At 44.9% G+C, this 103,210-nt stretch overlaps 3 protein-coding genes across 5 annotated transcripts; 2 read left to right on the forward strand and 1 right to left on the reverse strand.

Moving 5' to 3' along the window:
• Positions 1-9,651: 9,651 nt before the first annotated feature.
• On the forward strand, positions 9,652-50,179 carry SCARB2 (scavenger receptor class B member 2). Of its 2 annotated transcripts, XM_074993775.1 has the most exons (13): positions 9,652-9,975; positions 18,267-18,424; positions 22,768-22,915; positions 29,050-29,238; positions 30,286-30,377; positions 32,591-32,710; positions 33,844-34,022; positions 36,045-36,163; positions 40,854-40,927; positions 42,371-42,422; positions 43,932-44,090; positions 44,221-44,296; positions 46,847-50,179. In XM_074993775.1, exons 1-12 carry the CDS (start codon positions 9,859-9,861, stop codon positions 44,248-44,250), a joined length of 1,437 nt encoding a protein of 478 aa, XP_074849876.1. In that variant the 5' UTR covers positions 9,652-9,858; the 3' UTR covers positions 44,251-44,296; positions 46,847-50,179. The 2 variants fall into 2 exon arrangements, with proteins under 2 accessions (XP_074849876.1, XP_074849875.1); XM_074993774.1 differs by lacking the exon at positions 44,221-44,296.
• A 3,141-nt stretch (positions 50,180-53,320) lies between these two features.
• NUP54 (nucleoporin 54) lies at positions 53,321-73,810 on the forward strand. Its single transcript, XM_074993778.1, has 12 exons — positions 53,321-53,441; positions 60,876-60,959; positions 61,114-61,254; positions 62,330-62,556; positions 64,982-65,169; positions 66,910-67,106; positions 67,862-67,916; positions 69,167-69,260; positions 70,546-70,653; positions 71,765-71,884; positions 72,302-72,412; positions 73,143-73,810. Exons 1-12 carry the CDS (start codon positions 53,390-53,392, stop codon positions 73,269-73,271), a joined length of 1,506 nt encoding a protein of 501 aa, XP_074849879.1. The 5' UTR covers positions 53,321-53,389; the 3' UTR covers positions 73,272-73,810.
• Positions 73,811-73,951: 141 nt separating this feature from the next.
• Positions 73,952-97,992, reverse strand: PPEF2 (protein phosphatase with EF-hand domain 2). Of its 2 annotated transcripts, none has more exons than XM_074993777.1 (17): positions 97,965-97,992; positions 96,265-96,337; positions 93,349-93,476; positions 90,926-90,983; positions 89,254-89,429; positions 88,802-88,889; positions 87,134-87,180; positions 85,458-85,624; positions 85,333-85,369; positions 85,092-85,241; positions 82,877-83,209; positions 81,459-81,644; positions 80,565-80,707; positions 79,638-79,744; positions 78,996-79,159; positions 77,031-77,118; positions 73,952-75,486 (listed from the first exon to the last, which is right to left on the reverse strand). In XM_074993777.1, exons 2-17 carry the CDS (start codon positions 96,317-96,319, stop codon positions 75,302-75,304), a joined length of 2,112 nt encoding a protein of 703 aa, XP_074849878.1. In that variant the 5' UTR covers positions 96,320-96,337; positions 97,965-97,992; the 3' UTR covers positions 73,952-75,301. The 2 variants fall into 2 exon arrangements, with proteins under 2 accessions (XP_074849878.1, XP_074849877.1); XM_074993776.1 differs by having other exon boundaries at positions 88,802-88,916.
• Positions 97,993-103,210: the final 5,218 nt, after the last annotated feature.

Genomic DNA, 103,210 nt, shown 5'->3' on the forward strand with positions numbered 1-103,210 from the left:
CATGATTAGAGCAGGGGACTGGGAATCAGAATTTCTGAGTTCTCTTCTGACTCTGCCTCTAACTTGCTGGGTGATTTACTGTTTTAAGAGATTTCCAGATTGATGCACGCCCTTTTGACAAGCCATTGGGGCCAGTTCAGAGGAGCCATGTCTTCATCTTAAGTAAGTTTTATTTTCGGAAGCTTGCTTCCCAATGATCTTCCCTGTGCATCTGAGGGGAGGAGTTAGCTTTAGTTTAGCACGGGGGTCCTTGGACTGCGTCAGAGTGTGGAAAGCACTTTGAAATAATGGACACCACCTCCCAAGTGGCTCCATTTAAGAGCACGAGGATTGCATTTCAGCCGATAAGTGAGGTTCTTCCTCCAAACTTGGAGGAGCTCCAGAAACTTTTTAGGATCACAGAGGTTGCTCAGGAGAGCAGGCTTCTGTGTGAAGACTCCATGCCCGTCTACTGGTTCTGAGCCCCTCCTCCCTAGCAGCATGGAGACATCAGAGCCAGACTACTATGGAGTTCCCTTGGCATCAGCTGCCCGCAGAATCCCTGCCTAACGAGATATCAGTCTAAATTTGGGGCTCTACAGGAAAGGTATTATAGCCCCTTGCCATCTGGCTTTTTCTGGGACATCTCAGTGGAGCTGAAATGGAAGATGATGCCCAGCCAGGCCTGACCTGCTTCCCACCCTCAGCCTCCCCAGCCCCATCCGTCATGCAGATCCCAGCTCTTCAGAGAAGGCTGACGCAGGCTGCAATGCCGAGGACAGTGAAGGAGTTGATAATACATACGCAGGGCTTACAGTTTGGTTCAGCGGCTCACAGCACCATTACGATACAAACTGTTCCAGCTCCCCCGCTGTCACAGAGCTGGCTGAGCACCTCTTTGTGCATCAGGTGGGAGATTCATGCACAGACGGCCCCGTCTGCACTTGGATATTGGGCCATTTTACCCAACAGAGTCACTCTGTCACTACCATTAGTGACTCTGTGAGGACTCAGTTCCGCAAAGTGTTTTCCTAAGGAGGGATGAAATGATTATCATTTATTATGTTTATTACAATACAGTGAACCCTAGTTTAATGGACCCCAATATAATGGACTTCAGAAATAACAGATGCTGTCTGCCAGCCCCTCTGCCCCCGCCCCCAAATAAATGCTGGAAACTCACCAGAGCTGCCAACAGGGCTGGAGAAGCTGTCAGAGGGGCTGGGGCCACCAGGTCCAGAGGAGCTGTGGTGGGCCTGTGGCAGGTGCAGTTCTCCTCCCCCAGCCCTGTGTGCTTCAAGCATGTCACCGCTCAGCCGCTGCTGCCTGCAATGACGCTGGGCAGCAGCCATGGTGTCGGAGGCTACTGCCTGCTGTCAGGCTGGGGGCAGCCACGCTCTACCTTCCCACGGACAGCTCGGAGTGGGGGGCTTGAGGAGCCACACCGCTGAGAGCTGCAGGAGGTGGAAGGAGCATTCAACTCCTTCACAGGTAATTGGAAGAGGGAGATGGAGGTGTGAGGGGAAGAAGGGAACAGAAGTGGGGAAAGGAGGCGGGGGCTGAGGACAGGAGTGAGAGATGGGCTGGGAAGGTCCATGCACCATCATACAGTAAAACCATTCAGCTATAATGGACTTTCAGCATTAACAGATACCCCTTCCCCCCATTAGTTCATTAAATCGAGAGTTTACTGTCGTGTCTGGCCACCAATCCAGACTGAGGCCCAACGGCAGCTGCGCCAACACACATAGAGTACTAGATGGTCCCTGCCCCACAAAACTTGCAATCTAAATAGACAAAATTGACATAGGATGTGCCACACAGAGGCTACAGAGGGATGTATTTCTAAAGTACTATCAACACTAAGCTGGTTCCTGAATCATGCTCGTACCAGAATTTTTAGAATTTGTGGAATGCTGTTTGCTGGGAGGTGTTAGTTAAACAGAAAGACAAAGGAAGGGAGAGAGGATATTGAAGGAAAGGGGTAGGAAAGCCAGAACTGGAGGGCAGGGGCTGGAAGGGAAGTGGGAGGGGAGGCAAAAGGGTATGAAGATTTTTTAATATCATGTGGTTAAACGTTTGCTGAATCAGGACCTTTCTGCCCACTGGCAATGTCTTGCTGATCTTGTAAAGAAGAGAAGTTGCTGCTTGTTGCATGACTCTGTGATTATGACATATTACGCCCAGTGCCTTCCCACACTGTACTCTATGGAAACTTTGTCAAAGATTGTATTCCTAAAGTACTATCAACAGTAAGCTGCTTCCTGTATACTTTTACAGGTGAAATAGCTTTCACCAAACCAAGATCACCAAACCCTGGGCTGAGGAAGTACATCCCAAGTTTCTGAGACCTTCCAGCAGTTCTTCCCAGCCAATGCACCAGTTGTAAAGCTGACAGACCTGGGTTGCCAGCCCCAAGGATAGAACCTGCAAGCATAGGATCTAAAGCTAAAGCATTTGACACGGTCTCACATAATATACTTATCAATAAACTACACAAATACAACTTAGATGGGGCTACGGTGGGTGAACTACTGGCTGGATAACTGTACCCAGAGAGCAGTTATTAATGGTTTTCAATCCTGCTGGAAAAGTATAACTAGTGGGGTTCCACAGGGGTCTGTTTTAGGACTGGTTCTGTTCAATATCTTCATTAACAATTTAGATATTGACATAGACAGTACACTTATTAAGGTTGCAGATGATACCAAGCTGGGAGGGGTTGCAACTGCTTTGGAGGATAGGGTCATAATTCAAAAGGATCTGGATAAACTGGAGAAATGGGGTGAGGTAAACAGGATGAAGTTTAATAAGGACAAATGCAAAGTGCTCCGCTTAGGAAGGAACAATCAGTGTCACACATACAGAATGGGAAAGGACTGCCTAGGAATGAGTACAGCAGAAAGGGATCTAGGGGTTATAGTGGACCACAAGCTAAATATGAGTCAACAGTGTGATGCTGTTGCAAAAAAAGCAAACATGATTCTGGGATGCATTAACAGGTGTGTTGTGAACAAGACACAAGAAGTCATTCTCCCGCTCTACTCTGTGCTGGTTAGGTCTCAGCTGGAGTATTGTGTCCAGTTCTGGGCACTGCAGTTCAGGAAGGATGTGGAGAAATTGGAGAGGGTGCAGAGGAGAGCAACGAAAATGATCAAAGGTCTAGAGAACATGAGCTATGAAGAAAAGCTGAAAGAATTGGGCTTGTTTAGTTTGGAAAAGAGAAGATTGAAGGGGGACATGATAGCAGTTTTCAGGTATCTAAAAGGGTGTCATAAGGCAGAGGGAGGGAACTTGTTCTTCCTTGCCTCTGAGGATAGAACAAGAGGCAATGGACTTAAATTGCAGCAGGGGAGGTTCAGGTTGGACGTTAGGAAAAGTTCCTAACTGTCAGGGTGATCAAACACTGGAACGAATTGCCAAGGGAGGTGGTAGAATCTCCATCACTGGAGATATTTAAGAAGAGGTTAGATAGATGGCTTTCAGGGATGGTCTAGAAAGCGCTTGGTCCTGCCATGAGGGCAGGGGGTTGGACTCGATGGCCTCTCGAGGTCCCTTCCAGTCCTACTCTTCTATGCTTCTATGATTCTTTGAAAGCTCTGCATGCTACCACATGAGCTAAAGGCCAGCTGGCTCTCAGCTGAGGCTGTAGAGCGGAGACTTAACTCACCCCAGATGAGGTCTCAGTGTATCTGGGTACTACACATATAAATAATCAAACCACACAGGTATGCTCTCTATGGATGGCTCTTCATGAATTCGACAAGTACTTGCTCAAACAAGATTACACACACACGAAAAAAAGGCTTTCAAGACTTGATCTCACACATCCTCACACATGTCCAACTTTAAACATCCGGATAGTTCCATTAGCTTTTAGGAAGTTGTATTTCTTTGCAATAATAAATTAAATTTATTCCTAAGAGGTGCTTCAGTTCAAATCTCTGATTCCAATTTCCATTTCAAACGGGCTGCTACCCGAATCCCAGCCGGCTCAGTGTCCCTGCCTTTCTACTGATTCACCATAGTTTCTAATGTCCAGATAAAACAGCATTGTGTTCCACTCTATTAGTATGAAAAGCTTCCCCACTGTGAATATCAGATTTCACAGACGCACGTTGCACATAGCTACACCACTCAGATTTTTTAAAAAATGTTGTCTTTGATTTAAACACCAGGAAACTGATTTTCTTCTCACCCAAGGCTTGTCTACACAGTGAGTTAGTCTGCAAGAAGCCAGAATATGACTCTGTAGCACATTAACTTGCCAGACACTAACTTATCACTTAGACCCTTTTCTCAGCCACTTACAGTACCTTGCTGTTTGAAACAAGAGCATATCAAAGCACACTACAGAAATTTCAGTGCACAATGGCAGGGTCAACACAGCCAGTTAGCATGCAGCAAATCTGTGTATTGTAGATTCACAGTCCTAGCATTCTATGATCTTGGCTTGCCATGCACTAGTTAACCAAACAGACAAGCCCATAGACTAACCCAAAACAGGAGTAACTCTCCTTAAAACAACTGAATTACTCCCATGTGAAACCAGTCTAAGTGTGAAGAGTATGAGACTTTCGAGAAGCAAAGATTTCTATTTTGGAAACAAACTTCTGCTTCATTGCTTCAAAGGCCCTGTGTTTAATACAATTTTTGTTCTTGGAGAATTCCCAGGCACGAGACAATACAATGTGGTGTAAGGGAGAATTCGTAAATCCAGTTATTGAACTCTCACGAGTTTTTTCTTTCCTTGTTACACCAGACCTAGACTTCCAAAAGAGAGTCCAATGGTTTATTCTGGTGTTTGTATTTTGGTGCCATTATGAGACAACAGAATTAAATCAACCCCTCAAAACTGAAATCTAATAAACCTTTCACTAAATTAAACAATGCTGCCTGCAGACTATTATCATTTTTTAAAATTATTTCAGGGAGCAAACTATGTTAATTATAACTTGGTTGTTCCAATTTCCAGTGTATGGGGAAATTGGTTTAGTATCCTTTAACGAGCAGAAAAATTATATACAGTACTTCCAAAATATTCCAACATCTGCTACACTTCAACAGTGTCATTTCTTCATGGTTTTGAAGAAAATCTTCAAATGTGAAACCCAACCATTCAAACTCCAGAAGGCAAATAAAACAAACCAAAACTTATGATCTTTAAAATCTCATGATATTTGGAAGCTTTACTTGTGATTTTTGCATTTTGTGGTTATAAAACTAGTGCTGCTAGTTAAAACTAGGGTTAAACTAGGGTAAAACTAGAGTTAAAACTAGTTCTCTGCTACGGAAAGGAGCCCTGCATTCACAGCACTTACCTGCCCCTTGGAACTCACAGGAGCTGTAATGGGAGGCAACTAGATCAGTAGTCACTGTCATGGCAAGGGAGCCTTTGCTTTCTTATCAGAGAGGTAGCCGTGTTAGTCTGTAGCTTCGAGAACAACAAGAAGTCTTGTGGCACCGTATAGACTAACAGATATTTTGGAGCATAAGCTTTTGAGGGCAAAGACCCACTTCATCAGATGCATGGGAGGGGGTAGTTTCAGAGTGGTGTTTAAAGAGTGGGGTCCCAGTAAGGGGGAGGGCCAGAACTGACAAGGTCTATTTGCAAGGTGGAAATGGCCCAGTATCAACGGTACTTATCAAAAGAGGAAAAAACAAGTCAGATCAGACAGGGGGGATGTGAGCCTTTGTCAGAGTCTAATGGGGAGACATTAGCGCCCAGAGCAGAGAAACTGCCTTTGTAAACTGCGAGCCACTCCCAGTCTCCGTTTAATCCATGGTTAATGGAGTCAAATTTGCAAATAAATTGCAGCTCAGAGATTTCTCTCTCCATTTGATTTTTGAAAGTTTTTTGTTTCAGGACTGTCACCCTTAAATCTACCACTGAGTATCCAGGGAGAATGAAGTGTTCCCCCACAGGCCTCTGTACATTACTGTTCCTGATGTCTGATTTATGTCCATTTATTCTTTTACAGAGAGACTGTCCAGTCTGGCCAATGTAAATTGCAGTGGGGCATTGCTGGCACATGGTGGCATATATTATATTAGTAGATGTGCAGGTAAAGGAGCCCCTGATGGTATAGTTGGTGTTAGGTCCTGTGATGATGTCACTGGTGTAGATATGTGAGCAGAGTTGGCAGCAAGGACTGTTGCAGGGGTTGGTTCCAGCCCTGGAGTCACTGGTTTGTGATTTCTAGTGGCTGGTGAGGATTTGTGTAAGGTTGGCAGGCTGTCTATAGGCAAGGACAGACCTGCCTCCCAAGGTCTGTGAGAGTGAAAGATCATTGTTCAGGATGGGTTGCAGATCACTGATGATGCGCTGGAGAGGCCTTAGGTGGGGGTTGTATGTGATGGCCAGTGGTGTTCTCTTGTTTTCCTTGCGAGGCCTGTCTTGTACCAGGTGGGTTCTGGGTACCCGTCTGGTTCTATCAATCTGTTTCCTCACTTCCTTACGTGTGTATTGTAGTTTGAGGAAAGCTTGGTAAAGGTCTTGTAGACGTTTGTCTCTGTCTGATGGATCAGAGCAAATACGGTTGTACCTTAGTGCCTGTCTATAAACAATGGATTGTATAGTATGCCCTGGATGGAAGCTGGAGGCATGTAGATAAGCATAGCGGTCCGTGGGTTTTCGGTATAGGGTGGTATTTATGTGACCGTCGCTTATCTGCACAGTAGTGTCCAGGAAGTGGATCTCTTGTGTGGACTGGTCCAGGCTAAGGTTGATAGTGGGGTGGAAACTGTTGAAATCACAGTGGAACTCTTCAAGAGCCTCCCTCCCATGGGTCCAGATGATGAAGATTTTTATGCTCAGTTCAATTCTATTAGTGAAAGCTGATTTTCACTGAATTATGACAGAATCTTCTCTCTACAAAATAATGGCATGTAACAGCTAATTCAATACTGAGGCGATTTGGGTGCGTGCTTATCCTAGGACGGGGGTCGGCAACCTGAGGCTCCAGAGCTGCATGCAGCTTTTTAACAAGTCATTTGCAGCTCTGGACACTGCTGCCGCTGACTCCTCCGTGGCTCTCTACAAGCCTCCCTGACAGGACCCCCCCGGGAAAGGCCTGGCCACAGAGCTGCCTCAGGCTCCCCACTCTGCTGGCAGCTTGCCGACCCCGGGGTACGAGATACATCTGGGGTTTCGCACAACCAAGCTGCATGAGGCTCTTTGAGCAATCAAATGCTCTGAGGTGTGGGTGCGCTCTGCAGCGCTCTGCACACATGGCCCTCTCCAGTGCTTCAAGGGAGAAGCGTGTAGCAGCAGTGTCTCTGGTGAGTCGCTGGCATTGATTACAGTGGGAGAGGAACTGGGGGTACCTGACTGCGGAGGAGGGGCAGAGGGAGTTGGGTTAAAGTCAGGGGAGCTGGGGATTCCTGGCTCTGGAGGAGATGGGGGATTGGGTTAAAGTGAGGAGGGGGCTGGGAGTACTTGTAATTTTTTTAAAAGGGGAATTTTATTTAAAAAAAAATGTTGAGAAACACTGGTGTGGAGGGTTGATACAAACATTGCTCCTTTCTGCTTAAGAGCCTATCCCCAGGCGCAGCATTTTCCTTGTCCTCATTGGCTCTCCAACCCAGGGGCGAAAGGAACTTACAAGGTCTAAGTGGTACGAATCGTTGGGTGTGCGCTGGTCTTAAAACAGGGGTTACATAACATATGCTTTGACATTACTTATTAAGGACTGTCTCCTATTCACATGCATTGCGGCTCTTGAAGTACAGTCATACCCCGAGATACACCCATTCGGGTTATGAGAATTCAGGTTTACGAGGAGTTTGATTTAAAACCCCTACTTCATCTTATGAGGCATTTCCTCGAATTTACGAGGATCGATTTCAATTTCGTGCGCCTCAGCAAGACGCAGATGCCCTGCAGCGGGAGAAAGGCTGCGGCTCCAGGCAACAGCTGCCCGCAGCTGCATCCCGCCCAGAGTGTCTCTCCACAGCGCCCGGCAGCTGTTTCCCGGAGCCCCCAGCCCAGCCTTTACCTGTGGCTGGTCTGGGTCTCCGCCTCAGCTCTGCAGCAGCAGCGCACCCTGACCCAGCCAGCGGCTGCAGGCTTCCACGTGCTCCCGTGAGACGTGGCTGCTGGGCGCGCAGCCCATCCCGGCCCTGCCCCTGCCACTGCCACTCGCTCCCTGGGCGGCTAGGGGCCGCCGCTGCCCGCCCTGTGCAGCTGCGTCTCGGGTGCCGCTTGCCGCCTGTGGCGTTCCTTTGCATTTCGCGCCTCGGCCGCTGCTGGCGGGGCCTCTCTGCTGCGCAGCCCCATGAGTGAGGCATCGCCCCTTGCCAGCTGGGGGCCTCCTGTGCCTGCCTAGCTCCCTGTGCGGCCAGCCTCTGACACTGCTCCCTCCCCGCTTAATCTAAGCTGCACTCAGGCCAGGCTGCCTCCCCATGCCCCCCTGTGCCCTGATCTGCCCTGCCCGCCCCCTTGCACTGGCCCTGCTTCTGCAGCTGCAGGCAGCTACCCGGCTTTGCTCCCTCTCCCAGGCGCCCTTCAATTTCAGTTCCCTTCTCTGCAGGTAAACAGACATATTGTAGAGTAATTAATGAAGGGAAAATGCCTTGTTAGGTTGTGTTATGATAACTAATATTGACTATTGAAGTAATTGTGTTCATTTTAATGGGATTTGGTGTTGTTTTAGCGTAAATGGGTGTAAGTTTTGGGGCTCAGGAATGCGTAACATTTTTTCCCGTTGAAATTAATGGTAATTACATTTTCAACTTACAAGAATTCACCCTCAGAGGAGTTTTTCAGGAACAAATTACCCTCGTAGGGTGGGGGAAGACTGTATTGATTTTGTAACAGAATTTGAAAAAATGGCTCTTCTGCCTATTTCGGTTGCAGGCTCATCCTATGACAAGTTTTTTTCTTTCCTGATCTTCCTCTTGTTCACTGGTGAAACTTGGAAATACCTGCACATAGGGTATAGATAATTGATACTTTTTCTGAGGGGGTTTTTTTCATTTGTTTTTTGGATTTTTTTTTTGTTTGTTTGGGGTTTTTTTTGTTTTTTTTCCATTGGTAGGTCAGGGTTTTGTTACTCTTGAAATAAGGGCAGCCCATTGCCCGGCTTAATCGTGGACACAAAGATTATTGGTTTTGTAGGAAAAAACCAAATACATGGGAACGGCCACCCCGGATCACATCAGCCAGCGCGCCCCCTTTGACAGTGGCCAGCCCCAGCTGCTACAGAGCAGAAGAGGAGCGAGAACCCCAGGATCAGAAGACGAGCAGGTGGAGCCCAGGGACAACACAGCCACATGAATATTTTAATATATTGAGAGCCCCCGTGTAACATCATCACTGTGCTTTAAAATCCATCCGTGCTTATTGTCACTCATGATGCATAATACTTACACTTAAATTCACTTCACAATAAGATGCATTTCTTTTGTTCCCTTCCAGCTAATTGTTTAATGAAAATGGAGTCACGGGGGGTGGGGCCGCAACCCCCGGGGGCCCTGGGGCAAGAGCCCCTTTGCCCTTGTGCTGACCCCCGCCTTCCCCCGCTCTAAGTAGCCTGGGCTGCAAATCCCACCCGCGGGGCAGGGCCACGGGCTCTCGCCCTGCAGTGCACCGAGCGGCTCCAGCGCCAGGCGAGGCGGGGCGCGGCGCAGGCAGGGGGCCAGCCTCGCTCCCGGGAGCGGCTGCGCAGCGCGGACGCCGGGGCCGGGCTTGGCGCCAGCGCGTCACTGCCCTGCACTCGGGGCTCGGCCTGGCGCGGGCCCGCGAAGCCTGCGGCACCCCGCGCGCGGGCGGGGGCGGAGAGGGGCCGCGGCCGCCGCCGCTGCTCCTCCTCCCCGCCAGCAGTGCGGGCGGCGTGCGCAGCGGCCAGGCGTGCCCGGCCCGGCTCCCGAGCCCCCGCCATGGCCAAGGGCTGCCTCTACGCCGCGGCGGTCCTGTCCACGAGCCTGCTCGTCGCTAGCGTGGCCTTGCTGGTGGCGCGTGTCTTCCCAAAGGCGGTGGAGCAGCAAGTGAAGGAGGTGAGGGGCCCCCGCCCGGCCCCGCGGCGCGGCGCGGCGGCCTGTCCAAGCCCTGGAGAGCCAGGGGCGCTGGGAGAGGCTGGGGATGGGGCTCGAGTGGTTCCCCCGCTGGGCAGAGCATCCCCTGGGTTCCTGCTGGGGGGGAGCAGGGCCATGACACCAGCCCTTGGTCCAGGAGCTCCTGGGGGAGCTGCCCTGCCCTGACCGGCAGCTGCAAGCAGAAAGAGACAGAAATGCGTTTGCAATAGGGCTCATGTCCAATGTTCCCTTGAAACGCGGCCCAATTGGAGACCGCAAGTGCTGCCTTAGAAATCATCCTGTATGAATTCCCCCTTCCCTGGGGAAGCCTAAAATGGGAGGTGCTGGAGCTCAAAATTAATCCTGTGGAGTAGATTTAGTAACGGTGAATAAGGGACCAGGCTCAGAAGGGTGGCTGTGCACGTCACGAGCAATCCTGTAGCACCTTTAAAGACTGACACATTTATTAGCTTATTTATTTATCAGCTTTTGAGATAATCTGTGTCTGCAAAAACAATGAGAAGTCTAACTATGCCTTAAAGGCTAAGATTTATTTGGGCATAAATGTACATCTGACAAAGCAGGTTTTATCCAAGAATGCTTATGACCAAATAAATCTGTTCCGGGTTAAGGTGCTGGAGGACTCCTCATAAATAAGGGGATACACACCAGAACTGCAAGTACGTGGTACAAATGAGTGATGTGAGTGGTGGATAGCATATACAGCTTTAAACACCTGCTGTTTTACAGTTCATGTTGTATGATCCTTTTTCTCTCAACTTTTCCAGACTTCTCTTTGGATAAATGCTTTATTTGTTGACAGGCCAGGGTATTAATGGTGTGAACCATGACAAATCATTTAAAAAAAAACCAGTGTTTTTAAACCGAACAGCAGCAGCTGGGTCATAGTTTTCTTAAACCATTTTTTCCCTTGTCCTTTGTTTCTGAATGGTGGTTGTCCAGCGTTTCTAGCCTGTAGTTAAATGGGTCAATTTGATTAGCATTAATGTTACTGTAAAAATAATTATTTACTGATATCAGACCTAGCAGTAAGTGCAAACTCTTCATGGTGATCATTAATAATTGGTTACAATGCAGTGCTTTTCAGTTCTAGATCACAAAGCAGGGTGGGTCTCATCCTTCTTCCCACTTTTCAGATGTGGAAGCAGAGGTGCAGAAAAATGAAATATATCTACTGTAAACTCTTTCATATCCAGCATTCTGTTATCCCAAACTCTCAAATGAATGCCATTTTAACCATAAGTAAATTAGTTATGTTTTCCTCAAGTACAGTATAGTGAAAGTAAATAATACAGCAAATACAATATAAATTTACAGTGGACAATGTTACTGGTGGTAAATAAAGTACTCTGCCTACATATTTGTTTGTTTGCTAATAGCTAATCTTGTGTTTCTTTAGTGTTATGCATTGCTAGGTGTACCTCTGTTACCCAGAATATTAGAATATCCAGCAACCTGCCAGTCCTGGGGCAGCTGGATAGGGAAGAATTTACTGTATCTCCAACCATGATCCAAGGGCATATCTGGGAGTGAAAATCAGGGTTCTGAAACCCAGGCCAGGCTGCGAAGCACTGTGTGGTGCTGTTATTAGAGGTATTGGCAAAAGGCGTGCCTGAACGCAGAAAGTGAACTAGTTTAACTTAAACCAGTTTACTGGTAACGGAGAGGTAGCTGTGTTAGTCTGTACTCCAACAAGAACAAAGCTGTAGAAATGTAGGGACAGACCCACGAAAGCTCATCACCGAATACATCATTTTGTTAGTCTTTAAAGTGCTACATTTCTGCTGCTTTGTTTTGTTAAGCCAGTTTAGTTAACTGTGCTACTTGTGGATGTGGACTCGCTTCAGTCCGTTTACAACGGATTATGGGAGTTCAGCTTGAGTCTGTACATTTACCAATGCACTGTAAATAAAACAGGTGAAAACTGATGTAGAAGAGCTCATGTGTAAAGTTGTACCGATTTAAGAATCACACATAAACAGAGCAACTTTGTAGACCAGAGCATAGTCTTCTAACATAGAGTTAAAGATAGGGAGGAAGAGGGAGAAAATCTGGCCTTGATTCTACTAGTCTTTGTGCAGCACACGAGCAAAGAGTTCGGAGCAATTTGAAATCATGGGTGGAGGTTGAGTTTAGGCACAGTTAAAGTTGGTAGGCAGAGGGGAACATTTGAAAAGTGCTTAAGAGACTTGTGCACCAAAGTCACAGTGCCTTTCAGAGAGAATTAGGGCTCTAAGTCACTTAAGTACTTCTGAAAATTACAGCTGTGTTGTTTTGCACAGAGTAGGACTTGGTTATGCCACCCCTGTATGTTTCCTCCCCTCCCTTCGAAGAGTGTGAAGTACAGCGTGTTGGTGTGTCCACGGCAGATGTGGTCTTAACTGGGATGGTCCTGATGGAGGTGAAGCCCTTAGAAACACTCTCTTCATTGGCTTTATACCTGTTATTAGGCAAGAATAAGCTGATACAGGTTCAATTGTGCTCTCAGTAACACTGGATTGAGTTCCCTTGTGCTCCTCCCCCTGCGTGTCAGTTTTTATTTAGGCACACTGGCTCTTGCAGGGTCAGGTTCTCTCTCTCTCTCTCTCTCTGTTTATCAAATGGTTGGATCCATGTGCCACATGCACAAACTGAAGCAGAGTTCCCAGAGATAATGCTCACTACCCCTCCATTGGCTCTGCTATGTTCTTAGTGGGGCTGGTCATACTCATGTGCATGCTGGGGAACAAAACAGCTGGGCTGTGGTGTAGTCAGTGATGGTTTAGGACTTCATGTGCAAAGAGATGAATCTTGCATTGCATCTGAAATGTTGCAGGGATCTCATCTTTCCTCAGTTCAGAGTCTGTGCCAAAATCATTCAGCTCTAAGTGCTCACGAATTTTATTCTGATCTCTGGCATCTATAACAACCCTATTGGATCACAGCCAGGGAGGTAGTTTGCAGATGGAGATGTTGTCTTGGTGACATATGGACCTAAATCCATTGAGGGCCTTACAACAAAACTGGAATTGCAGCCAGGGAGGATAATATGCTATGATGGGCTCTCGTGAGCCTGAACTGTGTAGTGGGGAGAATGGCCAGACCTAAGACAATCACAGTTGCTGTAATCTGGCCTAGAGGTCATGAAGCTGTGGATCACTGTGGTCAGTGCAGGTAACATGCAGGCATATAAAACTGAATGGTCAGTTTAAATGTTACTTCAGAGATGTGTATTCCCAAGAAAATATACCTAGACTTGAGTCAAGGAGTCGTGCTGGGGGTGGTTGGAGAAGTTTACTATTCAGTTGTACTCAGTCCATGAAATTGGGTTTAAGAGACCTTGCAGCAGAGGACATAACTGGTCTCAGGTCTGGTGACTTCCCAGTGTCTTTGGAGCACCTTGGGGAAACCTTGAATCCTTTTAATGCACTAGCATGAATTCTAAGGAAAGATAAGTGTTATTTCCTCCATCATCATTTGTCTTTGGGAAGATAGAAGAGTTTGTCCTGTATATTAACTGGGATCAAGTAGCACAAAGCCATCTCCCCAAGGGAAATACCAGAGAGAAAAATAGGACCAAATTCAGACTGGGTAAGCTGAGGTCAGTGGGCAGACTATGTGGTTGGGCCCTTGCACCATGTGGTTCAAGGGCACAGAGATCTGACGGGCAGAAACTGGAGCATCCTTCACCTTTCTGGCTATTTTAAGTACCATTTCTTTGGTTTTGTACCTGAGTTTATACAGAGGGAAAGGTTTGATTCCAAATTCTTTGTGCTACCAGAGTAACACATCACATAGAACTGGAAGAGACCTTGAGAGCTCCTTGAGTCCAGTCCCCTGCCCTCTTGGCAGGACCAAGCACCATGCTTTTTTAAAAATCTATTTGCCCCATGTCCCCCTCAAGGATTGAGCTCACAACCCTGGATTTAGCAAGCAAGTCTCAAACCACTGAGCTATCTCCCCTCCTGAGGGGGCCATTTAGGGATCTGTAGATTTTAAAAAATTGGGGGGAATCCCCCTGGAATTAAATAACACCCGTAAAATTTCTAAAATAATTTTTCTGTAATACGTGTGGCATATTCAGGATACATGGCTTGAAATCCTATTATGAAAAGCACTTTGAAAGTCCTCTATTAATCCTTTGTAGCACACCACATCATAACCTTGGTTAATTATCTCTCATTTAATGTGATAGGCCAGATATCAGATCTCAAAATTGTTTATAAAGTCTCTGTAGCTTAGAAGCCCCACAGAATGCTCTGAATTAGATTTCTTGTGCAGCAGAAAGTATCTGCCCAGGCTAGTAATGAATGTTGCCTCTCACTGGAAAACCAGGAATTCCAGCTTTGTAGGCAATGTACAACTCCAGATCAGCAGCCCATGGCAGTGGAGCTACACTTATTTGCACCAGCTGAGGATCTGCTTCTGTGTCACTAGAAATGCTAGGTCATGCAATATCCAACCTTCAGTTGTCATGAGTCCAAGACTGAGTATCTCCAGCCATATCTGGGGAAAAACAGAAGAAATCAATGCGCGGTAGTTAATTATTTATTGATGTAATGGTGGATAAAAGTGAGTCCTACTCAGCGGGTTGGGATGTTGGATTTGCAGTGGTGCTAGGAGAGAGGGTTTGTTGTGTGGCTCTGAAGACATTTGCATCTGAGGAGGTGATATCCAGTGTTCCCACTACTTTTTTTCAGTCCCCGCATGGAATAAATTTTGTGATGTACACCAAAGCAAATATAGCTGTGCACCACCAGTAGACAAACATGCTTCTAGCTGTGGGTGGCTGTTGGCATTCTGCCAGCCAGCTGGGTGGCACCTGAATTTCTCCTGAGCAGCTGCCCAATGTGCCCAGTCTCTAGGGAACACAGGTGATATCCAAGTATTATGGTGTAGATCCAGGTAATATATTGTCAAGCACCCTTGACTGTCTCTTTTGTCCTTTGCTCCCTGATCCACCTCCCTTTGAGTTACTTCTGACTTTCTAAATATCTGCGTGGCTTCAAACAGCTGATGTGTTTGTTTAAATTAGTCTGCCAGGAGAAAAAAATTCCCTTCCTTCCCCTTAATATTTGTGTTGCACCCAATATAAAAACTATTCCAGCATCCCATCTGCAGCATGTCCTCCATTATCCTCCTTCAGATCCCTTCTCAAAATTCTCCCTTGTCTTGATGCTTACAAAAACTTGACAATGCTTAAGACACTGGTCTCCTGACACCAAAGCTTTCATCCTGACGGGTGTCATCTCACTGTGTCCTTGTACTCCCACGTCTGCTTGTTGTCTCTTGCCTTGGAATAATGATAAGCTCTTTGGGGCCAGAGCCATCTTTGTTCAGTGTTGAACAGCACCTAGAACAATGGGGTTCTGGTCTCTGATTGGGGCTCCTAGGCGCTGCAGCAATGTGAATAATAAACAATAGCAGCATTAATCATGATTTCTGTTTCTCTCTCAACCACTCTCCGTTAGACTACTGGCAACTGTGCCCCTGATCCTGTAGGTTTTCCCAGGCTCTGTCGTGCGAGTTGACTTCAGTGGGGCTCTGTGGGGCTGCAGGAAGCCACCTGTGTGGAATGAGTTGCAGGATCAGGGCCTAAGATATCAGGACTTTCAGGAAACAGGATGCCAGAAATACTGGGAGTCCTCCTGGAATTAAATAATAACGCCCCTATAACTTCTAAAATAATTTTTCTGTAATACATGTGTGACATTCAGAATATACGGCTTGACATCCTGTTTTGAAAAGCACTTTGTAAGTCCTCTATTACTGAGGTTATGATGTGGTGTGCTACAAAGGGTTAATTATCTCTCATGTAATGTGATAGGCCAGATCTCAGAATTGTTTGCCACAGACTGTGTACCTCCCTCTCTAGCTGTCCACTCCCACCTCCTCCCTATCCCCAGGGAAATAAATCCACGTGCTTTGATCAATCAGCCGAGCCCCTTTAATTAGCATTCGCTGTCAGGACCAACTTCTCTTTCTATGGGACATCCCCCACTAACACTTCTGGTCTATTGCAGGCCCTTAATCTTTTCTCCCATATAACAGAGAGTGTGCCTAGCTTCCGTTGATTTCTGCGGGAGTTAGATGCCCAAACACCTACGAGGATCTGGGCCAGCTTCCTTTCCCACTCAGAAATACTGAAGCCATCCAAGGCTCATCTTTCTGCCACACCATCAATTCTGTCAATGTGACCACTCCAAAATAAAAATGTTAAGTGGAAAGGAAACAGTAACTGAGGCTGGGAGGCCCAGAATGTGTCTGAGAAACAAATGGAGTTGATGAAATTGTAGTAAGAGAGATTTAGGTTGTACTTTAAGAAAAATTTCTTAATTGTCAGGGTGGTTAATATAATAATAAATTGCCTGGGATCATTGTAGAATCTCCATCGTTGGAAATATTTAAGAACATGTTGAATAAATACCTAACAGGGTTGATATAGATGGTGTTTGGTCCGGCTGTGAGGGCGGGGGACTGAACTTGATGATCTCTTGAGGTCCCTTCCAGTTCTAGGATTCTGCGATTCTATGCTCCTGTGAGCACCAACCGAGAACAAACAGTTCTCCAGGCCTTTCTGCTTTTGAGCTGCTGTTGACAACATGGCAGTATGTTTTCCCAGAAGAATAAAAGGAGCAAGTGGGGATGTGATCCATTCAGTTGCCAATTATTATCCCCTATTCCATTTTTCTGGTGGTGAAGCACGGAAGATAGCAGTTCTCTTTGTGCTGCTTCTGAAGCAGTTTTACTCAGTGGGTCATATTTATCCCTGGGTTGACTTCAGCGGAGTGGAGATTATTCTCCCCAGCATTGATTTATTTTTCTCGCTCCTGCATCGTAGCACTAATGTCATGTTCAAAACAAAATGGGCATGCCTGCAATGAGACTGGTATGTCATGTTTGAGGACATGTAAAGAAGTGGCATTCTGCACCCCATTGCCTAATTATAGATGAATTGCTAATACAATAATGAAGTGATTCTACAGTAACATAAGGATTTATGGACATTTAATGTTGACTTGTGTAGAATACAAGCTAACCTGTGAGCAGGTGGATTTGTGTGCATGTGAATTCTCATTTTTTGTTAGGAAAATCCTTAAGAAGGGTGGGAAAGGGACCCACGTCCTGCTAGAGATTTTGCTAGACCGGGTGAGGACTCTCAGTAAAGTGTCGGATTGGAGCTGAGACCAAGGGCTCTTCCAGTCTGACCTAATACAAAGAACATATGCTGCAGAGTCAAAGCATCCCCCTTTTGCTGGAATTGGATTTATTAGCAAAGAAATTGACAATAATACAAAGTGAAGCTGCTCTCCTAGGGTGCCTTCCGCAGGACTTTGCCACAGATGTCACATCCTCCATCTCTGCATCAGAGGATGGAAATCTCCTTGCCTGGGGGAATCAGCAGGCACCATTTAATTTAGCATTCCCTTGCAGGATTGACATCTCTGTGTGTATACAGGGGTGGGGGTAGGGATTCCATGCAAACAGTGCCAGCCTGTTACTGACCCTTAATCCTTTGTCCCTATTTTTACAAGTGCCATGCAGTCTTTAGAAATGGTTCCAATTTGGAAACAAAAGACAAAGTGTTTGAAAAATCCCAGCGTAGCTGTTTCCATTCCTGCCTCTCCACCCCACCCCTTGTCTCTGAAATTAGAGACCCAAGGGTGGAAGCCTTGCAGGTTATACCTGGTCCTTTACAACAAACTAAAGCTTAAAGCCTGTCACTGCCATACAACTACACGTGACTTGTGCTAATGTGACAGTCAAACATAAACTTGGGGAGATTTGTGTAGATTGTGAGTTGCATTTATTTATATGCAGACAGATGATTAAATTCACCTGTTCCTAGCAGTCAGTGTTCACGGCATTCATTGATGTACTTTAAGCAAAGTGGTCCCAATCCTGACCTTACGAAAACTGTTCTCTGTCACCTGTGCACGGGCATTGCTGTCCCTCCGTAGCCAGTATTGGCTGGTACAGAAACCGACATTGTTTGTTGTACTCTGTCTGGTAGGTCTACGTGCCAGAGAATTTAAGGCTTAAACGTTTAAGGGAACTAGCACAAGCATTCCTGCAGCTCTAGGCCCTCACCTTGCACAGGCTAATGCACATGTTTGATTTCAGTGTGACCACTCATAGGACGTGTTAAACCCATAGAGAAGGGTTTGCTGGGCCAGGGCCTCATCAGCCTCAGTCTAAGGGCAAATCACATGTCCGTTTCTTCTCTGTCTTACACAGAATGCCCAGCAATGCTGTGATTTAATTTTTCGCAGGGAACAGTACTACAGAATGGCACAGAAGCCTTTGACCTGTGGGAAGACCCTCCTCCCCCTGTCTACACGCAGTTCTACTTTTTCAACGTGACCAATCCATTAGAAGTGGTCAATGGCGATATCCCTTTTGTGGAGGAAATAGGGCCGTACACCTACAGGTAAGTCTCCATCACTTGCTTTATTTGCAGAAGTAAAAGTTGGAAGGGTTGGGACCAGAACAGAGATCCCAGGACAGCAAAAAAAGCCTGTTGGTATGTGCTGGAGTGTTACTGAAGCAGGGAAGGATGTGCTAGGGGCTAAGGTGGTGGACTGGCGCTTGAGAGACATGAGTTCAGTTCACTTGGCTCCGGAATTCCTGCATGTGACTCTGGAAGGGTCACTCAGTCTACCTTGTGCATCAGGTCCCCACTGGAAAATGGAGGTAGTGCTGCCCTACTGCCAGCAGGGTGTTGTGGGGGGAAAAAGTTTCCGAGCCTGGTTGTGAGGTGTTCAGGTAGTCTGGTGATGAGGGCCATATTGGTATGTACGATAGAATGTGTCTTCACGCTGGCTACAGCCATGGTCCCCAAGCTCTTTTTGCTGCTGCTGCCTCGACCCTCAGCCCAGGTCTGGGGCTATGATTGTGAGCCAGAGCTGGGCAGGGAGTCTGTGATCAGGGCCAGGAGCTGAGAGTCAAGGCTGGGGGCAGGGAGCCAGGGACCAGGGTTGGGGCTAGGACTGGGATCAACGTGGAGCTGGAAATAGAGTGGGGCTGCCTGGCACTCCCTCCCTGCCCCATGAGGGACTGTTATGGGGCCCTCTGTACCTCCCTGAATGTTCCCGAGCCCCACAGGTTGGAGACCTTTGGGTGAACAGGAATCCGGCCCCCTAGTATTTGAAGGCAGCCTGGTTTGTTTGTGTTTCACAACTACATTGGTCTATGCAAAGACCTTTCTTACCCAAGTTATTTCCCTCTCTCTGCCCTTCTCCTTCCCCACTTCAGCATCCCTGTTCTCTCACTGCCTCTCCTGCTGTTCTCTCCTCCTCCTCTCTTACCTTTCTGCAGCTCCTCCCTCCTTACTTCTTCACAGTCACCAATCTGGTTCCTTCTGCGGATTCTCCCTCCAACTCTTCTGGCCCCCATCCCAAGGCATTGGAAGTTTTGCTCCTACAACACCCATGCCTCTGGGAACTGCTGCTGCAGTATCCCTGCGTGTAGTGCTCTGGCACCTAGCACTAAGCAGAGGTGCTCTCCTGTGCATCAGAGAGGTAAACGGGGCCCAAGTTTTTATAGGGCCCAATGTGAAATGACGCCCCCGACCTCCTGCTACTCATGGCACATCCCCGGCTGCCTCCTTCCTGCCACCCTTCACAGTCTCTGATCCCCCCCCCCCGGCCCCCACTAACACACATTTGTGAGGCTGCACAAACACAAAAGTCAGCAGGTTGGACTGAATGGAAACCTTTCAAGTGGGGAAAGGGTAAAGTGAAGATTCAGCTTTTGCCAAGGCCCACGGGCCGCAGGGGAAGTTGGGATGGAGGATGGTGAACTAGGGATGTTGCTGGGACCAGTGGATAAGGGCTGTGCATGTGGAGAAACAGTTGTGTATGGGTCTCCTATGACAAGTAATTTTGCAGTCGGCGTGCAGGGGACTGGAGCAGGCTCTGCCTCCATTACTTCTATGTGATGGGAATAGAACCAGACTGCACGTTTCAAAGGTCTGTGATTCACTGGGTTTGCCCTATTTTGACTTGTCTGAACAGGATTGGGTTGTGTCCTGCTCTGTCTGACAGAGAAACAGAACCCCTAGGAGCTGAAGTTCTATTCTCCAGCAGATTGATCGGCATTTCCAGGACGATGGGTGGCTGACAGCACCAGCTGTGTCCCATGGAGGCCTTTAATGACTGCTGCCCACTGGGACGGAGGAGATGTATCAAGTTCCTTGCTCAGGCGCAAAGCCAGCAAAGCACAGAAGTGCATGCTTAGCTTTAAGCACGAGTGCTTAGACCGTGCTTAAAACTAAGCATGTGCGTGTGGGTTCTGGCGGGTAACACGGGCTGGCTTGGTAGCAGACATGCTCTCCATTTGAGCAGGGAGGAGAACAGTGTCGTGACTGGGGTAAACAAGATTGGACAACACTAAAGAGTTGTTTAGAAACTCAGCATTCTGGACAGATGATGTAGCTTTAACATAAATCATGTTTTTGATTCACAGTCTTCAAAGTCAGTAAACTGAGGGGTATTCAATAGGACGTTGTCATTGTGAGCTGAAAATTCAGGTCTAGTGATAGCCAAAAATAGTACTGGTGACTGTACTCTAGTCGCCTGAAGCCATATTGACTGGTTTAACAGGCTGGAGATGAAAGAGTAATGTATGGTGAAGCACACAGCCTGCTCATCTGCCCAAACTTGCTGAGCACTTAAGCGCTCCTCAGTTTTATCTGATCTCATCATATTGAAGATTTGCTTCTGTAATCTTTGAGATTTAACCCTGAGATCCCTAAGGGGTGGGTTTTATTTTCACCTGCAAGCCTTTTAGGCATGGTAGACTTCTCAGACTGGTTATGGCATGGAAATTGGGAGCTCCCACAAGTGCTTCTGCACCCTTGCCTCCCGTTCATTTCCTGGCTTCCAGAGCAATTGTTCCATGATAATCTGTCGCCAAGTCAAAAGGGAAGTGTTGTCAACTCAAAATGTTCCCAAAGAGTGAGGCAGCTGAAGTGCGGTGGATCTGTCATGAGCATTTATGAGGGGAAGGAGTTTCTAGCTCGAGTATTTTGTATGGTGCTTAAGCATCTGTCTAAACAGCTTAGAGGATGAACGTGTTCCTTGAAAAAAAAAATTAAATGGAAATGTAGCCGTTACATTCCTATGTGCTGACTGCAATGCTCTGAAGATTCTTGTGTGCGCTGTTGTTGTAGCTGTATCGGCCCCAGGATACTAGAGAGACAAGGAAATATTTTTGTTGGACCAGCTTCTGTTGATGAGAGAGGAAGAGCTCTGTGTATCTCAAAATCTCGTCTTTCTCACCAGCAGATGGAGATCCAATAAAAGAGATTACCTCACCCACCTTGTCTTTCTGAAGATTCTTGTGCAGTAGGCTCCCTAGAACATGGGAGTTGAAATGTGTGAAATACACACTGATTATGTTTGCTCGGGAAAACATCCTTGTAAAAGGCAACATGGGATTCTTTTAACTCAGGAGCTGCTGTGGAGTTGGTGAAATGTAACCAAATGCTTATACAACTATAAAGAAATTCTAGCAAATAAGTGACATGACAGTTGCATCTCTCTCTCCCTCTCCCACTATATATACATATAATTTCTCTCTCTCTTGCAACATTTTTGTGCACACTTAGTGTGAAAATTGGATAAGACAGCTCTGCAGAACTTCAGTATATATTGAATAGTAACAGAGAGGGAGCCGTGCTAGTCTATACACTATCAAAACAAAAAGCAGTCAAGTAGCACTTTAAAGACTAGCAAAATAGTTTATTAGGTGAGCTTTCATGGGACAGACCCACTTCTTCAGACCATAGCCAGACCAGAACAGACTCCATATTTAAGGCACAGAGAACCAAAAACAGTAATCAAGGAGGACAAATCAGAAAAAGATAATCAAGGTGAGCAAATCAGAGTGTGGAGGGGTGGGGGGGGAAGATCAAGAATTAGATTGAGCCAAGTATATATTGTTTGCGAAATGGTGGCTGCGAAAGTTTGTACAAGGGTGGACCATAACATTGCAAAGTCATTGAAAACAGGAATCGTGATCACATCAGCTGGCAGTGTTCCACCCTTTATGTGCTAGGCTTGTTTATGAGCAATCCTGGAACTTCTGCTGCTTGGGATGGTAAACGGTATTATTGAGAAGAAATCCTGGCCTCAGTGAAGTCAGTAGAAACAATCCAGAGGACTTCAGTGGGGCCGTGGTTTCACCTGGGGTGATCGAGGACTTAGGGTGAATTCTCTGATGTGCAGAGAGCAGTGTAAAGCCTGTTCCACACTCTTGTCTCATATAAGCCTGTAGGACCTGATCCAAAGTGCACTGAGAGTCAATGGAAAGTTATTAGTTGGCCTTGGACCTGGGATGTGGATTAAGAGGGGCGTCTGCTTTGTACAGTATGAGCCTTCTCTATAGAAGGAGTGAATTTTGCCCATGGTGAAGAAGCAGAAATAGATTTCCTGAGTAGAACCTTAGATTGGATCGTTCAATCCTTTTGGGTTGTTAACGGGCTAAATTCTTGTCTTCTCCATTGTCATTTATAAAGCAAAAAAGTAAACTTCACTAGACGGCATTAAGAAAATTGGTGGGCAGACAGGATTTTTAAAAGTGCTTAGCGTTGATCTATCTTTTTTTTGGAAGTTTTCCCACGTCAGGGAGAGCAGAGGCAGGTCAGTGCTGAGGGCTTGTGAAAATCCTACCCTTTCTCTTTGTGCACTTAGAACAGGAGTTCTGCAGTCATCATAAATATTCTTTGCACTGTTGCAGATTTCCTTAAAAGCCAATTTTTCTGTTTCCCAGAGAGTACAGGCCAAGAGTGAATGTTCATATTTTGGACAATGGCACTAGAGTATCTTCAGAGAACCCAAAGACATATGTGTTTGAACCAGGGAAGTCTGTTGGAGATCCTGAAGTTGATCTGATCCGGACAGTAAACATTCCTGCAGTGGTGAGTTCTGTTGTGGTCATAGCTGGAATATTACTGACATATGTCTTGGAGTATTACTGCCAATTGCCCGTTATTGGCGTATAGCTACAACTTTTATTTATATGAATGGTATTTCTCATCTTCAAAGCACTTTGTAACTCCCAACTAATTTCTTCTTATGCAAATGTTGTGAGAGATGTGAGAATGAGCCCCACTTATGGACGGGAAATCAGTCAGCCTGGAAGATCCCTGGTTCCCAACCCTCCATTTAGACCACTGGACCTCGTCATTCTGAATCTTTTCATAGGATCTACTGCATCATTTTAATAGCTAAATTATCTCATTTAAAAAAATAATAAAAAGAGATTGTCTGAGGACTATAGGGATCACTCAAGTGAATTGAGCCTGATTCTCCATTGCCCTTCACATTGTATAGTCATGTCCATCAGTTCAGATACATGTAAAATGATCCCAGTAGGATCCTTTTACATCCGCTTTGCACAGATAGGATTGGCTGCAAAGGGTGCAGGATAACAGAATTAGGTCCACTGTCTGACTCTCTTCTACAGCTATTGGGTGTGTGCAGGAAGCCAAGACTTGTACTGACGAAACGTGCAATAGCCAGATACAGTGGTTAATATTTTTAATGTTTTTTTTTCTTTTTACCAAAGTTTGTGTGTTACAAGAATATTGCCTCTTGTCATTGTGACAAATTGGACAGTTTCCTGCAACATCTTTGGAAGATTCTGTTTTATTAAAGTTTGTGTATAAATGTGGGACAGGATGGTGTAGAACCTCTCTAAGGGGGGAGGTGGAGTTATATGCAACACCTGGGAATTCCAAAGACTATTTAAAATGTGCCAGGGAATAATGCATTTTTGGGACAGTAAGTGTTAAGTGAGTTTCCTGGTGAAACCCCACACGGAGAAGTCGCATGTTTGGCTAATGCAAAACCACAGCCTTTTGAAGCCACACCATGAGCAGAGTGTCATTTTGTGCTGATTGCCTGTTGCTGAATGCCCAGTCTCAGATATAGTTCTGGATCTAAATCAAATTAACTTGTAATCTTGGGGAAAACACCATTATGGGTCTTGACTAGAGCCCTAGATTGGCTTTGGGGTGGGAGGCAGGGTGGGTACCTCTAAGCTTTTTAGTATGTTTTTAGGTTCTTTTCTTTTTAGTGTGTTTTCTCTGTAATTCTTTTACGTTAAGAATAAATATGCTTGCTTAGAAGAAGGTATATAGTGACTTACAACTGTGGGTATAGCCCACAGAGAAGGCAAAGCACAGGTGCTGGCCTGCTTGGGCAGTCTGGCTTACTAAGGTAACACAGGGATCTGTGGAGCCTGGGAAAATGCCCACCGAACTGAAGACGGAAACGCATCTCTAGAGAAAGGATATGGCTCTGCAGAGACCCATGACATAATTTGTTGTGGCACAAATTTGTTATAGCCATTTTAATCCCCAGATATTAAAGAGACAAGGTGAGTGAAATAATAACTGTTGTTGGCTCAACTGCTGTAGACTGAGCACAGCCTACACCCAGGATTAGGCCAGTGTAACTGCACTCCTCAGGGGTGTGGATTTTTCAGACCTCTGAGCAATAAGCTGACCTGATTTCATAGTGTAGACCATGGCTTAAGCATGAAAGCTTGTCACTTTCACCAACACAAGCTGGCCCAATAAGAGAGATCACCTCACCCTCTTTGTCTCACTAATACCCTGAGACCAAGACTACATCTGCACACCACAAACTGAGGCCTGAATGCCTTAGGCCCCACCCCTTCTGCTATTGGCCCTGCCCTCTCCAGGGTCATGAATCTGGAAATCTAAATCACCACTCCCTTCCTTCCCCCCGGCACACAGCAGCTGTGTTGTCTCCAGATGGGAGAAGCCACGGGGCAGCAGAGCTCTGCAGAGACTCCAGCCGCCTGTTTCCCCCAGCCAGGGAATTCTGGGGATCTTCCCCCCCCCCCCCAACCAATTTACAAAAACTTTGATTTACGCGTCTGTTGCCCAGGACGCAACCTCCACGTAAATGGAGGGATAACTGTATTCAGGGTAAAGCATGCTGTCTCCCTGACCCATCTGCAGCAAATTAACAGAGTGGCATGCTACCACTTTGAGACTAAAGCAAACTGATGATAAACCCTGATTTAATTTTTTCAGTTTTGGGTTAAGATGCTTCGTAAAAGCAAATTACACAGGTGAGGGGTTAACGTTAAAAAAATTACTATTAAAAATAAGATTTGTGGTTTTAAATGTTTTTCTCGTGTCTTTTAACATGAAAAATCAATTACTTTGTACAGAAGCTGATCGTTTCTCCAAAAAATTAAAAAACAAACCACCCTCAAGTGAGTTAATTTGCGTTAGGAGTTGGATCTTCAGCTAACGTGCCAGAATGTAATTTTGAATGTAGGTTTGATGCTAATTCACAGTACAGGCCAGAGGACTGTGGAGGCTGAAGCTTCAGGCAACAGTTCTGTTGTGGTGGAGTTGAATGCTCAACAAGCATCTGGAGTCACTCATACGTCAGTGTAAAATACCACTGTAGGGCTTCAGTGTAGACAGTCATTACAGCAAAAGGAGGGGTTCTCACTTGGTTAATCCAGCTCCTGAAGAGACAGTAACTAGGTCGACAGAATTGTTCCATCAACCTAGAGATGTCTACAAAGAGGATTGTGTTGGCTTAACTACATTACTCAGGTATGGATATTTCATGCTCAGGTAAGATATAGTGTAGACCAGCCATGGCCTTTCATTTAGAAGCTGACTCTGCAATGGCCAACGCTGAATATCTTTGCTACCAGTTAGTCAGTGGCACAACGTTATTTGCAAACCGCGCAAGGAAGAGTGCAGCTCGTTATCTGGTGAATCATCTTAAAATTAGGATTTTAGGAAGAGTTTAACCCTAAGAATGAAAACTGGATTTGGAAGTGTAGAAATTGCATTGTTGTGGGGTATTTTTAGCCATAAAAACAGTCTCTCGTAACTATTTAAAAATTAAAAAAAAAAAAACTATAAAAACCCCTTTGAGACTGTTTTGAATGTGCAGTGTTGTAGATGAGTTTGGCTCAGACTGTTCGAGACAAAGTGGGTGATATATCTTTTATTGAGCTTTCAACCATATAGATCCAGACCAAAAGTGCTCTATGTACGCTTGAAAGCTGCCTCTCTTCCTAACAGAAGCTGGCTCAATAGAAGATATTATCTCACCTGCTGTTTCTCTAATAATTTTGAATAATAGCTGCAAAGAGAAAGAAAACAATGAGTTTATTCGTTTCCTATGCTTATCATTGCACTCTGAGGCTGAGCTGCAAACCCTTGCCTGCTTAAGTAATCACATTGATTTCAGTCATGTGTGGTACTCGCTTTGTTTTGTTGCACTGTCAACCTGGTAGGAATATGTGATCGCCTGACTCCATAATTGTGGTTTACAGCCCTGTATGGAGTTAATTTTATGTTTGTCATCAGTGCACTTGTTTCCTGCTTTTAGAGGAGTGCTGTTCAACATTACCTCTTGCGAATGCATTCAGCTCTGGCAGGTGGTCAGAAGTCAGAGTGTAAAGACTTTAGCTGTGTTTGGAAGGATAGGATTTTTATCAGTAATTGCTGACAAGCATCATCTTCATCATACTCATACAAACCAGCTTAAAAGGGCTGCTCCTTACTGAGCATCCCCTCCTGGCCAGTGCTGTCTGCAGGCTTCATGCCTCTGTTTGTTTTTTTCTTTTGTTTGTTTGTTCTCTCCAGGGCCCTTTGTGTGTGTCTGGAAGTGAGCCTCTCAGCCAGAGTCAATGGACTTGTGTTAGCAGAGCTTGCCCTAGCGCTCTCAAAGGTGCTGTGTTACAGCACAGGCAGGCTCACTGCCCGTTAAGAACTCATAGAGGGTTTCTGTGGTTAACTTTACTTATGCCTGGGCCTAGCTTAGTGCCAGAAATAGTTCACAACAACCCAGAGTCCCAAGCTAAAGTCTGTACGAACCACGCAAAAAAAAGAGCCTATACTAAGCGCTAGCATTTTCCCTCAAACCCTCCGCTCCTCCCTGGATTCGTCTGTCCCAGTCTGATCTGCCAGCTCCCCCTCGCTGCAGCTCTGACTTCTAGTCCAAACAGAGTCAGGTCTTCCCCCACCAGCCACATTGAGCCTCCTGCATGCTGGACATTCCCCATCAAGCTCCCTGGTGCCACGATCCTGCAAAAGCCTTTGTATTTCTCCCTCTGCAGCATCCACTGGCACAGCTACAGCTTGTTGGGCTTCTTCTTTCACTTTATCTGCCCTCTGCCCTTTCTAGGGAATCCCCCTGTGGTGTGGGGCTCATTCCCTATCAGGGCGGGATAGCCCCACGCTCTCCAACTCGTAGGACAGGCTGCTCTGTTACTTCAGCGAAAACTGTTTCCATCATTAATAGTCAGTGCTTTTTTTTGTGCTGGTACTTGACAGTACCGAGTGCCGGCACCTCGACAGCCCCAGCCATCAGATTGGCTGGGGAAAGCGGGAGGAGAGCCATCCAAATACGACCAGCTAGCTCCTCTTTCTTTACAAAAAAGCACTAATAATGATCAAAATATACTGCTAGGCTCAGTAGGAGAGATGCTGCGTGAGAACACGTTGGAGTTTGATATAAGGACATTTATGTTGTTCATGTTGACCGGTGTTGTCCATTTGTGTTTTTTATGGTTAGAAAGCTTTAACTTTTTGAATCCTCAGCTTCTGCTGTCCTTCGGTTGTTATGGTCTGACCCTGCCCAAACAGCCCTACGTTCCCACGACTGTGAACATTTAAATTGCTGCAAGCTGAAGAATATGCTTGAAAATAAAAATGAAATTCTGCCCAGCATATCTCTGACCTCATCCATGTATGGGGTCATTTATGTCAGCACATTTGATGTGTGGTTTCTCTGACCTGTATGAACTACAGTTTCTTCTGAGGGCAGTACGATAAATACCCTGTGGTGGACTACCTAGGGATGTAGTTTGTTGCACTGTTGGACTAGCATTGTTCCTGAAAAGAATTTTGCCCACACCTGTCTGGGAAATCAGGCTAGAAACTTGCTAGCAACAGCCATGCTTCCAGTCTGTTGTTGAGAGCATGAATCTGATGTCCTAAGTAATCATTTTTACCAACATGTTCTCATGCCATTTTTAACTTTTTCTTTTTCAATAAGAAGTTTGACATTTAACTGGCTGTTTAACTGCACTTCTTCTATTGAGCTATGGAAAGTGTAGTGTGTACCACAGGCTACAGGGAAAATGAATTCCCTTCTGTTTAGCCTGTGCTGTTTGCACTGAGTTGGTGATGCAGCCAGGCCATGCATTTTGAAGAAATGGCTGCCTTTTATAGGATGTAATCCGTATATGTTTCACAGCTGGGAGCCACAGCATTTTTTTAAACAAAAATTCAAACACTTATCTGCTGTGCTTCAGCAAACCATCTCTGTTTGGCAAAGCATTTTTGCGTGTACTTTGGTTTAATACCACAGACCTTGAAGCTAAATTCAGTCACTCTGGCCAATATATTACTGCAAGGATGAGCAGACTGTAATGTCTGGCCCCACTTTTCCTCCCTGCAATTAGCAGACACCCCCACCCCTGGCACCTATATAATATAATCGAAACTGATGGAAATTTGCTTATATTCATATTTTAAAAGCCATTTTCATTATATTCATATGAAAAGGCCCTTTTTACCATATTAGAAAATAAGTGTGTTATATGTAAAAATTTGATTTTTAATGAGATGGATGAGCTTCAGACCCAGCAGCCAATTGTGCTGTGCCTCCTGATAAAATTTAATGCCTGCTGGAGGGGGCCCACCCCCCATTTTGTGTACCCCTGGTTTACTGTACCATGCTTAAAGATCATCTCAGTTCAGTTTAACTTTATGTACATTAAGGATATGCTTAGCTTAAGGGAATGAAAATTACATGGTTAACTGAGTAGGGATAGATTTAAACAAGTGGCTAAATATTTTGCTGAATTGGGGCCTGAGAAAGCAGCTCTTGATAAGATAGTATCAAAAGAATCCCACTTACTTATAATTATAAGGTTGAAAATATGTGTCATGCCTCTACACAGTTCTCAGACTTCTGTATGTGCATGTGTGTTTGATTTGAATACTGCATCAGTTTGATCTTGCTTCCTTTCTCTCACCAGACTGCAATGGAATGGGCCAAATCAACTTCTCTTCAGTTTCCCACAAAAATACTCCTAATATTATACCAAGAAAACCTGTTTGTGACGCACACTGTCCATGAGTTACTATGGGGCTACAAAGACAAACTGTTGTCATTGCTTCATTTGCTTTGGCCTGAGATTGATCCAGTATTTGGTTTATTTAATAAGGTAAGATATTTATGATGTGTTGCTCCCAGAGATTTGAATTAATAGCATGTCGCTGGTGCAAAGTTGTGGCTGTAATTGCAGGACTAGTTGTAAAGGGTGTATGGGGGTTACGTGCAGGCATTATGGGAAGGTTGTGGGGAAGCAACTGAAGAGAAGACAGTGGGGAGAGCTGCCTCTTCAACTGAAGGACATAATCTGCCTTTTGTTACACAGCTTCAGAGTCCTTGAACAGAGAGCAGCAAAGCCACCTATGGCTTTCACCCCCACCCATGTTTGGCTAAGAGGTTGCAGAGTTTCCTTATTCAGGGGTGGGCCTTACCACTGTTGCTCAGACCTTTGTCCCCTGCAGTGCACTTTCAGCAGGACTTGAAAACCACGGGGAAAACTCAGCTGAGACAGAATTGGGCTACCTATTTACTTAACAGAATTTCATTGCGGGAGCACATAAATACCTTAATTTCAGCGACGGCGCTGGCTGTCAGTTTGTGTCTGGCTGCAGTTCAGAGCATTCGTTCCATCTCTGATGTTCTTTATGGCTTCTGCCTTGGCTGTCGTCTCTGTTGCCTTGAAATCCGTTCAGAATGACTGTTGCTAGCTCTACTGCACAGTGGATGCTTAGCACAGCCCAGGTCAATCAGGACATTACCTAACTGGGATGTGAAGTTACTGATTTTCCAAGGACAGCTTTCCAGTTTAAACATCTGCTGCAAAACTAAAATGATCTACGGAATCTTTGTCCCAGGCACTGGTCTATTCAGTGAGAAGTTTGAAGGGGAGAGGGGCTAGTCCTTGGTTTCCTTCCCTCAGGTTTTGTCCATTTCAGAACGCGCTCAATTATTCCCATTTCCCTTATATTCAGGGAGGAGTCTAGGGAACCACCCTTGCTCCAGCAGTGACCAATTAGCTTGCGGCCTGTAGCAGAATCCAACACGTGGTAACAGGGAGGCACAACAGCAAACACCTCCCACCCTGTTCTGGTGCATTAGCCAGATGCCCTAGGGGCAGACTGGACCAGCACTGTGTAGACAAATTCTTCTGTGTTTCTAGATGAATGGAACGGATGATGGTGAATACGTTGTCCTCAGTGGGAAGATGAACTACCTTAACTTCTCGAAGATTGTGGAGTGGAGAGGCAAAGAGTAAGTTCTCAACTCAACCCGCATGACACTTCTAGCTTGTTTTGAGATCTGTTGGTTAGCACAGGCGGCGCCTTTCATTCCTGATGAATGCAAAGGTTTCTCAAAGAAGCCAGAAGCAGCTCTCTGCTCAGAGTGGAGCCTTTAACTGCAGGGGACGGAGACAGGCTGAAAGCGCCTGAAGGGTGTTGAGGGAGCAGAGCAACTGTTACACGAGTGCCACTTCTGCTCCCTCCACCAGCTGGTGCAGAAAGGGGGCTAGGTTGCGGTCATGCCCTCACACAGACACGTTGCACCCTGCGCTGCTGGCATTTCAGATGCTATGTTGCTGGAGACCGTATGACTATGGCAGGGTGGCCAACCTGAGCATGGGAAGAAGCCAGAATTTCCTGGTGTACGGGGCTAAAGAGCCACAGTAATAAGTCAGCAGCTCCTATCAGCTCCCACCTCCTGCTCATCAGCGCTTCCCTCTCTCTCCCCGTTCTCCCTCCCTCTGCCTCCTCCCCACTGCAATCAGCTGTTTCACGGCATGCAGGAGATTCCAGAGAAGGAGCGAGGATGTGGTAGGCTCCGAGGTGGTAGCAGGAAGAGGCGGGACTTAGGGAATTACAGAATCATAGAACTGGAAGGAACCTTGAGGTGTCGTCAGGTCCAGTCCCCAGCACTCATGACAAGACCAAGCACCGTCTAGACCTGTGGTGTCCAGCTAGTTCTGAAGCAGTGACCACTACAGTGACTACTGATATAGTGAACTAGGCACATTATGCTGAAAATGTATTTGTTATTCAAGCCAACTAGCCACACTCAGCCAGCCAGACAGTGACATGTAGCTAGTGGTTAGTGTTTGGACGCCACAGCTCCAGCCCATAATGGGTAGAGTGGGTCAGGGCCTGGCGCAGAACTGGGGGGTTGAGCAGCAAGCACCCCTAGCACAGTGGAAAGCTGGCGCCTATAGCTCCAGCCCCAGACTTGGCACCTATGGGAAGAGTCACATGTTAACTTCTGAAGAGACACATGGGCTATGGCATGCAGATACCATAGTGCTGGAGGCTGAGTAAGTATCTCGATAGATAGATAGAGAGTCACACTCACACAACGAGCCCTTAGCACAAGCCCCACTATTCTGATGGCCGCCTGCACAATGTACCCGCAGGCTGGGCAGCCAGAGGTTCCTACTGTGGCTGTTGGAGCAGAACCCATTGAGACTTGACACTCACTAAAGCTAACAGGGCTGTTTCTGTTGAGAAAGGAGAGTTTCACAACTAGACCGAGTCCATTCTGTTCAGGCACTGATTGCCACTGGGAGCAAGGAGAGTTTTGAAACATGCATTTAACTAGCTCATATTACAGTGCTAAGGAAGAGGGGGCAGTGGTGGTTTTAACTAGGAGTAGCTGGGCAAGGTATATGGCTTAAAACTGTAACAGCCCCCTCGTCACTTGAATCAAAGCAGGGGTTAGTTACCCAGATCATCTTAAGTTGTGTCGTCACTGCCCCAAATGCTCTGTACGTTGGTGAGGCTGGTGCAAAATTCTGGGTGAGAAAAGGCTCTTTAGCTTTGGCTGCAGTGTAGCCAGACTGAATTGACCCTGTCAGCTCTGGCCTTCCTCTTGACGGGACTCCCTCCTTTTCATGAGCCTGTATATTCAGACCCTCCTCTGAAGCCCCCCACTCATGCATCTGATGAAGCGGGTCTTTGCCCACAAAAGCTTATGCTCCAAAAATATCTGTTAGTCTGTAAGGTGCCACAGGACTTCTTGTTGTTTAAGCCCCATATACACTGCCAGAACTATTGCAGTTGCACTAAGAGTATATCTGCACTGGAATTAGAGGTCTGATAACAGTACCAGTAGACATAGCTGCATTAGCTTTAATCCAGTTAGCACAGCTACAAATAGCAGTGAAGTCACAATGGCATAGACCCCAGTATGGGATATACAAGCCCACCCAGAAACCTGCACATGTACTCGCATTCCTGGCCTGAGCTGAAGCCTGTACCACTGGGTCTTCACTGCTGTAACCAAGCTTGCTCAGTGCTGGCGCAGATACGGTTACTTGGCTACAGTCACGCCTTCAGTCTCGGTGTAGGCACACGTTTAGTGGAAGTGAGAGACAGACCCTCACAATCCTTCCCACGCCAACCAAGTGGTATTAACTCACTGTTGCTCCATAATAACTCTTTGGCCCTTTTGTTCCGTCTCTGCTTCATTTCCTGCAGGTCGCTGGACTGGTGGACCACAAAGTCATGTAATATGATCAATGGGACAGATGGGAGCGCTTTCCACCCGTTGATCAGCAAGGATGAAACAATTTATCTCTTTTCTTCCGATTTCTGCAGGTAAGGAGAGGAATTCCAAACATCTCAAACTGTTCACACTGGATGTGTCTGAGATTGCAGGTGAAATCCTTTCCCCTCAGTGATATGTTTTACAAGCTCTATTCCTGTGTCCTTTATTCATTCTCGGTAACAAGTAGGAGTTAACCACTACCAACTAAATCACGTCTAGCTGAAAAGGAACCACTTTGTGACAAGAAGAAATGAAAATTTGAGTTCAGTCTGGAAATACCTAGTGATTTCCCTCACTCAGCGGGATAAGAACCACCAGCACAAGTGCACTAAACAGAAGCTGACACTTCTCTTTCCCACTGTGAAATCCACTTGCGCTTCCTAGTTTGCTAAAGATATTCCAGAATGTACCTTTCTGTGATGCCACTTCTAGGCACAAGCAAATAATGGGAAATTTTTTGCTGAACGTGCTACCTGTTAGCCTCTTTCCTCTGAGGTGTGTCTGCCATTTGAAAACAAAATTGCCAAGAAATTATCTTTTTAAATCAGGAAAATAATATGAATCCAGGCAGCGTTGGAGAGTTCCAGCATTGCTGTTTTTGTGGCCTGCTGATACTGTCTCTCCGCATCCGTTTTCACTTTCGTGGTTGTGAGATCTCTGGCACAAACGGCTGCAGCACCACTAAAAACCTTTATGGCTCAAAAGAGGGACTTGTAAGAACTTGACCAATCGTTCTAAAGCCAGGCATCTGTGTCCCCAAGCCTCCCTTTATTTTTAAAGACTCACACTTTTCATGTAACACCACAAGAAGGTGTAGAGGACCTGATCAGAGGGACATCAGTGGGCTTTGAATCAGGTCTGCAGCTTACTGCAACTCCAGGTGGGCATGCAGATGCCACTTTGAAGGCTGCATGGTGGGGGAGGGATAGTTCAGTGGTTTGAGCCATTGGCCTTCTAAACTCAAGATTGTGAGCTCAATCTTTGAGGGAGCCATTTAGGGATGTGTGGGCAAATAAGAAAAAAAGGTGGGGATGATGCTTGATCCTGCCAAAAGAGCAGGCAGCTGGACTCAATGACCTCCTGAGGTCCTTTCCAGCTCCATGAGATGTGTATCTCCATGTATATCATAGGCTAGTAAGCCCTTGTGGGTACACATTCAGATTCTTGCTCTTCTTCCCCCCAGATCTCTGTATGTAACTTTTGATAGCTTTGTGACTGTGTCTGGAATCCCTGCGTATCGCTTCGTGCCCCCTCCAAAGGTGTTTGCCAATTCATCGGTGAATCCGGACAATGCAGGATTCTGTGTGCCAGCGGGAAACTGCCACGGCTCAGGAATCCTGAATGTCAGCATGTGCAAGCAAGGTACGCAGCCAAGGAATGTGTGGGAGAGTGCTGTGGGCGCACACGGTCACTGTTAGCTGAAACATATTGGGGCACTTGGCTTGGTCCTGTCAGGTGCTGAGCACTCTCAACTCTACATGGGAAGTTACTGAGAGCTCAGAGAGTCTGTCACCTTGCAGAGTCAAGCCTAGTATCACCAGGGGTTATTACATGGCTACAGTAGTAAAGAAAACTGAGCTGAAGTAGCATTCCTGAAAGATGTCCTCTGCTCGGCTGTCAGTTTGTCATTTGAAGACGGGAGACAGAAGCGCGTCCTAGGAGCCAGGTTGTAAGGTTGAACGTCGTCACAGTTAGCCACGCTTTACACAGCACAGTAACTTTTTACTGGGCAAAATTCAGAGTAAGGTCTGTCTGGCGCTTGAGTTCATAGGCCTCCTGCTGGCTGGCTGTACTGAGCGAATTCCCCCTCAGTGAAGATGGGACATGTCAGTGAGGAGTCTCTGCTCAGGTGACCCCTCATGGCTTTAAGGCAGTTCTGCTGCCAGCAGCTCCTCACCTCTGGTCCCCCTCTTTGTTCCTCATTGGACTCAAAACGAGATTTTACAAATCTAGCAGCGGCTTTTGTCAGGGTCTGGTTAATTAACTCATACGTCGAACATTGAACACAACAGCCGGACCGTACAGCCCAGACTCCTCTGGTGTTTAGAGTCTTCTCTGCTTTGGCAAGCTACTCCAGGCCTTCCCAGCGGCAGCTCAGCCTTCAGCTCCACTTTCTACCTTCCAACCTTCTCCCCACTCAGGAGCTTTTGCTTTATTAACTTAACTCCGCACTCAGAATAATGTTTTCAAGTCCGTCTGATCTCCCAGGTCTTTCCTAGCCTGCGCCCTCCCTCAACCATCTTCAGTTTCTCTGCTAGAGCCTAATGGCTTCCAGCCCCTTTTGGTTCACCTTGAGAACATCCTGCCGGAGGACTTGGTATTTCCTGCTCAGGTGTACCTCCTTCATAGTCAGGGCTGGCTGCCTTAGGACAAGTTCTGCTTTAGTTAAACGTCACTTCCCCCATCAGTGGGTGGAAGTTACATTCTGCGCTGTCTTCAGTGTTTTCTGTATGTGCTTGGTGAAGGTTCACGGTGCTGGCATGAAAATTGTAGTCGTGCGTCTTCAGAATGTCTTTGTACCCAGTCTGTGTTGTAAATAAAACGCTCCTAGCAGAATAATCATAATCAGTTCAGTGAGACTGCTCATATGCCCCTGTGTAGCTTTAAGCACAAATGATGTTTGGTGACATGATCAGTGCCTCCAAAGTGTAGTGTGTGGTCACAGGGTAGATGATACAAAGGGCCAACTCCTCAGCTACCATCGAGGAGTGTAACTCTTTTGGTTTCTGTGGGTCTTTCTGTGTGGTCAGATGCTTTGCGAGGTCAGGGCCTAACCAGGAGAGAGAATAAACTGTGCTGGATATCAGTCATGTTGCTTAATGCCGTGATGACTGACATGAAGAGAGAATAAGAGCCTAAATGGAAAACAGCAGAATGAAGTTGAAGTGTCCTATGTTGGAAGCCTCTAAGAATATAATTAACAATACCCAGCTCTTACATCATACTTCTAATCAGTAGATCACGTAGCTGTTTACGAGGAGCTTGTACACTCCCCATTTTATAAATGAGAAATGAGTTAGGAGAGGTGAAGTAATTTGCCCAAGGTCACCTGGCAATCCAGTTGCAGAGCCAAAAATAAAACTGAGATCTTCTGACTCCTAGTTCAGTGCCCTGTCCACTAGGCCATGCTGCCTCCCGTAAAATGCTCCCAGTGAAGTGAGTGGGCTCCAGAAGAAACCAGTTTTCTTCAGTAGTCCATTCCTGGGTTCTGCGAATATATGTCAGTGAGGATGGTGCTTACTTTTTAACTATTGAAAGTTGTTTCACGTTGCATGTGCGAGATATCTTATTTTTGTTTTGGCTGCACTAATTGGCTGGGTGAGTGGGGACTGAATGCATTCTTTAGCTTGAGCAGATAGTGACTTCAGTGTTCTGAAATTCCAGGTGCCCCGATATTCTTATCAGCCCCGCATTTTTACCAAGCAGATGAGAAGTATGTTAAGGACATTCAGGGCATGCATCCCAAAAAGGAGGATCATGAAACGTTTCTGGACATCAATCCTGTAAGTATATGCTTGGAAGCGACTTGGGGGTACTGTATTTAATTTGCCCTCCGTGGGATCAAGTGAATAAATGAAAGCTGCCACTTCCAGTTAGAAATCTACCCCACCAGGACTAGGGTACAAAATGCAGTCCTTCTGTCCTGTTAATACCAGACCCGGAGAGAGAGAAATCCAAGTTCTGCCCAAACAAAACTACAAGAGCCTCAGTATTGGTCTGTATGCTTAGAGAGTTGTTTGTATAGATCCAAAACATCATCTGAGATATGGACTGTTAATGCAGCGGTTCCCAACCTTTTCAGTAATGTGCCACTCTTCAGTGGGACAAACAGTTCCATGGCACACCTGGTATTTTTTCAGCTGAATCGATTGCTTGTTTAGTTTAGAAAAGAGAAGACAAAGAGGGGGCGTGATAGTGGTTTACAAGTGCCTAAAAGAGTGTTACAAGGAGGAGGGACAAAAGTGGTTCTTCTTAGCCACTGAAGATAGAGGGAGGTTTAGATTGGACATCAGAAAAATCTTCCTAATATCAGGGTGGTTAAACACTGGAGTACATTGCCTAGGGAGGTTGTGGAATCTCTGTCACTGGAGGTATTTGAGAGCAGGTTAGACTGACAACAGGGGTGTTCTAGGTGGTGTTTGGTCCTGCCATGAAGGCAGGGGACTGGACTTGATGACCTCTTGAGGTCCCTTCCAATTCTAATGTTCTATGATCCTATGAAAGGTCCCTTTTCCTTACGTTTACTATGGTTACAGTCTTCACTAGAGAGTTTTGCAACACCGCGGTGCATACAACAAGGTAAACAAGGGTCAAATGCATTAATGTTTCAGATCTACCACAGAATGCAGCATCTTAGACAGCAAGCACAGACATATTTTCAAAACCTGCTCAGCGTCATGCTAGGGATGTTGGGTAAACCAGTAACCCCTGAAAGCAGCTCCCCTCCTCATCCCAGCTCGAACAGGCTCCCGCCTTCCCTTCCTCGCTCTTGCCACAGCGGGGAGTAGGGACAGTGTCCCCACCAGCTCGTTTGGAACAGGAAGCAGCATTTCAGCTGCCTCCTGGCACGAATGGGTCCTGCGGGGTTGGCATTTGCCCTCATGGTGTTCTGCAAAGGGCCACAGCGAGGGGAAACTGATGAAATTTCTTGGCACGCTTGGAGAATTCTAATGGCACACCAGTGTGCCACGGCACACTGATTAGAAGCCACTGTTGCAGAATACGCTCTTTAGGAAGGAAGGGGGATACTAAGGCCTGACCCAAGCTACCATTCATTCAAAATTGAGTCCTTAAACCTTATCCCCAGAGGCATCCCAGTTGTTAGGTGATGCCACCTGTGACCCCATGCATGTGATGGGAGATAGAGCCCATGGGCTGCCTCAGGCACAGAGCTTTAATGGCTTCCTGTTCCCTGTAGCTCTCTGCTCTGGATGCCTGGAGGAGGCTTCGTTGCTACTTCTCCCCCTAGCAAAATCTCTGAGCTGCTATTGGCCAGAAGCCATAAACCAGCCAATGGTAGCTCAGATATTTTGCCGGGGGGCAGGAGCCTCGCACAAAGCATTTCTCCCCCCGCCACCCCCAAAGCCCTCCAGAGTCCGGAGCAGAGAGCTACCAGGAACAGGCCGCAGTTTTGAGCTGAGAGAGCCTGTCACAGGGCTGCTGACCAGGAGTTGCCCAGATGATTCCTGGCCAGAGCCTGCCTCTGGCACCCCAGCCCCTACCACCCCCCAACCACTGCACCTCCCACCCCACATAACCCTAATCCTTTGCTCCTCCTCCTGTACTCGTACCCCCTCCCAGACCCTGCACCTCTGTCCCCTGCTCTGTGTCACAACCCAACCCCCTGAAACCTACCTGCATCCCAGACCCCTGTCCCCATCACAACCACCTTCCTCACCCAAACTCCCTCCCAGACCCCACGCCCCCTTGTGCACCTTAGTCCCTTACCCCAAACTCCCTTCTGCACCCAACCTCCATTCTGCACCCCACACCTCCTCTATTAATATTGTGGAAGAGTGCAGCCCTTGTCTATTTCTTACTCAAATTCATGGCGTACCCCTCCCCCAGCAAAAATTCTTGCTCACCCCGGCTTAAATAATAGCTGGCCATATCGTTTCACAGTGTTTATTTTGGCTTCATCCCTGGTCATCTCATCTCTAAGCATTGTTCACTGGCTCCCTCCACCTCTAAGAGCCTGGGTTGTGTGGTGTATCCCAAGACTAACTTTTGTCTCAAAGGCAGACACCACATTCCAGCAAAACTGCCTTAGAGAGGCACTCGCCATTCGAAACACCAGGACAATTGTGCTCTAAATTCCACAGGGGTCAGTACAAAGAAGGATCATTTTGCTGATAGTGATATCTACAGCTTTTCTACAAACCCATCCATACTCTGCAGCCTCCTCAGGGACACGTTTCACAGGAAATCTTCCCCTTGTGTGGGACAGATTTCTCTTTGCCTGAGAAGGGTGGAGGTGGTTTCCCTTCAGCTGGTGTCTTCCATCATAGACTCTGGTTATTCGATCGCATTCCAAGAAAACCAACTCACACTTCACTTGGTTCTTTTCCTTCTCGCTTCCTAGCTCATTGAGCAGGGTCCGCAGGCTTCAGCTTTGATTTCAGGTTCACCAAATCTGTTGACCAGTCTTCCCTGGAAAAGACAAAGTCAAATCTCCGTCTACTTCAGGGTCAAAAAAATCAGGAGACTGGAGACCGATCTTACCCCTCAAGAGCCTAAATCCATTCATACTGCCCCAAAATTTCAAGATGGAAAATCTCTCTGTCTCTCTCTCTGAGCCCAAGTAGTGGCTGGCCTTGGCTGAAGAGCTGTTAGCTGGACTCAGCTATTTTGCACCCAAGGTGAGTCACAAGGTGTCTGGAGTTGACCACTGAATCTGGCACAGCATTTGTATTATTATTGTACAGGTTGTACCTCCCTCCTTCAGCATCCTTGGGACCTGAGTGGTTCTGGACAAGGGGATTAGCCGAACCAGAGGAGCTCAGCAGCTCAATCTGCTGCTTGGAGTGGAGGAACCCTACTCTTGCAGGGCTCCCCTGCAGGGCTTCTGGGCTCCCCACTGTCCAGCAGGGGTCCCCATGGCTCTAAGGCTGACAGCAGGGCTCTGAGCCCCAGCCGGCTGTCCACCGCAGGGGTCTCTGCAGCTGGGGTTCCCAGCAGGTCTAAACGCCCGAGCTGGCTCTTAGCTGCGGGGCGGCTGGGTTCACCGGCTGGGGTCCGTTGGTTGCTGTCTGGTCCAGCAACATCCATTGTGGTGCTGAATGAGGGAGTTTCAGCCTGTTCCTACAGGTCCATGGCTTTAAACACATACTCTTCTGTAAATCCATGCGAGAGAACAGTAGTTGAGAAGTGAAAATGTGAAGGAGTAAAGTGAAAACAGAACAGTTGAAGAAAAAGAAAATAAACGGAATGAGAGGAAAGAACAATTGAGGGATTGTGTATAAAGATGGAGAACACAGAGTATTCTGACTCAGGATGCTCTGAGATGCAATTTCTTTCTGCTTCACCAAGGGCAGCTCCTTTCCAAGTGCTAATGCACACGGACTCCAAACTCTTGGTGCCTCAGGGTTCTGGATTAACCAATCCCTCTTATGCAATTATTTCTCAATAGGTAATCTGACAGTAGAATGAACTGATCCCCGCCCCGCCAAAGAAACTAAATCTAAATTTTGCCACATCGACACCTAAAAATCTCCTTCCTCCCATGCACCAGTCATTACAGAATTTATGATTATTATTGCAACTTGCGGAAGAATATTTTGCATAGATCTTCTCAGGGGCATTGCAGCCAGCCAGTTTCATCACTCCCTCTTGGATTGTATTAGCAATTTGTTTTATCGTGAGGCACAATGGGGTTCTGGGTTCAATTCCTAGCTCTGCCACAGACCTTTTGTTTGACCTGGGCCCTGTCAATTTTACCTTTCTGTGGCACAGTTTTCCTGTTTGTAAAATGGGGATAACAGCACTTCCTTTACCCCACTCTTTGCCTTCCTTATCTGCGTCTGTCTATTACTCTGTGTCTGTACCATGCCTTGCAGAATGGTGGAATCTTAATCTCAATTGGAGCATCTAGGCTCCCCATTAATACAGAGACACTCAGGTGCTGTCGTAACAAGGGACATCTAAATGAGTGTTTCTTAAACTCTGTTCTGTGGAACACTGGTGCTCCATGTACAACTTACAGATGTGCCAAGAGTGTTTGGAAAAATACTCTTATGGTCTGTATTTTCAGTTATTAAAACTAGATACAGTGTTACTTCTTCATTGTTATGATCTCTGGCTAAATTACATCCTTTGGTTTTTCTCTATATGTTGCTGTTTGTTCTGTTTGTTTGGTTTTGTGATCTGACAAAAAATGTTTTTGAAGAAAATTTTCATAGGTGTTCCACATAAAAAAATATTATTGTTTGGTGTTCCAGGGCCTCAGAGTTTAAGGAACACTGATCAAAAAGGAAGGAAGGAATGATGGATGGATACAAATTAAAATAATCCACTTGTATGCATCTACCTACCCCTCCTTTAAAGAGATAGGAAACCCATCCTGTTCCCTTTTACTAGTAGATGGGGCGTTTTATTGTCTGAAAAGCAAATCGATCCCATTGTAAAAAATTGGGCTGAACTCATACGGGAAAATCTTGAGAATTTTTACCTCTACATTTTCCCTTTCTTTCTCAGCTGACAGGGTTGCTCCTACAAGCAGCTAAGCGACTGCAGATCAATGTTTTTGTCAGACATCTAGAAGGCTTTATGTAAGTATTCTCTTCTGGCAGTGGGGAGTTTAGATTGCTTACCTGATTTTGTATTTGAAGTGACTCTTCAGAATCATTGTGAGAAATATTTGTAGGGAGAGTTCAGTCCAATAGACAGTGGCAGGGTAGTTCCCCTTTTTCATTTCACATTCAAAGGGAGAATCTATAGGTGTTTCTACAGCCTGTAAACGTAGATGTGAGTCATTGCAAGCGAAAGTGGCCCTGCTGTATTTTCTGAACATATCTTTCAACATGAAATGTTCTAAATGTAAAACACAGGATGTGACAAAGATCCACAGTATACTGGTGGTTTGACTTCCATGAAGTCAATAGAGCTGTGCTGATTGACACTAACTGAGGAAACGGCTGTCTGTTATGTATTTATAAGAGAGACGCTGCACAGGAATGCACATAGACGCATACACAGCCATAATTTTCTGCCACTACACGTGCAATCCCAGATGAGGAACTCAAATTGATGTCAGAATGGTAGCAGGAGTTACAGGTTGACCCTTGCTAGTCCACCACCCTTGGGACCTGACTGGTGCCAGACTAAAGCATTTGCCAAACCACATGAGGTCAATATTGCCTAGCAGCATTACCAACCCTTCTGCTGCTCACTGAGCTCTTAGAAGACATTTAGAAGTAAATTGGAACTAAATAACAGCACGGAACACTGAGAACAAGGACTAGTGGCGGTAAATAAACTTTACGGGAGCACGGGAAATTTGGCCATTCCCATAAGTGACCATCGGACTAAAAAAATCATGTTGGACCACGGATGTTGCTGGACCAGAGTGTGTCAGATTGGGGAGGTTCTACCTGTAGTTTAAAACTTTACACATCCTCCCATTCGCTTTCAGTTTGACACTTTAAAGTTCCCACATAAGCCTGTATTTACAAGGCACTTTAAAATATAGAGGGTGGCCTCTTATCTTCCCAGACCCTTTTGGGGGACTGGATCCTAAGACATTTCCTCATATGCACCTTACTGTCCATTTTAGCAGCTCTGAGATGTTTCATAGAAATACCTTCTTTTCCATATTGCTGGTACTGTTAACTCTGCTATAATACCAGGTAGCACTTTCACAGAAGTGTGTCTGCAACAACTGCTCAGCTCAGTGTTCTCTTTCCTTGGTGCAAACTTTCCATTAGATTGGCTATTAATAAGCCTCTTGCAGATCCTTCCCCTCACCCTTCCTGCCACCCCAGGAAACCCCAGTGTATTTTATTGCTTTATAAACAAAGATTACATTCCAATTTCTAGATCTTGATTTTTATCCTATTCTGGGGGGAGAGGAAGGTTAAAAGTTTACATGAAGATAAACAGGGTGTAGAGTTTTCACGTGGGAACGTTTTTACCCCTTGATTGCTGTGCTGTAATCTGTCTGGAGAACGCTGACACCATTGCAGCATCTCACTGCTTTGTTGTCTTTTATACAGTGAAACCGGCAATGTCAGAACACTGATTTTCCCCGTGGTGCATGTAAATGAGGTAAATATTGTAAATGGTCGCCAATGAAATGCGTGCCTGTTTAGAAAGATGAACCCACTGGGCCTTCAAAAAGTGGGTAATGTGCCATTTTTCTCCTAATTTTACAATAGCCCAGGAGGTAGGAAATACTTCTTGGTATAAAATTTCTGGTTGGTCATTGCCCTAGGTTCCAGTCCTGCAAACTCCCCTTCATGTAGGTACCCCTGGTGATTCCAGTAGTACTTTTTGTGCGTGTGAGAGCTACTCATGGGCAGGCCCACCAATGGGCACATGGGGGAGGGGCAAAGAGGGCCATTGCCTAATGGCCTGACATTTCAGAGAGGCCTAGAACTCCAGCCACTGCTGCTGCTTTGGCAGTGGCAGTGACAGTGACCAGAGCTCTGGGCCACGGCAGCATTGCTATGCTGCTCTGTGTGGCTCTGAGGAAGGGGGTGGGGATCCCAGTGCTGCGGTTCAGGAGCCACTAAGGGCTGATTGCCCTAGGCCCTGCCCCTTCGGCCCTTGAGCCCCATGGCGCTGGGGCCCCTCCCACCTTGCCTGGAGCCCAGAGTTTCTGCCAGCCCTGCTGCTGATGGAAAAGAAGTTTGAAGGATCAGGCATTTAGTTTGTAACTGAGGATGGATTCCTGAATTCCTTGGTTATGTGATGCAGTCAGTGTTAAAGAGGCCTTTACGAAAAGGTTTAGTTTATCTCTAGGAAGGAGCTTTGTCACACTAAGATCTTCATTATGGTCTGCAGCCATGCCACTTCATGCTCTGATCCTGAGAGGTCTCACAAATTAATGGCCAGTCCTGCATATAATTACCAGTGGGAGTGGTGCTTACTGTTTAGAGTCCTGTCAGTTTCAGGTTGATGACTCCCAGGAGTAAGCATGCCACCAGGACAAGAACAGTTTGCAGGATCTGACTGTGAGAAGGTCAGGTGAGGTCAGCGCTCGAATTGGAGACCTCCAAGAAAAACAGCTATTGTAGGAAGTGTGCTGGTGATTCGTGAGGTGGTACTCTTCCCTCTGATCACTGCTGAACTGGTTCTTCAGTGGGGTGCCAAAGAGAAAGCACCTGCCCTCTGAAAACCTGACACTTTTAAGGTGTCCCACTCTTGTGCACACACAATGACTAGTCACCAGTGTTCCCTCTAACTCCTTCCATCCATGGGTGGGATAAATTTTGTTTGTGCACCAAGGTATGTGCAGATGTGCACCATCAACAGAAAGGCAGGTTGGTGGCTGTGGGCGCTCTGCTAATTACCTGGGCGGCACCTGCCTCTCTCTCAGGCAGCCATCCAAGTGCTCAGCTTACAGGGAACACTTTTGAAAACGCAGATCAGTTTATCCCAGTAGGGGCTAAACTAGAGCTAGCCATTCTAATCCAAAGCAAGGCACATCAGACCACCATCACAGCGGAGAGAAGGTTGTCGTTTCCTTATTCTTGCACTAAATAAGAGAATGCTGTGGAAGAGATACTAAAATGCATTTTTTTTCCTCTTTCTCAATGCTCCTTGCTCCTCCAGAGTGTCCTGATTGACGAAGCATCTGCCAAGAAACTGAAGAGTGTTCTGTTTGAAGCCACATTGGTAACCAGCATCCCTTATATAATCATGGCACTGGGGATTCTTTTGGGGATTGTTTTCATTGTGCTCGTATGCAGGCCCCCAGGAACAAAGGAAGAGGTGAGTAGCATCTCAGGTCAGCCTTCCTGTCTTGGTATTTATCCATTTCATTTGCTTGTCATTGCTTTTACTTTTTTGAGTTCCCACAACGTTTTCGCTCTTTTGTTTTTGTTGAAAATGCTCTTTCCAGATTAGAGACGCATTAATAGACCCAGAATAAGTGCACCCAAACAAAGCTATGCAGCCAACTTAAGATGCATGGTGAGGTGGGTGAACCATCAATATTTTGTTTTCTTCCTAGTTCTTTTGTTAGTTATAAATACTAGCTGTAAAAAGAAGCCTGTCTAGTGAACATGGAAGGGTTACATTAAAAAAACAAATTGACATTTTGAGCCCTGTTCAATTTGACAGGTGCCCTTTGAAGAAAAATTATGGCATTGATTTTCAGATTCTCTAGTAATACTCTGTGCTGGTTCTAGGCCTGGTGTTCTTCCCAAGCTAACTAAGGCCAAATCTGCTTCTAATCTAACACCCCAGTTCTGAACACCTAGAGACTGCAGACAAATTCAGATTCTCATCCCAGCTTTGCTACTTGGGCCTTTCAGTAGTACTGTCTCCATCAGAGAACTGAAAATCCCTCCACGATCCACAACCTCAACTTGACTTCATAATAATTGATCCTTTAGTGGCAATTATAGTTGTGCAATCTGAGCATCTCCACGTGTCAATGTACTTGACAGAGGAGATAGAAGGTGCATCATTTCTTTCAAATTACTTCTCAAATGCACAAACGGCTGCTAGAAATGCACATTATGACTTAAAAATCCCACCAATCAATTGTACAGTGCAATACACAGATCATGGTGTTCTGCGTGTATATTCTGATCTCATATTAAAAATTGGTATTCAGTTTTCATTGCTCTCAAAGATTGTGAGCCAAAACTATGCCTTACAGCAGTGGTCCTGTATGGATGCCACACTGCAGACGCCTTTGTGAGCCGAGAAAGAGACATTGTACACTAGTAGGCTTTTTCAACTTTTAGCTGCAATTGCGCTAGGACAGTTTTGCTTTTTCTGTATTTTGTTTGCTAAGCAGGTTACCACAACTGTAGGAAAAAGCACATGCAGCCTGCACCCTAAATGTACACCCAAACCAAGCATGTGCTGTTTCTTGGCTTGTGAGAACCTGGTCATGTTTATAGTTAGTCTGGTGATGATTGTTTTGTGGCAAGAACTCGAGAGAGACACCTGCGCGATCTTTCTGCAGCCTAATTGACTTTCCTTACAGGCTGGCTGTTCTCACTTGGAAACTTTGGCTTCTTTCTTGCACCCTGTTCACCTGGGAAGCTTTTCAGCAATGGATGCTTTAATGAGTCTGTTCCTAATTCCTTTATGAGAGATGCTGATCCAGTTTCTCCTGAGCATGTGGGTTTCTTTTCCCTGTCCCTGACTGGTTGGCAGGCTCAGCCTGGGAGCCTAGAAACAGGCCCATAGGCATCAGCCCCAGCCCTGCTTGCCCCCTCAACCCCACCCCAGCTATGTTCCTCAGGCTTTCTTTGGTACCAGAGAATTGTTTAAAAGAAAAAAATTGAAAGTTTTGAGTTTCTTGTTTCTCACAGAAATGGCTTTTTCCTGCAAATAAGTGAATGACCCTGAATACAATACAGCCCGGGTGCTACCCCATTATATTGCATCAGTTCTTTTCTCTTATCTTCCTTGTGTTTAGGGCCTTAAGCAAGTTGCAGACTGTTGTTATATCCCTGACTCCTCCCATCCCTTGTCATTTAGCCAAAGTCAACCTATTTAACTCTTCAAATCTTTCCTCTAAATGTGTCTCTCCCACCCAGCGTCATTTTTGTGATTCCTATTGTAACTCCCTCCAGTCTGTCATTAACGTCCCAAGTGCCCAGAAGTAACATTTACCTTCCAGAGGTGGGGGTGGCCATATGCAGGAAACTCTCACCTCCCTGCCCTGTGACTCAGTATTTTTACATGTTCAGCCTAAGATTGGCCTTTAATTTCATAGCCTTATTACTTTGCCCCCTGTTACCTATAAGTTTCCAGCTTGTTCCCAAGATTTTCCCTCCCGTTGAATGTGTGCGCATCATGTTGTTTTTTTCCCCAGGTGCTTTCAGTATTTTTTCCAAACTGGCCTGCTTCTCACCCTGCCCTTCTGTAGCTCCATTTTTATTATCCCTGTCCCCATTGGTGTAGATAACTCCTCCCAGTGTAGTCTCGTCCATGTGTGGTATGGTTTGCTTTCCTTCTAGCATCATCTTGAAGGGTGCTGAATAAGCCCTGCCTGAGCCTTGATCCCTGTTTCCTCCTCTAAACATATCCAGCGAATGGAGACAGGGATTGCCTGCTGCACCATTCCCTAGGGGGAAACCAGCATGCTCCTCTCTCCATGGCCAGCCAGCCGCACTAGCCTTGCAGAGAAGGGAAGACATACCCATTCTCCTCTCCAGTCCCTTTGGGGCAGCTTTCCTACTGGGAACCTATGAGGAACAATCTGTGCACTTACACGAGCACATATGCTGCCATTGTGCTGCGCCTGGCATAGAGAGAGCAAAACTGGGATAGCTTCTTGCATCCTTCCCTTTGAATATCTATGCAAAGGCCATTCACAGTCTGCCCTGTGGCACATTTATAGCTTAGTAGTTGTTCCTGTATTGCACTAGGGATGGAATTTGGGGTGATAAAACCCAAGATCTCTCCTCCTTGCTGCTTTGAAACTCAGAGTTTGTCATTCTCCTGCTCCACGTCGTCTAACACACTGTAGTTAACTCTGTCTGCTTTGCCCTTTTGTATTTCAGAGTACTGAAGAAGAAAGGGCTTCACTCATCAGGACATCCTAATATTCTTTTCCTCCCCTTCACATGTGAAGTTGGTGAATAAACTATGCAAGTTGATCTAATACAGAACCTTACTCAGCCTTCGGCGCTGTCTAAAAACCACCATGCTAGTAATAATTTATTTGTGGTACAGAGATGCGAAAAACTAAAATGCTAGTGAATGCTCAAAATGACAACTGTTCTTCCCAGCTGCTAAGTTAGTTTTAAAACCAGATTTTAAAATGGCTTGAGATCCTGCTTTATTAATTTGTGTTCAATATGCCCAGTATAGAGTAAACTTGGCTGTTTAACAGTGCGTTAATGAATTTTTTTACCTGATACTCATCATGCCTTTTGCCTCCAAACTTGTTTTGTGAATCTAGGCCACAATGGTAAGTGAGGCCTATTTAATCATTAGTTTTCAGTTAAGCAGCTAAGTACTTCATAACATGTTTACAGCACCTTGATCTGTTGCAGTATGGTTTGAAATCTCATTGTGTGGTATTAATAAAATGCTCTAGCAAGTTTTTAATTATTTTTTACAGTGTAACACTAGTTAGTTGAGGGTACAAGAGTATGTTCTCCTTTTTTCTCCCATCATTGTCTCACAAATAGCCATTCTGTGTTGCATGGTAAAAGCAGATGTTGCAAGTATATTTGTAATTGCATTAAAAATTTAGAGGCCTGTAGACTTTCAGGGTTGAGGTATGTGTGGAACATAGAGGAAAGCAGCATAAACTTTAAAAAAAAAAAAAAAAGGACTTTTTTTTTTCTGTCCCTCGGTGAGGTAGAGCGTGTTCTCACAAATAGATTTCCATCCAATAAAGTAAGTGGAAAAAACGGAGACACAGTTTTAGGCTGGCTGAACACTCATGCGAAAAGTATTAGCCTGACACTTCTTCAGCTATTTTGGACTGTCCTAGTTCCTTATTTCTATTTGTATTTAATGTCTGTATCGCTGTAACCCCAAGGATCACTAGTCCTGGACCAGAGCATCACTTTGCTATGACAGTGAGCAGCCAAGAACAGCAAGTGGGCCACTCTCACCCATGAACCTCTGCTTGCCTCTCTCTGGCATACTGGGGTGTTGGATCCCTGCACTTTGTACTCTCTGCCTCCCCCCCAGCATTTTTGGAGCTCCACAAATTGCCTGATTCACACTCTTCGCCCCAACCCCCACTTCCCAAGCTTTGAATATCCATGAACAATGAGAGGTGAATGGGAAGGAGAGCAGACAGGGTGGCTGTGGGCCACAGGTGTAGCCTCAGTGGCCTCACCTGGTCTACAGAGTTGTAGCAATTACATCAGCTAACAAGCTACTCTGCTGTGCAAACCAAAACTGATCAAATAATAATCATCCAAATTCAGGCACCTGCCTTGTTACCTGGCTGAAGGTAAGGCCTCTTCTGTGTAATGAAGCTCCCAACTCCCCATGATCTGCATGTATGTTCCAGTGAATGTGAGCTGCAGGCTACCCAGTGACAGCCATTCATTTTAAGGGATTTGCTCTGCAGTAATGCCTTCATTTAATCTCAGGAGACGAAATTCTTTTTCACATCTGCCCTGTCTTTGGACAGGAAAAAATGCCACTTGAAAATCCTTGTGGATGGGGGTTTGGGGCTTTGCCCTACCTTACCACAAGTGCTGTTTTGTGGGAGAGAAAAATCTCCCTTTACCCTTATATAAATTCCATTTAAATAAATAAATGGAGATACACATCTCATAGATCTGGAACGGACCTTGGAAGGTCATCAAGTCCAGTCCCCTGCCCTCTTGGCAGAGCCAAGCACCATCCTTTTATTTTTTTATATATATATTTTATAAAAAAAACTACTTGCTCCAGATTCCTAAAGGGCTCCTCAAGGATGGAGCTCACAAACCAGGGTTTAGCAGGCCAATGCACAAACCACTCAGCTATTCCTCCCCTGCTTTCAGGTACTTTCTCCCCATCATCTTAGTCTTTGAATCCCAGGGCCCCTTTCTTTTCTTGGCTGAAAGATTCCCTTCAGAGTAAGGGCCACCCTTCCTTAGCTGGGGAAACTGAATCAGTAGCTGCAGCAACTGCATTAGTGGGCCATTTGCCTTCTGCAGGACATTATGCTCAAGGACTGCAAATCACCTTTCTGTCTCAGTCTTTGTTGCACAGGTCAAATATTTGTATGATTCACATTGAAATATAGACTTATGTGTAAATGCTCTCAGAAATCTTCAAATTACCTGCAAAGCCTCATGTATTTTCTGAGGAAGTCCTTTTGAAAGCATTGTTCCTGATGAAACAACAAGGCCTCAATGGGTGAAATTCATCTCAGCACAGAGATTGCACGCTGTTTAAGCCCTGCAGCAAAACGCCAATCTTCACACCACTGTCCATCCCAAGTAGCTGTGGACTCATTAAGAAGTCAGGAACAAGTATGTGCCAAGGACTCAAATGGTGTGCAGGATCCTTGGATCTGGGGTGAATTTAACCCTAATACATCAATTTTAAAATGTTACATTTTGCTTATTGGGTCAGATCCTCAGCTGATGTATTCAGTGGCACTCTATTAATGTCAATGATGCTATGCCAGTTTATGCCTGTTTAGGATCAGGTTCACTATTCCTATCCATTTATTAATTTAGCTGAACTCTTCAAATGTCTGCATTAATGTGTCCAGTTATTTATGTGAATATGGTATAGCAGATTAAGTTGCTTTTTGGTTTTGTTACCTCATTGCTCCAATGTTTTCATTCTCTAACCTGTCCTGAAGAATTTTCCTCCTAAGGAACGTCTGATTCTTAAATATCCATGAGACTATAGGGAAGTGGTGTTATGCATCTAATAGACAGGAAAGGGGGTTGTTTTAATAAGCATTTCCATTTTATTTTACATGCTCCCACTGTTCTGTTCAACATTCCTTTCATACCCATACAGCTGCCCTATGTAACAGCGCCTTCTAATTTTCAATGTGCAGTTGGGAATCTGTCAAATGTTGTGCAAAGTGACTTTCATTAGGTTTTAAAACACGTTAATAGTGAGCACCAGTGGTGAAAATGCCAACAAAATACATCCAGTTGTACCTTGTAGACACAGGCATGTTAGTCCATGGGACATCTAATTCTTCCTAGAACTTCTCAGATACTACATCGCATGTAAGAAAAATAGTATGTTCAGTATTAGGAGCAGGATGTTCTAAGCACTCAGCAGTAGCCAAAACTGCTTCCACTGAAATCAGTGGAAGTTTGCAGATGGTTTTAATGGGAGCAGGTTTATGCCATCACAAAGCACATTTGAAAATCCTTTATGTTGAAGATACAAATAAACACAGATATTAAGCAGTTTGGAGAAGATTGTCCACATTTTGATGTAATTCAAGCAAAATGTGTACAGATTTAAGAGCTGAAAGCCCACTCAAGTAGGATGCAGTATACCATTTTAGATAGTATTTTATTTCATCTTAGTTTTGTGAAACTAGTACATTGCAGTTTGATGTGTGTTATTGGAGCAGTCCACCCACCTCTATCCAGCACCTACAAAAAGATAAAGATAGTTTGCCAGAGACATTTTATTGGATGTCAGACCTTCAGCTGTGTTTTATAAAGGGTTATAGATGAGCAGTATATTTCTTATGCTGGGGCCTTCTTATAATTAGATAGGCCTTTGTATTGTTCCTTTGTAAACTGTCGTCTGGGTACCTTAGAAATCCAAAATCCTATTTGTTCACCTTTTTCTGCTGATTACATGTAATGAAACACTAAAGAGACTATCATTCTCCTCTGGATGCACACATGCAACTCATAATAGCACCTCATTTAACATGGAAAGGCAGCACAGTCTAGTGATGAGAGCCCAAACCTGGTTGTCAGAAGACCAGGGTTGTAATCCCAGTTATGGGCTTGATCCTTTGAATGACAGCTTACTTCTTTGAGTCAGACACTCAGTTCTTGCAGAAGGGCTAAGATAGCTCCTTATATACAGTGAACATTCCTTATATTATTATTAGTAAGAATTATGTGTGTCTGCATCCAGGGAAGATTAACCATCTATAAACCTTCTGTTCAACTGTTCCATAAAGTATTGTTTCTGTCACACAGTGGAAGTGATTCCTTGCAGCATTAGAGACTTTTAATTATTGAAGAGTCACCAGAGATAATTATGAACTTTATTTGTTGATGGATGTTGTTTTCTGGCATTGTTTTCCTGAAGCTGATGGTTGAAGAGGAGACACTCATAGCAATGATCAGTATGTTTGCACACTTCATTCACTTTCTGTGACTCTGGCAAGTTTTATTTCCACTATTAATGCAAATGAAGAGTTGCATTAATAAAAGCTAATATTTCTATAGAAAAGTGTGCTGAACTCAGTATCTTCTTTCATTATACAAGTTCTGTGTTGATATATATATCTGGTGCTCTTTTTTTTTTTTTTTTTTTTTTAAACAGTTCACAGCCAAAAATTTCAAACCTAGCTTTTGGCTCTGAGGGGGACTGTTGAAGGCATGGTCAGCTTTGGTCTAACTGTGCTTGTATTTTGAAGTAAATGGGAAAGCAACCCCTAACTCTAATGGGAGAATTGGGTGGCACTGAGAGAGAAAAGGAAAGCTGCTTGTATTTCAGTGGAGAATGGGTGTGAAGTATCTGTTTCAGACAGAGGATTGGGATTGTGAAGTAAGGATAATGTAATAGTTTCCAGGGAGATGCTGTGATTTAGAATATTGGTATCTTTTTGGATAGTTTCTTGCTCGCTTGTTCCATAGAGAGGCAGATTCACAGAGCAATACAATGAGTCAGATGTCTGTGGTTGGGGCAACCCCCCAGACAGGTGATCCTACTACTTAAAAAGTGTCCACTCATTTTGGGTGCTTCATTGTTTGGTACCCAACTCAAGATGCTTGGTGCACCATTTCAAAGATACTGAGCACCCACCATTACAGTTGACCCCAGTGGGGCTGCTGATGCTTGACACTTCAGAAAAGCAGATGTAAAAGGGTCGACCTGGGTACCCCAAAATTGAGACACCCCAAATAAGTGAACACCTTTGAAAATGTTGACTTTCCTTTGCTCTGTACTGAGTTACAGCTACACACTGGTGATTTGGAATTCCAGTCGGGGGAGTAAAGCTGACTTCTCTCCCTCTGAGGCCTTGTACAGGTGCAGAGCAGTCCTTGGGATCTGGAGTTGGAATACAAACTGCCCTCAGGTCATGTCTTCCTTTGACAAACAGAGCACATGCCCTTCTGATTGTAGGACTTCTGTGAAGATGGTGCCATTTTGTATGGAGAACTACTTCAACTGCATGATAATTTTCAGGGAGTTAAAGCAGAAGGGATGGACACATAGCAAGGCCCTCACCTTTATTCCCTGTAGACCCATGGCTCAGATTAAAGTCAGTAGGAGCTGTGGATACTCCAGGAAAGGACTCAGGCGCCAAATGGTAATCGGGTAGGTCTGAATATTTCAGTACAAAACTAAGATTCCATTATAGTTTTGCCGATGGGAGCCTGATTCCCATCTCTCGTAGTCAGTGGGGTTATTCCTGCAGAAATCTGAGTTAACCTGAGGTAACCCCCATGACTTCAACGGGTTTGCTTGGATGTAAAAGTAAAATTTGGCCCTCATGTTTTAGTGAGCCTCCTGGCATAGGTGTTAATCTACAATAGATTAAATAATTTTTAATGAGTTGTGACCTGTAGTTGCATTTTTTTTAAATTGTCAAACATGTAAAGATGTGTGTGGAAGGCAGTAACCCTTGTAACTGTAAACTCCATCACTTTCAGAATGCATAAATTAAAGCAAGGCTAGATGACTGTCAGATGTGGGGTGAGCTCTCTTGTGTAACACCCGTGGGACTGTGTGGGGGAACTGTCCCCCAGACAAGCAGAAGTCCGCTGCCTGCCTACAGCACCCTGGGAAGAAGTGGGGTGAAATTCACCCCAGCCCCCATTGACAGTAGTGGGAGCGGAATGCCCACCCAGCTTTGGAGGCACCAGCGTGTGAGGGGGATGAGGTTTGCAGGTCCCCTCTGCCTTGGCTCACAGCACAGCCAGCAGTGGAACCCAGGAGTCCTGGCCCCAGCCCCTTGCACTAGCCACTCTGTCAGTCCTCAAGAGTGTACCTCTCCCTCTAGGGCCACATGGTACAGCTCTTGAGTCGACAATTTCCGCCCCCCCCCGCCATTAGCCGGATTGGTATGTTCTACAGCCCTCGTTCTCTCTCCGTCCTCCCTCGCCATTCCAGTACCGCCTACGAAAGGCGCGATCCGCACACTTCACATCCAGGGGGCGGTAGAGCGGGAGGTCCGCAGTGCCACGAGATACCCTGCTCCTGTGTTCTGGGGGCGGGCCCGGTCGCTCGTTCTGGTGACGAAACAAGAGAGCGTGTGGGTACGCCATCACGAAGCGCCACCCTCCCTCTGGGTTCGGGAGCTGAGCTCTGAGACAATTAGTGCTTCCGGAGGCGGGATCATCATCACCCGGAACTGTTCCCCTGGGAGTGATCGTTTCCGGCCGGAGCCGCCGGCAGCTGTATTCTGCCGACTGTGTCGCCTCATGGCCTTCAACTTTGGGGCAACCACCGGCGCCGCCGCCGCTAACCCGACCGGTGAGTGTGGGACAGCCGCGGCGCGGGGGCGGCTGGATTTCCCCACGGCGCTTTCCCTTGCGGGGCAGCAGTGTCTTCCCAAAGCCGTGGGAGGAGAGAGAGGTGGAGCTGATGCGGGTCGGCGGGGTAGGGTGTCCCCGAAGCCGGGACAGGTCAGAGGGGCGCCTCGCCGGGGCGGGGGCCGGACGCCTTCGTAGCTGCCCAGTAGGTCCGGCCCCTCCCTGTGCCCGCTGACAGGGCTGCCTGTGCTAGCAGCGGCTCCGTGTCCGCTTCGCCCGCCCCCTCCGCCCCGAGGCATTGAAACGAAGTCTGGCAGGGCTGGGTGGAGACATGCTGAGGCCCTAAGGTATGTTAAGAGAGGCCAGAGCGTTACCAGCCATGTAATTTGTTGCAGCTGAGGCCTTGAACTGTGGGTACTCGGCTTGTGCATAACTGCGGCTCTGAAGCTAGCATGCTAAGGCGGGAGCGAGGCGGTGTCACGACTGTTCGGCCCAGCGGGTGTGCGCTGTGCGCCACACCCCCATTCAGTTGTGTCCTGCTCCGTGCCTCCCGCTGGCCGAAAGCATAGTCCAGGGTCTTCGGTGGAAATGTGTCTCTGAAACCTTTATGCAATTTAAATAAAACTTGAAGGGGACACGGACTGAGTGAATTTTTGTAGCTTTCCCTTCCAAGTTCTCGCAAGTATCGTTTGTAAACAGTATCACAATACAGGATATGCTTTTTTCAGTAGAGCTACTTGGCAGTTGATTACCTCGGCACTAAAGGGGGTCGCTAATGACAGACCAGTTTTTAAAAAATCCGAGGATTTGTCTTGAAAATGTTGATGTGTTTTAATGTGATTTTGACAAATTTAGTCATGAGGCTGTAAATCTGAAGTGGACAGCCTGCAACCCATGGGCTGTGCATCCCCTCTCTGCCCTCTTCCCTTGTGCACTGGGGTTCTGCACTTACCCACTCCTCAGGCTTCCTTCCAGTACTTCTAGAGCACAGCTGACCCTTCAAACCCTCAAGAGACAGTGGGAGGGATGTGGATAGAATGCAAATCAGCCAATTAATGGTGCTCTGGAAGTGCTGTGGGGAGGGGGTCACGTTTGGGGAAGAGGCTGTGCAGGGATTGATATTGTAAGCATAAATGTTTCTTTTCTCTCTTTTGAAGTTGATGACAGTTCTATTACTATATGAACGATTAAGTGTTTCTACTTGTTTTGAAATACTCAACATGATGTATATTAATGTATTTAATCTTATTCTTGGGATCATGGTTAGTGGGTTTGACTGACTTCAATCTTGCAGCCCCCTGAGATGGAGGAGGGCCACTCATGCAGTCCATCACTGCTTTACAAGCTGTACTAGCTAGGACTGATTAATTAGTCAAGAAGATTACTGTCAGGTAACTCAAGTATTCACAAAAGTCTTTGTGATTGCATATGACAAAGCCGATCTTTGCCCATGAAAGTTTATGCTCCAAGATATGTTAGTCTATAAGGTGCTACAGGACTTCTCTTTGGTGTTGCAAATACAGACTAACACAGCTGTCCCTCTGATTAAAAATTCTAGTGTTCAAGCCTCATAGCTTTGGTTGTGGGGGGAGCCATGTACCTCAGGGCGATGGTTTTCCTAAAGTGTTGGGAGAACTCTCCTAGCGCTGATACAGTGACCACAATGTGAAGTCGTAGACTTTTAATACTTTGTCTGCCCTGACATTTGTCTTCACTGAAGAGTAACTTGGGCTCTTGCTTAAGTGGTGCCCATAACCTGGCTTTCATCCATACATAAAAATCTCTTGTCTAACTATGGCAGTATTTACAACCAAATTACCTTGCTAGCCCTAGGGTACAGGCTAAAAGCTGTGTGCTACACACGTTCAGGCTAGTAGTCCCTCTATCTTGCAGTGTAGACACAGGCTAAAACACAGAGCTGCTGATAATTCTCCAGCACCTTCTGGAACTGCCTTTCTGCAGGTCACAGAAAGAATTGTAGTGATTCACCTTATGGTAGTGTTAAGAACCCTGATGTAGAACCCTGGAAGTCCTAGTGGGTGTCGTATCAGTGTGGGTACAGAACGGACCTGCTTGAATATGGTTTCACATTGTGCTTCTGATTGCCCCAATTAACTCTGCAGTTAAGATGTACAACTTTCCAGGATGTTGCTTTAACTATACTGGTTGTATAGTTACAACTCCCCTCATATGATTTGTTTACGTTGGTGTACATTTACTTCTTATATGTCTAGTTTCTCACGTGTGGGTGAAGGAATAACTAGACCAACATAACACTTGTATACTGATAACATCTGTGCTAAGGGTTTTACTGGTATAATTACAGCAGAAAAAAATCTTGTCTCTGACACAGTTATCTGTTTCAACTAGGCATGCATGAGGTGGGACGGGGAGGGGGAATATGATGATACTTTTATTCCTGCGTTACGTTTATATCTGTTAACACCATAGGTGAAAGTTTTTGGCTGAATCTAATTAAAAGTGCTTCTATGCTTTTTATTTCTTTAACTCTTTATTTCTTTTTTTTTTTTTTTTTTTTTTGGTCCCTGGCAATAGAAAAAACACAACAGGTTTTTACTTCAAACTAATGCTGCCTACTCTCTTTCTGCTTCCCACTTGTTAGGATTTGGTGGGCTTGAGACTGCAAACTCCACTGCCAGTGGGTTTAATTTTGGGGGTTTCGGATTAACTGCCAATCCTGCAGTGAATTTTAATATTGGGAATTTCAGTGTTTCCACTTCCTCAGCACCACCATTCAATTTTGGTAACAGTCTGGCAAGTGCAGGTAGATCACACACCCTTGTTTGTGATGAATGTTGATAGCAGAGGTCCAAGAATTCCTTTCAGAACTTTGGCATCTAAGTTTAAAAACTTCAATACTCTTTATGTTGCCCAAATTAGGTGATAAAGCTTTTAATAACTTGTAGCAAAATCTCTAAAATAACTTCCACTTATTTCTGGATTTTTTTCATGCAATTTGGTGAAATAACTGTTGAAATAAAACTACCTACTCGGTCAAATGCACACTTTCTAAACATGAAATAAACTCTGGTTTCCTTCTATTCCAAATCTAAGTCTTAATTATTTAGAAAAAGGCCAGATTTTCCGACAAACTGTAATCTCGGTTCTTTATTCAGTACTATCAGCATTTGAACAATGAGAGTAAATCTGTAAAGCCTAATTTCCTTTAGATTCTTGGACTACTGTAGTCATGTTTTTTTGTCTTTCCTATGTCTCTTCATTGGACTTCATTATCATGAATGTATCACACTTGACTAGTTTCTGTGGAAAAACAAATTTTATACGATCAGCACAAAATAATTAGCCCTCACTTTTTGTCTCTGTTCAAGTAGTTGTTAATTGGATTAAACAATTCCCTGGATCCAAGACTGTATTTAAAAGATACTCTAATCTAGCATGTTTGTTTTCTGTAATGTGGACACTGGTTATTTGTTGTGAAGGGAATCAGTAATCGAGTGTAAATTACTCAGTCGAATAATCCTATTGATTTATTTTAAATTCTTTTTCACTTGAAAACATTTGTGCCCTATATTGGTAGTATACTATTTCAGGCATTTCCATTTTTGTAGGGTTAGCCCTCAATCCTGTTCTTGCAGCTGTTCGTATAGGAATTATATGTATTCCACAGGCTTTTGTTCTGTATTACAGCACTCATGTCACTTTCACCACCTGATGAATCATGTAAATCTTATTTTAAACTGATGTTACTCTGGTACAAACTCTAATGAATTGTATTTTTCTAATACGGGCTTAACTGCAAGTTAAGATAGAGAGTTTCATTTTATTAAAATTTTCAGATTGCCATGAAACAATTTCGAAACAAAGATATCAAGTTAGCCAAAGTACAAAATAATATCAGATGGGATTTTTACTATTTATTTTATTTAATTTTTATGTTTTGCTTCCCACAAAGTTTGTTACACAGTGGGCTTGTCTACACTTGCCCCCAACTTCGAAGGGGCCATGTTAATTAGGGCAACTGGAGATTACTAGTGAAGTGCTGAGGTGAATAGGCAGCACTTCATTGGGCTGATTCTCCCCTGCGGCAATTTCAAAGCATCAGACTTCGATGTGCTGGCATGCGTGTAGCTGTGGGCACTTTGAAGTGCCTGCACACATGCAGGTACTTTGAAGTTTGATGCTTCGAAATTGCTGCGGGGGGAGAATTAGCCTAATGAAGTGCTGCATATTCACGGCAGCTCTTCCTTAATAATCTTCTGTTGCCCGGATTAACATGCCCCCTTCGAAGCTGGGGGCAAGTGTAGGCCCATCCAGTGTGTTTGAAGCTTTGGGTTTGTCACAAGAAATCTTTCATCCAGTTACATAAAGCAGATGTTCTGAATTAATGAAATTAAAGTCTGATTAAAAAAATATTGTCTGGTTTAAGTTTGATTGCGTGCACACAAGGATAGTAAATCTAGTAGATTTATAACTAAAACATAGCTTTTTTTTATTTAGATGCGTACATGTCCATAACCCTTGACTATATCCATTTGTTGAATCATGTACACCCTATTGTCGTTGATTATTGAATGCAACTTTACAATTTTAACTGAGATTGTGTAACTGTGCCACTCATAACATGCCATTTCAAGCTGACTGCTTCATTACACTATAAGAATTTTTTTTAATTTTAAAAATAATGTATTACGTGTAACTTACAAATGGCTTTACAACAGCTGATCTATTTAGTGGACTCATTTAGTTGGGATTCTGTGAGGTGCTTTCACTCTTCCTACTCTATATGTCTATTAAGACATCGTGGGGGGAGACCAATTTGTTTGGGCTGTGATGCCATTGCTTTCATATGATGTAGTATCTGGTTTTCTACTGCCTAGCCAAGTTCAGGAATAAGATGAGGGTGGAGTGATGATCTGATCTGCAGTTAGGAAAGAATCTGAAAGGTATAATGGAATGGCTTCTTTAGTCTTAGTTCAAGGAGAATTTCTCTCCTTTTGTCCAACAGTGCAGTTTGGAATTTTTTTAACTCTTAATGCCTCAGGATGCCCTAGTCTTGTCAGTGGAATGAAGTACATATTTCATCTTTTGCCTTCTAATAAGGTCATGGTTACTTTCACACATGTCCAGGTCAGAAATATGTGCTGAGCAATTTGAGATTACCGCAATATACATATCATATAGCGTTATCACTGAAAGCTCATCCATTTGTACAGCTGGTGCAGAACACCACTGCTTGCCTGCAAGGAATAGTAGCAACAGTGAGCAACTTAGCGCCATTTTGTGTACATGCATTGGTTGGTTTCTTAATGCCAGATGACATGAAAGTTGGTGTTGTCAATCTATAAAGTTCTATATGGTTTGAATCTTGGATATGTAGAAATCTTTGGCTCTGAGCTCTGGCCAAAAGTAAAGCTGAAGAATTTCAACAGTACTCAAGCATCAAGAAATTAATAAAATTTGCAAACTAACTCTCGCCCTTCACTTTTCTTCCCCACTCAAACCCTATGAAAAATCAGCCTTCTCTAGAATGAAACCAATGAAGTATTTTAGTCCCAAGGCCTCCTCAACCTCCATCTCTTGAGATTTTACCATGGGATCGTGCTGTGCTGTGACAGGAAAGCAGCTGATAAGGTGTTTTAATAAGTGTGTCACATAGATCACTTTCTTGCCTATCAACATCCTATATCTCTGTGGTAGCTACAGTAATGGAAAAATTAATCTTTCTTGTGGTCTTTCCCCTACATGTCCTCCCTTCTCTTAAGTTCCCCTTTTCCCTGGATATGCTGCTCAGTCTTCTGGTCCTTTTTTTCCCTGGGCCCTTACAGACTTATACATCCTTGTTACCAGGACATTGTCCCTGTGGGACCTCTCCTATTTTATTTCAGCTGTGTAGTAGAGGTCCTTAGTAGAGGCATCTCCAGCTTTACAGGCTCTTGTCATGAAGTGCCTGAACATCTGTGGAAGCAGCAAGAAATAAAGATGATCCAGCTCCATATGACTAGCCAGCTCTTTACTGACCCATCGTGTGAACCATTGGTTTACCTCTTTAGCTAAGAAAAGTAAAATCTCCATCATGTTTGCTGGTTTTCATACAGCCAGTGATCCCTGGAATCTGGGTGTTGCTAGCTCTTAAAGGGACATTCCAAACAGAGTATATTGCCCTGGAGGTGGGCAGAGGGGGCCGCAAAAGCTGGGATTACCACATGAAATCCATTCCCAGAAAGAAAGTCTGTAACTTCCAAATATTTTAGAGTTGGAAGAGGACTGCTAGATTGTGGCCTTATGTTTAGCCTATTCAAGGTACTGATTTTTTTTTTAATTGTGCCTGGGATTAAAGTCAGGGCAAAGGCACCCATTGCATATATGAAACCCAGAAGTTCTTCATCTTGCTAACAGTAACTCTATCTTCTCCAGGCAAGTCTTTTGAAGTATTACTATCTTGTATTCATTCTGCTGTCCTGGCCAAGCAGTGGGATGGCAAGGTTGTAGTTAGAGATTTGAAAAGATATTATATAACTGGGTGCTATCAATTTATTGAGGACATATCATAGAATGTGACTGAGCTGAGACACATCATATTACATGTTAAAGAGGTTCTACTGTGTGACTTTTTGATTGTTCCTCTGAAGAACTGGGCACTTTCCTTTATGTTGTAAACTATTCCGACAGATCCATCCTCCTAACGACCCTGTGTGTCACACTATGGACCTGATCCTGAAAACTGATGAACACAGAGACACATTCATTCATGCTGAGACCATGGAAGTCAGCAGAGTGCCACAAAAGTCTGCCCCCATAGATTTTCTTGCAGGATTGGAACATAGAATGTCATCTTTCTGCTGATGTGAACAATGCTGGCTTTGCCACATGGGTGTGTGTTTTATTTAACACCCACACACGCACCCTTACCCTTATACAACATTATTCCAGAGTTTTAGGTCATCTTTACTGTCATCGTGTTCTTGCTCATATGCAACCATTGCGTGCAAGATGCTTAGTTTTACCCAAATGTTACTAGCTCTTATTTACAGTTTTATTTAAATGGTCTTTTATATTAAAAACGTATCCTATCCCAAAAAATCCAGTTATTCTAGAGAATTAATGTGACAAATATGAGTACTAGTTATAATCCCCACATTCAGGATCTAATAACTTTCTTGATAGATGAGGAACTTAAATTAACTAAAGCATGTGGATTTTTCCCCCCCCCCAGCTTTTGTAGGTCATGTGACAAGTTAAATATGTATTGCTTTCTTGTCTCCACTTCTCATGTTTACTTTATGGTCAGTAAAGTAAATAACTGATGAGAAAAATTTGCTTGTGCCACAACACATTCGTCTCATAGTCTTCCTTCATAAAATCATTGCACTGGTGTATGCAGTTTATCATGAGCTACAAGAGATTGAACTTTGTGGAAAAGCTACCCTGTTTATTTCTATAATTTATTTACTAGGTGCCTTTGGAGGATTTGGGACAACTACCACTGCTCCTGGGTCAGCATTTAGCTTCTCTGCTCCTACCAACACAGGCACCACTGGTGAGAGACCATCATTTTCAGTGCATACGTGATTTTGAATTAAACGTAGCATCAGGTTTAGAATTTATCTGTATTTGCAGTTTGTGTGTAAATCTTCTGATTTCTCTTTTGATTTCCTTCCTGCCTTCCCCCCCTCCCCCTGCTCTCTTCTAAGGACTCTTTGGTGCTACCCAAAACAAAGGTTTTGGATTTGGTACTGGATTTGGCCCAGCAGCAGGAACTGGTACTGGGCTAGGTACTGGTTTAGGAACTGGTTTAGGCTTTGGAGGTTTCAGCACCCAACAGCAGCAGCCCAGTAAGTACACAGACTTCTATTTCTTTTAGAAACTAATGTTATCAAGAAAAATAGCCCTTGCTCATGACTTCTGTGTAATCAGGATATTAGCATGAATTTACTTACGAGTAATGGGCAAAAAGTGGGAAATTCTAGCAGCTGAATGTATTAAGCTGCTCTTTTGTGCCCCGAGAACCATTAGTGAAGGCTTCCCTCTGCCTGGGAATACTAGACCACAGCAAAGATTTTAGTGCCAGAGGTGGAAAGGCCTTGTCGAATTGGTCGCCCTTCTTGCTCTGCTTCACTAACCCTTCACACTGCCAAATGTTCTGCTTTAGGCAAGAAATATTTTTTTTGAGATGTAGCTGGTCACCCTGTGACCATCAGGAAGGGAGTCTGAGAATGCCCAAAACAACATATCTGGTAAGAAGCCCTCTAACCTGCTAGTCTGGGCCTCATTCGTTTTATGTGCACCAGAGTAATAAGCAACTGTGTGTAGGATGGAGGAAGCCTATGGCTTCAAAAGGAAAAGTGACTGCCCCCCTCAGATTTAGGATGCCCAGTTGTCCAGGCTTTTCTAGAGGCCTACTGCTCCTATGAAGTTAGACGCTCTCCTCATGAGGAAACTCCCTTTCCCTTAGAAATGGAGTTGGTGAAACATAGGACGTTTATTGCAGTGAACAATGCTGTATAATTCATAGTCTGTTTTTTTACACAACACCAAAGCCTGGGGATGGGGTGGGGCATCTAGTCTAAAAATTCACCTTTTGTCAGGTTTACCATATTAAGTTCCTCTTGCTCAAATTGCTACAGATTGCTCTTGAAAACCAATCTTTGGCACGTTCCGAGTAGTTTCAAGATTTATCAGTAAAGCATCCATCCCTTTGGACCGAAAAAAGAACTGCTGTTCATCTAGCTTTCTTTAAGAAGAAAGTGGATATAATGCCATTTACAATCAAGCTTTATGTTATTGTTTACCCACAGACTTCTTGGTGACCTCCAAAATGCTGTGTTAATTGGTAAATCTTTCTTCCTCAAGAACCGTTTTTTGTGTCTGATTTTTTTTTTTTTTTTTTTTTTTTTTTTTTTTTTAAAGCATTAGGTGGCTTGTTTGGTCAGCCCACTCAGACACCCACCCAGTCCAACCAGCTGATAAACACAGCCAGTGCTCTTTCTGCTCCTACACTCTTGGGAGATGAGCGGGATGCTATTTTGGCAAAGTGGAACCAGCTGCAAGCCTTCTGGGGGACAGGCAAAGGCTATTTTAACAGCAACATTGCTCCAGTGGAATTCACACAGGAAAACCCATTTTGCAGATTTAAGGTATGATGGTTGTGGTATTTACCCGAATAATTTGAGATCATTTGCAGTCTTCTGTTTTTCTCAAACATGCATGGTGGAGTTAATTTAGCTATTGCTAAATCTGAGTGTGTAGAAATATAGTACATTCTTCAGGTTAGGATGTCTCATTCAAATGTGCATGGGATAGAGCTCTGAGTGGTACGCTCTGCTGAAAACTTAGGTCCTGCTGAAGTGTTACAAATGACATACATACTCCTGTGAGCAATAAAACAAATTAAGTATTCCAGGACAGTGTCAGGAGAATTAAGATCACTCACCATTCAAGATGAGCACTGATCCACTACAAATTGCTTCTGGTGTCCAATTACAAATAGTAACAATTGAAATTAACTTTCAAATGCATTTTATGCTTTAGAAGGACTTCTTTTGAGATGCAGAAGGGTAAACTTAATGTTGTTCTCTGTGTTAACTTGTGCAAAAGGAAACTATTTTCTAAATGTTGCCTGCTTGATGTTTTTGGTAGAACTTGTTCCCTTCTGTATCAGCTAGATTCAGACCAGCTTATTGTGATTTGAACTCACCTCCTTTTATCTGCTAGAGCCTTTAAGCTGCTTTTATTGCAATGTCCCGGTTTCCAGTTCTGCTGTGTCAGCAATGAGTACAGAGGTTCCTCATCCGCCACAAGTCTGATGCTTACTCTAGCTCAGCTACAGACCAACTAATGGACAAATCAAAGACACTAATAAGCCTAGCTTTCTGTACCTGTTTGAGGAAGCTGCCTAAGAAATACAGGTTTCACTCTGAATGAATGTTCATGTGCAGGCTTGTTGCAAAGAGAATAAACAGATGTCTTAAAAACAAGTTTGGAACCAAATTAAGAGAGGATGTAGTCTTCAGTCCTTTCTAGCTCAGCTCATAGCAGAGGTCCTTGAGAGGTGAGGAGCCAGAATCAAAATTGGGATTGAAGGCAAAATAGAGGGAACACCCCCATGTGCGTGCACACAGCAACACCCGCCACCCCCAACAACCCTCTTTGCCCACCCCACTGTGTGGAAAGTATGTCCCAAGATGGGATATTGAGTTGCATCAACCAGATTGAAATTTGCAGTTAGATTAAGTATTAATCTTTCATAGAACAGGTAGAGGGTTTGTAAAGAAAATAAGATTTGTTTTTTAAATGCAGGCATTCAGAACTCTATCCCTATACACTGAGATGGAGAAGTAACTGTCTTGAGTGTACTGGAGTTCACAAGTACTGCATCTGGATCATCAAGATTTCTTTTTCATTTATGCCTTAACCTATAGAAGAACTCCAAAGGTACACGTTGAGTTGTATGCCTCAATATCTTCTGACTCAATCAGTATTGTGTAGAGTGGAATTTCCAGAGAGCCCCAGAGATTGGAAGTGGTGCAGTTGTTAAAATGGCTGCTGTCATTATGAGGTATTAATATAGAATACCACTCTAATCAGCACTGGTGATGTCAGCTGTTGTACCCGTTCTGGGTACCACTCTAAGAAAGGTGTGGACAAATTGGAGAAAGCCCAGAGGACAGCAACACAAAAGGACAAAAAAAGATTTAAAGACTTGATCAGTGTGGAAAGGTTAAAAGCTTGGGCATGTTTAGTCTTGTGAAAAGAAGACTGAGCGAGACCTGGTAAGTTCTCAAATATATTAAGGGCTGTGGGGATGATGATTAGTAGTTCTGCATGTCCACTGAAGGTAGGACAAGAGAAAATGAGTTTAATCTGCAGCAAGGCAGATTTAAGTTGGAAATCTCTCTTCTTCTAACTATTTGGGGCATTCAGTGGAACAGGCTTCCAAGGAAGATTGTGGAATCATTATTGTTGAAGGTTTTTTAAGGACGGGTTAGAAAAATGTCTGTCAGGGATGATCTAGGTATACTTCATCCTGCCTCTGGACTAGATGACCTTCTGAGATCTCTTCCAGAGCTAAATTTCTAAGATGTTTATCTTCGTTATCTTTTATTTCTCTGTCACAGGATTTTTTTTTAATACCAAGCACAACAAATCATAATCCCCTTCTCTGTTTACATTCATGGTTTAGAAAATGTATAAAATTGTTATTTAATACATTTCAGTCCTAAATCACTAACAAGATTTCTGTTGTCCAACCCAGAATCTTCCCAACTGTCCAAAATTTCTCAGAGGCAGAGAATGGACACTTTAGAAAATTTGCTTAAACCATTTCAAAAGCAACTTTACCGGTAGCTCAACAAATGCACTTTTAGAAAATGGGAGTGCATTTAACACCTTAACAATTATTCAGATAGTATGGTTATATTTGGAATTAGTTGGAAACATGCCTTATAAAGTGCCAGACTGCATTCTTGAAGGTCTGAATGTTATCTTCTCCCACACCTATCTGTTGGTGTATTCCACATTCAAGTGAACCTTCCATAACATCCAGTTTGGCTTTTCCCCCAGGCTGTGGGCTACAGTTGTATGCCCAACAACAAGGATGAAGATGGACTGGTGGTCTTAGTCTTCAATAGAAAAGAAGCAGATATTCGAAACCAGCAGCAGCAGCTAGTGGAATCACTACACAAAATTTTGGGAGGAAACCAAACACTTACAGTCAATGTAGAAGGTGTTAAAACAATGCCAGATGACCAGTACGTGATTATTTTATTATACAGTTTTGCCGCCTCCTCTGCCAGGTTCTTTGTGTATGTGTAAGGTGTTGATTCTTGAAGTCAATCTGCTTTAATATAGATTTTTGTCTGCTGAAACTCCTATAAGAGCCTTATAGTAATACTCAAATGTATGTTTAAAGTTTTAATGTTTCTGTTCTTAATATAGTAACATCTGTGTTCTTCAACAGTATCAATTTATTTGCCTACATGTTTTAGCCTATTTTTTTTGTTTTCTTTTAATTTCTTTCCACTGTTTCTGGTGGATCACTAACTTCAATGTCTTTTCCTTGGTTTACTTGGCATTCATGTCAGTCCAGTGAAGTTCTGAGAATATTCTTATCTTGAGATTCCTCTGCTCAGCAGCAGCACAGGGAACATAAAGAATGTGTGCAGTGGTTTAACTGGGTTAAATGCACCAAGTATTTTAAACAGCGGAGAGTGTTCCCGACCAGTAAGATATTTAAGACTGATAGTTTTTTGGACCATTGCTGACAAGGTAACTGTTAGCATTTCACACCAGAAATATTTGCTTTAGAGTTAAGTTTGCTTACGGACCATGTCTGATGTACCAGCTTTAGGGATGTTAAAGGTTTACCAGTTCCAGTTAACCAGTATGGGCTAGAGCAAACCCACAGAGGCTGAGGGGTTGTTCTAGCCATGCAAGAACACTGTGGATGGAGGTGCTCCATCTGGTCCAGACTAGTGGCCCCCAACCCTATGCTCTGGCCCAGCTGGAGCACATTTGCCTGTGGTATACCCAGGGCCACAGTGCTCAGGGCCTGCTCTGGCCCAGCTGGAGCACGTGGCAAAGCCTGCCCCTTCCCGACCCCCACCGCCCCACACACCCATCCACCCTGAGGCTATGTGGACAGGGGCTGCTCGGGGCACCATGAGCAGGGGCTCCCTAGCCACCCCCCAAACCTTTTTAAGCAGCTAAACCCAGTGTTTAGCCAGTTAACCAATTAAATGGGATTTTATATCCCTAACCAGAGAACTGTTCCTATACACCTGTGTACCTAAAGTATTTCTTTACCTGACATACGGACTGGCTTGATATATGAAAAGACAAGAAATGTGATACTCCAGTAATAGAATTTAGGCTTGGTCAGGGCTGGTTCTAGGCATGGGTGAGCAGGGTAGTCACCCTGAGCACTAACTTCAAGATGGCACCACCAAAGTTCTGGTGACTGGGGACATTTCTTAGCTCCTCCCTCCATCCCCTGCTCGGTTGGCTGTGCTTTTTTTGCCTACTGGTTGGGGGCAGAAGAAGGGCGGTGCACAGAATTTTTGTGTGTTTTGGGTGGGCGGTAAAACATCTCGGGCTGCTCCAGAACTAGGCTGACACAATGTAGGAAGTTACGTGCAGGTTATCATGCTCATCTTGCTTTGTTACCAAAACGTGAACAGGTGGTGGTTTCTAATACACGCTGGCCGCACATCAGTGTCTAAGCACTTTTCGTGCTCCATAGGTTTGTAGTTTCATTTAACCGGTATTTGACTTCTGAACACTTGATTAATATTTCCTTATAATGCTGGATGTGATACTCTTTTTCTCCCTGTTTGCTATATTAGTCACTAGTAAATATTTTCTGTGATATTTAATTGACTGGAACGTATTAATTAAACACAGTTATGCTGTTTCAGTTATTTCTGTAAACCATTAACTAATTTGTGTCTTTGTGTTCTTACTTTTCTTTCCGGATGCATTTGCTTGTTCAGGACTGAAGTTGTCATTTATGTTGTTGAGCGGTCGCCAAATGGGACTTCAAGGAGAGTTCCAGCAACAGCCCTGTATGCTCATTTTGAACAAGTCAACATAAAAACATCACTGCAGCAGCTTGGCGTTACCCTTTCCATGGCCAGAACAGAACTTTCTCCAGCACAAATCAAACAGCTTCTGCAGAACCCTCCTGCTGGTATATAGTAGTATGCTAAAATAGTTGGTAAACAAAAACACTTCATGTTCTCCATTTACATCGTGAGTTTGTCATCCTGAAAAACTGAACTTCTAAAGTATAGGTTGATGCATATGACGAGCTGTAAATAATGGGTTTTTAATAGGCATGAATTTCAACATTTTAGTTTATTATAAATAAATATCTAACTAAATAGTTCAGATAATGCAATCCATTTATGGGCAGCTAGCATAAAAAAGCATCGTGCAGGTGAAGTGTGACCTGTCAATTTAACTTCACAACAAAGTTAATATAGTACATTCATTAATTGGATTTTAAAATGGGGTCAGCAGACTTCTACACACACAAATCAGTTGCTTTACCCATAGAAGAAAGGGTTAACTTTGCTCTGGTGCCGGGGAAATATTAACTCTGTACGTCTTGATATCACAACCTATTTCATTCAGTACGTTTGTTCATGACATTGAGGAGACTGATTTGATATTAATCAGCAGACAAAACAAAAGTAATACAGTAAATCCAAAGATGCATTAACACAGGAATCTGCATAATCTGGGTTACTGGCCATGCCAAGGAAGACCCAGTTTCGTGAAAGACGGTATACCCAGGGAGGAATAAATTGTGGCATTCAGTTTCACAGCTGTTGTCAGTGTGTGGCACTTTGATCAGATTTGATAAACTTGAGTTACCCACCATATAATGCAAAAGCCATTAAGATTGTCTTTAAAATTATTTCTGTTTTTTTTTTCTTGTAGGTGTTGATCCTATTATCTGGGAACAGGCCAAAGTAGATAATCCTGATCCTGAAAAGTAAATGTCTTTTTTTTGTTGTTTCTGTAAATATGAATAAACTGTGTGAATTTACTCGTATAAACACTTTCTGAAATAACTTCCAGGTAACTTTTAGGAGCTATTTTAGAGTTAGAGCTGTGTTTTATAGGACTATAACTACAGGGTAGTGATGAAAGAATAGCCACAGAATTGTACAGATCTTCCTCACAAAAATCCCAGTTAAGTAAAGATCTATCTCTAGGATGCAGGGTAAGGAAAGAGAAGCCCATTCACTAACTTTCATCTCCTTCCTTCTCCCTCTCCTGAGCTGATCAGGTCTCTGTTAGTTATAGAGGTATGTGTACAAGGTAGGCCACACCCCCTCGCTTTTTTATATATAAATATGGTAAATTTTGTGTCAGAGGAGGCCTGTGGGATTGGGGTCAGAAGTCATGTCTGTTTCAGGTTGCAATGGGCAGAAGGCTGTGAATTCTTGCTCAGTAGGGGCAACCTGTGAGCTGCAGGCTGTATGTGGCCAATCAGGGTAATCCGTTGGTGGGCCATGAGACATTTTCTGACATCGCCTGTCCAAACACGCCATGCCTTTCCCCTTAGCTCCCAGAGGCTGCAGTTCACCATTCCTGGCCAATGAGAGCTGCAGGAAATGGCAGCCAGCGTGTCCCTGTGGGCCATGCTTCCCACGGTTCCCACTGGCTGGGAATGGTGAACTGCGGCCATGGGGAGCTGTGCGGGGACTGTGCCTGTGGACAGTCACCATCAGCAAAATATCTCAAGGCCCATCAGTGGATGGCCCTGATGGGCTGCAGGTTGCCCACCACTGCTCCAGGATATGTTAACTGTTTGGAGCTGTTAGCTGACTGTTTATGTACAGTTGCAGGACTAATAGGAGGGGTTTAACCCCAAGAAATGTGCTGGTTTGAAGTTCAGATACATCAATCTCCTCCATAGTTGGAAGAGGGGTGAGGACTGTTGAACTTAACAACTGTAATTACAGAGGTAGCTGTGTTAGTTTGTATCTTTGCAAGACAAAGCAAGCAGTCCTGTTGCATCTTATAATACTGTTAGTCTTTTTTATTAGGTAATGAGCTATAAAGAAGTGGATCTTTCCCATGAAAGCTCCTTACCTAATAATATTGCTGGTCTTTAAATTGTAATTACAGTGGGTTTCCTCATTCTTGTAATGAACACAGAGGCTGCAGTTCAGTAATAGTTTGCTAAATATAACTATAAATCCCGAGTTTAATCTTTAAAAACTTCTGTTCCCATAGGCTTATTCCTGTGCCCATGGTAGGTTTCAAAGAGCTGTTGAGACGGTTAAAGGTCCAAGATCAGATGACTAAGCAGCATCAGACCAGATTAGACGTAAGTGTTACCTTCTTGACACCATTCATTATGATCATGCTTGGAGATAATGGATTTAGCCCTTGAAATGTGGGACTCTTGTGGACTTAAATCATGACTTCCCACTGCCGCAAACTATTTGTGGAAATGTTAATACTTTAGCCTACATTCCTCTGCCCATGGTGGTAGCAGTGTAGAGCTGTTAAACACCCACGGCTGGCCTGAGTCGGCTGACTCAGGTTCATGGGCTGTAGAGCTGTAAAATTGCTATGTTGGGGGCTGAGCTGTCCGATCCTCCATGTCAGACCTCAGCCTGAATGTTTACACAGCTGTTTTTAGCCTTGCAGCTTGAATCCTTAGAGTTAGCTGACCTGGGTCAGCTGCAGCTGTGCCCAGCATTTTTATCCCACTGGACGTGTACCATGGAAGCCTGCATCTCTGCAGTCATGAGCATTTGTGTTCACAATAATGTCTTTAAGTAGGTGTCTTAGCTGAATCAGGGAGCGCAAGGCTACCCTTAGGGAAGCTGTTGGGATTCTTATATATATTGCATATTTCCCACCATGTTATCCACTGGAGCTGAAGGCTTATGAAATTGTACTCATGCTTCCATTTAAAAAGCAGCTGATCTCTGCTTTGTGTCTTCTCATCTGCTCCCTTGAAAGAAAATTGTCACCTTTCTGGCTATGACCAAGGCTAAAATTAACGCATTCAGGCATTTTTCGAAAGCCTCCAAGTTAGGCAGCCCACTCCTTCTGACTTCCAGTGAGTGGGGTACTTAATATCTTTTTAGGTCTCCTGAAAATGCCAGCCTTAGCACCTGACACAGCCTCAGTTTGGGATGTGTACATTAGGCACTGATCCTGTAGGGAAGGGTGCACTGTAACTACCTGACTGGAAAAGCTATTCTCACTTTTTGAGGGGACACAGGTGGCAAGCAGGGAATGTGTTAAGGATACTGACAAAATAAGGTGTTCCTGTTTCTCCTGCTCAGGAGAATATTTAAAACTTTTCAGATAATTACGTACAAAACAGAATAACGGTGATTGCGTAGATGGGCTGGAGCAGACACCATTGTTAAAGGGTGTACAAGGGCATTCTTAGATGAGCTACTCCACACTTTTTGCAGGTTTTTTTTGAATATGGCCCCCTTTCCGTTAGGATTAATTATGTTCTGGAACTTTAATGGCCTGAAAAATTAGTGCTGGTACTCGTACGGTTGTCTTACACGCAGGATCTTTTTTCTGTAAAAAGATAAAAATCGCTGTTTGTTGGAGCTCCAGGTGCAACTACGTTCTTCTTTCAGATAATATCCGAAGATATTAGTGAGCTGCAGAAAAATCAGACGACAACTATGGCAAAAATAGCACAGTACAAGAGGAAACTGATGGATCTGTCTCACAGAACCTTACAGGTAATGCTGAGATGCTTTCAGTTATTTGATCCAATGTGTGCTCCACAGCTCGGCTTAGTCTTTCTTGAACAGCCCTACTTCCCGTTCCTGGGACTATTTGTCAGTTTGTGTGCAAGTTTCCCTCTCCTGAACACCAGGGACTTCCCAAAAAAGCTGCCTAAGGTTTTGTGCCAGAGTTGGAACGAGTCAGGTTTTGTTAACCCAGTTTTAAGTGGTTTAGATCCTGTACCTGCCCAGATTTATACCAATTCTTTATAAACTCCTTTCCCTAGTGGATTGATTGAAACTGAGTGTATGCATGCTGGCACAAGCAGAAGTTTAATCTGAAATGATTTCTTTACACTCCCAGTGAAGGTGCTCAAGGCTGCTGGTTTATTGGATTTATTATTCTTTTCGTCGTGTGGTTGGTTTGCTCATTGGCAGTTGAAAACTCCCTTCTGTCAAATCTCTAATCTGAGGTTGAGTAAAAGGCTAAAAAGTCTTCTGTGAGAGGGGTGAACAGATGGACGGAGTGGGAAGTGGTCACAACAAACCACCCCCCACCATCAAGTAAGAGGGGACCAGCTCCCCCCCACCCCACCCATGGATGAGGATCTGGGGGGAAGGATTGGCAGGGAGCACTTGCTGCTCTGCTGACCTGAGCTCTGCTTAAAATGCAGGGAGCTCTGCTCTTCCCCAGCAGCTGCCACTCCCACTCTGCAGACCCAAGCTTGAGTTTAAAGCAGCACAAGTGTGTGTGTGTGTGTGTGTGTGTGTGTGTGTGTGTGTGTGTACACGCGCACACACACAAGGAAGCAAGCAAGCTCGGGGGCACCCCAGGCCCCTATGCAATTTCTCCCACCCCTTCAGTGGGCCTGCTTACAGCATAGAAATTGACACACAGCCTACAAGTGGGGGGGTGAGGTAATCTTTGCACTTTTGTTACGCTGACCTCACCCATCTTGTCTCTAATAGCCTGAGAGTGTAATAATGCATACAGCATGCATGGCAGCTTTTAGACACATTACTCTTCTGTCAGCCAGGTGCTGGAGAATCTTAATGTTTGGTGTTTATGAGCATAAACCAAGTGTGTAGTCATTGCAAAGCTCAATTGCCATGGCTCCATTTGCAGGTGTTAATTAAACAAGAGATCCAGAGGAAAAGTGGCTATGCCATTCAGGCTGATGAAGAGCAGCTCCGGGTACAATTAGATACAATTCAATGTGAACTCAATGCACCAACTCAGTTCAAGGTGAGTCACTTATGAGGTCTCCCCACAGAAACTTGGGTTCTTGATGTACATAATGTTGTAAAGAAACACCCCCAGAACTGTTAAGTGTTTGTAGGTCATGTTCTTTCCTAGGAGAAATATGGACATTTTCCCTGTTAATTTGACTCAGTTGCAAGTCCTAAACCCAGGTGTGGTTTTTTGTTTTTTTTTTTTTGGCAGAGGGTGGTGGGGGCAAGAAGATGGGCCCTACAAAGCAAATACTGAAACAGTCATGAATGGTATTTTACTGTTGTGTACTCCCATTTTTATTTAAAAAAAAAAAAAAGTGAAGCTGAGCCAAAATCTTAACTCTAACACACCTTTCTCTCTCAGGCCTATGGCTGTGGGGGGCGCACCTGCTTTTCTGTCCTCATACTTGTGGCTCCCATCTATTTGTAGGGTCGACTAAATGAGCTGATGTCTCAGATCAGGATGCAAAATCATTTTGGAGCAGTTCGGGCTGAAGAGAGGTACTATATTGATGCAGATCTCTTACAAGAAATCAAGCAGGTAAGTATTCCTGGCAGAGACCTACGTGCAGGATTCGTGCACAGCCTATATGTAAAAAGCTGGAAAACAGTGGTGCTGGGAGTTCCAGCAAAGCTCTGGACCCTCAGGTGCCCTTAGTATGTGCTTGTTGTTGGGTTTTCCCTAGACTCCTAGCGCTGTTCTTTGCCATCTTGATGTGTAGGGGAGTTCTGTTCCTGCAGTGCCCCAAGCAATCCACATGCATGGCTGGCTACCAGGAAGCGCAGATCCTAGGAAACCACTCACAGGACTTCAGGTTCCTTGGCCTATTAGAGGGCCAGTTGGGAGCCCTGGATGAGAAGGCAGGTCCAGAGCCTAACCTACTGGATGCTGGTCTGAGGGCTGCAAATCAGCTATCTTTAGCTGGGTTGTCTGTGCTAGCTGAAAAAGCCCTGTCAACCCTGGAACTCAGTGTCTTGGCAGAAGTTTAATTCAATCTGCATTTTCCAACCTGCTCTGATATTGAGTGAATTCAGCTGTGTCTTCTGTAACAAATTTAAAGGCCTTCTGGCATGAGACTGTGTATTCTTGGCACAAGAATGTACTGTAGCTTACAAAGAGTAAACTTATAGCTGCTATAATAACTTAAGGGTATTTTAGAGAGGTCCTAAGCATATTCGGATCTTTTATTCAAATAGGGGCTCAGATGTAGGTTGTGGGATAAATGCTACAGCTGAAGTGTTTGCTCACCTTCTTTCTTTAATTGTTCTAGCATTTGAAGCAGCAACAGGAAGGCCTGAGTCATTTGATTAGCATAATAAAAGATGACCTGGAAGATATAAAATTAATAGAACATGGATTGAATGAGAGCATCCCCATCAGAGGAGGAAACTTCAGTTGACTTGTCCTAACCCACTGTTGGTGTATCAAATGCATTTGCTTTGTTTCAAGGTTCACTTTCAAAGGCTGAAACTGACCAAGTTTAAAAAATGCAAACTTAACAGGCTTCTCAGAAATTTGGTATTGGCTGTGTAATCTTTTGTACTGGCGAAGCCTCTTCTGTGTTTATCAAACTCACTGACCTTTGGAAGGTTTAAATATATGAAGCTATACAGGCTTTAATGAAAGAAACTGAATCTGTTTAGATACTTGTTCTACTATAAAAGTTATGTACTATTGTACATTTTTACAACAGCATTGTTCTTCCATGCAATGCTAAGCAAATCTTTCCTTTTTGTGGTGAGTAAAACCATGAATCTACATCACAAAATTAGACACACCAAAATAAGTAGGCTGTTGCAAACTTGTACTTTACACTATAAACATGTTTAATATTGTTTATCTGCAGGGGGACATTGTGGGTTTAATGTCATGGATGTAATGTGACTTTTTATATTTTGCTTATTTAGGAAATAGAATAAAATACCCACTTTAAACACTTGTCTTATCTATCTTGGTGCCTTATTTCTAAAGCCAAAAGCTTGTCTTTGTATTAAGTTACAGAGCATTGTTCATTCTTTAGAAAGACAGATCTCCAAGAAACTATCAACTATTGTAGAAAGACACTTGATTAAAAATCTACTAAGCAACTTACTGCAAAGAAATTAAGTTTGAAATGAGTTTTGCCTAATTTCTTCCCTTGCATTATATTAGCACAACTCTAGATAAGTGTTGAACCTCTCATCCAGCATCATCCAAAATCTGGCATATTAATTATGTGGATGACCACATCTCATGGCTGTAGCCAAGTTTCCTAGGGGCATCAGTCCTGACTCCCAGTATTCTGTGCTATTACTTAGCTGTAATTTACCCCAAATGTCTTCTAATAAGGCAGTAAGCAGAAGTGTTGGTAATGTGCTAAACAGTATTGACCTCCTGTAGGCCATCAGATTCTCTTGTCCAGCACCAGTCAGGTTCCCCGGGGGCTGGCAGAGAGAGGTTCAACCTGTACTTTGAATGCTATAATTTTTTTTAATAGACACCTGACAAGTTTGGAAACTCAGACATGACTCAGAGTGAAACTTCCCTGGTAAATACCATTTATTTGTTCACTGGACACTGAGTCAAATTTGTCTGCATAACTTGGTAAATCTACCGAGGTTAGTGCATTCATGAAACTGTTAGGGAAGAGTCCCTGCTGTGTTCCAACTTTTCTCTGCATTGCCATTATATGGCAATGAGTCAATTATCTGAACCTCTAGAGCCACTCTTAAGATTCATGTAACTGTCTTGTAATTCAAGGAGCAGAGGTAAAGCCCTTCAGACTAGAAATAATGCACATACTATAGCAGGGTGATGAACCAATAGTATCTCTCACCCTATAGATGGGGCAGATTCTCCAGCAGTTTAAAGCAAGACACATTTTTTTTTTTTTAAAGAGATGAACTTCATGCAAAAATTAGTGCCAAGCTCCATAGCCTCAAGAATCTGGAATCACTCATTATTAATGGTTGCTTCTAGCATTTAATTAAAAACAAAGTACAAACATAAAAGCAGTGCAGGATCTTGCTTTTAGACATTTGAACAACTTCAGCTACTGCAGGTGTTCCCAAGAATTCCACTTCAGTGGAAGTTGATGCTGTAACAGTTGACCACCATTTACTGACACTCCTGGAGCAAGCTACACTAACCTTGCAGAGGGTTAGAAAAACTCCACTGTGGGAACAGAGTTTTTTGTCAAATTCCATCCATTTAGAGTACAGTGTACTGACTCGAGTCAGTTATGGTACAAAAATGGAACATTGCTGCTTATGGGATGGGGCAGTCACAACTGGCACCATGTAGGTATCTAAAACTCTTATAGCTACAGGCACATCCTCCAGGGAGTAGGGTGATGTAGCTCAGGCGATAGTCCAAGGCATTGCATGTGACATTTCAAACTTCCTTGCTAGCTGTCATCTCAGGGTGGGACAGAGTATCTCTGCTGCTTGGTTATTCCCCCTGAGAATGCTCAGTGAGGCGGAAAGCCTCCAGGAATTCGTTGAAGTCTATGTTCCCATCCTTGTTGAAATCTATACTGCGGGCCAAGTCGCTGATGCCATCATCTGTCAGCTCAATGCTCATATGGGAGCTGAATAGCTTCCATGTCTGGCGGAATTCCTCAAAGGAAATGAGCCCTGCAGGGAAGAAATGGCAAATTCAGTTTAGTGGGCAGCATAGGATGGTCACTGATGTGCACAAAGCCTCAGCCTTCTGCTGAGCCTATCCCTTCAGCAGCACAATGGGTCAGATAAGTGTAGCACCCTAAGCCAGTGCTGCCACTTCTGTGCAAGAAAGGCACATTCTGTTCCTGGATCAGACTCACTGCCTTGAAGCAGTCAGTGACTGCAGGTGCCTCATCTTCCCATCTATACATTGGTAACGCTCCTCCATACCTTGGTTGGCTGTAGAGGCTAAATTAATGACTGTTCAGGAAGTGCTAGAGAGGAGCAAAATCGTAACTACTAACGCAGAGCTAATAAGCAAAGGAAGCAAAGGTTCAATGCGCTGTGGCAGGAAAGGGGTTCCAAGCAGCAAAGCAAAGGCCCTGCTACTACAAACTGAGCAGTATATACAGTTAATCCAACTGGCTCTTTGGTTACGTGGTGCTGGGGATCGCCATTCCTCATAGAATAAGTATTGCAAGGAAATGAGCAGAAGTCTGATTACTGGTGATGCTGACCACTCCTCAAAGGGATTAACCAGTAGGATAGTTCACATGTAGCCTCATGGTTTCACAGACATTATACTTTTATAATGAACTTATCCAGAACACCATCTTACTGCTCTGCACTCAGTATATTACAAACCTTCACTGTAGTAAGTTTCTGAAGACCCATCAGGTAGTATCCCCATTTTACAAGTGGGAAACTGATGCACAGACAGGCTTAAGGGCTCAATCTGACACTTCTGAAAGTCATTGACAAAAACTACCATTGTCCTCAATGGTGTACAAGGGGAATGTAAGTAATTTGCCAGTTGCAAAAGGTAGCGATGAGCACAGTGGGGAACAAACCCCAGATCTGGGTCCCAGTGGGGTACCTTAACCACAAAGTTGTAAGTAGTATTTTTCCACAGAGGTCCAACAAGAGCCTATTTTCACAGCACAAAGAAGTGGTTCCTGCACAATTAAAGGACTCCTCAGCTGAACCCCAGGGCTATTTTGGCTTCCAAGACCTTTTCAAGCCCTTGTACAAGCTGTTGCCTGTTTCTCAGGCTTAGCATACAATAAGTGTGAGCTGAAAATAGGATGGAACAAAGTGTGGCTTCATGTATGAGTGTGCATGTATATAATACAATAAACCCTCAAGTTGTGTAGGCGGTTGTGTTTCTGCAACTCACATGTAACTCAAATTTTCACACAAGTTGAGGGGCGACAGCTGCAGCCTAGTGCCAGTCTCCCTGCCACTTGAGGGACCGGGAAACTGACCAGTTTCCTGGATCCTGCAAGCCCATAGGAAACCGGAATCAAGCTGCCAGCCATAGAGCTGCCAAGTCTCCCCACCCCACAGCCGGGGACCCCCGCGGTCGGCTGTGTTGGCCAGGTGCTGCCCAGCCAGCTGGAAGCTGCGGGTCTCCCCACCTCCTCTTGTGTAAACGCAAGATACGTGCATTTTGAATGCACAAGTCTCAGTGGATTCGTGTACAGTGGAGTAGGGAAAGTGAGTCAAAACATCCTTACCTGAATGATCACTATCTATGATCCTGAATATGGTCTCCAGGTTGGATCTGTTTCGATAAATGATTTCTAGCAAGCTTGACTGTATGTGCTGGAAGATAAAATGCATTTCACTTCACACTGACTCACTACCATGTCCTAGAATAGGCTGAGATTTAGAGCCGATGCTGTGTAAATAAAAGCAATTCATCCACAGCCAAAAAGAATTGCCTTGTCATGTTACTTTGTCCTGGAAACTGAAACACTTAGAACCCCTTACTAAATAATTCAGCGGTATACAGAGTTAAATCTTTTGGTGTTTTCTTGACATTTTGGTCCTGTGGGTGTCTCTGCATCCCACCGTGACCTCATCGGTAAGCGCTCAACAGTCATCATAAGATGGGCACGTCAATGCAATTGGGTTTGCATTAAGGGTTACTTGAGGGATAGCTCAGTGGTTTGAGCATTAGCCTGCTAAACACAGGGTTGTGAGCTCAATCCTTGAGGGGCCATTTAGGGATGAGAACATAAGAATGGCCATACTGGGCCAGACCAAAGATCCATCGAGCTCAGTATCCTGTCTGCCAACAGTAACATTGCCAGGTGCCCCAGAGGAAGTGAACCAAAGACAATGACCAAGTGCTTTGTCTCCTGCCTTTGACAAAAGGCTAGGCACCATACCTTACCCCTTGCTAATAGCCATCTATGGACCTAGCCTCCAAACATTTATTGAGCTCTTTTTTAAACTCTGTTAGAGTCCTGACCTTCACAGTGTCCTCTGGTAAGGAGTTCAACAGGTTGACTGTGCGCTGTGTGAAGAAAAACTTTCTTTTATTAGTTTTGAACCTGCTACCCATTAATTTCATTTGGTGTCCTCTAGTTCTTATATTATGGGAACCAGTAAATAACTTTTCTGTATTCACTTTCTCCATACCATTCATGATTTTATATACCTCTATCATATCACCCCTCAATCGCCTCTTTTCAAGACTGAAAAGTCCTAGCCTCTCCCCATATGGGACCCGTTCCAAACCCTTAATCATTTTAGTTGCCCTTTTCTGAACCTTTTCTAATGCCAACATATCTTTTTTGAGGTGAGGAGACCACATCTGCACGCGGTACTCAAGATGTGGGCGTACCATAGTGTTATATAGGGGAAGTAAGATATTCTTTGTCTTATTTTCTATCCCTTTTTTAATTATTCCTAACATCTGGGGCCAATAGATTTAAAAAAAAACGGGATGGTGCTTGGCCCTCATAAGGGACTGGACTCCATGAGCTCCTGAGGTTCCTTCCAGCTCTACAAGATGTGTATCTCCATGTATTTAAAAAGCAATTATAGGCTCACATCAAGTCACTGTGTCAGCATCACATCCCTAAAACTGGGATCTGAAAAAGCCCTGAACATCAGCACCTCTAAATCCACAGTGAGATCCAGGCCTGAATGTCACAATGGGCTGAGCTTGCACACCTCTCCTGTTATGGCTTATTCCAAATGTGGATCTAAAAATGCCAGTTTGTTCCCGAGCTCTAAGTTTGTTTGTTTTTTTAATTTTAGGTCACCTAAGTGGCTTCCTATGACAAAGAGCCCCCCAATCCCCTCATAATGCTCATAAAAGAAACACAAATCCATTCCCACTCAGGGGGGAAAAAAAAAAGGTTTGGTCCTTATTTACCTCACAAGATAGCTATAAGGATTCCAGGATTAACTTGCTAGTGTTGAAACAGAAAGGAACAGCAATAGATATATAACTATCAACCATATGAATAAAATGTACATAGGCCTGATCTAACACACATGGAACCTCACTGATATCAGAGTGGGCTTGGATTAGGCCCCACACCAAGAAGTTCTCCACCTAAGCTTTCCTAGCACATTCAGGCCCTCAGCACCACAGGATCTGCAGGCCCTGTCAGTCTGTGATCAAGTGGGCTTCACTGTCCGAGCCTTCTACTTTGCGCTGAGGAATGGGTGCGTACTCCTCCTACCTCTTTGCTCCGTTGTTCCACAGCTAAATCAGCGAGCCAGGATTTGTACTCCAGCATGCCCCCTGCAGTGCTGCGAACCAGCTGCGGCCTCAGCATCCGCCAGGGCAGGCCGAAATGCAAGACGGACTCCACCGCCGTGGCCCAGTCACTCAGTGTGATCGTTCCTGTTTGAAAGGGACACTTGTGGAAGCACCCAGGGAACCGGAGCCAAAGGCCGAAATGGCCCCTGGGAGGAACGGCAGTCAATAATCCCGTTGGTTGCATCGCCACACCTTCCACGGGCTATGTGGGACCTGCACCTGCTCTGCAGTGACACTCCTCCAACCAAGGTGCAGCACTGCTGCTAGATTGAGGGGGAGAGAAGGTCAGCACAGGCAGAGATGAGCTCTCTTTCCCCATCCCAGGAGGTAAGTTTGCAAAGTCACAAGCACACAAGCCTGGGTTAACAAGACACAGGCAGCAGCAACCTGGACACCAAGTGCCAAGTTCTCTGACTCTGGCTTTTTGCCCCTTGGAGCCCATTGCCAACCAGGGCTGTGCAGCTGTTGTAGAATGTCTGCCCCATCACAGCATGGAAACCCACCTGGGATCCTGTCGACTGCCTATGAGGTCACCTGAGGCTGTTTCTTTGCTGAGACTTACCCATTTCATCCTGGTCATAGCCCTTAAATGCACAGAGGAGGTCGGATGTGTGAGCAAAGAGCTTCTCCCTGAGTGCGCGAAAGGCCGACTCCTCCACTCTGCTGATCCTAGAAGCAGCAGAAGAGACACACATCAAAAAACAAAACTCATCCCCTGAGAACAAGATAAAGCACATCTGCCCTGGCTGTCAATCTGGACCATTCAACGGGCTCTGGACATACCCATGTCTCACACAAGCATAGTGCATTTGTTGTAAGCAGGTTAAAACCAAACTGCAACACACCAGATTACACAAGATAGTTGGCCAAGTAGACTTGATGTAACTCATACCAGCAGGAGTCACTGCATTGTGAACAGGGCTCAAAGACCACCCTCACCCCCAAATAGAAATCAGCTCGGGAACCTGATAAAGTCAATCCAGGAGCCGGGTGTGGTCCCAAGAATAGACACCTGGGTTATTCCTAATGCATTGACAAACATAGGGTTCATCTACGTTTGTGTTGGTTGTTCAGATGAGATCAGCCACTTAGAACACGCCGGACTGAGAAGCTTTTTGAAGTGATTGCGTGGAACTTCCAGGTAGTTTGTAAACATTTTATGCTGAAAAGGGAAGACTGGAAATGGACCCAAGATGAAGAGTCACAGCCCTGAAGACAGCTTTACTATCATCTCCTGCATAACACCCAGTAATTCCCGTCTCAAGCACACAGCTGCTCGCTGTGTTAAGTCTCAGCTTTTAGAATGACAACCCCATCTTGACTCATAACTTTCTCAAAGCATCAGAAATGTTCAGACCTGGGGTTTTGAATCAATCTTCCCTGGTTTCATTCTAAAGCAGAATTTGGTGACCTAAAGTGCATCTCTTAACAGCACGGCTACCACGTTGTATGTCTAGGCCCTGTGTAACAGTACGCTAGTAAGTCTTGCCTTTGTCTCATAGTTAAGGTATGGGCTGTCTTGTTAGCTTGATACTGCACAAAATGAGGGATCAGGTCGGGTCCCAGTTTCACATAGGCTCCTCTGTTACTGCCAACCTCATAGTAGTTTGAAGCGGAAAATATGGTCAGTACCTAAATGGGAAAAATGAGCAGGTGCTTACAGTCAGGTCTGATACACACAGACAATTCACAAACATTCACCAATCCCTGATCAGCTCAAGGAGCAGTATAGCTTGTTTGGGAAAAGGAGATTCTAGGAGGGTGTTTGAGAAGGGAAGAAGAAAAAACATATAATGTTCTCCATGGTCACCACCAAAGTCACTAGACACCAGCCCCAGGCTTTCGCTGTTTTACCAAGTTCTCCTGACAAAATTCTATGGTCAGATATACATTGATGAATTCAGACCAGCTCCAGTAAAGTCAGTCGAGTCACTCTGGCTCCACCCACGTGTATCTGCGAGCAGAGTTTGCTCCTGTACCTGCTTTTAAACACTGCTGCAGTTTCTCACCCCGGCATCATCTCACACAATTTTGAACAGAACATGCTTAGAACGCCCCAGGGTGATATCATAACAAAGGAGAGAGGATTCCATTTACTAAGTACGGCACCTGACAATGGACAGACACAGCTATGCAGGAGCAGCATATAAGGGACAGGTCCATCTGAAGTGTAATTTTAGTTTGAGATTCCCAGGCCAGAACTGACTTAGGGTGGAAATCTCGTAACTGTAACTCCAGGGTAAAGGCCTAACCGCCATTTGTATAGTAGTTATTAACAAATGCATCACCAAGTCAAGGAATTCAGAGTTAAAGCAAAACTCCAAAGAAAGGCTCAGTACAGACGCGCTCAAACTCCTTCGCACCATCCCTGTGGCATTGCTACCTTTCGGCTGTGGCAGAACTCGTAGCCTTCCTGCTTGCACTCATGTGAGCGAATCAGGAGCTGCAAGCTGTGTTTCTGTAGAATCATCTCTGTGACATCAGGCCCGAAGTAGCAGCCACCTCCTCGGACGGTGTTCCTTTTACAGCCCTCCTGAGGCACCGGGTCACTCCACAATACATCTACAATCTGAGAAACCAAACACACCCGACTCTGCAATGTCAACATTTACCAACACTTTGCACACCATAGGTATCATTTCAGCAACAATAACTACACTCCACATTGTTACAGCCATAACAGCTAGAAGCCCCAGTCATGGGCCAGGACTCCACTGTGCCAGGCCCTTCACCAGCACAGAGCAAAATAGAGACCATCTTGTGTCAGGGGCAAGACAAGCAAGAGGGGAGTACAAGGCAATAACGAATGGTAGCTGATGGTTTCTGCGTGCCAGCAGCCTACGAGTCAAGCTTTTCTGCAGGCATTCTGGCTAAGGAGAGTTTTGAGGAACAGTGTGAAGGTGGGTGTGAAACAGAGGACTGTGAAACTTCACATTGAGCTCTGAGACCAGGGGGCTCTCGTATATATGCATACGGGACTCTCACAGGACGGGGCCTTCGCTGAGAGGACAAAGTTGGCCTCTGTGTTCATAAATACAGAGCAGGAGAGGGGAAAAAATCCAGGTTGTGGTAAGAGACCAGTTCCCAGTGTCTTCCACTTGGCTCTGTTCTGCTTTGCTTGGAATTCAAAAACCCCTGTCCTGTCCCAACCATCGCCTGCTGGCGGCTCCAGGATGTCAGCTCCTGAGAGACACTGGGGCCATGAGTGTTCTTCTACTTCGATGTCTCAGACTCTCAACCACCTAGGGTAACACGAAAGGTGGCTAAGCTTGGTTTAGCACCGAGTGGTTCTCTCTTTGACCTGGACCTTGGCTTATACAGTTTTACACTGCTCAGATGTGTAACCTTTCTGGATGTTGGCACGAATGCTCCTGCCGAAGCGCTCTCTGCTGACACGAGAGTAATGGTTTGCATTTATAATACCCAGGAAGGAAGACATGGAAACCAGCTACAGACTGTTAGATGGAGAAGAATAGTTCCCAGGACTTTAAAGACCCTCAAAATGTAAATTTTTCTCAGTGCATCTTCTCTAAAACACCAATAAAAGCCAAACGGGCTGTCACAGGAAGGGGACAGTTGATTTATAGCACCATAATTTTAAAAGGTTCAGATAATTATTGAAATGTACCCTGTTTTTTGCCATGTTTGAAGTCCCACAGAGGTGGGTTTTCAGGAGGCCTAGCCTACCAAAACAGAACCCTGCCTTGTGCAGCTCAATCTCCAGGCACTTTACTTAGGAGAACACCATGCCAGACTGCTGGAGAACAGGTTCCTGGTGCTGTCCCACGAAGTCCAACTCACCTGCTTCCACTCTTCTTGGCAAGAGTCACTGATCTGACAGGCCTCCATCTCGGACTCAGACACGGTGACAGAGCTGAGCTCCTTGTCCTCGGAGGTTTCACTGAATTCCACCTGCCGGCGGCACTTCTCCAGCTCCTCTTGGACTGTCTGACGGACCCACTGAGAAAGCTCTTTTCTGCCAGAAGCACTCACCAGCCCAGGAAAGAGGCAGGAGCCAGGGAACGACCTGCTCGTTGGTAGATCGACACCCACAGGGCTCTCACCGTTGATGGTTTTGGAGTCTGGGTGTCTACGCTTCTCTTTTCTCTTTTTGCCCCTAAGCACAGAAACAAACTGAAAGGGAAAAAAAAAAAGACAGAGAGGTAGTTTTTGGTGCCAGAAGCTCTCAGGTTCTGATCTCAGCTCCAACGCAAATACCATCCTCGTGGCCTTGGTCATGACATGCAGCACTCCTTGCCTCAGTTTCCCCCGTTAAATGGGAATGAATCATAATGTCTTAGCAGTCTGGCCCTAGCTGGTTGTAGAACCCATTGCAAAGCAAGAAGGTAACTCAGCTAGTGTTGCTGGGAAGGAAGGCCTAGCAGAGAGAGGATGCTGCTCCCAGATTTCCTGCTGCCTTCTAGGTGAATGTGAGCAAGTCACTGCCCCTCTCTGTTTCTCAGTTTCCCTATATTTCAAGGAGATTAGTGCCTCACTGTTGAATGTGGTGAGGGAAAGAGAAATTCCTAACCATATTGTGAAGGGCTCGGATTCTATGAACCTACCCATTGATGCAGCTGGATGGAAATATAACCAGCTGAAAGGGAGAACAGTTGGCAGCCAGACAAGAGAAAGATGCTTGGTTTTAGGAAGGAAAAAGAGGAGGGTCTGGTGATAGAAGGAGGGGGACAGGCATTCCTGGCAGGAGCTGATCAGCTGCAAGAGAGTTTACAGAGTTTTACCCCTGAGAGTGGGCTGTTTAGATGTGGCCGCACAGTGAGTGATCTTGTGGATGCTAACTCAGCAGAAGCCCTCAGAAGTCAGCGTCCCCTCCCAACACCCCTGCAGGGGCACAGGGAGAGAAAATAACTCCCCTAAGTTCCCTCTGGAATCTACCTAGGGCAGAGCCAAGACTAGAACCCTCATTTCCCGAGTCACACTGCCAGGCCTTACGCACACTATCCCAAAGAATCACATAATCCTAGGGCTGGAGGGGACCTCAGGAGGTCCTTGAGTCCAGCCCCCTGCCCAAAGCAGGACCAACCCCAACTAAAACATCCCAGTCAGGTCTTTGTCAAGCTGGGATTTAAAAACCTCTCAAGATGGAGATTCCACCCTGTCTAGGTAACACATTCCAGTGCTTCACCACCCTCCTAGTGAACTAAGTTTTTGTAATATCCAAACTAGACTTTCCCCACTGTAACTTGAGACAATTGCTCCTTGTTCTGTCATCTGTCACTACTGAGAACAGCCTCTCTCCATCCTCTTTAGAACCCCGCTTCAGGAAGTTAAAGACAGCTATCAAATCATTTCTCACTCTTCTCTTCTGCAGACTAAGAAAGCACAGCTCCCTCTCCTCATGGGTCACGTGCTCCAGCCCCCGAGTCATTTTGGTTTGTCCTCTGCTGGACTCTCTCCAATTCATCCGCACCCTTTCTATATTGAGGGGCCCAGAACTGGACACAATACTTCAGATGTGGCCTCATGAGTGCCGAATAAAGGGGAACAACAAATTCTCTAGATCTGCTGGAAATGCTCCTCCCAATGCACCCCAATATGCCGTTAGCCTTCTTGGCAACAAGGGCATGCTGTTGACTCACATCCAGCTTTGCATCCTCCAGCCCAATGCTGGAAAAGAAATTCCAAGCCAGGGGTGCAGCACATGGGGACAAGTGCTGTTGAGGAAAACAATCCATGAGGAATGGGACAGTGTCCTAACGCTTATTACGGGCTCTCTTGGGATAAGAGCCTGCATCAGCCAATCCATGTAACTATATTGAAGTCCATCACAACACCCAGGGCAGAAACCACAACTTTCATGCTGAAAAGAAACCCCAAAGCTAGTCTATATCCCTCTCCTTTACACCTAGATCAGTGCAATTCAAGCTGCTTCCGCTACAAAGCCAATCTCTCTTTGTTTATCCTCTCTGGCCAGGAGACCAGAAATGAACACACTCTCACAATAAGAAACAAGCAGTGCCTTTGTATTTCAAGTGGTCCATAAAGCCAGATGTACCTTGTGCCTTTCGATTTTAGCCAACAGCTCCAGGTCAGTCACATCAGATATCCCACCATGTAGGATCAGGACTTTCTGATCAATTAAGGTGGCCAGTGGCAGCCAGCAGAAGACATTCTGGAGCATCTTCAGAATTTTTTTGCCATGCACCTGGAAGGATGAGGGAAGAAAGCAGGTGGTGAAGCACTAAGAAGTGTCGGTCAGACAGGCGAGGACGAGTGAGATTTCAAAGCAAGCCTACCTTGTATTTCTGCATGACCTCCTTGATGAAGCCATAGCTAGATGGAAGCAGAAGAGACAATTTTAGGAAGCAGTATGGTAACAAGAACACTGCACTCTAATAGCCCACGTATACCACGCCCATACCGTAAGTTGACCATGTGGTCCTCGTGGTTTCCTCGGTTCAGGTGAACCTCCTTCGGGTACACCAAGAGGAAGGCAAACAAAATGATCAAGATCTCAATGGACTGTTTGCCTCGGTCCACAAAGTCCCCGTTGAACACGTAGGGCTTCTCCGGAGAAGGAAGCCCATTCTACGCAAACAAGAAACACAGTCAAATGCAATGGGGCAAGAAGGCAAATCCCTCCCCTCACATCACCTGGACCTGTGTCTACGTTCCAGCTCCCTGACCCACAGCGCATTTATCATACAGGTCCACAATTGAAAAGAACCGATATTGTCATGTTGTCTTGCACCCAATGGTGAGATCCTCCGCTGCTGTTAATTGCAAAACTCGGTGACTGTATGGAGACCAGGATTTCTCCCAATATAATGCTAACCGTATAGTAAAGGATTAGGCAGAAGGAGACTGGTGATACAACTGGCCGACTCCTCCTGCGGTCCCAATGGCTACAATTCCATTGACTCCCACACTCATTTACCCCAGCTCAGTGTCCATCCCAGTACCTTCCCTCTGTACTCTCTTATCATCTTTCACATATGATCACAGACGAGCGGTAAGAAAACACCCAGGTGCTCCAAGCTTTCAAAAATGTGCTGTTAGCAATTGGTGGGGGGACATACAGCTAGAAAATGGCTGTAATAATGGATTTAAAGGTAAGCTTTCATACAGCCTGGTCATCTCCAAACCAGCTGAGTGGAACATGGGAAGGGAGCTTTGACAGCTGGTTCCTCGAGGATACTCCCTCCTGCACCAGGCAGCAGCAGGTCTGTATCATATTCAGTGGTGGCCAGAATGATTCCAGGTCCTGCTCCCAGCCCCCTTGTAAACACCCCCACCACACAACCCCAGGGCCCCCAACACTCAGGTCCTGAGGCATCCCTTCTGTACCCCCCGGGCTGCGTGGGCTGAAGGAACAGCAGTCGGGTGTAAGAGTGAGCAGCCATGCAGCTGCTTTGGGCATCCAGGTGGTCACCAGTTTCCCCACGTGGGGCAGAAGGCGCCGGGGCAGGTGTGGTGCAGAAGGCACAGTGCAGGGGGGAGGGGCTCAGGTGGTAGCAGTGAGGGGGTTGGGGCACTGGCGGGGGGAGGGTCAGACTTGGGAACAAAGGAAGCAGAGTGCAGAGAGGGAGATGCAAGAGCTCGGGGGTGGGGAAGGGAACTTAGGGAGCTCATGGGGCACCATAGCCGATGGGGAGCACCATAGCCATGGGGGCCAGGCGCACCAAAATGCAATGGCAGGGTGCCATTTCCCCTAAGGCAGGCCCTGAGCAAGACACCCAGAAGCCCCAGCAGGCAGCTGTTCAGGCACAAGGTCTGTCTTCTCCTGTCAGCGGTCCTGGGGGTGGGTGAGGGGGTTGGGATAGGAGGGCTGCCAATCATGTCACATCCCCCACCAGGGAGAAGCCAGGGATCACCTGCTGGGAGCTGCTGCCTCAGCCACCAATTTTTGGCAGGTCCTTCGCAGCTCTGCATGAAGCAGACCTGGGCCTCTGAACTCTGCTGGAGCTGAGCACCCAGCTATGAATATTCATGGAGCTGGGGCACCAGCAGACTATGTATGTAACTGGCCTGCCTATGCACCACACCGGCCTGGCTCCCATGGGGCCAGAATTGCTCTGGGAAAAGCACAGTACGTACCTTGTAAAATATCAGAAACAAGTCGTCCAGCCGGCCGTGCAAGTCTCCTAGCACACGAAAAGACATTCGGTTCAGGGTGCACTCCCCCTCGCATCTTTAACATAAAGCTAAAGACTGTGGAACAACTCCAGTCGAGACAGTGAGGCAGGACGCTAACTTTTGGAGCCAGATCCTCAGCCAGTGCAGTTCCAAAGACCTCAGTGGAGCTGTGCCCAGTTACTTCTATGGACGCTGACGGCAAAACTGGATCTAGTCAACACATCAGCAAGGGGCGTTCATCCTTGCTCAGGCTCCTTAATGACGAACTGAGTTTTATGGGTTGGATTCCCCTGAACTCAGTAGTGGTGGATGGCAGAACAAGGAGCAATGGTCTCAAGTTGCCATGCGGGAGGTCTAGGTTGGGTATTAGGAAAAACTATTTCACTAGGAGGGTGGTGGAGCCCTGGAACGTGTTACCTAGACAGGTGGTGGAAGCTCCATCCCTAGGGGTCTTTAAGTCCTGGCTTGACAAAGACCTGGCTGGGGTGATTTAGGTGGGGTTGGTCCTGCTTTAGGCAGGGGGCTGGACTCGACGACCTCCTGCGTCCTCTTCCAGCCCTAGGATTCTACGATTCTATGAACTGCTCTCCTGGAGCATTATGGGATGCATTCATGACAATCCCCACCCGCCCACCCCTTCCCTTCCGCAACTTCTACTGTTACAGCAGAGCTACAGCAGCCAACAAGCTACCGTCACTAGACTCACTGACCAAAATACACATGCTCAGGCCAGTTCTATTTATATATACGGACAGAACAGAATAAAAAGCAGTGGTGTCAAAAAAAAAAAAAAAAAAACCACAAAAAATAAGCAGTCCTGTAGCTCCTTAAAGACAAACAATTTTATTTACTAGGTAATGAGCTTTCGTGGGTAAGACCCACTTCATCTGACGAAATCTTTAGGTTACCACAGGGCTGCATTTTTGTTTTTTGTGAAGCTACAGACTAATGCGGCTGAGAATATTTATAATGGTGTCAAGTTGTGGAGGGAGAGATCTAGGTTGGATATTAGCAGAAACGGTTTCACTAGAAAGGCGGTGAAGCATTGGACTGGGTTTCCTAGGAAGGTGGTGAAATCTCCATCCTTAGAGGTTTTTAAGGCCCGGATTGACCAAGCCCTAGGTGAGATGATTTAGTGGGGATTGGTCCTGCTTTGAGCAGGTGATGAGACTAGATGATCTCCTAAGGTCTCTTCCAACCTTAATGTATAATTCTATGTACCCCATGGCTGAACTGATCTAAAATAGGGACAGACAACAGCTGAGACACTTCCTTAGGCTGAGCAAAGACTAGTTCAGCATGGAGATTCCAGACCTCTAATGGTTAGGTTCCATTTGACTTAAAGCAGGTTAAGGAGACCTCCAATTTCCACACTGATGTCCCACTGTATACACAGGCACAACTGTACCATTTTGAAGCTGCACCACAAGTAACTGCACCAGAGCCTGCTCTGTTAGACAGACAGACAGACAGTCATGTCATTCGTTGGGGATACGCACCTATTACAGAGCAGGCTTTGGCTGCCACCGTTGTGCATTTAAATACAACACCCACCCACCGCCCACCCCACACACATGCATGGCTGCTAATTCTGGATGTTCGAGGGGGTTTCCTCTGGAGGGCTCATACCACAGATGGTGACCTCCTCACTGTAGCAGGTGGAGACCTGGTTGATGTTTGGCAGCTGCATGAGATGTCGCCTGGTCTCGTGCAGGAGCTTTAAGACATAATGAGCGTGGAGCTGCTACTGGAAGAAAGGGCGGGAATTAGAGGAGGACGTTCACGACACAACAGCGTTCAGGGGAGCAGAAGTGAACCAGCTTGGGGCAAGCAGTTAGGGCCGCCTAAAAAGTCACTGCTGATAACAAAGCATCTAGAGGAGATCTGGGGGAAAGGAGCTGTATGTGGACCAGGACAGCTAAGCTAGCAACAGCCAAGTTAGGAAGGGTTAGCCGCAAATTCCCTTCATCTTCCTGACCAGGGGTTTGCGAAAAGAAAAGCAGCTCACTCCTGGAATTATCCTTCTACCCACGTGATCTCCCCACAGCAATGCAATGAAATCCCCCTTTTGGGATACTTACTTGTTTCTGTTTGAAAGCTTCTAGTAAGGCTGTTGCATGATCAGGCAACAGGGGGAAGGAGAGACGGGGACCTGTGTAGGAATCTGGCACCTCAATAGATTCATAGTCACAGAGCTTTTCCAGCTCTGCGTCTTTGTAGCTGTCTTCCTCCGTCAATATGAGGCTAAGGAAGTCCCCTGGGTGGAGTTTAAAAAAAAATAGTTAATGGGGTCCAATATGCCATTTCAATGACCTGATCATCACACTGGAGAGGTATTCAAGGACAGGCCTTCATTAGTCTCCATTAAAAAGGATGTCATCTGGCTCGGATCTAATGTGTCTCCATTAAAAGGAGAGGAGGGAACTAACCTGAGTCAAAACTCAAAATTTGCTGCACAAAGGAAACTGACATTTTGAATATTTTTTTCATCCCGATGCGAAATGAAAACAACTATTTGGTAAATTTCTGGTGGAAACAGATATTCTGAAAACATTGGGCCTTTAGAAACCTTTTGTTTAAAAATTTCTAAAAGGAAATTCCCACTTCTTCAAGGAAAATACAGACCGTTTCCAAAATGAAATTATTTTCAAATTTTGCAAAAGGAAAATTTCTCCTGGCAGGAGAGAGATTTGCACTGAAATCAACAAGTTCTCCTCAATGCTTCAATCTGGACAAAACCAGAAATTCCTGTCATAGAAAATATTTTAACAAAAACGTCCCAACTAGCTCTGGATGAGATTCGGACTAGAGGTAGGCAAGACCTGGTGTACTCTGTGGGAAGCATTTCTGAAAGCCCTTCTGCTTTCTGCATTGATTTGGTGCAGACAGCCTCCAGTAAGAGGGTTTTTGTTTTCTTTTTTTGCCTCTCCCAACCCCCAGATTAAATGGTACAACCAGGCAACATCTCTTGCGTTATTTATTTTCATATGCTAATCAATTTATTTTACTCTGTATCTTGGTGTAGCCCAAACAGACTGTGTATCGAAAACACAATCATATTGTAGGATTTGTTGGGATGGGGGGGAAAAGTTATGTTAGAGACGCACTTTGAGATAATGGGAAAAGCACATCAGCTGGATGGATTTGCTAAAATGATCAGTAATGAGATAATTAATGTGGACATGTTACCTGTACAGTCAGTTAACACACTACTGGGAAGTCCATACCCCTCAGAGCTATTGTTCTGGGCTGTCTACCAACTCAGGAAGGCAGCAGTGCACTGGCTGGAATTCATATTATTATGGTTCTTGCCACCACCATGATGGCTAGAAACATCTTATTTTAAAGACAGTTAAGATTCTGGAGCAAATTCTCCAAGGGTGGAGTCTGGCGCTGCAGAATCAGGGACTCCACAGGACCCTGATTATGGTGGTTAGGGAACATCTGACAATGACAAACTCTTTTCTAAATGATACCATTAAGAATGTCTGCTTTTATTTCACCTTCCAACACCCAGAGGGCCAGTGGCTGCTCCTTTGGAATCTCTCTATTTTCCTCCTGACCCCACTTTAATTTCCTGAGGCCTGCGCTGTAGTCACAGCCCATCTGGCATCTAGACAGATCTCCCTTCAGTGCCCCATAAGTTCACTCCTTAATCAGTGTTATGCCTTATGAGCCCACCTCCTTCTGCACACCCTGCACTGGTTGGGCCCCAGAAAGTACCACCTCTACCTATGGAATACACAGGCTTACTCTCTTTGCTGCTGCTTGGTGTAAAGTGGTCCACGAGGTAGCTGAAGAAGTTGTGAAGCTGTAGAAGACAAGAAGGAGAGCCATGTTATATTCACCCGATAACAACCTTTGAAAGCTCTACTGTGGAGTGTTCTTCAGAACGCAGTTCCTCTTTTCACCTAAACCTCGACACTCTCCTTAGTATATTGTACTGTGCATACAGCAAATCAGGTCACACCTGTTCTCACTGAGAAGCAGAACTCCGATCTGTATACACCAGCATCCATGCTCACAAAAAGGCCAATACAGAAAAAGTCTGTGGAAGACTATATTATGCCACGGGGGAAAATTCTCCATGAGCTCTATGTGGCTATTGTACAAGTTGAACCGATCTAATCAAGAACTCTCTCATCCAGCAAACTCCATAATCTGGCATGATTTTAGTTACCTGGATGACCACGTATCACAAGCGTGGCCAAGTTTCCTGTAATCTCAAACTTTGTTTACAGCCACCAGCCCTGGCTCTCAGTGTTCTGTGCTTTTATTTAGCTGTAATTTACCCCAAATGTCTTCTATGAGCCCAGTGTACAGTGGAAGTGTTGGTAAAGGGCTAGAAAATATTTACTTCCCATCACATGACAAATTCTCTCATCCAGCATGGGTCAGGTCCCAAGGGCGCTGGACGAGAGAGGTTCAACCTGTAGCTTGACGCCTACTGATTGACAGTCCCGCTCATTTCTACCCTGGGCTACGTAACGACCAATGCTACTCTTATTCTCATAAGAGTTCAATTCTTTTTTGCTGAGCTATTGTCTCAAAATATCCCTCTGTGGAGAGTTCCACTGCTTAATAATACCTTGTTTCAAGGGATAATTAATGAACCACATCTCCACTTGAATACTAATTGTCAACAGCCAAATCTCAGATGAGCTCAGCCAGCCCGTGGGAACCATGTTTGGTTTCAAGCACTAAAGAAATCTGGGCCCAGGAGATAAGAACACAGGGCTTCATCCAACACCCAGTAACAGCAGAGCCAAACTTTCCATGGATGTCAAGGGGCTTTGGAACAGGCAGCAGGTGAGTGACACCTTAATATTGTTGCTGGAGTGCACACAAAAGATAGGGCTTTCCTTGTTCCCTTTGCTTTGCTTCACCCTGTTTATTCCCAAGAAAGTTTGCTGGGGAGAGGGGATGGAAACAAGAAATCACTGCACCCCCCTTTGAGGGGATTTATCCCAACTTCCATTTTCCCTTCAGCTACTGTTTCTCTGGTCCAAAATCTTCTCTCACACTGAAGAAAAAGATGCATATATCTGCTTACAGCAGCCAGGTGTCAAAGTGTGCAGCCAAGTGAAGCAATAAGAGCTCACCCGACTTCCATCCTAGTGTTCAGAAATCCTGCAGAGAAGAGCTGTGAACTGGGGATTGCATTACCAAATTTTCCCCCAGCCCTGTCTCAGTTCATTCCCTCCCCACCCCACCTCGCCCCGCCCCGAGTTTCACAGTGAAGTATTTCTGGCTCCCATCACAGTCTCTGTTCACTCGTAACACAGGGAAAAGAAAGTCAATGGGAAAAGAGCCAGAAGGGGGCAAGAAAGCCATTCTGAAGTCAACACCGTACCACAAAGCATCCCTCTACTAAGTATGCGACAGAAACAAAGGAGACAGCAGATCAGGAGCTGCTAGTTCATTGCTGGAGACAACCTCTCCTGCCAAGCAGCCACAGAAATGCTGGAGATGTCTACCACAAAACCCTGGAGATGCCACTCCCTCCTCGGCAGGAGACATCTCCCTCACAGGCCGCTGACACCCATCAGGCAGAGAGCCAAAGGCAGAAAGGGGAACAGAGAAGCTTGCGGAAAAATTCCTATTTAAAACCCAATTGCGCAACTCTCTAAAACATGCACATTACTCACCGACCACATGATCCTACAGCAGTGGTGTTCCTCACCGTCTCCTCCATTCCCTTCTGCCCACATGCATGCAGTGGGTCTTGTAGTTGGTCTTCATCACCGGTCAATTTTATTGCCCTGGCCCCTAGAGGCCCTAAGCCATCAGGGCCACTGGATGTGGAGGAAAGGCTAAACGGTGGCCTGTGTGAGGCCCTGTACATACACACAGTGAGCAGTTGCCACCCTAAAGATTCCAGTTTAAATACACAGTGGCAGTGGTCTTACCCCCACTGTACAGGTAGGGAAACGAGCACAGAGGCTCAGGATGTGATTTAGCTATGGTCACCCAGGAAGCCTGCTGCACAACTGGAACCTGAACCCAGGTGTCCAAAGTCTCCTCTTAGAGCCTTAACCACAGCCTCAGACTTCTCCTCCAGGACAGCTTTTATCAGCCCGCCAAGTGCCAAACACGTGCCCAGCCTGGTAAGAATTATGACAACGACAACGACAGAGCACAAACTCTCACTGATGTCCTCCTCCTCGGCACCGTACCTTGATCTGATCCTGCTCGCAGGAGTACTCTATGGACTGGAAAATTCTCCATGTGCATCTTCGACGCATCTCGAGCCGGGCGACATAACGTCGGTACCACCTTTGGATCAGGACCGCGGCCTTGAAGGCTGTGAGACAAAGAACAGAACTCCAACGCCTCAGCACCAGTGCAAGGGTGATTTTCCCTCCCAGATGCACGAGAAGGAAGAGTGCTTTCTACTTCACAAGTGAACGGCAGGAAAGAATGCACCATGGCTGGCTGGAAGAAGAGAACTCCATCTTGGTATTTTGGTTTCATATCAGGATGAAACCAAGATTTCTCCTCATTTAAAAATGAGAGAACAAGAAAGGCCTGAGATCAGCCAATAGCTGACTGGTTACAGTACTCTGGGACATGAGATAACAGATTCATGACCCTGACTCAAATCAGGCAGAGCTGAGTTTTGAATCCCATATCACACGTGACTGCCCAAACCCCCAGGTTCTCGGCTATGGTAGGGTCTCCCTCTCTCCCAAATTGCTAGACTAGGACAGGTCAGTTGAAACAAACAGGTTCCCACTTTGACAAATGGGTATTTTTCAACCAAATTTCCTTCTGTTGAATAATTTCCAGCCAGCTCAGATGGCTTCTGGCTAAATACTAAGAAATACCTTTGGCGCTGTCAAAGAGAAAAAGCACAAAATCTGATTCCAACTGGATCAGACACTCCCAAGTCATGTCTATTCTCCCCCGTTAGTTCCTCATGGTCCTGTTATTATTTATATACCAGCAGTGCCTGGAGGGCTAAACCAACTCCTACCTCAAAAAGCTGAAATTCTAAATAGACAATTTGCACCACCACATTTGGACTCTCAAGCATCATTATGCTCATTTTACAGCTGAGAGCTGAAGCACAAGGAGACTAAGGGATCTGCCCAAGGTTACAAAGGGAGTCTGTAGCAGAACTAGAATTTGAACCCTAACCTAATTCCCTGCCCCAGCAATGGGTAACCAGAAACAGGGAGTGGGCCACATGAGCAATCCTTCTTCACCTCAGTGGGTAGCGGCAACATGAAGCTCACTCAGGTTCCACCTGAAGCCCCATGGATGCCCTGTATATCCCCGCTGCCACCTTCCTCTCAGGCCTCACACTTCCTATTTTCTCCCTCACATGAAGAACTTCAGGAGCACCTTGAATCCACTGATTTGTGCTCATCCCTGCTCCTCCCCAGAACTGGAGGTCCCAGAACTGGCATCAGAGACATTCTGCTTTGAGTAGAATATTCCATGTGTGCTTTATCTGACAAACATTTAAACCCCGTCTCCCTGGGTAAAGCAATCCCTCTTCCTCTAAATACACTGTACATTAGAAACAGCAGAGGTAGCTCTCAAAGTTGAGTTCTCCATCACTTATATTTACAATCTTCTAAGTACTTCAAACCATTGATACAAAGGTCACAAAAGATTCATTAGAGACCATGCACTCAGCACATAACATTACATGGGCCACATTTAATGCTGATCAGATATCAAAAGGCAAGTGACTGTTCCACTGCGCCGTTTTATACACCATTACCCTTGCCCAACTGAAGAAAACATGTTTTTCCATCAACAAGCTTATTGGGCGTGCTGCATCTGGTAGTGTTTGCACTGGTTTTAAAAAAGAAAACAGATTTTATGAGGAACTGAGTAATAAATCGAGCGGCAGACACACCCATTCAATTATTCACTAGAGCATATAACTTTGTCTGTATTTTGGGTTTGCTGAACAAGCAATCAGATACTAAACTAGGGTCCCAGTGGGGGCTCACCCAGGATTTCAAGTGGGTCTCTGAAGCTTGGGATGTGCTTCCTCCGCTAGGGGAAGTGTGTAACCCACACACCTAGGAGTGGGGTTCGCTGCCCCATGTAGTGGCCCCTAGACCACTTACAGAGAGAAAGAACGAGCAGCTGGATTTTCACTCAAACTGTGGAGGCTCTTGCACTAAGCTCTTGAGGTCCCAGGTTCAACTTTGCCTGTGGGTGGTTACAAAGGCTTTTTGACAGAAACTCTTTTGGGAAACAAATGTCGGCTCCATGGCACCAAAACACTGTGATAATCTGTGTGTGTTTTGCTGAGTGGATTCTGATAAACTAAAAAATAAAACTCAAAACTTTCTGACTTTCTTCCAAAATGATTTCACACTGTTACACAGTCTTAGATAAACTATGCGTTCCACGGAGAATCCCAATTTTTAATTTCATTTATGTCCAAAATGAACATAAAACCGGTGTATACTACATTAGAGCAGAGAATACACATTACTGCTGTCATTGTGTGTGAAAACAGAAATGGCAAAAAAGAAAAACAGCTACAAAAAAAAAACGTGAAGGGGATCAGTTTTAATTAAAAAATTAAACTTGAACTGTCAACCCCAATCACGTGTGACGAGACAAGAAGATCATTGTCTTACTGCAGTTTAAAATAGACGCTGGCAACTTGCTTACTGGCAAAGCTTGACCTTTAAAAGAGCCAAAGCCCTTAATCCCTCCTCTTCCCCTTTTCGTTGGTGAAACCCACTGTGCAAACCAGCCCTTGTTTGGGTTTCAGTTTCAAAGTCCGTAGAATGTAGTTCATGCCAGCATCTCGCGATCAGAGCATCAGAGCATAATGCACACACCTACCAGTAACCCGCAAACCTAACGTGGACAACCACTACAACAGAGATGCTTTGCGTTACAGCTTTGCCTTTAATCTGAGGCTGAGCTGGAAGCTATTTATTATTATCTTCTTTGGGCACTGGAGGTCTGTTTTTATGGGACAACTATACAAGAGGCTCAAAAGGTCATTGGGCAGTAAAGTGCTGACACAGCTGTATGCGGAATACTTGTGACGGTCTTGCAGAGCCTTTATAATCCACCTGAAAAGACTGGAACATTTCAGGAGACACACTCACCTTTTTCTGACTTCCGCAGGAAGTAGTAGGCATTAGTGGAACTACCGCATCCCATGAGCGCCAAGCAGCGTTCCTATGGGTTTGCAAACATAGGATCATCAAAACCAAGTTCGTGTCGCCAAAAAGAGCATTCAATCAGAATCAAGATAGGTGATCTGTGTCCCAAGATGCTGGGAGCCAATCGTTATCATAGTAATACTCAATGAGGCTCAGAAGCCACGACTTTATAGGAGATATCTCTTAAATCAACTATAACCCCGACATCTAATTATCCCAACATACTGTGCTTCAGTGCCAAATCTGGGACAGATTCTTTTGGCAAGGTCACCACTTGATTTGTTCAAAGCTTCAGCTCAGTGGAAGAGAAATTTGCAGCAATTTTGTTTTTCAGCTGAATCAAACTGTTTGAAAAAGTTAGGTACCAACATGCCAAGTCCATATCACGTACCCAAACCAAGTTTTCAAGTATCAACATATTGATGTGAATACATAGCGAGGCTTCCAAGTCAGAACAGTAGATAAGTAGGTAACCCACAGTGCCAACTGGCCTGAACCTTTGTTTGATTTTTGAGAAGTTCAAGGATGCAGCAAAAATATTGATGCACCCTAGACTGTAATTTATGACTTGCATGAGAAATTCAGGCCAAATAGTTTTGTCTGAGGCCCGCGTGCACACAAACATGCCACGTGATTAGATCATTTTCCCATGGAAACACTGCATATGACAAGAGTCCATTTGGAAAATCAATCTGAACAGCAGGGTCAAAATACAGAGCGGTTGCAGAGGCGCTGTAAACGATAGGATGCCCAAGATGGGTCTGGAAGAAGGAAAGAGGCAGGCATTTCCTGTGTACAGAATGGAGCGTGTTTTATACCATGTACCAGATATACTGAAGATACCTAATTAAAAGCATTAAATTTGGGAATAAGAAATGTCAGACATGGGGTTTTTATACACTCTGATAGCTGACCTGCCAAACCCTTCTCATTGAACCTGGGGAACACATAATAGCAAACACCAGTTAAAGCTAACTGAGAAATCTCTGGCCTTTCTTCACACAGTAAAACAAGGTGTCAGGCCTCACCATCAGCTGGCACTGAGCCTCTAACAGGAAGAAAATGACTGGAATCAGACTGCAAAAGTTACCACCTCACTCTCACTTCTTCATACAAACAAGCTTAAGCCCCTCCTGTGTTTATTGTTCCAACAACACTAAGCACCTCAGAGAAGGAATAAGAATTGCCTATCAGTACAATACAGGTTGGCTGCTGCTTCAGCAACAGTACTGAGCTCACAGAACTGAGAAGGCAAAATGTCCTGCTGAGGCAACAGGTGGTGCATCTGACAAAGCGAGTCGTTGCCCACGAAAGCTTTTGCTCCAAAAAAATCTGTTAGTCTGTAAGGTGCCACAGGACTTCATGTTGTTTTTGCAGATACAGACTAATTCGGCTACCCCAATGAACCTTCACGCTCCCTTGTCAGGGCCCTCAGGGCCTCTGGGGTTACACAACAATCACACTTGAAGCAGGCAAACGGGAAGCATCTGACAGTCAAAACAATTTGTGACACCAGGTGATCTGCTTGTTCAGCTGCTGTTTTGGCATTGAAAATAAGCTATGATGTTACAAAGAGAATGTCAGCAGACAGACACATCAAATTCTGAAAAAACCACACACAAAAACTGAAGCAAAATCCTTACCAGACAAATTTCAAAGGTAAGATATTGCTGTTTTTACTCTTTTGTGGAACTGGTTACTTCAAAGAATTAATGCTGTCAGCAAATCACTGCAAAATGTTGATACAAATTTCCTGAATGCTGCACAACTTTTAGCCTCTGTTACAGGATTTGTCATGGAGATTTGAAATGACTCTGGGTCTGTGGAAGCCGGGGCACTAACATTAACAGAAAACACAGGTTCCTCTGATATATCTGATGAGAAGTGTTAAAAAAAAACCCCGGAAGTTATTTTTCAATGAAATTAGAGACAATTGAATCAGTTTAAGAGGGAAAACAGAAGATCATCGTTGAGACTGTCAATGTTATTTGTGATTGCAGAGTAGAGGTGAATCTCTAAAGAAAACTGTTGATTTATTTTGCGTATTTTTGACAGAAGTACGAAGATGCTAAAAGCTGTTACAGTAAGAAATTAAGTGAATTCTACCAAGAGGACAAAGACACAAATCTCTTTGACAATGAAGCGGAACATTTCATTCATTTTATCCAAAATGATGGGGTCTGTGCCATAAGAACACCAGTTCATTTGTACAAACTTGTACTTGATGGTTTGCAGGCGACTTTTCCAACTGTAGAGACTGTTCTGAAAATATTTTTAACAATACTGGTCACAAATGGTTCTGGTGAATGTTCTTTTGCTGTATTGAAACTGGTTAGAAATTTGCAAAATATGATGTCAGGAACATTTGACAGGATCAGCAACATTGACAGTTGGAAGTGCCTCTTTACATAATATTACTTATGACTTAATTGACAAATTTGTAAATAAAAAGTATAAAAAGAAAGCCCTCTCAATATATCTTCCTTCAAATTGAATAAGTTTCTTCAGGGGAAGTTAACTTTTATTTTTCCATTCTTGCATTTCTTGTGCATTTTATCTTTACACATTTTTTAAGTTAGCATAATGGAAATACAAGTTTTCATCTAGACCACAAGTTCAGACACTGTGCAAAGACAACACCAATCAGGTGGGCTGAGGAAAGGTTATTAATTACTTTTAAAATAAAGCACTCTTATCCAAAGCATTTTCCAATAGTTATCTAACGGTACAAACAATATTTGGAAAGCTCATAAAGTGGTCCACCAAGACCCTCAGCAATTTTCAAGGGGTCTGTGGAAAAAATAAAAAAAGACCACAGAAACCATCAAGGTACTTCAACTTTATCTTCATTTCCATATTACTTATACAGGAGGAGGAGGGATTGAAACGAATGAAAAATGGGCGGGCAGGAAGACTAAATGTTCTTGTTCCAGCTGAGGAGCTGTCTTCCATGGGGGGCCCGAAAATGAAGCTGAGCACAGGAGCCCACCAACTCTAAATCCACCCCTCAAAATGCCACACTCTGTCCTCCAGCTGAGAGGTCCGCCTTAGTCACAGACACCCTCTCCCCACACTGGAAAATACCCTACTGTGACTCTAAATCAACACATCAGCTCCATCTTGCTGCCAGGGACCAATCATCCCTCCTGGGTCTGCTCCAGCGCTGGATCTCACGTGACTCCACGGACAAAACTTCAAGGCTAGAAAACCAGAGCAGTGCTCAGCCTTGGGTGTGCTGCAAAGTATCACTTATTGTGCTTCAGAGCCATGTGCCGTCTGCTGCTCTGTGCACACGCCCCACCTTTAGTGGGAGAAGAGCGTGGTGATGGCGGCAGCTCTGGGGCAGCAACAGTGGTGGCAGAAGCTCTGGTGTTTCGCCAGCATCAAGTTAGAGCAGGCGGAGGGAGGCCTGGGGGTGCCTGACTCTAGGGGAGGGGACTGTATTATATATATTGGGTATGCCATGAAATTATAACAAGTGCTGAAGTGTGCCACAAGGTGATAAAGGTTGCTAAGCACTGAACTAGAGCACAGGGAAACAAGATCCCAAGCCCATTGTGTGAAGGGATCTTATTATTTGTATTTGCATTACCAAAGGATCTCTAGCCCCGAAGGACCTCACTGTGCTGTACAAACACAGAGGAGACAGCCTTTGCCCCAATGAGTTTACAGTCCATGCGCAGAGACTCTGCCAATAAGCAGATATTTAAAAGCAAAGGAACAGTAATCGAAACAAATGCACGGGGACTAAGTGCAGCTGCTTAATCTTCAAATCAGAGCAGAAGGGAGGAAAAAAAAACGCAAGACAAAAAAGAACAAAAGCACCAAAAATGGTAGGCAGGATAAAGGAGGAGATGGTATAATCAAGATTCTACTGTGTTATTAAGCAGAGGCACTCTGGAACACGGCCAAGCCTGCTATAAAAAGGAAGATGCTACCTGTCATCTACAAGAATTAAACAAAAATAATAGTCCAACAACCGGAGAGAGGGGGGAAAAAAAAAAAAGGAATTGGCACTACCATCCCTATAATCTGTCTTTACCTCCTCGCTGCAAACACGGGTGTTCCACTATTCACAGGAGAGCTGGATTGAACATAGGCTGACAAGGTTACTATGGTTCGTCTGCATATGAGCAGCAGCTGAGGTGTCCGCAAAGCGAACAGCAGTTAGAAAACAATGCTGCCTCTCGCAGTCGAAAACAAAACAGTCCACTTCCATCCAGATGTATTATTTAATGACCAGAGACACAATGACACAAGACACTGTTAGAAAGAAAAAAAAAACAAAACAAAAACACCTTACCTTGTCACCAATCTTGGGTTTCAGGAAGGATTTATTCGCATAAACACTTTGAGGCTCTGTGGTTACTTTTTTTTAAATGTGGTTTGCGCATTTATATAATCTGCATCTGATGCCCAACATGATCAAGAGTCTGAGTGGATTTAATCAGACATTCCTGTTCAAAGCCTTAAAAAGATGAATGAGCAACACTGAGCATCTTTTTACCTTTAGCCGCTCCAGGAAAACTTCCATTTCCTTTTTCACAGACAGCATGAAGCACATGTGCTCTTCCCCAAAGAGAGCACAGACCTCATACGATTTATTTACTGCATAATTGTTTTGAGAAGCGTCCAAGGCCTCCCCATGTGACACTTACAAAACAAGAGATCTGAAATGGATTAGGATTACAAGCAGGGATTATGGAAGGGAAACACAGCAGTCCGACCTCTCGGGTCTTAACTGAGCAACTCAGCTCTCGTACACCTTTCTGGTGCCCTTTGTTACATGCAACATTTCTCCCAGCAAAAAGTTCCCACTCAGTCCCTACTGTGGGAGGAAAGGTCCCTTGCCCAGGGGTAGATCAGCTCAGGATTCTGCATTGCAGAAACAGAAGGCTGGGCGTGAGAGGACATAAGCAAATTGGCCAGATTAAAACCCAAAAGAGAAAGCTCCCAGTTCCCGGAAGAGCAGAAGGGCTTTGTCCATTCTTTCTCTGGTTCCTTTCAGGATTAGTCAGACAAAATGTTGCAATGTGATACAGAGGCCATCAGCAGATACCCTTATAAGCACAAGGCAGTCAATAGCTAGAAAAGCAGCAGTTTGTTCATCTGGGCAGGGACCACCACGGTTGTTGGAAAAATAAAAAATCCCAGTGGACTTAGTTTTGCATTCCTAAATTCTGGATTCACAGATTAAAAGGAACCTCCTCCAGCTTCCTTGTATATTGCAGCTCTTCATCTTCTGCATAGACATGAAGATCTTTACCAAATCCTAGGTGCTGGAACTAGGGTTTCCACAACCCCTGGCTTGAAGTTATTTCCACCACAGACAGGGTTTAGAGTTTGATTCAATGGCTCTCAGCATCCCTGCTGTACAAATGGTTCTAGCACCCCATATTGAATCTCACTGAATTTACTCCATCTTTCCTCGTGGTAATCCCCAATGTAGAAAAAGTAAAGACTGGACCAAAAAACATTATAAAAGTTGCAGGAACTCCTTGGCACACCTGGCACCCTTTGAGAAAGGAAAACAGAAATCAACCTAAATGAAAAAGGCACAAAGATACTGAACTGAAAGAATGGAGTTGAGTTCATTGCTGCTGGATGTTCCCCAGGCTGCTGCTGGGTATTTGTGAAAACAGGTTGAAACAAACCACACTGAAATTTGTTTGCATGAACTGTTTAGTGGGTACTTACAGATGACAAACATCTGCAGAACCGGGATCCATTTCTAAACAGGAAAGAAGGCAATATTTATACCATGTGTTAGTTGCAATGAGTAATTCGATCATATCTGTACACCAGAGAGATTCTGAACCCAGGCTTTAGCGAATGTAAATCAGCAGGCCTCTCGTAAAAGTTGATAGAGCTACGCCTGTTTACAGAAGCTGAAGATTTGGCCTGCCAGCTTTGCGTGTGACTTATGTGAAGGTATGTGACTGAGAGACAGGCAGGAGCACTTGTCGTGACACAAACATGGAGTTAAGAAATCAGTGTGGACTCCTTTATTCCAAAATTCTTCCTGGAATCCTCCGTGTTTCATCACATCCATTAAAACACTAGCTCTATAATGGAGGCTCTTGAGTAAACTGTTAATAAGCAAATCTTGCAATGTCTTTGTCCAGGTAAAGTAAATGTAGAGCCAGGAATATGTCATTACATTTAGCTAGATACAGCATCAGGAGAAAAAGGGCCCAGGTTTCTACAAAGCTCTGTTTGGAAAAGCTCGCATAACCAGTACAAAAATATTGTGAGAGATGCTGTGTGGGAATCAATGTTTTAAAGGAAGCCATTGCTTCGGAAATTATTTTGCTACACAATGAATTGCATCTAAATTTGATTGCAAAACACTCAGGCAGCAGCTCAGTACTTGGAGTAATTTGTCAGGCAATTCAGCCTCCTGAACGATGTACAAAGTCAAGATGCAGTAAATACTTCCCTGCTGTTCTTTTTTCACCTATGCCATGGCTGAAAGGACCGTGTGGATGTTCTGTGATTCCAAAGAGAAAAAAGGGGCAGGAACGGGCCAAAAAAAACAAACACGTGTCTCCTCTGCAGGCATTTTGAACAAATTTCAGTGAAGCGCTTATCTTAGCAGGCTGGGCATACACCTGCTGTGCAGTATTCAAATAGAATGCCATATGCCACCATTTCACCAAGGCTCAAGTTTATCCTGGCTCAGGGTACATCAACACTGCAATGAGAGGCAGTCAAGTATCACTTTAAAGACTAGCAAAATAATTTATTAGGTGAGCTTTTGTGGGACAGACCCACTTCCTCAGACCATAGCCGTACCAGAACTGACTCAATATTTAAGGCACAGAGAACCAAAAACAGTAATCAAGGAGGACAAATCAGAAAAAACATGATCAAGGTGAGCAAAGCAGAG

The sequence above is a fragment of the Carettochelys insculpta genome, chromosome 4 (assembly GCF_033958435.1).
Source record: "Carettochelys insculpta isolate YL-2023 chromosome 4, ASM3395843v1, whole genome shotgun sequence".
Classification (NCBI taxonomy): domain Eukaryota; kingdom Metazoa; phylum Chordata; order Testudines; family Carettochelyidae; genus Carettochelys; species Carettochelys insculpta.

Coding starts and splice junctions, on each gene's coding strand:
- NUP54 (XM_074993778.1), top strand. CDS start 53,390: ATGGCCTTCAACTTTGGGGCAACCACCGGCGCCGCCGCCGCTAACCCG. Junction 53,442..60,875: donor CGCCGCCGCTAACCCGACCG/GTGAGTGTGGGA, acceptor TTTATTTACTAG/GTGCCTTTGGAGGATTTGGG. Junction 70,654..71,764: donor TGTCTCACAGAACCTTACAG/GTAATGCTGAGA, acceptor CTCCATTTGCAG/GTGTTAATTAAACAAGAGAT.
- SCARB2 (XM_074993774.1), top strand. CDS start 9,859: ATGGCCAAGGGCTGCCTCTACGCCGCGGCGGTCCTGTCCACGAGCCTG. Junction 36,164..40,853: donor CGTTTCTGGACATCAATCCT/GTAAGTATATGC, acceptor TTTCTTTCTCAG/CTGACAGGGTTGCTCCTACA. Junction 40,928..42,370: donor AGACATCTAGAAGGCTTTAT/GTAAGTATTCTC, acceptor TCTTTTATACAG/TGAAACCGGCAATGTCAGAA.
- PPEF2 (XM_074993776.1), bottom strand. CDS start 96,319: ATGGGATGCGGTAGTTCCACTAATGCCTACTACTTCCTGCGGAAGTCA. Junction 80,708..81,458: donor AGTTCTGCCACAGCCGAAAG/GTAGCAATGCCA, acceptor TTTCCCATTTAG/GTACTGACCATATTTTCCGC. Junction 75,487..77,030: donor CATAGATAGTGATCATTCAG/GTAAGGATGTTT, acceptor TCTTCCCTGCAG/GGCTCATTTCCTTTGAGGAA.